Genomic DNA, 144,179 nt, shown 5'->3' with positions numbered 1-144,179 from the left:
GCCCATCCCGAAGAGGCCTTGGACGCACATTTCCATGGATTTTATTTCTGATCTCCCGGTTTCACAGAAAATGTCCGTTATCTGGGTTGTGTGTGACCGCTTTTCTAAGATGGTTCATTTGGTGCCCTTGCCTAAGTTGCCCTCCTCCTCTGAGTTGGTTCCTTTGTTTTTTCAGAACGTGGTTCGTTTGCATGGGATTCCGGAGAATATCGTTTCTGACAGGGGATCCCAGTTTGTGTCTAGATTTTGGCGGACGTTTTGTGCCAAGATGGGCATTGATTTGTCTTTCTCGTCTGCATTCCATCCTCAGACGAATGGCCAGACGGAGCGAACTAATCAGACCTTGGAAACTTATTTGAGGTGTTTTGTTTCTGCTGATCAGGATGACTGGGTTGCTTTTTTGCCACTGGCCGAATTTGCTCTTAATAATCGGGCTAGTTCTGCCACGTTGGTCTCTCCTTTTTTTTGTAATTCGGGGTTTCATCCTCGTTTTTCCTCTGGTCAGGGGGAATCTTCGGATTGTCCTGGAGTGGACGTGGTGGTGGACAGGTTACATCAGATTTGGAATCAGGTGGTGGACAATTTGAAGTTATCTCAGGAGAAGACTCAGCAGTTTGCTAATCGCCATCGCCGCGTGGGTCCCCGACTTCTTGTTGGGGACTTGGTGTGGTTGTCTTCTCGTTTTGTCCCTATGAAGGTCTCTTCTCCTAAGTTCAATCCTCGGTTCATCGGTCCTTATAGGATCTCGGAGATTCTTAACCCTGTATCTTTCCGTTTGGATCTCCCAGCATCGTTTGCTATTCATAATGTGTTCCATCGGTCGTTGTTGCGGAGGTATGAGGTGCCCGTTGTTCCTTCGGTCGAGCCTCCTGCTCCGGTGCTGGTGGAGGGAGAATTGGAGTATGTTGTTGAAAAGATCTTGGATTCTCGTGTTTCCAGACGCAAACTCCAGTATTTGGTTAAGTGGAAGGGTTATGGTCAGGAGGATAATTCCTGGGTGGTCGCCTCCGATGTTCATGCGACTGATTTGGTCCGCGCCTTCCATAGAGCTCACCCTGATCGCCCTGGGGGTTCTCGTGAGGGTTCGGTGACCCCTCCTCAAGGGGGGGGTACTGTTGTGGATTCTGTTTGTGGGCTCCCTCTGGTGGTTACTGCTGGTACTGGGTGACTTTGGTGGGTTGCGGCCTTTGGTTTCCACCTGTCCATCAGTGGCTGGGTGTTTCCTATTTTACCTGGCCTTTCTGTCATTTCCCTTGCCGGCTATCAATGTGTTCAGATGTGCTCTGTTTGGTTCCTGCCTACCTGCTCCCAGATCTTTCAGGATAAGCTAAGTGCTGATTTTCAGTTGTTTGGTTTTTGTCCAGCTGGCTTAGAATGTCTCTATGTTAGCTGGTTGCTCTAGTGGACTGAGGTTCTCCCCATGTGCCATGAGTTGGCACATGGGTTCTTGTAATCTCAGGATGGTTTTTTTGATTAGGGTTTTTTGCTGACCGCTCAGTCCCCTTTTGCCCTTTTGTGTCATTCTGATTTCTAGTTTTCAGCGGGCCTCTATTTGCTAAAGCTATATACATCATCTCTATGTGTGTGCCTTCCTCTCATTTCACCGTCAATACATGTGGGGGGCAACTATACCTTTGGGGTTAATTCCTCTGGAGGCAAGTGAGGTCTTTGTTTTCTCTGCAGTACTAGTTAGCTCTTAGGCTGGTGCGTGGCGTCTAGAACCAACGTAGGCACGCTCCCTGGCTATCTCTAGTTGCGTTTGTCAGGCGTAGGGCAGCGGTCAGCCCAGGTTCCATCACCCTAGAGCTCGTCCGATATTTTTTATACTTTCCTTGTCCTGTGCTATCCCTCGCCATTGGGGATTCATGACACATATCCCCGTGGTGTTGTGGTGATTATCCCATGTCGGGGCCCCACCTTAGCAACTGTACGGTATATACTCTTTGGCGCCATCGCTCTCATTCTTTAAGTCCCCCTTGTTCACATCTGGCAGCTGTTAATTTGCCTCCCAAGACTTTTCCTTTCACTTTTTCCCCATTATGTAGATAGGGGCAAAATTGTTTGGTGAATTGGAAAGTGCGGGGTTAAAATTTCACCTCACAACATAGCCTATGATAGTGCAGCGCCCGAGAGTCCTGGTCGTTGCAGTACTGTGGCTCCGCCACTAAGGGGAGCTATGGTACGTCTGATGGCACGGAAGGAGTTCATCTGACCAGGTATCACAGACACCAATACATTTCACAGTCGGGCCACCAGGGGGAGCTAAGGGTTCTATTCATTAGGCCACTCCTCACATACTGGTAAAACTGGGGGTCAGGCAGGAAGTTAGAAAGAAAGCTGACTGGGTTGGAACCAGGCAACACCTTGTGGCAGAGGGTGTTGCAGGGGAAGATTCGGTAGGGTCTCTGTCAGGTTTGGGACCCTGATGGAGGCCTGGCTACAAGGAAGAACGTCACAGGACCGTGCCTGCACAGAATAGTGGCGGTGCCCTAAGAAAGGATTGGAAGCGAGATATATTGTGCTGAGTGAGAAACGAGATCGAAGCAAGTAGGAGAATACCAGTAGGAGTCGTGCTGTAAGATCGAGGCAACATCCTACTGAGGCGTGCAACCGGTGGCCGGAACGCCGAGGAAGTATATATACATCTAGCTTCAAGCAATACTTCAGGACAGTCAGTCATAGGTGGGCTGTCTCACACCAAATCACCTAAGAAGACATAGGGGGCAACCTGTGGAGAGGGGCGACTCTAGGGTCCCGGAAGAGCTCCGAGCCTACCCGTCATACGGGTGCCATCCTAACCAGAACATCGGGAGGGACGGAGGATTAGCAGAACATCATCTAATCGAGTTGTGAGGGAACATCAGAAACAGACACAACAGTTGTGGGGTACTTTCCGTAAGCACTGCAGGGAAGGACTACAACACATAGCGCTAGCAGGAAGGCACTGATTTCCACCTGCAAAGGGAACTCTGGAGGTGCCATTGGACCGGCCGGACTTGCGCAGCCTGGTTATCCGTATTCCAGACTGAGGACCCAGAGATCTTCAGTAAAGAGGTAAAGAGACTGCAACCTGGTGTCTTCGTTATTTACCGCGTCCTGCACCCCACAACTGCACCACTACCACCATTCATAACCACCCTTCCACTGGACGTCTTCCACTGACTGACAGGGCCACGGACCGGGCTTAGCCACCGTGACAATCCCAGAACAGAGACTCAGAGGCCCGGTGCCGGGTACCCCTCGGCCCTGCGGCAGTGGGGGCGCTCCAATTTTTGGCGTCACGAACAGGATCTACTTAAGCCTGAAGAATCAGGTCATGTGTGCCTTGGAACTGTGATTTATCGTGCTTGGACTGTGCTTTATTGAGAGAACTGTGTGTTGCCACTTGCCGCCAGAAGTTCCCACCAAAAACCGCCGCCATTGCTGCGTCAGAGAAGGAGGGCGTGTCATGGGAGGAGACTACCAAAGTGGCGCCAGAAGCGGCGACCGCCCCCTGCGCCTCTTGTTGCAAAGCGATGACCTGCCTCAAAGCAGAGGACCACCCCCTGACTTGCAACGGCGGGAATCGGGAGATGGAGAGGAAGCCCGACCCCGGAGAAATGGCGGAGTCAGATGCATGCACTGCCACCGAATGTCGGACAGTGAAGATGAACAGCAAGTGCCTGAAAGAGGAAGGAGCAATCCCGGCTTGCCCTCATCCACCAGGGGAGGACCCACATCCACCGCAGCGGAAGGACCTGAATTCCGTGGAGCCGGTAGCGGAGCTGGGCCTCCCCATCACGACCTCGGAGCCAGCGGAGGAGGAACCATGGTGGGCGGAGCCGCATCCGGGGACCGCATTGGAGGAGCCGCGGTCCGGGTTGCAGCCGACTCCAGTGTTCTCGTCAACGGACCGGATCAACATCGGTGGAATCACATCAGGCGCAGGTATGGAAGGCGCCCCTGCTCCCTCACTCGATCCCGTTCCCGCGACCGATCCTCACCCCAATAGTAACCGCTTCTTCACGGTTGAGCGGGTAGTCCTCACTCCCGCCCTAATGGGGAAGCTGGTACCGCCACTGCCGACCAAGATGGGAGAACCAATAGATGTGGGCCCAGATGGGGTGATCCTCCGATGGGATACCCCCGGGGTTGAGCAGGATGGGACTCTAGGGGACGGTCTCACCCTTGCGGTACTCACCTGGGAACAGTATAAGCAGTGTTCGATCCAACACTGGAAAAATCGGGACGAGACCGAACAACAAGATACACAACGAAGGAAGTCTGCACATAGTAGGAAGGATGTGGTAAAGCGGGGGACTGTGCTGGCCTACCACCCGAAGAGGGGATGGGGCTCCATACAGGAACCGGGACTACCAACTGATGTCTTTGTTACTAGTTACAATGTGAAAACTCCCTGTTGCAGCCGAAATGGGGATCCATTGCAAAGAGGGGATCAGGTGACTTACAACCGTCATCGGAATGCGCAGGGATGGTGCGCTAGGAATGTCCGACGATGTGAGCCTGAGGGAGCGTCACCTGTTGCCCCGAACATGACTGATCCAGATTTGCCAGATCTTGTTACTATCACTACCGTCCGCCTTGTGGCGGCTGCTGAACTTGCAAGCAGGGTTAGCCTTCAGATCCAGACGCCGGGTGATCTGATTGCACCTGAGGGATCCACCGCTGGCATTAACATTGCATCGGCCGGGGATCAGAGACCATCCCCTGCACAAGAAGACTGAGTAAGCATAAATGCTTCATTGGTTGTAAATAGTTTCTTTAACTGATTGTTTTCTCCTTGTCTTCTTTTCTGCTAAACTCGTCCAGGGTTAACTCTTAAAGGGATCCCTTTGTTGACCCGGGATCCCTATTGTTTTGTTTGCTTTTTCTACTTTTTCCCCTGTTATCAAGAACTGCCGCAATCATGAACAGTGCATGATACAAACTCTTTGTAAATAGTTTGCACCTTCTTAAAGGTGCTTCCTACTGGTTTTACTTAGAAAGAGACTCCTTGCGAAGATACCGCACCGGAGCCTTTGCTGAGTACGGACTGGTAGCTTGAGAAGATGTGCTACCTCATGAAGACTTGGTCTCCTCTTAAAGGGGATGTTCACTTGTTGCACTTAAAGAGTGGTATTGCTTTAAGACCGATAGATAGCAATAATGTCTTGACAAGAAGAAAATGATGCTGATGTTTACATGTAAAAGTTATATGTATCCAACTAGTTAATTGTGAAAAATGTTTAATAATGTTGATGGAAGAACGAGGACAGAAAGTGAACCCGTATGGGGTTAGTTAGTGAGTCCTCCTAAGAGCCATATAGAGATGGCCCATTGGTTCTGAGCAGAAGGAAAAATGTTATGTTCTGTACTGTGTATAGTGGTGGAAGGGCAGTAGGCCCGGGCTGAAAGGGGCGGTCCTGTATAGAAAGGAGAGGCAGAAGGTCTGGTGCCGTTAGGACAGGCGGTCCTGCAGACTTAAAGAAGGAGAATGAAAAGTTAAATTGCCTTATAATGTGATTATAAGAAGGTCTTTAGTGGATTCAGAGTGTACGTCCTTAAAGGCAATGTTAAATTATTGTTCAAGAATTTGCACTGAGTAGAATACCCGGTTGGGTAAAGAAAGTTATTTATAGCATGTTGCTATGATATTTAACCATGTTTGTAACGTTCAAGTGTCCTCACCTCCCATAAAGGGAAGCTCTGTTCAAGTATGCTTATTGTTATTGCACTCAACAAAATTGTATGTCTTTTTGCTAACCTGTATTGTTGTTTTTCTTCCCAGTCCCGGAGTACTGGATTTAACCGGGGGGGAGTGCAGCGCCCCAGAGTCCTGGTCGTTGCAGTACTGTGGCTCCGCCACTAAGGGGAGCTATGGTACGTCTGATGGCACGGAAGGAGTTCATCTGACCAGGTATCACAGACACCAATACATTTCACAGTCGGGCCACCAGGGAGAGCTAAGGGTTCTATTCATTAGGCCACTCCTCACATACTGGTAAAACTGGGGGTCAGGCAAGAAGTTAGAAAGAAAGCTGACTGGGTTGGAACCAGGCAACACCTTGTGGCAGAGGGTGTTGCAGGGGAAGATTCGGTAGTGTCTCTGTCAGGTTTGGGACCCTGATGGAGGCCTGGCTACAAGGAAGAACGTCACGGGACCGTGCCTGCACAGAATAGCGGCGGTGCCCTAAGAAAGGATTGGAAGCGAGATATATTGTGCTGAGTGAGAAACGAGATCGAAGCAAGTAGGAGAATACCAGTAGGAGTCGTGCTGTAAGATCGAGGCAACATCCTACTGAGGCGTGCAACCGGTGGCCGGAACGCCGAGGAAGTATATATACATCTAGCTTCAAGCAATACTTCAAACCTACGGCAGGACAGTCAGTCATAGGTGGGCTGTCTCACACCAAATCACCTAAGAAGACATAGGGGGCAATCTGTGGAGAGGGGCGACTCTAGGGTCCCGGAAGAGCTCCGAGCCTACCCGTCATACGGGTGCCATCCTAACCAGAACATCGGGAGGGACGGAGGATTAGCAGAACATCATCTAATCGAGTTGTGAGGGAACATCAGAAACAGACACAACAGTTGTGGGGTACTTTCCGTAAGCACTGCAGGGAAGGACTACAACACATAGCGCTAGCAGGAAGGCACTGATTTCCACCTGCAAAGGGAACTCTGGAGGTGCCATTGGACCGGCCGGACTTGCGCAGCCTGGTTATCCGTATTCCAGACTGAGGACCCAGAGATCTTCAGTAAAGAGGTAAAGAGACTGCAACCTGGTGTCTTTGTTATTTACCGCGTCCTGCACCCCACAACTGCACCACTACCACCATTCATAACCACCCTTCCACTGGACGTCTTCCACTGACTGACAGAGCCACGGACCGGGCTTAGCCACCGTGACAATCCCAGAACAGAGACTCAGAGGCCCGGTGCCGGGTACCCCTCGGCCCTGCGGCAGTGGGGGCGCTCCAATACTCTCGGGATCCATACGTGTGACTGTGCAAAATTTTGTGCCTGTAGCTGCGACGCCTCCAACACTTTTCCTTTCACTTTTTCCCCATTATGTAGATAGGGGCAAAATTGTTTGGTGAATTGGAAAGCGCGGGGTTAAAATTTCACCTCACAACATAGGCTATGACGCTCTCGGGGTCCAGACGTGTGACTGTGCAAAATTTCGTGCCTGTAGCTGCGACGGTTCAGATGCCAATCCCAGACATACACACATACACACACATTCAGCTTTATATATTAGATTGTCTAAGGGTTTTTCCGTCTGTCTGTCTGTCTGTCTGTCTTTCTGTCTGTCTTTCTGTCTGTCCTGGAAATCCCGCGTCTCTGATTGGTCGAGGCCGCCAGGCCTCGACCAATCAGAGACGGGCACAGCATGGCGACGATGATGTCATAAAGGTTGCCTCGACCAATCAGCGACGGGCACAGTCTGCCGCGAATTCACCTCGACCAATCAGCGACGGGCACAGTATCGACGTAGATGTCATAATGGTTGCCATGGCGACGATGATGTCATAAAGGTTGCCTCGACCAATCAGCGACGGGCACAGTCTGACGCGAATTCGCCTCGACCAATCAGCGACGGGCACAGTATCGACGTAGATGTCATAATGGTTGCCATGGCGACGATGATGTCATAAAGGTTGCCTCGACCAATCAGCGACGGGCACAGTCTGCAGCGAATTCTGGAATCATCTTTGTCCATATACTACGGGGGCATGCATATTCTAGAATACCCGATGCATTAGAATCGGGCCACATTCTAGTACAGAATAATGAGCTCCATATATTGCTCCATACAGTATTATGGGCACCACATAGTCCTCCATAAAGAATAATGAGCCCCATTTACTGCTTCATACAGTATTATGGTCACCACATAGTGCTCCATACAGAATAATGAGACCATATATTGCTCTATACAGTATTATGGTCACCACATAGTGCTCCATACAGAATAATGATCCTAATATATTGCTCCATACAGTATTATGGTCAACACATAGTCCTCCATACAGAATAATGAGCCTCATATATTGCTCCATACGGTATTATGGGCACCACATAGTCCTCCACATAGTATTATGGGTACCACACAGCGCTCCATACAGAATAAAGAGACCCATATATTGCTCCATAATGAGCCCCATATAGTGGTCCTGGAGAGCCTGCTTAGTGCTGGAGGATGGCAGACAGCGGCACCGACTGCTCCAGAGTCAAGAGAAATCTCCTGAAGATTGGGCGGACGCTCCTCTTCTTGATTGACTCCTGTCAGCTGCGCAGGACTGGAGACGTATGGAGTTTCCTGCCAGCCATTGAAGATGATGAGGGAGAGAGTGCAGCTGTCTGGAGTCGTCAGGTGGGACCCGGAGGGGGGAAGCTGGGGGGAAGGATATTGTCAGCTCTGTGCAGGGGGTGAGAAAGTACGAGAGGATCCCCTGTGACATGGAGACTATCCCCGACCAGAGGTCACTGGACCCCAGTATCATAGGCATAGAGAGGTCACCGTCCCTCCATTACTATAAAGAGGTCACCAGCCCCAAGTACTACAGAGAGGTCACCAGCCCCCAAATACTATAGAGAGGTCACCTGCCCCCCAGTACTACAGAGATAGGTCACCAGCCCCCAAGTACTATAGAGATCACTATCACCACCAGTAATATAGAGACGTCACCATCCCCCCAGTACTATAGAGAGGTCACCTGCCCCCAAGTACTATAGAGGTCACCTGCCCCTCAGTACTATAGAGAGAGGTCACTAGCCCCCCAGTACTATAGAGAGATGTCACCAGCCCCCCCAGTACTAGAGAGAGGTCACTAGCCCCCCCAGTACTACAGAGATATCAGCAGCCCCCGAGTACTATAGAGAGAAGGCACCACCCCAGTTCTACAGATAGAGGTCATCAGCCCCCAAGCACTATAGAGGTCACCTGCCCCTAGTACTATAGAGAGGTCACCAGCCCCCTAGTACTATAGAGAGGTCACCAGCCCCCCAGTGCTATAGAGGACAACAGCCTCCCAGTACTATAGAGAGGTCACCAGCCTCCCAGTACTACAGAGAGAGGACACCAGCCCCCCAGTACTATAGAGAGGTCACCAGCCCCCGGTACTATAGAGAGGTCACCAGCCCCCCAGTACTACAGAGAGGTCACCAGCCCCCAGTACTATAGAGGTCACCAGTCCCCCGGTACTATAGAGAGGTCACCAGCCCCCCCAGTACTACAGAGAGGTCACCAGCCCCCCAGTACTATAGAGAGGTCACCAGCCTCCCAGTACTATAGGGAGAGGACACCAGCCACATTACTATAGAGAAGTCACCAGTGCTCTAGCAATATAGAGGCAGGGCTGACTCCAGGTTTTCATGGTCCCCGGGGAGAAAGTCTCATTGGGCCCCTTTAGTACATACTATATGTTAGGGTTGGTGGAACGCACCGAGTATATATATATATATTAATAGGTGCATTTGCAACCCGGGGTCCACTGTGCAGGAGAGGAACCTGCTGCTGACAAGTGGCGGCGCTATATGGCAGTATAAATGAACTCTGTTAACTCCACAGATTCGCTAGAAACAAGATGCTGTGCCCTGTTAACCTCACAGAGGTACACAGGTACCAAACAGAGCAAAAATGTGGTCATGTAGTCAGAGAAACAGGCAAACAACTCCTCACCGGGGGTGATGGTATTCTAGAGGCTTATTTCAGCCAAGGCCCTGAATACACACATACAAACTCCCCACCGGAGGTGCTGGTATTCTAGGGGCTTATTTCAGCCAAACCCTAACCACATCCAGACATAACCACACTGGCGCTGAGCTCATAGACTTTGGTTTGATAGTAGCGCATGGCCGTGCGGCCATGCGAACCTTTTATAGCTGTAGCAGACAAGGACCTTACAAGTGGTCCAATAGGAGCTGCTACAGGGCCTGAGCGTGTGACCTCCGACCTCCAAAGAGAGGTCCTCCCGTGGGCATGCTCAGTGTGTGCAAAGCAGGACTTAGTCCCAGAAAAGCCTGCACACCGCTGACCAGTGCTGGCTACAAAAGCAGAACCTGGAAAGGCAGCAGTAACCCTTTGCACAGTATCAGGCTGAGCGAGATGCTGGGACCAACGTCTCCGCAGAGCAGGCTCCACTGCGGCTGAAGCAGAATGAGAGACATGGCTTGAGATTCCCCCTGTGCAGCGGCGGGAACTCGACTCCTAACATTATGATTCATGAGGCACAGATACGGCAGATAAATCTAGGTATAGTACAATGCCAAAGATTTCACTTATGTTACTTGAGTGCTGTCTATTGTAAAATGTACAATAGGTTAGAAACTGGACAGTATAGACCTCCATACAGTATTATAGGCACCACATAGTCCTCCATACAGAATATTGAGCCCCATATATTGCTCCATACAGTATTAAGGGCACCACATAGTGCTTTATACAGAATGAGCCCCATATATTGCTCCATACAGTATTAAAGGGAACCTGTCACCTGAATTTGGTGGGACCAGTTTTGGGTCATATGGGTGGGGTTTTCGGGTGTTTGATTCACCCTTTCCTTACCCGCTGGCTGCATGCTGGCCGCAATATTGGATTGAAGTTTATTCTCTGTCCTCCGGAGTACACGCCTGCGCAAGGCAATAAGGCGTGTACTCCGGAGAACAGAGAATGAACTTCAATCCAATATTGCGGCCAGCATGCAGCCAGCGGGTAGGGAAAGGGTGAATCAAACACCTGAAAACCCCGCCCATATGACCCAAAACTGGACCCGCCAAATTCAGGTGACAGGTTCCCTTTAAGGGCACCACATAGTTCTCTATACAGAATAATAAGCCCCATATATTGCTCCATAGAGTACTACAGTCATGTCTCCGTTGTCTCGTTCGTTATCACCACCATATCACAATTTTCATCCAACAATATTAATTCCAATTCCTCCATCTTGGTGAAGTTTCTGGCATTAGTATACAGGCACTTTAGGCATTTCTCGGTACCTCTATTCCTGCTTATTGTATTGATGGTCCTAACCCCTCCCCCATACCACCCCAATTTCATTACTTATACCCAGGTCACTATCTAAACTATCATTTCCTCCTGTATAGTAATTGGCCTCTTCCCAGTCACTAGTATAATCACTCTCCAACCTTCTCGCCATTCTGTCCCCCAGCATAACGGCTTTCTCCCCATTAAAGCTGTTTTCCCAAGAACAAAAGTACATTTTAATCAATAGCTCTTGTAATAATAATTTCCACAATTTCCACATCCTAATCACCCGCAACATGTGGCAAGTAGTACAGTTTTTCAGAAATTCTACCTTCGAGGTCTGTGTGTGGTATCCCACAAAGTGACCATTTCAATGGGATACCGGATGTACAGTGGGTTCCATACAAATGCTGTGATTTTTTTGTGTAAACTGAGACCTGTTGACAGGCAGCATTAAAAGGGTTAATCTTCCCCTCATAGGCTTGATCGTGTGACCTAGCTCTGCTTAGTATGCCGAAGCTTCTGGAACAAATGCTCCTAGGCAGTCAGCCAATGGCTGCAGCTTTAAGAGTCACATGAGAGTAGGAGGAGCTAAATCCTGTGAGGTATTTAAGAATAGAGGTAGCAGTTGAAAGTCAGACAATTTGTGAGAGGAGTAAAGGTCCCGTCTCACATAGCGATTTACCAACGATCACGACCAGCGATACAACCTGGCCGTGATCGTTGGTAAGTCGCTGTGTGGTCGCTGGGGAGCTGTCACACAGACCGCTCTCCAGCGACCAACGATCAGGGGAACGACTTCGGCATCGGTGAAACTGTCTTCAACGATGCCGAAGTCCCCCTGCAGCACCCGGGTAACCAGGGTAAACATCGGGTTACTAAGTGCAGGGCGGCGCTTAGTAACCCGATGTTTACCCTGGTTACCAAAAAAAACAAACAGTACATACTCACCATCTGATGTCCGTCAGGTCCCTTGCCGTCTGCTTCCTGCTCTGACTGAGATCCGGCCGTACAGTGAGAGCAGAGCGCAGCGGTGACGTCACTGCTGTGCTGTGCTCTCACTGTACGGCACTCAGTCAGAGCAGGAAGCGGACGGCAAGGGACCTGACGGACATCAGATGGTGAGTATGTAGTGTTTGTTTTTTTACATTTACGCTGGTAACCAGGGTAAACATCGGGTTACTAAGCGCGGCCCTGCGCTTAGTAACCCGATGTTTACCCTGGTTACCAGTGAAGACATCGCTGGATCGGTGTCACACACACCGATTCAGCGATGTCAGCGGGACCTCAACGATCAAAAAACGGTCCAGGCCATTCCGACACGACCAGCGATCTCACAGCAGGGGCCTGATCGCTGGTACGTGTCACACATAGCGAGATCGCTACTGAGGTCACTGTTGCATCACAAAACTTGACACAGCAGCGATCTCGCTAGCGATCTCGCTATGTGAGACGGGGGCTTAAGAAGATGAAGCCATTTTGTAGGAAGAGGAGTTTCCTCCCCCGGACTGCTGGGTCTAGAAGGGACTAATAAAATAAAGGAGCAGTCTTCAGATTAGGGAAAGTCCTATTTCTTGCCCCATTCTTATCAGTAAAGAGACAGTTCGGGTTTAGTTGCTCAAACTACTATCTCCACCAGCATCCTCTACTTAAAGAGGCTGCTACTGGGCAAAATGAGAAGAGGCTCATCGTGACAGAAAGCTTGGCCACCGTGAGGAGCATTATGAAAAGCCAGGAGTACAACCTTCTGCCGTACACCATGAGGTTACCACAGAACTGACCTCACGAGCAGGATATCACCTCCGTGTATTGTATTGGAGACTGAGGTAAGGCTAGGTTCACATTGCGTTAATGTGTTAATGCTAACGGACTCCGCTGCATGGTGAAATTGTCACAATTAACGCCATGCAACGGGTCCATTAGCGCACCATTGACGGCAATGTGATTCTGATCTCTAGCGCATCGCTAGCGCATGCCATTTTCGGCACGCGCTAGCGATGTGCCGTTATTTTCAGACGGACCTCAGACGCTGCTTGCAGCGGGGATCTGCACTAGCGGGATCGGCAAACGCGATCCCTCTAGATACATTGCGTTAGCGCAATCCGCTAGCGCTATGTGCTAAACGGATTGCCCTAACGCAATGTGAACCTAGCCTTACATGTAATGCTGATGTTGGAGGAAGTTAATGAGAAAATTACCTCAGACACTCAGAAAGTGTGTTCTGTCCCCACATGAGGTGAATGGAGGTGTGGTTGACTATTAAGAGTTGTGAAAGAATGGTACCTTCAGTGTTTTCCTCGATATGAGGCAGACAGGACCAATGCTGCTCAGCGTCCGAAGAGATGATGCACACCAGGGATTGTGCAGTCCAGACTTGTTTATTTGGAAATTTGGACATACAGCGTATAACTGGTAATACAGTACTTTCTCCAGATATGCAGGGTAGACAGGGTACAGTAAGATGTAGCACCAAGTATGACTGCAAGTGTGAGCAACAAAAGAGGTCGAAAGACTGATGCCTTCCTAAGCCCGGTTAAAGAGCGTCCTCTCACAACAGCATGAAACTGAACCTGGAATGGCTGCCAGAGGAAGAGAAGACTTGACCCCTGAAACGGAAGACATGCCTACAAGAATTAATGAATAATAAGCTGCCATACGGAAAAAGGCCATTGGGTGGCAGCAGAGTAAAATATAACAACATACATGGAAACAAGAACATACATGGAACAGCATACTCCCCGTCTGAAATTCCATAAGGGATTTCACTATATTAATGTCCTTGAAATAAAGTCCAACAACCTAGAAAATGAAACCAAACATGCACGTAATGCAATAACAACTTTAAACAAGATAAGACATTAAGTCAGTTCCTGAGATAATCCAAAGGAAAACCCATCTTTGGATCAGAGAAGCCGCGATAGGCCAAACTATCTCCGACCCAACTGTAATCCAATGGGCAAAGCTACTATTGCAGAGTTCTGTTTATAGTTTATCTTACCGGAATGTCATTGATAGAGAGTAGTTTTTGGCAGACGTGCCAACCATGACAGTCTTTGTCTCCATGTGAATTGTGATAAGATCTCGCAATGTGGACTAACCTTGAGATAGTCTTGACGAGTTTCATCCAATTGGAGAAGCGTTCGAAGCGCTGGCAACTGAGGGTGGAGGTTGGTTTAGCGTTCGTGGCCAGAGCACTGACCTCGGAGCGGACTTCTGGATCATCATCCGCATCCTGGATGCTGAAGACTTCCTGGGCACATTCACTTCCCTTCTGTTCCAGCAGAAACTTTGGACCTGAAAGCCAAGAAGAGTTAGCAAAAGAATTTATAGACATAGCTCTAGTGGCATGGTCGGCTGGATTAAGCTCAGATGGGATATACTGCCACTGTTCAGGTTTGGAAGACCTTCTTTTTCTCTCAATGCGGTTACTGACGTACACGTAGAAGCGCCTTGTTTGATTGTAGATGTAACCCAAGACAACTTTACTGTCACTGTAGTATTGTACGTCATCTATGTGAGTGTCCAGCTCATGCTGAATAAAGTCTGCAAGTTCTACTGCAAGCACAGTCCCACAGAGTTCAAGCCTGGGAATAGTGTGGTCAGGCTTGGGAGCCAACTTAGCCTTGCCGAAAACAAACCCAACATGATCTTGTCAGATCCCGTTACCTTCAGGTAGGCAACAGCTGCAATGGCATCCGTGGATGCATCTGAGAACACATGTAGTTCCGTCCTAGTGCTAGCAGCAAGTGAGATTCCAGCGTAGCATCTCGGTATATGGATTTCATCCAAAGCACAAAAAGACTGCTTCCAGGTTTCCCATTTCGATTCCTTATCAGAAAAGGGAGCGGGGCATCCCAGTCCTTGACGGTTTCAGAGAGCTGTCTCAGGAGTGATTTACCTTGTATGGTAATTGGTGCTACGAATCCCAGTGGGTCATATAGGCTATTTACCACTAACAGGATATCATGTTTAGTCAATGGTTTGTCTGCACAGTTGATTTGGAAACTGAAGGCGTCAGCTGACAAATTCCACCTCAGGCCTAAGCTTCTCTGCTTGGGCGGACGGTCTGTTCCCAGGTCTATGTCCTTGAATCCAGGTGCGTGGTCACTTGACTCAAAGGCTCTCATGACAGCCAGGCTGTTTGAAGCAATTTTGTGCAGTCTAAGCTTAGCTCGGTGCAGCATGTTGGGTCCTTTTAAGTAGGTCAATTGCCGCTTCTTCTGTAGGTAGAGATTTTAGTCCATTGTCTACGTAGAAGTCTTTCTCTACAAAGTCTCTGGCGTCTGTTCCATACTTGGACTCTCCTAGTGCGGTTCTCCGCAGGCCATATGTTGCCACTGCAGGTGAAGGGCTGTTCCCAAATACGTGCACCCGCATGCGATACTCAACCATCTCTTTGCTGGGGTCATTGTCCTTGTACCACAGGAACCTGAGGAAATTTTTGTTGTCCTCTCTGACTATGAAACAGTGGAACATCTGTTCAATGTCCGCGCTGATGGCAATGGGCTCTTTCCTGAACCTCATCAACACTCCTACTAGGTTGTTTGTCAGATTAGGACCTGTGAGGAGGACATCATTGAGAGATACGCCTTGATGTTTGGCGCTTGAATCAAAGACAACTCTAATTTGTTTAGGTTTCCTCGGGTGATATGCTCCAAATGAGGGTAGGTACCAGCACTCCTCGTTTTTTCTTTAAGGGAGGCGCTGGCTTCGCATGGTTGTTATGGAATATTTTGCCGATAAAGGTGACGATGTGTTCTTTCATCTCCGGTTTATTGCTTAGTGTGTGCTGGAGAGAGTTGAATCTGGACAAGGCTTGTTCACGATTGTTCGGGAGCCTTACCCTGGTAGCTTGGAAGGGTAGAGAAAAAACCCAGTGATTAGTCTCATCCTTAAGGAACTCAGTGTCCATTATCCTGACGAATTCCTTGTCTTCCATAGTCGGGGCTACTTGTCATCCTTAGTGGTACGAAACACCGATCTTCCCATGTCGTCTGCATAGGGAGAAGGGATAACATCAAGCAGCTGTACAGGATCTGGAAACTTTTCCTTCACCTCATAGTGATGAGGACATGGTTTGCAGAAAGTAGTGCGCCCGTCCCAGCGTATGTAGGTCTTAAAGGAATAGACTCCTGTTCGGTCCAAGCATACGTTTCCTATGATTACCCACCCCAAGTCAAGTCTCTGGGCGTAGTCAGGACCATTACACTGTTGGCGGACCTTATGTATCCTTAAATTATCTCTGCCAAGCAGAAGTAGGATTTCAGCATTTGTGTCCAAAGTGGGATAATGCTGGCTAGGTGCCTTAAGTGTGGTTGGTGGAATGCGGCTTCCGGGGTAGGGATCTCGTCCCTTTGGTTGGGTATTTGATCGCGTTCGATTAGCGTAGGTAGGGGTATTATTATTATTATTATTCATTTTTATAGCGCCATTTATTCCATGGCGCTTTACATGTGAAATACGGGGCAAATATAGACAAATACATTAGACATGAGCAAAAAAAAAAAAACAAGGCACACGGGTACATAAGGAGGGAGGACCCTGCCCGCGAGGGCTCACAATCTGCAGGGGATGGGTGATGATACACTAGGAGAGGGCAGAGCTGGTTGTGCGGCGGTTCAGTAGGTTCAGGATCACTGCAGGCTGTAGGCTTGTCGGAAGAGGTGAGTCTTCAGGTTCTTTTTGAAAGTTTCTATGGTAGGCGAGAGTCTGATGTGCTGGGGTAGAGAGTTCCAGAGTATGGGGGAAGCACGGGAGAAGTCTTGGATGCGGTTGTGGGAAGAAGAGATGAGAGGGGAGTAGAGAAGGAGGTCTTGAGAGGATCGGAGGTTGCGTGTTGGTAGGTACCGGTTGATCATGTCACAGATGTATGGAGGAGATAGGTTGTGGATGGCTTTGTATGTCATTGTGAGGGTTTTGAACTGGAGTCTCTGGGCAATAGGAAGCCAGTGAAGGGCTTGGCATAGGGGAGAGGCTGGGGAATAGCGGGGACACAGGTATATTAGTCGAGCAGCAGAGTGTAGGATGGATAGGAGTGGTGCCAGAGTGCTAGAGGGGAGTCCAGAGAGTAGGAGGTTGCAGTAGTCGAGGCGGGAGAAGATAAGGGCATGCACTAGTGTTTGTGGTGTCACGGTCAAGGAATGCGCGGATCCGGGAAATGTTTTTGAGTTTGAGGCGGCAGGAGGAGGCAAGGGCTTGGATATGTGGCTTGAAAGAGAGGGCAGAGTCGAGGATCACCCCGAGGCACCGGGCGTGTGGGACTGGGGAAAGTGAGCAGCCATTGACATTGATGGATAGGTCTGGTGGAGGGGTAGAGTGAGATGGGGGAAAGATGATGAATTCTGTTTTGTCCATGTTCAGTTGTAGAAAGCGAGCAGAAAAGAAGGCTGAAATAGCAGACAGACAGTGCGGGATTTTGGTAAGTAAGGAGGTGAGGTCAGGTCCAGATAGGTAGATCTGCGTGTCATCAGCATAGAGATGGTACTGCATACCGTGGGATTCTATGAGCTGTCCCAGACCGAAGGTGTAGATGGAGAAGAGTAGGGGTCCTAGAACAGAGCCTTGAGGAACACCGACTGACAAGGGGCGAGGTGAGGAGGTGGTGTGGCGGAGGGAGACACTGAATGTCCGATCTGTCAGATATGATGAGATCCAGGAAAGGGCCAAGTCTGTGATGCCAAGAGATGAGAGGATTTGTAGCAGAAGGGAGTGGTCCACAGTGTCAAAGGCAGAAGACAGGTCCAGGAGAAGGAGGACAGAGTAGTGTCGCTTGTTCCTGGCAGTTAGTAGGTCATTGGTGACTTTAGTTAGGGCAGTTTCAGTTGAGTGATGGGAACGGAAGCCAGATTGTAATCGATCAAAGAGGGAGCAGGAGGAGAGGTGAGAGGACAGTTCAAGATGGATGTGTTGCTCCAGCAATTTGGAGGCATAAGGAAGAAGAGATATCGGGCGATAGCTAGACACAGAGGATGGGTCGAGGGAGGGCTTTTTGAGGATGGGTGTGATCTTGGCATGTTTGAAGGATGAGGGGAAGACACCTGTTGTGAGTGAGAGGTTGAAGAGGTGCGTATTTCTACGTTTCCTTTGCCAAGAGAAGCAATGAAACCTTGTGCTCTTCTGCCGCTAGTCTCTATGCGCCCCGAGCAAGTATTCAGAGTGTAGGGCGTTGCTGGTCCCTTGATTCTAAAGGCTTCAAAGAACTTAGGTCCAGCTAGGGGTCGATTGCTCTGATCATCAATGATGGCGTACATTTTTACTGCCTTCTCTGGTTGCCCTTCTGGATAGACTCTGATTAGGCATATCCTAGCACAGCATTTAGCACTTTGATTCTCCCCACATACCTCTGAGCATGAGCAGGAAACAGCTGTGGTGGACTTGGCGTGATTCTGTGGCTCCCCGCCATGGCTTGTAGAGGGAGTAGAGGTAACTGCAACTGCTGGATCACTGGTGGCTGAGGCTGGGTGCAAGGCTGATGGGTGTCTGTCACTATGACACGCTTCACACTTAATGGCAGATTTACAGTCCTTGGCCATGTGTTCTGATGAAGCGCAGCACTTGAAACATACCCCAAGTTCGCTGAGGATTTTCTTGCGCTCTTGCATGGTTTTCGACCTGAAGCCTCTACATTTGTTCAATGAGTGTGGTCTTTTGTGAATGGGACACTATTGAAAGACTTATCCTATCCCTCGACGGAATAGTGTACTGCTTATCGGCAGGTACTGCAGGTGATGACAGGTTAGTCTTTCTGACGCTTACACTGTTCCTCGAGTCCTTGCTTCTACGTGCGACGCTTTCATACCTTGATGGTGTTGCTGGAGCTCCAGGAAGTCGAGGCTAGGGTCGTTCCTCATTTGGGCTTGTTCGTCAATGAACTTGCAGAACTGAATGAACGGAGGAAAGGTGACGTCATGTGACCTTTTATACCTGTTGACGCACACTGCCCACTTCTCTTGCAGACTATGTGGCAGCTTTGAGACGATTGGGTTCACCCCATGGGCAGTGTCCAGGTAGCACAGTCCAGACAGACGAGGGTCTCTTTTAGCAAGATCCAGCTCCATAAGCAGGTCACAAGTCCAGAAGCTTGTGGGCTTCCTTAAGGTTGATCCTTGGAACATTCTGCAGTCTCTTGAATAGGGACTTTTCTATGGCTTCAGCGCTGCCGTAGGTCCTTTCGAGTCTCTGCCAGGTAGCTGCGAGACCTGCTTCAGCTTGCCCCACATAGACGGTCCTAAGACTCTTAATATGGTTTGTGGATTCGGGACCCAACCATTTTACTATGAGGTCGAGCTCCTGCTCCGCGGATAGGTTGAGATCAGCAATGGCGGCCTTGAAGGTTGCTTTCCAGGCTCTGTAGTTCTCCGCACAGTCGTTGAATTTTGAGAGGCTAGTGCTGATTAGCTCTCTGCTCACCATGAACCTGGCAAACTCGGACATGTCTGATCCTTCACTCCTTGTTACCGTAGTAGCTTGTGGTGCCCCTCGGGCGTGTAAGCTGTGTGGCGTGGAAGGGTGAATTGTTCCCAAGTAAAATGATGTTGCTGCAGGGTTGAGCTGTGGTTCAACCTCTGGAGATTCCGATGACTGCTGCTTGAACTGTGGAGGCAGGCTGGAGTGTTGTGCCTTGCGGTCGTCTTGCAGTGATGACTGCTCCTGAGGGGGTGCATCATGGCATTGGTCTTGGGTCTCTGTTGGGGCTGTGGGCGATACTGGCACCATAGGTTGGGCTGACTTGGACGTTTCCGCAATGTTATGTTGAACGTCGCTGGAGAAGGTGTGCGCTGCAGTATCTGTTTCTGCACGTAGTATCTGGTACGAACAGCTAGGTCGTCTTCTTCCTGTGGTGGCAGGCAAATTGGGTCGCAGTTTTGCTTCAATGCTTGCTCGAGTATTTTTACTTCAGCTAATGCGATTTCTTCCTCCATTTCTGTTTGAAGAATCTTTGCTCGAGCCTCTCTTTCTGCTTTCCTGGCTTATGCTTCTGCCTCTGCTTGAAGAATCTTTGCTCGGGCCTCTGCTTTCTTTTCTGTGTATGAACGTCTTAGTTTGGATCGCTCTGCGTTTAAACGGGCCTCTAGAATTCTGTCGCTGAGGGCTGAAGTTCTTGAGCAGGATAACTTGTATGACCGAACAGTGTGTTTAGACGAGGCTGACCTGTGCGATCTAGTTTCTTGCAGATGGGCGATACGAAACTCTGCTTTATCTTTGGCGTCTTGCACGGCGGCGTCCCTTTCTCTGTCTGTGGAGTCTGCCTTGCTTAACTCTGATAGGGCTTCATCGATTTTAGAGTCTTTTAGGAAGGCAGCATACTTTGCGGACAGTCTCTTGTATCTGCCGTGGGCCACGTCTAGCTGTCTTATAGTGTCCTGTAAACTCACTGCATCATCTTTGTGGCGTTGGACGCTTGACATGAGGGAGGCGATTCGTTCCCATAGGTCGTCCAGGTTGTCATTGAACTCGTCCCTTTTGGAATGGTAATTCTCGAGGACCTTTAATGTTGGCTTGATGGAGTGTACTGGTCGTGCATCTGGGTCTGCTGCGGAAGCGGGCTCTGCTTCCCGGTCTTCATAATGAACAGTATTGGGTTGTATTTGCTCTGTTTCAGCATTGGGGAACTGCGTAAGGTCCTTTTCAGCCATTTTGATTTAAGGTGCGCTGTCCCTTTAAGAAACTGAACTTTTGAATTGGGGGCTGGAAATCGCAGTGCAGCTTCGTTGCGACCCCCTGATAACATTCCTAAGGTGTTTTGGGGGAATTGTGGGGTTCTGCAATCCGACAATCTGCTGCGATGTGGTATAATATAGAGTCTTTATGCACAATGCGGTCTGAGGTGATGCTGCAGATTTCTTAGCAGAGCAGGGCTGCAGTATGTGAGCAGGCAGAGCATAGGCACATGGATAGGGACATAAGGATGATTCTGGCCGGGATCCAGGCAGTCTTTCGACTGTTCTGTCCCCACATGAGGCGAATGGAGGTGTGGTTGACTATTAAGAGTTGTAAGAGAAAGAATGGTACCTTCAGTGTTTTCCTCGATATGAGGCAGACAGGACCAATGCTGCTCAGCGTCCGAAGAGATGATGCACACCAGGGACTGTGCAATCCAGTCTTGTTTATTTGGAAATCTGGACATACAGCCGATAACTGGTAATACAGTAACTTTCTCCAGAAATGCAGGTGTAGACCAGGTACAGTAAGATGTAGCACCAAGTATGACTGCAAGTGTGAGCAACAAAAGAGGTCGAAAGACTGATGCCTTCCTAAGCCCGGTTCAAGAGCGTCCTCTCACAACAGCATGAAACTGAAATGGCTGCCAGAGGAAGAGAAGACTTGACCCCTGAACTGGAAGACATGCCCACAAGAATTAATGAATAACAAGCTGCCATACGGAAAAAGGCCATTGGGTGGCAGCAGAGTAAAATATAACAAACTGAAGAACATACATGGAACAGCACAAAGTGTCCATCTTAACTGCTGTAGAGAATTTGTACTGCACCACAGCTGCTGCTGCCTCAGGGACTGCGCAGACACCAGTGGCTGCTTTATTGGAAACCGTGATGTTTTAATTGCACTATCCTGTGATCTGAACGGTGTTTTCCAAGTTATTGTATAGATGATTTGTGTATAAAGCCGACACTCTGCAGTGACCAACAACCAGACATGAATCCTGTGAAAACTGCGGCATAACTGAAAAGCGCACCAACTGCCAAGGAGGCCAAGGAAAAGTGATGTCCTATCCTCAGCCGTAACCCGACAAAGAGAGGAGAGAAGCTCAGCAGCTGGAAAAGTAAGAGGAACTACTGCATGGTCCATACATTAAGAGGAGGGCGAGGTGACTGACTGCAGCTCATCAACATGTGGTCCAAACAATGCCTTATTACTTAGGGGCACCCGGCCTCCCCAGCTACAGTGGAGAGCCCCACGCGTTAATGCAGGCAATGTTCAGCACAAGCCCCTATCACCGACATCTGTGCTGATGACCTGGCCTCCCTCTTTATAGTGAAAATAGACAATATCCATCAGGAAATCCGCTCACAATCACCAAGTGCAGTGACTCCCATCCCTCCCTGCATCTCCCCTGGCTCACTCTCCACATTCGATCCCATCACAGAAGAAGAAGTCTCCAAGCTCCTCTCCTCTTCTCGTCCGACTACATGCACCACCAACCCCATTCCCTCACACCTCCTCCAGTCTCTCTCTCCAGCCGTCACAACTCACCTAACTACAATCTTTAATCTCTCCCTCTCCTCTGGCATTTTCCCCTCCTCCTTCAAACACTCTATCATTACTCCATTACTAAAGAAACCCGCTTTCGACCCATCCTGCCCAAATAACTACAGACCGGTCTCCAATCTCCCCTTCATCTCTAAACTCTTGCAGCGCCTAGTCTACTCCCACCTTACCTGTTACCTCTCCACTCATTCCCTCCTAGACCCTTCACAGTCCGGCTTCTGCCCCTACATTCGACTGAAACTACACTCAACAAAGTGACCAAATGACCTTCTGACAGCAAAATGTAACGGTGACCACTCTCTGCTCATTCTTCTCGACCTTTCTGCAGCTTTCGACACTGTTGACCACCCTCTCCTACTCTCTAGGCTCCAGTCACTAAGGCATTAAGGACACTGCTTTCTCCTGGTTCTCTTCCTACCTTTTTGACCGCTCCTTCAGTGTTCTGTTCTCTGGCTCCACTTCATCTCCTCTTCCTCTCACTGTTGGGGTACCTCAGGGCTCAGTCCTTGGCCCTCTTCTCTTCTCCCTCTACATAGCCCCAATTGGACAGACCATCAGATTTGGCTTTCAGTACCATCTTTATGCTGATGACACACAACTATACACGTCATCCCCTGACCTTACCCCCGCTGTACTACAGAACACCACTGACTGTCTGTCCGCAGTCTCCAACATCATGTCCGCTCTCTATCTGAAACTCAACCTCTCCAAAACTGAACTTCTTCTGCTCCCGCCATCTACTAACCTCCCTAAATCTGACATTTCCCTCTCTGTGGGTGGCACCATAATAACACCCCGGCAGAAGGCGCGCTGTCTGGGTGTTATGTTTGACTCCGATCTCTCCTTCACCTCCCATATACAATCTCTTGCCCGCTCGTGCCGCTTACACCAAAGAACATCTCTAGAATCCACCCTTTTCTCACTATAGAAACAACAAAAACTCTCACTGTCGCCCTAATCCACTCCCGTCTGGACTACTGTAACGCTCTATTAATTGGCCTCCCCCTCACTCGACTTTCCCCTCTCCAGTCTATCCTTAGTGCAGCAGCCAGGGTCGTCCATCTGGCTAATCGTTACTCAGACGTGTCCGCTCTTCGCCAGTCATTACACTGGCTGCCCATTCATTACAGGATACAATTCAAAGTACTTGTTCTCACCCACGAAGCTCTCCACAGTGCGGCCCCCCTTACATCTCCTCCCTCATTTCTATTGGCCTAGCCGACCACTGCGCTCTGCAAACAACTTTCGACTAACCTCGGCACTAATCCGTACCTCATACTCCCGACTCCAAGACTTCTCCCGTGCTGCGCCAATCCTCTGGAATGCTCTACCCCAAGATATTAGGACCAGCCACAATTTGCATAGTTTTAGGCGCTCGCTCAAAACACATTTGTTCAGAGCGGCCTATCACGTTCCCTAATCAAACTCATTTTATGTTTGTGTGTGTGTGTGTAGCCCATTCACTATCTCCATCTATCCCCCACCCCCTGAAGATGGCTGGACCATCATTGTAAATACATCGTTGTAAATACACACCTGTACTTTGTATCTCCCCCACCTCATTGTAGATTGTAAGCTCTCACGAGCAGGGGCGGCTTATTGTGCTTTAATTATTGTATTGTTAACATTGTTACTTATGTCTGTTGTGTTTGAAGCTGTTAAGCTGTAAAGCGCTGCGGAATATGTTGGCGCTATATAAAGATTATTATTATGTTCAAACTTTACCGAGTAAAGTGCAGATATTGATTGGTGAGGTAGGTGGCGCTGCACGAAGGGAAGTTGTTAAATTTTGGCCTCCTAGTGTAAACTGCTGAACAGATGCTAGACAGGTTAGGAGCTACATTTCAGACAAGAACCAAGGGAAAGTTAAAGGGAAACTGTCAGCAGGATTGTGCTCAGTAACTACAGTCAGGTCAGTGCCTTTATACTGATTACACTGATACCTGTGATCAGGATTGTGCTCAGTGACTACAGACAGTGTCAGGTCGGTGCCGTTATACTGATTACACTGATACCTGTGATCAGGATTGTGCTCAGTGACTACAGACAGTGTCAGGTCAGTGTCGTTATACTGATTACACTGATACCTGTGATCAGGATTGTGCTCAGTGACTACAGACAGTGTCAGGTCAGTGTCGTTATACTGATTACACTGATACCTGTGATCAGGATTGTGCTCAGTGACTACAGACAGTGTCAGGTCGGCGCCGTTATACTGATTACACTGATACCTATGATCAGGATTGTGCTCAGTGACTACAGACAGTGTCAGGTCAGTGTCGTTATACTGATTACACTGATACCTGTGATCAGGATTGTGCTCAGTAACTACAGTCAGGTCAGTGCCTTTATACTGATTACACTGATACCTGTGATCAGGATTGTGCTCAGTGACTACAGACAGTGTCAGGTCGGTGCCGTTATACTGATTACACTGATACCTGTGATCAGGATTGTGCTCAGTGACTACAGACAGTGTCAGGTCGGTGCCGTTATACTGATTACACTGATACCTGTGATCAGGATTGTGCTCAGTGACTACAGACAGTGTCAGGTCAGTGTCGTTATACTGATTACACTGATACCTGTGATCAGGATTGTGCTCAGTGACTACAGACAGTGTCAGGTCAGTGTCGTTATACTGATTACACTGATACCTGTGATCAGGATTGTGCTCAGTGACTACAGACAGTGTCAGGTCGGCGCCGTTATACTGATTACACTGATACCTATGATCAGGATTGTGCTCAGTGACTACAGACAGTGTCAGGTCAGTGTCGTTATACTGATTACACTGATACCTGTGATCAGGATTGTGCTCAGTGACTACAGACAGTGCCAGGTCGGTGCTGTTATACTGATTACACTGATATCTGTGATCAGGATTGTGCTCAGTGACTACAGACAGTGTCAGGTCAGTGCCATTATACTGATTACACTGATACCTGTGATCAGGATTGTGCTCAGTGACTACAGTGTCAGGTCGGTGCCGTTATACTGATTACACTGATACCTGTGATCAGGATTGTGCTCAGTGACTACAGACAGTGTCAGGTCGGTGCAGTTATAATGATTACACTGATACCTGTAATCAGTATTGTGCTCAGTGACTACAGACAGTGTCAGGTCGGCGCCGTTATACTGATTACACTGATACCTGTAATCAGGATTGTGCTCAGTGACTACAGACAGTGTCAGGTCGGTGCCGTTATACTGATTACACTGATACCTATGATCAGGATTGTGCTCAGTGACTACAGACAGTGTCAGGTCAGTGTCGTTATACTGATTACACTGATACCTGTGATCAGGATTGTGCTCAGTGACTACAGACAGTGTCAGGTCGGTGCCGTTATACTGATTACACTGATACCTGTGATCAGGATTGTGCTCAGTGACTACAGACAGTGTCAGGTCAGTGCCATTATACTGATTACACTGATACCTGTGATCAGGATTGTGCTCAGTGACTACAGGCAGTGTCAGGTCGGTGCCGTTATACTGATTACACTGATACCTGTGATCAGGATTGTGCTCAGTGACTACAGTGTCAGGTCGGTGCCGTTATACTGATTACACTGATACCTGTGATCAGGATTGTACTCAGTGACTACAGACAGTGTCAGGTCAGTGTTGTTATACTGATTACAATGATACCTGGTGATGAAATCCATCTTGTGGTTGTTGTTTAATCTTAAAAAAAATCTCAAAATGGCGCCTGCCGAACCTGTGTACTAGCATCCAATGTCAATCAGATAGCTGACACTGAGCAGGCACCATCTTGCTAAAAGAAAAAAAAAATTTCTCCACTAAGATGGCCCTAGCCGCGCCTGCGCAGTAGCAGCTATAGGCGATCTAATAGATGCTACTGCGCAGGCACAATCTTGGAGGAGGCAATTTTCTTTTCTTTAGCAAGATGGCGCCCCCTGCACAGTTGTAGCTATGGGATCGCCTATAGCTGCTACTGCACAAGCGCGGCCGGCGCCATTTTGAGACATTTCACTTTTTTATTTATAGCATCAAATAAAAGAATTAAATGAACATTACACATGAGACCATGGTGCAGCGCAGACGCCGCCGCGGCCTGTCTGCTGCAGGTGATTTTTTTCCCAATATATATAATATTCATTATGTAAAATAGGGGGCGGGTCCTGAGGGACGAAAGACCTGTCAGAAGACATCAGTATGAATAGCTAAGCAATGCACCACATGAAGACCCCCACAGGCCGCCCCGGAGCACGAGAATCTCTTTAACTCAAAACTGAAAATCCAGATTCCACAACAACCACAAGACGGATTTCATCACCAGGTATCATTGTAATCAGTATAACGGCACCCACTTGACACTATCTGTAGGTTACTGTGCACAATCCTGCTGACAGGTTCCCTTTAAAGATGGGATTCTGTTGTGAATTTGGATTCTGGGCTCCCCCGGTGGCTACTGGTGGAATTGAACTTGTGACATCATCTTCCTTGTTCACCTGTTCTGATTAGATCTGGGTGTCGCTATATAACCTGGCTTCTCTGTTAGATGCTTGCCGGTCAACAATGTTATCAGAAGCCTCTCTGTGCTTGTTCCTGCTCCCAGACATCTACTAGATAAGTTGGACATTCGTCCATGTTTTGTTTTTGTATTTTGGTTCCAGTTCACAGCTGCAGTTTCGTTACTGTGTCTGGAAAGCTCTTGTTGATCAGGAATTGCCACTCTGGTATTATGAGTTAATGCCAGAGTCCTAAAGTAATTTCTGGATGTGTTTTGTTAGGGTTTTCTACTGACCATGAAAGTATGCTTTCTGTCTTCTGCTATCTAGAAAGCGGACCTCAAATTTGCTAAAACTATTTTCCTGCTGCGTTTGTTGTTTCATCTCATATCACCGCCAATATATGTGGGGGGCTTCTGTCTCCTTTTGGGCATTTCTCTAGAGGTGAGTCAGGTCTTATATTTCCCTCTGCTAGCATTATTTAGTTCTCCGGCCGGCGCTGGGCATATAGGGATAAAAAGTAGGACATGCTACCTGGCTACTTCTAGATGATGCGGTAGGTTTAGTTCATGGTCAGTACAGTTACATCTTCCAAGAGCTTGTTCCTATAGAGGCTTATGCTAGTTCTCTGGCCATGGAGATCATGACAGTTTGACCGGCCCACTAAAGGGTTAAAATCCTTGGCTGAGAAAGGAGAGAAATAAGAAGTCTGCTGAGAGTTTTTTTTTTTTTTTTTTTCCTCTGTGCTCTTAATTGGATCACTTGCCAGTCTGTCTATGCTGCAGTCTTTCTTTTTTTTCTCTCTCCTTATAATCTTTGAATGGCTTTGTGTTCACCTGTTAATAATGGATCTTCAGAGTGTAACTGCAGGTTTGAATAATCTCACCACGAAAGTACAAAATTTGCAAGATTTTATTATTCATGCTCCGGTATCTGAGCCGAGAATTCCTTTGCCGGAATTCTTCTCAGGGAATAGATCTAGCTTTCAGAATTTTAGAAATAATTGTAAGCTATTTTTGTCCCTGAGATCTCGTTCTGCTGGAGACCCTGCACAGCAGGTTGGGATTGTGATTTCCTTGCTCCGCGGCGACCCTCAAGACTGGGCTTTTGCATTGGCACCAGGGGATCCTGCGTTGCTCAATGTGGATGCGTTTTTTCTGGCCTTGGGGTTGCTCTATGAGGAACCTCATTTGGAACTTCAGGCAGAAAAAACTTTGATGTCCCTATCGCAGGGGCAAGATGAAGCTGAAATTTACTGCCAAAGATTCCGTAAATGGTCTGTGCTTACTCAGTGGAATGAGTGTGCCTTGGCGGCTACTTTCAGAGAGGGTCTCTCTGATGCCATTAAGGATGTTATGGTGGGGTTCCCTGTGCCTGCGGGTCTGAATGAGTCCATGACAATGGCCATTCAGATCGATAGGCGTCTGCGGGAGCGCAAACCTGTGCACCATCTGGCGGTGTCCACTGAGAAGACGCCAGAAAGCATGCAGTGTGATAGAATTCTGTCCAGAAGCGAGCGGCAGAATTTTAGACGGAAAAATGGGTTGTGTTTCTATTGTGGGGATTCTACTCATGTTATATCAGCGTGCTCTAAGCGTACTAAAAAGCTTGATAAATCCGTTTCCATTGGCACTTTACAGTCTAAATTTATTTTGTCTGTGACCCTGATTTGCTCTTTGTCATCTATTACTACTGACGCCTATATCGACTCTGGCGCCGCTTTGAGTCTTATGGATTGGTCCTTTGCCAATCGTTGTGGGTATGATTTAGAGCCTTTGGAAACTCTTATTCCTCTGAAGGGGATTGACTCCACCCCATTGGCTAATAATAAACCACAATACTGGACACAAGTGACTATGTGTATTAATCCGGATCACCAGGAGACTATTCGTTTTCTAGTGCTGTATAATCTACATGAGGATTTGGTGCTGGGATTGCCATGGCTGCAGTCTCACAACCCAGTCCTTGACTGGAGAGCTATGTCTGTGTTGAGCTGGGGATGTAAGGGGACTCATGGGGACGTACCTTTGGTGTCCATTTCATCATCTATTCCCTCTGAAATCCCTGAGTTCCTGTCTGATTATCGTGACGTCTTTGAAGAACCCAAGCTGGGTTCACTACCTCCGCACCGTGAGTGCGATTGTGCTATAGATTTAATTCCGGGTAGTAAATACCCAAAGGGTCGTTTATTTAATCTGTCTGTGCCTGAACATACTGCTATGCGAGAATATATAAAGGAGTCCTTGGAAAAGGGACATATTCGTCCATCGTCATCTCCCTTAGGAGCCGGTTTTTTCTTTGTGTCAAAAAAAGACGGCTCTTTGAGACCATGTATTGATTATCGGCTTTTGAATAAAATCACGGTTAAATATCAATACCCATTGCCGTTGCTGACTGATTTGTTTGCTCGCATAAAGGGGGCCAAGTGGTTCTCTAAGATTGATCTCCGTGGGGCGTATAATTTGGTGCGGATCAGGCAGGGGGATGAGTGGAAAACCGCATTTAATACGCCCGAGGGCCACTTTGAGTATTTGGTGATGCCTTTTGGTCTTTCTAATGCCCCTTCAGTCTTCCAGTCCTTTATGCATGATATTTTCCGCGATTTTTTGGATAAATTTATGATAGTGTATCTGGATGATATTCTGATTTTTTCGGATGACTGGGACTCTCATGTCCGGCAAGTTAAGAGGGTTTTTCAGGTTTTGCGGTCTAATTCTCTGTGTGTCAAGGGTTCTAAGTGCGTTTTTGGGGTTCAGAGAATTTCCTTTTTGGGATATATTTTTTCTCCCTCTTCCATTGAGATGGATCCTGTCAAGGTTCAAGCTATTTGTGATTGGACGCAGCCCTCTTCTCTTAAAAGTCTTCAGAAATTTTTGGGCTTTGCCAACTTTTATCGTCGATTTATTTCTGGTTTTTCGGATGTCGTTAAGCCATTGACCGATTTGACTAGACAGGGTGCTGATGTTGCTAATTGGTCCCCTGATGCTGTGGAGGCCTTTCAGGAGCTTAAGCGCCGTTTTTCTTCTGCCCCTGTGTTGCGTCAGCCTGATGTGACTCTTCCTTTTCAGGTTGAGGTCGACGCTTCTGAGATCGGAGCTGGGGCAGTGTTGTCGCAGAAAAGTTCTGACTGCGCCGTGATGAGGCCTTGTGCCTTCTTTTCCCGTAAATTTTCGCCCGCTGAGCGGAATTATGATGTTGGGAATCGGGAGCTTTTGGCCATGAAGTGGGCGTTTGAGGAGTGGCGCCATTGGCTTGAGGGGGCCAGACATCAGGTGGTGGTATTGACTGACCACAAAAATTTGATTTATCTTGAGACCGCCAGGCGCCTGAATCCTAGACAGGCGCGCTGGTCATTATTTTTTTCTCGGTTTAATTTTGTGGTATCGTACCTACCAGGTTCTAAGAATGTTAAGGCGGATGCCCTTTCTAGGAGTTTTGAGCCTGATTCACCTGGCAACACTGACCCCACAGGTATTCTTAAGGAGGGAGTTATCTTGTCAGCTGTTTCTCCAGACCTGCGGCGGGCCTTGCAGGAGTTTCAGGCGGATAGACCGGATCGTTGTCCGCCTGATAGGCTGTTTGTTCCTGATGATTGGACCAGTAAAGTCATCTCTGAGGTGCATTCTTCTGCGTTGGCAGGTCATCCTGGAATTTTTGGTACCAGGGATTTGGTGGCAAGATCCTTCTGGTGGCCTTCCCTGTCACGAGATGTGCGAGGCTTTGTGCAGTCTTGTGACGTTTGTGCTCGGGCCAAGCCTTGTTGTTCTCGGGCTAGTGGATTATTGTTGCCCTTGCCTATTCCTAAGAGGCCTTGGACACACATCTCGATGGATTTTATTTCAGATCTGCCTGTTTCTCAGAAGATGTCTGTCATCTGGGTGGTGTGTGACCGTTTTTCTAAGATGGTTCATTTGGTTCCCCTGCCCAAATTGCCTTCTTCTTCCGAGTTGGTGCCCCTGTTTTTTCAAAATGTTGTTCGTTTGCATGGTATTCCTGAGAATATCGTTTCTGACAGAGGAACCCAATTTGTGTCTAGATTTTGGCGGGCATTTTGTGCTAGGATGGGCATAGATTTATCTTTTTCGTCCGCTTTCCATCCTCAGACGAATGGCCAGACCGAGCGGACTAATCAGACCCTGGAGACATATCTGAGGTGTTTTGTGTCTGCTGACCAGGATGATTGGGTTGCTTTTTTGCCATTGGCGGAGTTCGCCCTCAATAATCGGGCCAGCTCTGCCACGTTGGTTTCCCCGTTTTTCTGTAATTCGGGGTTCCATCCTCGATTTTCCTCCGGTCAGATGGAATCCTCGGATTGTCCTGGAGTGGATGCGGTGGTGGAGAGATTGCATCATATCTGGGGGCAGGTGATGGACAATTTAAAGTTGTCCCAGGAGAAGACTCAGCTTTTTGCCAACCGTCACCGTCGTGTTGGTCCTCGGCTTTGTGTTGGAGATTTGGTGTGGTTGTCTTCTCGTTTTGTCCCTATGAGGGTCTCATCTCCTAAGTTTAAGCCTCGGTTCATCGGTCCGTATAAAATATTGGAGATTCTTAACCCTGTTTCCTTCCGTTTGGACCTCCCTGCATCCTTTTCTATTCATAACGTTTTTCATCGGTCGTTATTGCGCAGGTATGAGGCACCGGTTGTGCCTTCCGTTGAGCCTCCTGCTCCGGTGTTGGTTGAGGGTGAGTTGGAGTACGTTGTGGAAAAAATCCTAGACTCCCGTGTTTCCAGACGGAGACTCCAGTATCTGGTCAAGTGGAAGGGATACGGCCAGGAGGATAATTCTTGGGTCACTGCATCTGATGTTCATGCCTCTGATCTGGTTCGTGCCTTTCATAGGGCCCATCCTGATCGCCCTGGTGGTTCTGGTGAGGGTTCGGTGCCCCCTCCTTGAGGGGGGGGTACTGTTGTGAATTTGGATTCTGGGCTCCCCCGGTGGCTACTGGTGGAATTGAACTTGTGACATCATCTTCCTTGTTCACCTGTTCTGATTAGATCTGGGTGTCGCTATATAACCTGGCTTCTCTGTTAGATGCTTGCCGGTCAACAATGTTATCAGAAGCCTCTCTGTGCTTGTTCCTGCTCCCAGACATCTACTAGATAAGTTGGACATTCGTCCATGTTTTGTTTTTGTATTTTGGTTCCAGTTCACAGCTGCAGTTTCGTTACTGTGTCTGGAAAGTTCTTGTTGATCAGGAATTGCCACTCTGGTATTATGAGTTAATGCCAGAGTCCTAAAGTAATTTCTGGATGTGTTTTGTTAGGGTTTTCTACTGACCATGAAAGTATGCTTTCTGTCTTCTGCTATCTAGAAAGCGGACCTCAAATTTGCTAAAACTATTTTCCTGCTGCGTTTGTTGTTTCATCTCATATCACCGCCAATATATGTGGGGGGCTTCTGTCTCCTTTTGGGCATTTCTCTAGAGGTGAGTCAGGTCTTATATTTCCCTCTGCTAGCATTATTTAGTTCTCCGGCCGGCGCTGGGCATATAGGGATAAAAAGTAGGACATGCTACCTGGCTACTTCTAGATGATGCGGTAGGTTTAGTTCATGGTCAGTACAGTTACATCTTCCAAGAGCTTGTTCCTATAGAGGCTTATGCTAGTTCTCTGGCCATGGAGATCATGACAGGATTCTTTGGGAAAAGACAGCAGTCCCATGAACCGTTAAGAGAGTTTACAGGAAGCCTGGTGTGTCTTTAAGGAAGCTAATCCATTTGAAGCTATTAATGCTGATCAAATTTTAAGGGAACAATTTACTGGGGGAGTAACGTCTGATACTACCAAGTTACGGTTGAGAAGTCTGCCTCTATAACATCCTGATAGTGATTTTATGGATTTTAAAGAGCCTGCCATAAACGTGCTGAGCAAGGACACATCACCCAGACCTGTGCCAGTCCATATAGAACTTGTTGATGTATATCAAAGTCCAAGGGATAAAGAGTTGAATGACGAAGAAAGTGCTGTGTTTGCCCCTACCAAACCTGTTGTTGTTCAGTGCGCTCCCAACAGGTACAGTGAGGGAAATAAGTATTTGATCCCTTGCTGATTTTATAAGTTTGCCCACTGACAAAGACAGGAACAGTCCATAATTATAAGGGTAGGTTCATTTTAACATTGAGAGATAGAATATCAAAAATAAAATCCAGAAAATCACATTGTATAAATTATATAAATTTATTTGCATTTTGCAGTGAGAAATAAGTATTTGATCCCTCTGGCAAACAAGACTTAATACTTGGTGGTAAAACCCTTGTTGGCAAGCACAGCAGTCAGACATCTTTTGTAGTTGATGATGAGGTTTGGCACATGTCAGGGGGACTTTTGCTCTATTCCTCTTTGCAGATAATCTCTAAATCATTAGATTGTGAGGCTGTTGCTTGGTGACTCAGAGCTTCAACTCCCTCCATAAGTTTTCTATGGGATTAAGGTCTGGAGACTGGCTAGGCCACTCCACTACCTTCATGTGCTTCTTGTGAGACACTCCTTTGTTGCCTTTGCTGTATGTTTTGGATCATTGTCTTCCTGGAAGACCCAGCCAGGACCCATTTTTAATGTCCTGGCGGAGGGAAGGAGGTTGTCATTCAGGATTTTACGGTACATGGCTCCATCCATTCTCCCATTAATGCGGTGAAGTAGTCCTGTGCCCTTAGCAGAGAAATACTCCTAAAACAAAATGTTTCCACCTCCATGCTTGACAGTGGGGACGGTGTTCTTTGGTTCATTGGCAGCATTTCTCTTCCTCCAAACACGGCGAGTTGAGTTGATGCCAAAGAGTTCAATTTTTGTCTCATTTGACCACAGCACCTTCTCCCGATCACTCACAGAATCATCCAGGTGTTCATTGGCAAACTTCAGCCGGGCCTGCACATGTGCCTTCTTGAGCAGGAGGACCTTGCGAGCACTGCAGGATGTTAAACCTTTACGGCGTAATGTGTTACCAATGGTTTTCTTGGTGACTGTGGTCCCAGCTGCCCTGAGATCATTAACAAGTTCCCCTCGTGTAGTTTTAGGCTGATCTCTCACCTTCCTCATGATCAAGGATACCCCACGAGGTGAGATTTTGCATGGTGCCCCAGATCAATGTCGACTGACAGTCATTTTGTATTTCTTCCATTTTCTTACTATTGCCCCAACAGTTGCCTCCTTCTCACCCAGCGTCTTTCTTATGGTTCTGTAGCCCATTCCAGCTTTGTGCAGGTCTGTGATCTTGTCCCTGACATCCTTAGAAAGCTCTTTGGTCTTGCCCATGTTGTAGAGGTCAGAGTCTGACTGATTAAGTCTGTGGAACAGAGTCTTTTATAAAGGTGACTATGTAAGACAGCTGTCTTTAATGTACGTAACAAGTTGATTAGGAGTGTCTAACTGGTCTGTGTGAGACGGAACTCTTAATGATTGGTAGGGGATCAAATACTTATTTATCAATGCAAAATGCAAATACATTTGTATAATTTAGGCAATGTGATTTTCTGGATTTTATTTTTGATATTCTATCTCTCAATGTTAAAATTAGCCACCCTTAAAATTATAGACTGTTCATGTCTTTGTCAGTGGGCAAACTTACAAAATCAGCAAGGGATCAAATACTTATTTCCCCTACTGCACAAGGCACTACTGAAGAAATATGTAGTCACATTGCAGAACTAATCAAAAGCCTTGCACTCCTATGAAAAGAAGTAAAGGAGTTGAAGCACCCAGTCCCCAGTCAAGAGTACATCCTTGTTTCGTCCGGAACGTGCCACCTTACAGTCCCAGGTACAACTACTACAGGACAGGTAGGAGACCGACCAACAGGTCGGCCGATTTACCGCAGACGCGATTGCAGTGGGCACATAGAAAGAGAGAATGCCAACCTTTAAACCGGAATTTCCTGAGGACAAGGATGGACCCTCGGGAGAAGAATGCATGATGATCCTGACTGGGGCCTAAAATATGTTGGCTATCGCCCCATTATTCCGATCACAATAGATGGTATCTCTTTTCTAGCACTACTTGACACTGGCTCACAAGTTACCACCATCCAGCTACCACAATATAAGCGTTACTGGAAAACACCAGCTAGCAAAAATCACCTCCACTGACCTCGACATTACAGCTAGCAATGGACAACCTGTGATTCCCCTCCTTGGGATGAACATACTACAAAATTGTTTTGATGAACTGATTGAAGGCATGACTTAGGCTCTTAATGCTGCATCCCCCACGAAGAAGAGAACCATTTAGAAAATGCATCACATACTCGTTAGTCATCAGAAATTCATTAATTCAAGAGGAGAGATCTGCCTTTCCAGGATTATGGACTCCAGACCTGTAGTCCTGAAACCTCGTACAGAAACCATGACGTGGTGCAAGACCAAGATGGGTCAATTCATTTTCCCAAGGGGCCACATGAGAAACTGGCACTGCTGTGGAGGGCTGAACAAATCGGCTGAACTTAAAGGAGCGGTCCGAAACCAAATATGAATTTCATACTAAATGTGCATTTATTTAGTGTAATACTCTAATCTACTTTTCTAATACACTATACTTCAATGGAAAGTTCCCTAACATATCCTCTATATTCTGACTTCCTGTTTTTTTTTTCACTTCCAATGACAATTTGAGATTCACCAGTGCATGCTGGGATACTCAAATCAGCCAGTATCAGGGGGCAGGGCCTGCCGCAGCCTCTGAGCCCTCTCTGAGATGAGACGTCATCAGTGATGTCTGTTTCAAAGGCTGGGCACTATAGTCCTGCTCACCTGATAATGCATTGGTCGTAAATTATGATGCATACTCAGTATGAGCTCTCTGTGCTATTTTCCTTTGAATTCACAGTGACAGTGCGCTCCTTTGCCGGCTCTAAAGAAAAGTGACGAGCTGGCAAGAGAGCGCACTGTCAGTGCAATTTGTACAGAGGCAGCACATTGAGCAGGGTCTAGTCCAGTCTCTGAAACAGTTTTCTCTGATTACGCTCGACATTGGCACTAAAGAGACCTTCCTCGAGCAAAAAGATGGAGCACTTAGACTTGCGAACAAATACTAACATATATTAAGCAAATTTACCTTTGACTTTGGGACAGTCAGTAAAATTGAACACACCACTTCTAATGGTTTCCATCCCCCACCATCCTTTACTTCCATCCATGTACCAGCCAGTGAAGAAGATGATACAAGAAATTAAAGATGCTGATGTGAATAAGGACAGTTGCAGTCCTTGGGCCACAACAGTTGTCGTCATCAAAAAGAAGGATGGGAGTATTCTTTTGTGTGGATTATCGCAAACTTCACAACATTACCTATAAAGATGCATACAATCGTTCCGGAAGGCATACAAAAGCCCCTCCATTCAATGGACCCAGACCTCGAATGTCCCTCCAAGAACTTAAGATGAAGTTAACCAAAGCCCCGGTCCTTGCTTATCCAGACTACAATGTCCTTTTCCACCTGAATACAGATGCCAGACATATGGGACTAGGTGCAGGTCCAAGATGACAAAGACAAAGTTATCACTTATGCCAGCAGATCCCTCCGGCCAACCGAAAAAAAATATCAGAATTTCATTTTAAGTTGGAATTCCTTGCATTAGTATGGGAAATCACCAAAAAAATTTAAGTATTACTTGGCTGCAACCCCTTTCATTGCTTTCACAGGCAACAACCCATTGTCTTGGTTTCAGACTGACAAACTTAGATCCTTTCAGCAGAGATGGGCCTCCTGTCTGGACAGCTACCAATTTATCTTGAAGTACCGAGCAGGCCGATCAAATGCCAATGCCGATGCCCTGTCCAGGTTGCCCACAACAGAAACTCCCCATTATGATGAAGACGAGTGGGTTGAAGCTCATCAAGAGAATGCCAAGAGTGTGCAAAGCAGTCATCAAAGCAAAAGGTGGCTACTTTGAAGAACCTAGAATATAAGACATTTCAGTTGTTCACACTTTTTTAAGTATATAATTCCACATGTGTTAATTCATAGTTTTGATGCCTTCAGTGTGAATGTACAATTTTCATAGTCATGAAAATACAGAAAAATCTTTAAATGAGAAGGTGTGTCCAAACTTTTGGTCTGTATTGTATATCCACCATATAATTAAACCAGTATTGGTCCCTGCAATGAGGGTATCAGTGGTTTCAATGTGATCATACAGTAAATTAATCATATACTCTTTATCACATTAATAACTACATTTTAAGGCAATAGGTTACCCAAGGATTAGAGAGAAACAAAAAAAATGACAAAGAACCAAACGTGTTATGGTCTGGTGATTTAGGAGCAACATGGGACGAGCTCTGGAGGAGGTGGAACCTGTACTGACCACAGTTCCTGAAGCTAACACAACACTAGAAGTAGCCGTGGGATGTTCCTATCGCTCCCTAGACACCTCGTCACAGCCGGAGATCTAACTACCCCTAAAGAGGAAACAGGAATGCTATCTTGCCTCAGAGAAAATCCCCAAAGGAAAGGTAGCCCCCCACAAATATTGACTGTGAGTGGAGAGGGAAATTACATACACAGAATGAAAACAGGATTTAGCAAAGGAGGCCACTACTAGCTAGATAGAACAGGATAGAATACTGTGCGGTCAGTATAAAAACTAGAAAAATCCACCACAGAGTTTACAAAATCTCCACACCTGACTAACGGTGTGGAGGGCAAATCTGCTTCCCCAGAGCTTCCAGCTTAACTGAATACATACATACTGACAAGCTGGACAAGGAAAAACATGGGCAGAGCCGAACGATTAAGTCCACAACAAGTGGACAACAAAAGAACAAGCAAGGATTTATCTTTGCTGAACTGGACAGAATATCAGGGAAATCCGAGGAGAGATGTGACTCCAACCTGGAAACATTGACAACTGGCCCTGACTGAAGGGCAGAGCCAGGCTAAATAGCCGAGCAGCAAAGAAAATCAGTGGAAGCAGCTGCTACTGAGAAATCCAAGGAGCAGCCGTTCCACTTAAAACCACCGGGGGAGCCCAAGAGCAGAACTCACAAAAGTGCGATTTACAACCACCGGGGGGAGCCCAAGAACGGAATTCACAACACAAACAAGAGAAAGCAAAAGAATTGTCAGTAACACATGTAACTGGGAGTAAGGGTCACCCTTTCTGAAGAAGCCAAACCGCACACCGACAGAGTTGTTGAAGTGTCTGACAGACCAGACTGATGTGTGGCTGTCACCCCTGAATCTACAACCAGGCATGGCCATGTGTGACAATGGCTGTAACCTGGTAGCAGCTCTGAAGCTTGGCAACCTCGCACACGTACCATGCCTGGGCCACGTACTCACCTTAGTGGTTCAGCAGTTTCTCAAAACCTACCCAGATCTGCCTGAGCTACTTGTGAAAGTATGCCACTTGTGTGCCCATTTTCGAAACTCAGCTACAGCTGCCGCCGCCCTGGCAGTGCTGCAGTAGTGTTTGCAACTTCCAGCTCACCGACTGTAGTGCGATGTCACCACGCATTGGAAGTCAACGTTACATATGTTGGCAAGGCTGTATGAGCACCAGAGGGCAGAAGCAGAATACCAGCTATACCTTGCCCGTCAGTATTCCAGTCAGCCTCCGCACATAAGAGCTGATGAGTGGGCACGGATATATGACACCTGTGGGGTTCTCCAAAACTTTGAGGACTCAACCAAGATGGTGAGTGGCGATAATGCTTTAATCAGCCTAACCATCCCGCTTCTCTGTCTACTAAAACGCTCCCTGCTCCCAATTAGAGAGGAGGCTTTGCAGGTGGAGCAAGTTGAGATGGAGCAAGAAGCTATACAAGGTGATGCTACACAGCCCAGCCTCATCTCATCCTCTCAATGCGGATTGGGTGATGAGGAGGAACAGGAGGTGGTTGCCTGCGCTACAGATGGTACTACCCACACCACCTTCATCAAGTCTGTTCAGCGTCAATGGCCTGAAGACTAGGAGAAGAGTAAAGACAAGGAGGAGGACAGCATGGACAGTTGACCTCTTGATGGGGACAGGGAAGTCTTGGCTGTTGGCCATCTGGCACACATGGCTGAAATTATGTAGTGCTGCCTTTTCCATGACCCTGGCGTTTTACGCATTTTGGCCAACACTAATTACTGGTTGGTCAGCCTTCTAGATCCACTCTACAAGAAGAACTTTACATCTCTTCTTCCTCTGGCGGAGCGGTCTAATAAAATGTTGCAGCACCAGAAGACCCCAGCTGAAGAATTATTAAACAAATTCCCAACTGACAATGCTGGCAGTAGAGGTCACAGTTCTTTGGGCAACCAAGGAATGGAGACAAGGGAGACACACACCAGATGCTGCAGAGGCACGGGATCCCTCTAAAAGATCTGGGACAGTTCTCAGACCCTCCCAATGTCTAGGCCCTAATGTGCAGGGTACTTTTGACAAGTTTTGGAAATACTGAAGGAGTACCTTGCCGACTGTACTAGCATCCCCCGTGATTCCCCTGTGCCTTACAACTATTGGGTATTCAAGCTAGACACATGGCATGAACTGTCTCTATGCCTTGGAGGTCCTGGCCTGCCCTGCCTCTAGCATTTTGGGAGACTTTAAGCTACTGGAGCTGGAATTACCACTTCTGAACTCTCCTGTGCTTTGTTTCCATCCATTTCTGAGGGCTTCTCAAAGTATCTTTTCAGTCATTGTCCTGCTGGAAGACTGACGACCTAGGATGCAAACCCAGCTTTTCAACACTGAGAACTATATTGCGACCTAAATTCCTATTGGAATCTTCACATTTCATGATACCTTACACAAAGTCAAGGCACCCAGGGCCAGAGGCAACAAAACAACACAAAAATATATTTGAACCTCCACCATATTTGCTGTAACTACTGTGTTCTTTTATTTTTAGGCCTCATTCCAATACAGTAGAATGATGTGCTTTACCAAAAAACTCTATCTTGGTCTCATCTGTCCACAAGATGCCTGCTGGCCCTCTACAAATAGGGGCGGCTGGCTGTTGGCCCTCTGCAATTGTGAGGGCCGTCTGCTTGTCCTCTACAAATAGTGAGGGCCGCCTGATGGCCCTGAAATATGTGAAAAATTTGTGACTTTTAGAGTCCCTCCATCATAAATTTAAAAAGGATGTGTCTGATCATGTCTCACACCACACGGCCAGATAAGGTAGTAAAATGTTAAAATTACATTTCCTGGTGAATGCTTTTTTTCACCAGTGAAAGCAATGCAAACATGTAAAAACACAGCAAAAATGCTACGTGTGAATATAGCCCAAGTTGTGGCAGAGCATTATTTTTCTTATTTATTTTGCCTTACATACAAGTCATTATCTTGTAAAGAATGTTTCCTAACATTTTTTTCCAGTAAAATCCATTTTAACTTCGGTTTTGTATGTTTTACTGTCAGTCCGTAAAAGTGGCGCAATACTCTGACAACATTGTTCCCAGCAGCGACCTGGGATTCAGAGATGTTTTCAGGGGTCTTCCCCATGATGTCCCCATGCCATTTCCGTGCTGTTTCCATCAATTTCAGCAATTTTTATACCCCTCCAGAGAGGTAGGCTGCCGGAAAAACGCACGAGTTTTCCATTGACTTACATTATACTCATTACTGAGCACCGGACCATTACGATTTGCTCGACTTGAGTAACGAGCACCCAAGTATTTTGGTGTTCACTCATCGCTAATTGGCACATCCCAGGGACACGAGCTTCACCAACTAGAAGAGACGTCCTATTCCGGTCACACCATAAACTCCAACAGAAAGTCCAGGATGTGGGTGAGTCTGATCAGGGCTATCCAAACCACTGTGAGACAGCAAAGCTTCCTTTATTGGCAGTAAGTGGCCACAAGATTCGATATATATCGTACTGTATCTTCCCCGAGCCACAAAGAGTAATAAATAGGGAAATAAGGGCATCAGGAAGAGAAATCTATCTAATGTGCACATAATCAATAATGATGAAGGCAGAACACAGAAAAGCAAACACAAATTGTAAGTTCTCAGTCCCAGGAACAAGATTTCACGAGAACAACAATCATCAATTGTGAGAAAGTAAAATGTGAGTAATGTATCTGCTGCCTGGAGGGTTCCATGGGATGGATGAGGAGCCATCACCCTCCTGCTTGTGGTGGATTACTACCGGTGTGGAGATATTCAAACTATGGGGGGGAAACAGAATAATGAAAATATAGGCACGTTCCCCATATTGTATGTTATAGTGACCACTGCTTGTGTAACTGATGGGCAGCTTGTCGCTAAAGGCAGGAAGGTAACAGGACCATAAACACCTAAGGTCTCAAGACGCCATGTTTGTTATAATGTGACATGATGCGTCATCCAGCAGACACTGAGCTCCGTGTGCTCGGTGTCTCCCTGTGAACTGCTATTCCCGGTCTGAGGGCGTGAGAAAGTTCTCCTGCTCGCGGGGCCGTCTGACGGGTCCCGGGCCTTCACGGACAATGAACACACTTCACCTTTCTGACGTCAGTGCGAGCGCCAACGTCACATAGGCGAAGTAAGTACATTGGCCGTGAACTCGCAGGACCTGTGTGGATTCCTGGGGGGGACAATGGGGGCAGAGAGTGTGGTCCCTGGGGGTGACAATGGGGGCAGGGAGTGTGTGTGGGTCCTGGGGGGGTGACAATGGGGGGAGGGAGTGTGTGTGGCTCCTGGGGGGGTGACAATGGGGGCAGGGAGTGTGTGTGGGTCCTGGGGGGGTGACAATGGGGGCAGGGAGTGTGTGTGGCTCCTGGGGGGTGACAATGGGGGCAGGGAGTGTGTGTGGGTCCTGGGGGGTGACAATGGGGGCAGGGAGTGTGTGTGGGTCCTGGGGGGTGACAACGGGGGCAGGGAGTGTGGTCCCTGGGGGTGACAATGGGGGCAGGGAGTGTGGGTCCTGGGGGTGACAATGGTGGCAGGGAGTGTGGGTCCTGGGGGTGACAATGGGGGCAGGGAGTGTGGTCCCTGGGGGTGACAATGGGGGCAGGGAGTGTGGGTCCTGGGGGTGACAATGGGGGCAGGGAGTGTGGGTCCTGGGGGGTGACAATGGGGGCAGGGAGTGTGTGTGGGTCCTGGGGGGGTGACAATGGGGCAGGGAGTGTGGGTTCCTGGGGGGGTGACAATGGGGCAGGGAGTGTGGGTCCTGGGGGGGTGACAATGGGGGCAGGGAGTGTGGTCCCTGGGGGTGACAATGGGGGCAGGGAGTGTGTATGGGTCCTGAAGGGGTGACAATGGGGGGAGGGAGTGTGTGTGGGTCCTGGGGGGGTGACAATGGGGCAGGGAGTGTGGGTTCCTGGGGGGGTGACAATGGGGCAGGGAGTGTGGGTCCTGGGGGGGTGACAATGGGGCAGGGAGTGTGGTCCCTGGGGGTGACAATGGGGGCAGGGAGTGTGTATGGGTCCTGAAGGGGTGACAATGGGGGGAGGGAGTGTGTGTGGGTCCTGGGGGGTGACAATGGGGCAGGGAGTGTGGGTCCTGGGGGGGGTGACAATGGGGGCAGGGAGTGTGGTCCCTGGGGGTGACAATGGGGGCAGTGAGTGTGGGTCCTGGGGGGGTGACAATGGGGGCAGGGAGTGTGTATGGGTCCTGGGGGTTGACAATGGGGGCAGGGAGTGTGTGTGGCTCCTGGGGGGGTGACAATGGGGGCAGGGAGTGTGGTCCCTGGGGGTGACAATGGGGGCAGGGAGTGTGGTCCCTGGGGGTGACAATGGGGGCAGTGAGTGTGGGTCCTGGGGGGGTGACAATGGGGGCAGTGAGTGTGGTGCCTGGGGGGTGACAATGGGGGCAGTGATTGTGGGTTCCTGGGGGGGTGACAATGGGGGCAGTGAGTGTGGTCCCTGGGGGTGACAATGGGGGCAGGGAGTGTGGTCCCTGGGGGTGACAATGGGGGCAGTGAGTGTGGGTCCTGGGGGGGTGACAATGGGGGCAGTGAGTGTGGTTCCTGGGGGGTGACAATGGGGGCAGGGAGTGTGTGTGGGTCCCTGGGGGGGAGACAATGGGGGCAGTGATTGTGGGTCCCTGGGGGGTGACAATGGGGGCAGTGATTGTGGGTTCCTGGGGGGGTGACAATGGGGGCAGTGAGTAAGGTCCCTGGGGGGTGATGATGGGGACAGGGAGTGTGGGTCCTGGGGGGGGTGACAATGGGGGCAGTGATTGTGGGTTCCTGGGGGGGTGACAATGGGGGCAGTGAGTAAGGTCCCGGGGGGGTGACAATGGGGACAGGGAGTGTGGGTCCCTGGGGGGTGACAATGGGGGAAAGGAGTGTGTGTGGGTCCCTGGGTGGGTGACAATGGGGGCAGTGAGTAAGGTCCCTGGGGGGTGACAATGGGGGCAGTGAGTAAGGTCCCTGGGGGGTGACAATGGGGGCAGTGAGTAAGGTCCCTGGGGGTTGACAATGGGGGCAGTGAGTAAGGTCCCTGGGGGTTGACAATGGGGGCAGTGAGTAAGGTCCCTGGGGGGTGACAATGGGGGCAGGCAGACCCGTGGATTGCAGCTTCCTATGGAGGGGTCAGGATAGTGGCTGTTGGCTTTGTAGAAGGCCCCCATGCTACGTTGCTGTAGTCGCCATTTCTTTTTTCTTTCTTATGACACGGTTTCCAGTTCGGCTCCCCGTTATTTCCTTTACGGCGTGTGGCGCCACCCCTGGTGACTGGAGCGTACTGCGGCTGGCCATTCAGGAAGCGCTGCAGGGATCAGCGAGGGGGTCGCTCCTTTCTGTAAAATGGCTGAGACCAGGTCATCCCTTGTGGCCCGACGCGCGTCTTGGACACCCTGAAGACACAATCCAAGTGTTTTGATGTTTTCCTGGGTGACCAGGGCTGATGTTTCTATACCTGGGGTGGATCAGCAGGTTATTTTCTATCCTCGGAGGTGAGCACTGTTCCTGACTCGTTGTCTTCATGGGGATCAGAGGCACCCTGGGTGATATTCCTGGGCGTAAACACCCAAAACTTTTTTTTTTTTTTAAGTTAAAGCTGTTTATTGGTTTACAGAAACACAGCAGGACACGTTCTGTCCCTGAGGGAGAAACTGAAGAAATATTTTGTGTCACTTTTTCCAGTCACTCCCAGAGCTGCACTCACAATTCTGCTCGCCTGTTCAGGTTATAAGATCTTACGTGTCCTCGCTGCCCCTGCTGGTTCAGTGTCTGTACAGCGCATTCTCTGCTGGGATTTCTGCGCGCAGCACACACATAGCGCCCACGATGCAGTACGACCACGCTCGCGGTCTAAGCGTGTCTCACATTTTCATCCCCTGTGCTCCCCTCATTGCATCGCTCTCTCCAGCTCCGTCAGTAAATCTTCGGGGCAGGGATGTAATGTTTCTGTGTCCAGATTCCGGAAATCTTGGTTGTCCATTAGTAAAACCAGAGTATCAGCAATCTTCCCGAGATCAAACTGTACGTGTCGGAGCCCCGGGGCCATGACGTGGGGGCGCTGCAGGACGTTGTTCTCATGTCCATCCCGCAAGACCTGAATCCTGTGCTCAGCGATGATCCTCAGGAAGGTGAAAAACTCTTTATAATCAATCCCAGCGCAGGATTTCAGCATGACCTGTGCAAAATATCACAAGTACAAATGATTCCCACAGCAAGAAAATCACAGGGACGGGGATCGGCACCGCCCGGGAGAACAGGGATGGGGATCGGCACCAGCCAGGAAAACAGGGACGGGGATCGGCACCGCCCGGGAGAACAGGGATGGGGATCGGCACCAGCCAGGAAAACAGGGACGGGGATCGGCACCGCCCGGGAGAACAGGGACGGGGATCGGCACCAGCCAGGAAAACAGGGACGGGGATCGGCACCAGCCAGGAAAACAGGGACGGGGATCGGCACCAGCCAGGAAAACAGGGACGGGGATCGGCACCGCCCGGGAGAACAGGGACAGAGATCGGCACTGCCCGGGAGAACAGGGACGGGGATCGGCACCGCCCGGGAGAGCAGGGACGGGGATCGGCACCGCCCGGGAGAACAGGGACGGGGATCGGCACCAGCCTGGAAAACAGGGACGGGGATCGGCACCGCCCGGGAGAACAGGGACGGGGATCGGCACTGCCCAGGAAAACAGGGACGGAGATCGGCACTGCCTGGGAGAGCAGGGACAGGGATCGGCACCGCCTGGGAAAACAGGGACGGGGATCGGCACCGCCCAGGAAAACAGGGACGAGGCTTGGCACTGCCGGGGAGAACAGGGACAGGGCTCGGCACCAGCCAGGAGAACAGGGACGGGGATCGGCACCGCCCAGGAGAACAGGGACAGGGCTCGGCACTGCCCAGGAGAACAGGGACAGGGCTCAGCCGCGCCCGGGAGAACAGGGACAGGGCTCGGCACCAGCCAGGAGAACAGGGACGGGGATCGGCACCGCCCGGGAGAACAGGGACGGGGATCGGCACCTCCAGGGAGAACAGGGACGGGGATCGGCACCAGCCTGTAAAACAGGGACGGGGATCGGCACCGCCCGGGAGAACAGGGACGGGGATCGGCACCGCCCAGGAAAACAGGGACAGAGATCGGCACTGCCTGGGAGAGCAGGGACAGGGATCGGCACCGCCCGGGAAAACAGGGATGGGGATCGGCACCGCCCGGGAAAACAGGGACGAGGCTTGGCACCGCCGGGGAGAACAGGGACAGGGCTCGGCACTAGCCAGGAGAACAGGGACAGGGCTCGGCACCAGCCAGGAGAACAGGGACGGGGCTCGGCACCGCCCAGGAGAACAGGGACAGGGCTCGGCACCAGCCAGGAGAACAGGGACGGGGATCGGCACCAGCCAGGAAAACAGGGACGGGGATCGGCACTGCCCGGGAGAACAGGGACGGGGATCGTCACCGCCCAGGAAAACAGGGACAGAGATCGGCACCGCCCGGGAGAGCAGGGACAGGGATCGGCACCGCCCGGGAAAACAGGGACGGGGATCGGCACCGCCCGGGAGAACAGGGACGAGGCTTGGCACCGCCGGGGAGAACAGGGACAGGGCTCGGCACCAGCCAGGAAAACAGGGACGGGGATCGGCACAGCCCAGGAGAACAGGGACAGGGCTTGGCACTGCCCAGGAGAACAGGGACAGGGCTCAGCCGCGCCCGGGAGAACAGGGACAGGGCTCGGCACCAGCCAGGAGAACAGGGACAGGGCTCGGCACCAGCCAGGAGAACAGGGACGGGGCTCGGCACCAGCCAGGAGAACAGGGACAGGGCTCAGCCGCGCCCGGGAGAACAGGGACAGGGCTCGGCACCAGCCAGAACAGGGACAGGGCTCGGCACCAGCCAGGAGAACAGGGACAGGGCACGGCACCAGCCAGGAGAACAGGGACGGGGCTCGGCACCAGCCAGGAGAACAGGGACGGGGCTCGGCACCAGCCAGGAGAACAGGGACGGGGCTCAGCACCGACCAGGAGAACAGGTTCAGGGCTCGGCCGCGCCCGAGAGAACAGGGACAGGGATCGGCAACAGCCGGGAGAACAGGTTCAGGGCTCGGCCACGCCCGGGAGATCAGGGGCGAGGCTCGGCACCAACAGGGAGAACAGAGACGAGGCTCTGAACCACCTGAGAAAATATGGGTGGGGCTCAGCACCACCCAGGGAGTAAAGGCCCCGTCTCACATAGCGAGATCGCTAGCGAGATCGCTGCTGAGTCACAAGTTTTGTGACGCAACAGCGACCTCAGTAGCGATCTCGCTATGTGTGACACGTACCAGCGATCAGGCCCCTGCTGCGAGATCGCTGGTCGTGTCAGAATGGCCTGGACCTTTTTTTGGTCGTTGAGGTCCCGCTGACATCGCTGAATCGGTGTGTGTGACACCGATCCAGCGATGTCTTCACTGGTAACCAGGGTAAACATCGGGTTACTAAGCGCAGGGCCGCGCTTAGTAACCCGATGTTTACCCTGGTTACCAGCGTAAATGTAAAAAAAACCAAACAGTACATACTCACCATCTGTTGCCCGTCAGGTCCCTTGCCGTCTGCTTCCTGCTCTGACTGCTGCCGTAAAGTGAGAGCACAGCAGTGACGTCACCGCTGCGCTCTGCTCTCACTGTACGGCGGCTCAGTCAGAGCAGGAAGCAGACGCCAAGGGACCTGACGGGCAACAGATGGTGAGTATGTAGTGTTTGTTTTTTTTTTACATTTACGCTGGTAACCAGGGTAAACATCGGGTTACTAAGCGCGGCCCTGCGCTTAGTAACCCGATGTTTACCCTGGTTACCCGGGTGCTGCAGGGGGACTTCGGCATCGTTGAAGACAGTTTCAACGATGCCGAAGTCGTTCCCCTGATCGTTGGTCGCTGGAGAGAGCTGTCTGTGTGACAGCTCCCCAGCGACCACACAGCGACCACACAGCGACGCTGCAGCGATCAGCATCGTTGTCTGTATCGCTGCAGCGTCGCTGTGTGAGACGGGGCCTTAAGGATGGGCTCAGCACCAGCCAGGATAAACAGTAACGGGATTAACACCAGCTGGGAGAACAGGGACGCGGCTCAGCCCCACCCAGAAAAACAATGATGGGGCTTGGCACTAGCCTGGAGAACAGAGATGGAACTTGCCACCACCAGAGTACCGAGACAGTGCTCAGCACCACCCGGAGAACAGGGATGTGGCTCAATGCCACCTGGGAAACAATGATGGGACTCTGCACCACCAAACAACAGTAACGGTGGTCTGCACCACCCAGGAAACGGGATAGGGCTCAGTACCACCCAAGAAACCATGACGTAGCATGGCACCACAGGTAGAACAGAGATGGGGCTCGGCAGACACGATAACTAGGATGGGACTCGGCGCCACACGGAGCGCATGAACAGGGCTTGGCACCACAGGGTGAATGGAGACGGGGCTCGGCACCACCGAGGGATAGGGCTACGTATTACGAAAGAAGCGCTACAGTGATCTGAGATGATTAACGTTCTGTCACCTGACAGTGCTGCTCCCAGTCGTCCATCGTCTCCTTCCACTCACTGATCTCGCTCTTCACATCGTTCAGCTCTGCCTGCAGGTAGCTCCACATGACCGAGACGTTACACCCGTTCACCCAGTTATGGTTGATGGAGATGGTGTCCTCCTGGAAGATCAGATTCACAATTCATGATGTCAGAACTGTCTCCAGGTTTTAATCCCTCCACCATATACGCTCTTATAGGGCTGTGACCTCGTCACCGGGGGTCCACCCACCTCGTTACCCAGGGGTCCACCCACCTCGTCTCCAGGAGGTCCTCTCACCTCGTCACCGTGGGTCCACCCACCTCGTTACCCAGGGGTCCACCCACCTCGTCTCCCGGAGGTCCTCCCACCTCGTCACCGGGGGTCCACCCACCTCGTTACCCAGGGGTCTACCCACCTCGTCTCCCGAAGGTCCTCCCACCTCGTCACCGGGGGTCCACCCACCTCGTTACCCAGGGGTCTACGCACCTCATCTCCCGGAGGTCCTCCCGCCTCTCTCAGCTCTCAAATCCTTTCGAGAACTGTGGACCTTTCATTACGCTAAATAAACCCATAACCCAATTACAGGTGGAGTGGAGTGTGGTGCAGCCTCTCACCAAATTGTACACCTGATGGTGCCAACCGCTGGGCACAAAGATGATCTCCCCAGCCTCCTGTATGACCTCCAGGAATGGGGGGCAGACGTCGTGGAGCGAAGGTGCGGTCACATCGTATGGAAGGCGCCCGCTGCAATCACGCAGATGTTCCTCCTGGCCAGGTGGGAAGAGCAGCCACTTCTTACGACCACATATATTCGCCGACCAACTGTAGGAACGGAAGACGTCAGCGTGGAACGGAGTCCTGTCAGTGTGACATTATAGGAAAGGGATTATTATAATGCGGAGGGTGAAGCGCGTCTTTCAATCGACCACCGTAGTAATGGTCGTCCGGCAGAAATGGCGGCAGTCGCCTCTTCGCCTTCCTCACATGCTAAACATTGCTAGGGAGCGACATGTCTGCATAATTCAGTCAGGGGAAGGCTCTGCTCCATTGTACGACATCTGCTGCAGTGAGCGCTCAGCACAGCGACATGCATGTGGGTGACAGCTGTGTATGGCTTGTCAGCTGCGTGCCCCTTTACTGCAGGACGGCACGCTGAGCACCGTGACAGGCAAGTTAAAAAAAAGGCCAAGCTGAATTATGACTTGCTTCTCACAGCATCTTAGGGCGCCGCAGTGTGCCGCCATGCACCTGCCTTGAGGTGTGATGCAGCAGCGCACACAGCAATACTTGGATGCGCCATGGTCAAACACGCAGTAGCACCAGCGGAACACTTTTCTCCCGCAGCCTGGGGAGACTGTGTTTAGGGTAGTGTCCCCGATAGCAATGTCAGTCCCACCATGTCATCTTCATACCCATGGTGACATTACGCGGAGTTTCCCAGTGGTGTCTGCACAGTGAGCTGTCGTCCAATTGTGTGTGAGTGCATGGACTGTCAGGATGGACAGCGGCAGGAGGACAGTGTCAGGAGGACAGCGGCAAGAGGACAGCGGCAAAAGGACAGAGGCAAAAGGACAGCGGCAGGAGGACAGCGGCAGGAGGACAGCGGCAGGAAGACAGCGGCAGGAAGACAGCGGCAGGAAGACAGCGGCAGGAGGACAGCGGCAGGAAGACAGCGGCAGGAAGACAGCGGCAGGAAGACAGCGGCAGGAAGACAGCGGCAGGAAGACAGCGGCAGGAGGACAGCGGCAGGAAGACAGAGGCAGGAGGACAGCGGCAGGAAGACAGCGGCAGGAGGACAGCGGCAGGAGGACAGCGGCAGGAGGACAGCGACAGGAGGACAGCGACAGGAGGACAGCGACAGGAGGACAGCGGCAGGAAGACAGCGGCAGGAGGACAGCGACAGGAGGACAGCGGCAGGAAGACAGCGACAGGAGGACAGCGACAGGAGGACAGCGGCAGGAAGACAGCGGCAGGAGGACAGCGACAGGAGGACAGCGGCAGGAAGACAGCGGCAGGAAGACAGCGGCAGGAAGACAGCGGCAGGCGTCAGCATGTCAGTGTAGTCATTACACGGCGGCATGAGCCGCAGTGTTTGCTCTTTGTATAACACTGCCCCGTTTTCTAGGGACGGGTCCTCTCCTCCTCACATCCGCTCATTGCCCTGACTGTGCACAAGTGACTGGAGATCTGGAGCGGAGGCTGCAGCTGACCCCGACCAGCGAGAACAGAGAAGAGCGGTCAGGAGGAGGCCGACGGCAAAATGCACAAGCCGGATATTCTGCTGCAAGAGCGTTATAGTCCAGATACAAGAACGATAAAAGAGGAAGAATGCAATAAAATAAAAGGGAAAAAGCCAAACTCACCAGCACCACCGAGCTAACGTTACCGCTGAGCAAACGTCAATGAGTAAACATCACTGCCGAGCAAACACCACCGAGCCAACGTCATCGTCACCGCCGAGCAAATGTCACTGGCACCGACGAGCAAACACCCCCGAGCTAACGTCACCATCACCCCCGAGCTAACGTCACTGAGTAAACATCACCGACAGCACTGAGCCAACGTCACCGCCGAGCAAACGTCACTGAACATGTGGAGCAAAAACTGGGATATTACAATGAGGCGGATATGATAATGAGATGGAGATTATATAATAATGAGTTGGATATTATAATAAGATGGAAATTATATTATAATGAGAATATGATAATGAGGTGACTACAGAAGCTTTTTTTCTGCCATTAATAGAACAGAATAATTATCTTACACCTCACCTCTGCTGCTGATGGCACAAAGATGGGCGTATATACACACTGCTGCCGTACATACCAGGAGCCGGCGGGGCCCATGTACACAAAGCGGTAATCATCCACACCGATGGCGTCCCAGTATTCATTCAACCAATCAGAGGAGAAGTAAAGTGGCGTCTCATACACGTCCTGATCCGGGAACGCCCTGCAGAGAGAAACAGGGATCACACACTGAGGACCCTGGGGGAGGAGAAATGGACAGATCTGGGGAGAGGGGGACCACACACCAGAAGGGGGTATGAAACAGACACGACTCCCGGGGAGGAGCAGGGAAGACACGACTCCTAGGGAGGCGTAGGACAGACATGACCCCAGTGGAGGAGCAGGGCAGACATGACCCCGGGGAGGCGTAGGACAGACACGACTCCCTGGGAGGAGCAGGGCAGACACGACTCCTGGGGAGGAGTAGGGCAGACATGACTCCTGGGGAGGAGCAGGGCAGACACGACTACCGGGGAGGAGCAGGGCAGACACGACTACCGGGGAGGAGCAGGGCAGACACGACTACCGGGGAGGAGCAGGGCAGGCATGACTCCTGGGGAGGAGCAGGGCAGGCATGACTCCTGGGGAGGAGCAGGGCAGGCATGACTCCTGGGGAGGAGCAGGGCAGGCATGACTCCTGGGGAGGAGCAGGGCAGGCATGACTCCTGGGGAGGAGCAGGGCAGGCATGACTCCTGGGGAGGAGTAGGGCAGACACGACTCCTGGGGAGGAGCAGGGCAGGCATGACTCCTGGGGAGGAGCAGGGCAGACACGACTCCTGGGGAGGAGCAGGGCAGACACGACTCCTGGGGAGGAGTAGGGCAGACATGACTCCTGGGGAGGAGCAGGGCAGACACGACTCCTGGGGAGGAGGATAAAGAATAAGCATGTCATCATGTAGCGGGCAGTGCTGCCTCCTCGTACCGCCTCATGTGCCAGTCCTTCAGGTAGCGGCAGCCCAGGGCAGAGCGGTGGCCACTCTCGGTATAGTCCCTCCAGTAGGCGATGTATTCTCGGAGGGGCTGGGGCTCCTTAGGATTGGCGTTGTATTCCTTCACATCACAATTTGCTACTGGAACGACGGCGTCTCCTGAAATAAGAAATATAGGAATCATCCCATGTGATTAATGGTGCGAGGCGATCCCCGGGGAACGATCAGATGGGTAGAAACGGTGCAGGCGAATACAGCGAAACATCTGCCCCCCCATGGCCATTTCCCACCCAGGCTCCATTAGGGTGTGCGGCGGGATAGCCAGCATGGTGGAGGCCGGGACCTGTCTGCATGCTACATGGCGGCTGCTCCTGTCTATGGGCGGCTCAGCCCCTCGTACCGAACACCCGCAGCAGGTGATCCCAGTTGGGTTTTTTATCGGTGGTGACCCAGGAGCGGCGGCTGCTCCACGTGCGGGAGAACTGCGCGGACAGGAGGCACGGAGTGTTGGCGGCCATGTACCGATGGAAGAAATCATCGTAGCTGAACGTGTCCGGGTCTTCTACGCGCTCAACGCGGCTCATGGTGGGGGAGGGGCTCACCGGCTATTATATGTCTGATTATTACCGGGGACCATGACGACCACACGTGTGACTAGGATCACAAAGGGCCCCGCAGTTATATTACCAGGGGCCCATGTGTTATATCATCAGGGGCCCCTTTCCTCTATTATTAGTGGCCCCTCAGTTATATTATCAGGGGCCCTTTCCTCTATTATTAGTGGCCCCTGACTATATTACCAGGGGCCCATGTGTTATATTATCAGTGGCCCCTTTCCTCTATTATTAGTGGCCCCTCAGTTATATTATCAGGGGCCCTTTTCTCTATTATTAGTGGCCCCTGACTATATTACCAGGGGCCCATGTGTTATATTATCAGTGGCCCCTCAGTTATAGTATTGGGGCCCCTGGCAGCTTTCTTGCCCTCTATCTCCTCTCGGGTCCCTCCAGTCACCCGCCGGCCGCTGTCCCTTCTCACAGTTCCGCCGGCGCCGCAGTTTCTGCACGGTCAGTATTACGGGCTGCACAGACTGATCACGTGGCGTAGCTGATGACGTAAGAGGCGGTGTCACCAGGATCACCATCCGTGCAGTTCCCGGTAACTGACGTGCTGTGTGTGATAGGAGTGTGACGTTCCGTGTATGAGGAGGAGGCGGCGGGCGGGAATGCTGGGAGTTGTGGTTCTCCGGCCACTGTACGGGATGTGTACACGGGGAGGTCATCGCTGGTCACGTGACATCACATCACGGAAGATGCTCTTTCCGGTGGGGGCGTGATCTGATTGGTTGCTAAAGGCAACTGCTGTACTACCCCACACGATTCCGAGCTGTTGTCACTAGCAACCGATCAGGTCGGCAGTGGAAGATAAGAGCAGGAATTTGATTGGTTGTTGCTATGGCAACTGTTCTCTTCATAACGGATACAATGAGCCAATCAGATAATGTTTCTCATCTTTGGAGGATCTGACTGGCCCCTTCTGTGTAACTCAATTCAGCAGCTGAACCAATCAGATCGCTGCTGTTGTTTTCTAATCTGCATTGGAAAATTAAAGCTGGAATCTGATTGGTTGGTCGAACAGTCACTTCCCTGATGGCCAATCAGATTCCTTCCATGCTCAGCTGTGTGGAGATCTCCTGCGGCCGCTGCGGATCCCTGGTGAGCGGTGTCACTGCGGGCGACGGGAAATGCTGCGGGCGACGGGAAATGCTGCGGGCGACGGGAAATGCTGCGGGCGACGGGAAATGCTGCAGGACTCTGACCCCTTCATAATATGTGTTACAGTATTCAGGACGTCAGACCAGAATCCCGACACTGGAGAGACTGTGATGGCGGCGGATCAGTGCTGAGCATGAGGCCGATCACTGAGCGCAGCACTGAGCGCACCTGAGGCCAGGTAACATCTGCTGAGAAAGGTGACCCCAGCCGCACAGCCTCAGGACCAGCTGACGGGCCCTCGTGCCCAGGATCCGTGGCCTCCCCTGATCCTGTGATCGGTGGCCTCCCCTGATCCTGTGATCGGTGGCCTCCCCTGATCCTGTGATCGGTGGCCTCCCCTGATCCTGTGATCGGTGGCCTCCCCTGATCCTGTGATCGGTGGCCTCCCCTGATCCTGTGAACACTGCCCCTGAGCATGTGTTATGCAGCATTATGCAGGCATGCGCCAGTGGTCCTCTGTTACTTCTGTCCCATCGCATCCTGCTGTTCCAGTATCTGGCAGCATTCCTTACTGCACGAGACGCTGGGGGGAGCCGGGATGTAGAATCGGTGAGGGCCGGGGTACGAAGTGAGCTGTGAGAGGCGGAATCCTAAGGGAACGGGGGAGTCGGGATATGGGAGGACTCAGGATATGGGAGGAGTCAGGACACGGGAGGAGCGGGGGAGTCGGGATTTCGGGGGAGTCGGGACATGGGAGGAGTGATGGAGTTGGGATATGGGAGGAGTCAGGATGCAGGGTCGGCGCAAGAAAGGAGCGGGAGGAATCAGAATTTGGTGCTGTGATAGGAAATTAAATCTGAGAGGAGAGGTGGGAGCTGGGGCAAGGGAGGAGCAGGGGAATTTGGGACCAGCGGCAGAGGCCGGGGTATGAGAGGAGCGGCAGAGGCCGGGGTATGAGGGGAGCGGCAGAGGTCGGGGTATGAGGGGAGCGGCAGAGGCCGGGGTATGAGGGGAGCGGCAGAGGCCGGGGTATGAGGGGAGCGGCAGAGGCCGGGGTATGAGGGGAGCGGCAGAGGCCGGGGTATGAGGGGAGCGGCAGAGGTCGGGGTATGAGGGGAGCGGCAGAGGTCGGGGTATGAGGGGAGCGGCAGAGGTCGGGGTATGAGGGGAGCGGCAGAGGCCGGGGTATGAGGGGAGCGGCAGAGGCCGGGGTATGAGGGGAGCGGCAGAGGTCGGGGTATGAGGGGAGCGGCAGAGGCCGGGGTATGAGGGGAGCGGCAGAGGCCGGGGTATGAGGGGAGCGGCAGAGGCCGGGGTATGAGGGGAGCGGCAGAGGCCGGGGTATGAGGGGAGCGGCAGAGGCCGGGGTATGAGAGGAGCGGCAGAGGCCGGGGTATGAGAGGAGCGGCAGAGGCCGGGGTATGAGGGGAGCGGCAGAGGCCGGGGTATGAGGGGAGCGGCAGAGGCCGGGGTATGAGAGGAGCGGCAGAGGCCGGGGTATGAGAGGAGCGGCAGAGGTCGGGGTATGAGGGGAGCGGCAGAGGCCGGGGTATGAGGGGAGCGGCAGAGGCCGGGGTATGAGGGGAGCGGCAGAGGCCGGGGTATGAGGGGAGCGGCAGAGGCCGGGGTATGAGGGGAGCGGCAGAGGTCGGGGTATGAGAGGAGCGGCAGAGGTCGGGGTATGAGGGGAGCGGCAGAGGTCGGGGTATGAGGGGAGCGGCAGAGGTCGGGGTATGAGGGGAGCGGCAGAGGCCGGGGTATGAGGGGAGCGGCAGAGGCCAGGCCCTGGTCATGATGATGGTAGTGCCGTGGGTCGGTCGCTGCGTTGTGTCATCTCCCTTCCGGTACGATGCTGATGGTGCCTCGGGTCGGTTGCTTTGTGGCCTCTCCTCTCTTCTACGGTACGATGATAATGATGGCTGTGTGGTGTCGTCCCCCCTCCGGTTTGATGATGATGATGCAGGTCGGTAACTGTGTGGTGTCCCCCCCCCCCCCCCTCCTGTTTGATGATGATGATGATGATGCCGCAGGTTGGTCATTGTGTGGTGCCCCCCCCCCTCCGGTTTGTTGATGATGATGCTGCAGGTCGGACACTGTGTGGTGTCCCCCCTCCGGTTTGATGATGATGATGCTGCAGGTCGGACACTGTGTGGTGTCCTCCCTCCGGTTTGATGATGATGATGCTGCAGGTCGGTCACTGTGTGGTGTCTCCCCCCTCCGGTTTGATGATGATGATGATGCTGCAGGTCGGTCACTGTGTGGTGTCCCCCCCCCTTCGGTTTGATGATGATGATGCTGCAGGTCACTCACTGTGTGGTGTCCCCCCTCCTGTTTGATGATGATGATGATGATGCCGCAGGTTGGTCATTGTGTGGTGCCCCCCCCCCCTTCGGTTTGATGATGATGATGCTGCAGGTCACTCACTGTGTGGTGTCGTCCCCCCTCCGGTTTGATGATGATGATGCTGCAGGTCGGTCACTGTGTGGTGTCTCCCCCCTCCGGTTTGATGATGATGATGATGATGCTGCAGGTCGGTCACTGTGTGGTGTCGTCCCCCCTCCGGTTTGATGATGATGATGCTGCAGGTCGGTCACTGTGTGGTGTCTCCCCCCTCCGGTTTGATGATGATGATGATGCTGCAGGTCGGTCACTGTGTGGTGTCCCCCCCCCCCCCTTCGGTTTGATGATGATGATGCTGCAGGTCACTCACTGTGTGGTGTGTCCCCCCCCCCCCTTCGGTTTGATGATGATGATGATGATGCTGCAGGTCAGTCACTGTGTGGTGTCCCCCCTCCTGTTTGATGATGATGATGATGATGCCGCAGGTTGGTCATTGTGTGGTGCCCCCCCCCCCCTTCGGTTTGATGATGATGATGCTGCAGGTCGGTCACTGTGTGGTGTCTCCCCCCTCCGGTTTGATGATGATGATGATGATGATGATGATGCTGCAGGTCGGTCACTGTGTGGTGTCGTCCCCCCTCCGGTTTGATGATGATGATGCTGCAGGTCGGTCACTGTGTGGTGTCCCCCCCCCCCCCCCTTCGGTTTGATGATGATGATGCTGCAGGTCACTCACTGTGTGGTGTGTCCCCCCCCCCCCCTTCGGTTTGATGATGATGATGATGATGATGCTGCAGGTCAGTCACTATGTGGTGTCCCCCCTCTGGTTTGATGATGATGATGATGCTGCGGGTCGGTCACTGTGTGGTGTTGTTTACAGATGAGATAAAATCTTGGCGGCTCCCAGTCACATGACGTCTCCAGATGATAAACCGCTGAGTACAAGGCCAAGGCTTCTTCAGATTTGGCTGAACACAGAGAGCACTAGCTGACACATAACTAACCCTCCAGAAGAGCCGCCGAGGTTTTATTGCAAGTTTACAAAAACTCATCGGGACCTTCCCATAAACAGAAGGCCATCAGCCGGGGAGGCGCAACTAGTCGCCGCACTGCACAGGACCCCGTCTCACATCTGCTCTGTACAGCCCCATGCTTTACACTGCAGCCTCTCTCCATTGGGGCACAGCTGTGATCAGCGGCTCCTGCGTAGCTGCATTGTGTGTCGCTGTCTGTAGATGCTCCTGCTTCTCGGCTCTGGCTCCTGCTGGACTCCTGCCTGCTTTACACTGCAGCTTCTCTCCATTGGGGCACAGCTGTGATCAGCGGCTCCTGCTTAGCTGCATTGTGTGTCGCTGTCTGTAGATGCTCCTGCTTCTCGGCTCTGGCTCCTGCTGGACTCCTGCCTGCTTTACACTGCAGCTTCTCTACATTGGGGCACAGCTGTGATCAGCGGCTCCTGCTTAGCTGCATTGTGTGTCGCTGTCTGTAGATGCTCCTGCTTCTCGGCTCTGGCTCCTGCTGGATTCCTGCCTGCTTTACACTGCAGCCTCTCTCCATTGGGGCACAGCTGTGATCAGCGGCTCCTGCTTAGCTGCATTGTGTGTCGCTGTCTGTAGATGCTCCTGCTTCTCGGCTCTGGCTCCTGCTGGACTCCTGCCTGCTTTACACTGCAGCCTCTCTCCATTGGGGCACAGCTGTGATCAGCGGCTCCTGCTTAGCTGCATTGTGTGTCGCTGTCTATAGATGCTCCTGCTTCTCGGCTCTGGCTGCTGCTGGACTCCTGCCTGCTTTATACTGCAGCCTCTCTCCATTGGGGCACAGCTGTGGTCAGCGGCTCCTGCTTAGCTGCATTGTGTGTCGCTGTCTGTAGATGCTCCTGCTTCTCGGCTCTGGCTCCTGCTGGTCTCCTGCCTGCTTTACACTGCAGCTTCTGTCCATTGGGGCACAGCTGTGATCAGCGGCTCCTGCTGAGCTGCATTGTGTGTCGGTGTCTGTAGATGCTCCTGCTTCTCGGCTCTGGCTCCTGCTGGACTCCTGCCTGCTTTACACTGCAGCCTCTCTCCATTGGGGCACAGCTGTGATCAGCGGCTCCTGCTGAGCTGCATTGTGTGTCGGTGTCTGTAGACGCTCCTGCTTCTCGGCTCTGGCTCCTGCTGGACTCCTGCCTGCTTTACACTGCAGCTTCTCTCCATTGGGGCACAGCTGTGATCAGCGGCTCCTGCTGAGCTGCATTGTGTGTCGCTGTCTGTAGATGCTCCTGCTTCTCGGCTCTGGCTCCTGCTGGACTCCTGCCTGCTTTACACTGCAGCCTTGCTCGCCTGATTTGTGTTCGCGCAGACTCCGCAGTTCTCTGTTGATTTTGCAGATTGCTGTCGGCTCCGGACCCTGATGAGTAACGATCCCGCCGTCCGGAGCTGGAGCTGCTCCTACTACCTGGCCAGTGAGAAGGGATGGCGTCCGGGGCGGCTGTCACTGACCGCCACTCACCTGCGCCTCCATCTGGACGGAGCCGAGCACTGCGCAGTGAGCCTCCCGCTGTCCTGCATCAATGAGATGAAGAAGGAGTCATCCAGTTACATCTTCAGCGCCATCACGGTGCTGGCGCGTGGCGGGGACAAGCACTGGTTCAGCTCGCTGGCGCCCAGCAGGAACGCCGTCTTCACCGTGCTGGAGCATTTCTGGAGGGAGCAGCTACTGTCACCGCGAGGGGAGCAGGGGACCCCCAACACCTCCCGGGGGGCCGAGCTCATCGCCATCATGTCCAGCTCCCAGAGAGGCCTGGAGGACACCACCCGGGTCCTGCACCACCAGGGGGAGCAGCTGGGCAACATCATGAGCGGCCTGAGCAGGATAGAGGGCGACATGGCCACCGCCGACAGGTAAGAGTCATCCTGAGCCCCCTGCTGCACGAGAGCAGGGCCAGAGATGGAGAGGATCTACCATTAGCCCCCTTGCTGCCTGCACTGCTCATCCTGAGCCCCCTGCTTCATGGCAGCAATGCCAGGGATGAGGAGCAGAGGATCTACCATTAGCCCCCTGCACTGCTCATCCTGAGCCCCCTGCTTCATGGCAGCAATGCCAGGGATGAGGAGCAGAGGATCTACCATTAACCCCCTGCTGCCTGCAGTGCTCATCCTGAGTCACCTGCTTCATGAGTGCAGGACCCGGGATGCAGGAGATCTACCATTAACCCCCCGTTGCTTGCACCGCTCATCCCGAGCCTCAGGAGTGCTGGACCGGGGACACAGCAGAGGATCTACCATTAATCCTCTGCTACATCATGTTCGCGCATTGTGTTCATGAACCAGGAGGTGCAGGATGAGCACCGCTGTAGTCTGGGAAGGCCAGGAGACCACCCCCTAGATGGCCAGTCCTCTGATCTATGGTGGTCCGGCAGTCACCTCCAGCACAGCCGCCATTGATGCGGTGACACTGGCGGGCCTGGTGCGACGATCTGCAGCGACGCTCTCTGGTTGTCGTCCCCGCAGGATGTTGTCGGTCCTGGAGTCTCCATCTTGGTGGCCGTTCAGCAGGAATCCCTGGAAGAGGACGGCCAGTAAAGAAGCTGCGGCGTCCGCCCAGAGCCGCGGGAAGGAAGGAGTCATCGCCGTCATCCCCGTCGTCTTCTCCCGTCACCCCGACGTCACCCTCCGCCCGGGACACCTGACCCTCCTGCTGTCCGCCATGGAGATCTGTGACTGCGACCTGCGGCCGGTGCAGCGCTACGAGCGGCAGGACGTGGACGACATCAGGGTGGTGAGCGGCCACGAGATGAGGGTCCGGCAGAGATTCATCGGGCGGCCGGACGTCACCTGCAGCGTCCTCTCCGCCAGATTACCGGACGTCCTCCCCCTGCTGGAGCTGCAGTACAAGAGCAAGGTGGAGGTCCTGGAGGAGGCAGCCGTGGTCCGAGACAAGGGCCGCGCGTCCCCCGGCGGCAGGAGTCCGGGGTGGCAGACGGGTAACTAAGCACCGAGAACTCCACTCACACCCAGAGCTGCACTCACTGTTCTGTCTTCTTATACTCCACTCACACCCAGAGCTGCACTCACTGTTCTGTCTTCTTATACTCCACTCACACCCAGAGCTGCACTCACTGTTCTGCGTTCTTATACTCCACTCACATCCAGAGCTGCACTCACTGTTCTGTGTTCTTATACTCCACTCACATCCAGAGCTGCACTCACTATTCTGTGTTCTTATACTCCACTCACATCCAGAGCTGCACTGTTCTGTGTTCTTATACTCCACTCACATCCAGAGCTGCACTCACTGTTCTGTGTTCTTATACTCCACTCACATCCAGAGCTGCACTCACTATTCTGTGTTCTTATACTCCACTCACATCCAGAGCTGCACTCACTATTCTGTGTTCTTATACTCCACTCACACCCAGAGCTGCACTCACTATTCTGCCTTCTTATACTCCATTCACATCCAGAGCTGCACTCACTGTTCTGTGTTCTTATACTCCACTCACATCCAGAGCTGCACTCACTATTCTGTGTTCTTATACTCCACTCACATCCAGAGCTGCACTCAGTTCTGTGTTCTTATACTCCACTCACATCCAGAGCTGCACTGTTCTGCGTTCTTATACTCCACTCACATCCAGAGCTGCACTCACTATTCTGTGTTCTTATACTCCACTCACACCCAGAGCTGCACTCACTATTCTGCCTTCTTATACTCCATTCACATCCAGAGCTGCACTCACTGTTCTGTGTTCCTATACTCCACTCACATCCAGAGCTGCACTCACTATTCTACGTTCTTATACTCCACTCACATTCAGAGCTGCACTCACTGTTCTGTGTTCTTATACTCCACTCACATCCAGAGCTGCACTCACTATTCTGTGTTCTTATACTCCAATCACATCCAGAGCTGCACTCACTATTCTGTGTTCTTATACTCCACTCACATCCAGAGCTGCACTCACTGTTCTGTGTTCTTATACTCCACTCATACTCCACTCACATTCAGAGCTGCACTCACTGTTCTGTGTTCTTATACTCCACTCACATCCAGAGCTGCACTCACTATTCTGTGTTCTTATACTCCACTCACATCCAGAGCTGCACTCACTGTTCTGTGTTCTTATACTCCACTCACATCCAGAGCTGCACTCACTATTCTGTGTTCTTATACTCCACTCACATCCAGAGCTGCACTCACTATTCTGTGTTCTTATACTCCACTCACACCCAGAGCTGCACTCACTATTCTGTGTTCTTATACTCCACTCACACCCAGAGCTGCACTCACTGTTCTGCATTCTTATACTCCACTCACATCCAGAGCTGCACTCACTATTCTGCGTTCTGATACTCCACTCACATCCAGAGCTGCACTCACTATTCGGTGTTATTCTACAATCACATCCAGAGCAGCACTCATTATTCTGCTGTCACACGTTGTCTTGCATTACCACCACTGACCAGTAGATGGCGCACCAGGATCACACAATGTTCATTCTCTTTCTGAGGACAAATCATTTTAACTCCAGAAAACAGAGAGACTGAGAGATGAGACGGGAGAGAGATGAGACGGGAGAGAGAGAGGAGACGGGAGAGAGAGGAGACGGGAGAGAGAGGAGACGGGAGAGAGACGAGACGGGAGAGAGACGAGACGGGAGAGAGACGAGACGGGAGAGAGACGAGACGGGAGAGAGATGAGACGGGAGAGAGAGGAGACGGGAGAGAGAGGAGACGGGAGAGAGAGGAGACGGGAGAGAGAGAGGAGACGGGAGAGAGAGGAGACGGGAGAGAGAGGAGACGGGAGAGAGAGGAGACGGGAGAGAGAGGAGACGGGAGAGAGAGGAGACGGGAGAGAGAGGAGACGGGAGAGAGAGGAGACGGGAGAGACGAGACGGGAGAGACGAGACGGGAGAGACGAGACGGGAGAGACGAGACGGGAGAGACGAGACGAGACCGGAGAGATGAGACTGGAGAGAGATGAGACGGGAGAGGGACGAGACGGGAGAGAGACGAGACGGGAGAGAGACGAGACGGGAGAGAGAGGAGACGGGAGAGAGATGAGACGGGAGAGAGAGAGGAGACGGGAGAGAGACGAGACGGGAGAGAGACGAGACGGGAGAGGGACGAGACGGGAGAGGGACGAGACGGGAGAGGGACGAGACGGGAGAGAGACGAGACGGGAGAGACGAGACGGGAGAGAGACGAGACGGGAGAGGGACGAGACGGGAGAGGGACGAGACGGGAGAGAGACGAGACGGGAGAGGGACGAGACGGGAGAGGGACGAGACGGGAGAGAGACGAGACGGGAGAGACGAGACGGGAGAGAGACGAGACGGGAGAGGGACGAGACAGGAGAGAGACGAGACGGGAGAGGGACGAGACGGGAGAGGGATGAGACGGGAGAGACGAGACGGGAGAGAGACGAGACGGGAGAGGGACGAGACGGGAGAGGGACGAGACGGGAGAGGGACGAGACGGGAGAGAGACGAGACGGGAGAGACGAGACGGGAGAGAGACGAGACGGGAGAGGGACGAGACGGGAGAGGGACGAGACGGGAGAGAGACGAGACGGGAGAGAGACGAGACGGGAGAGGGACGAGACGGGAGAGGGACGAGACGGGAGAGAGACGAGACGGGAGAGACGAGACGGGAGAGAGACGAGACGGGAGAGGGACGAGACGGGAGAGGGACGAGACGGGAGAGAGACGAGACGGGAGAGAGACGAGACGGGAGAGGGACGAGACGGGAGAGGGACGAGACGGGAGAGAGACGAGACGGGAGAGACGAGACGGGAGAGAGACGAGACGGGAGAGGGACGAGACAGGAGAGAGACGAGACGGGAGAGGGACGAGACGGGAGAGGGATGAGACGGGAGAGACGAGACGGGAGAGACGAGACGGGAGAGACGAGACGGGAGAGACGGAGAGACGAGACGGGAGAGACGAGACGGGAGAGACGAGATGGGAGAGACGGAGAGACGAGACCGGAGAGACGAGACGGGAGAGAGACGAGACCGGAGAGACGAGACGGGAGAGAGATGAGACGGGAGAGAGATGAGACGGGAGAGAGATGAGACGGGAGAGAGATGAGACGGGAGAGACGAGACGGGAGAGACGAGACGGGAGAGACGAGACGGGAGAGACGAGACGGGAGAGAGACGAGACGGGAGAGAGACGAGACGGGAGAGAGACGAGACGGGAGAGAGATGAGACGGGAGAGAGATGAGACGGGAGAGACGAGACGGGAGAGACGAGACGGGAGAGACGAGACGGGAGAGACGAGACGGGAGAGACGAGACGGGAGAGAGACGAGACGGGAGAGAGACGAGACGGGAGAGACGAGACGGGAGAGACGAGACGGGAGAGACGAGATGGGAGAGAGACGAGATGGGAGAGAGACGAGACGAGAGAGACGAGACGGGAGAGAGACGAGACGGGAGAGAGACGAGACGGGAGAGAGACGAGACGGGAGAGAGACGAGACGGGAGAGAGACGAGACGGGAGAGACGAGACGGGAGAGACGAGACGGGAGAGAGACGAGACGGGAGAGAGACGAGACGGGAGAGAGACGAGACGGGAGAGACGAGACGGGAGAGAGACGAGACGGGAGAGAGACGAGACGGGAGAGAGACGAGACGGGAGAGAGACGAGACGGGAGAGAGACGAGACGGGAGAGAGACGAGACGAGAGAGACGAGACGGGAGAGAGACGAGACGGGAGAGAGACGAGACGGGAGAGAGACGAGACGGGAGAGAGACGAGACGGGAGAGGGACGAGACGGGAGAGAGACGAGACGGGAGAGAGACGAGACGGGAGAGGGATGAGACGGGAGAGAGACGAGACGGGAGAGGGACGAGACGGGAGAGAGACGAGACCGGAGAGACGAGACGGGAGAGAGATGAGACGGGAGAGAGATGAGACGGGAGAGAGATGAGACGGGAGAGACGAGACGGGAGAGACGAGACGGGAGAGAGGCGAGACGGGAGAGAGACGAGACGGGAGAGACGAGACGGGAGAGACGAGACGGGAGAGAGACGAGACGGGAGAGACGAGACGGGAGAGACGAGACGGGAGAGACGAGACGGGAGAGACGAGACGGGAGAGACGAGACGGGAGAGACGAGACGGGAGAGACGAGACCGGAGAGATGAGACGGGAGACTGCTGCATGGTCCCTGTAAATCCTTTATCTCATCTCTGGTCACACACAAAGCAGCATATGTAAATCATCCAGAGCTGCTCCGCAGTGTCCGGCCCTGCTGGACTCTGAACACAGACGCTGCACAGGGCACAGAACTGAAACAATTACAAAGCCGCAGAACTTGTCACACTCAGTCCCCCCTGCAGTTCTTTGTCAGTTGGTTCGGTCCTCTTCACAATAATCCCGATCCCCCGGGTGGCAGTCACATGACCTCTCGCCTCCGCTGTTACTCATTAGCTTGCGGAGAAGTTTCCCGTTTTTAATGAGAATTCGGCCGACAATCATTAACCATCCGCCGTCCACCACCGCTTAATGCACACATTAGCCCCCCCTTCCCCGTATTGACTGGTTTGTCCTTGTGGCCATGAGATCGTTCATCATGGAGCCACTTTGATGTTGATGCCTCAGTGATCGCCCTGTGAACGATCGACACCTCGGTGATCGACCCATGAATGAGCGACGCCTTGGTATCCTTCCTGTGAAGGATCACAACCTTGGTGATCGCCCTGGGAATCATTGACGTCTCAGTGATCGCCTTATAAATGTTTAATGCCCTGTGATCTTCTTGTGAAGGATCGACATCTGGGCGATCGGCCCATGAATGAATGATGTCTCAGTGTTCGCCCTGTGAACAAACGACAACATAGTGTTCGCCCTGTGAATGATCGACACCTCAGTGTTCGCTTCATGAATAATCGACGCCTCAGTGATCGCTTCATGAATGATCGACGCCTCAGTGATCGCTTCATGAATGATCAACGCCTCAGTGATCACTTCATGAATAATCGACGCCTCAGTGATCGCTTCATGAATAATCGACGCCTCAGTGTTCGCTTCATGAATGATTGACGCCTCAGTGTTCGCTTCATGAATGATCGACGCCTCAGTGATCACTTCATGAGTGATCGACTCCTCAGTGATCGCTTCATGAATGATGGACGCCTCTGATCGCTTCATGAATGATTGACGCCTCAGTGTTCGCTTCATGAATGATCAACGCCTCAGTGATCACTTCATGAATGATCGACGCCTCAGTGTTCGCTTCATGAATGATCAACGCCTCAGTGATCACTTCATGAATGATCGACGCCTCAGTGTTCGCTTCATGAATGATTGACGCCTCAGTGTTCGCTTCATGAATGATCGACGCCTCAGTGATCACTTCATGAGTGATCGACTCCTCAGTGATCGCTTCATGAATGATGGACGCCTCTGATCGCTTCATGAATGATTGACGCCTCAGTGTTCGCTTCATGAATGATCAACGCCTCAGTGATCACTTCATGAATGATCGACGCCTCAGTGTTCGCTTCATGAATGATCAACGCCTCAGTGATCACTTCATGAATGATCGACGCCTCAGAGTTCGCCCTGTGAATGATCGACGCCTCAGTGATCGCTTCATGAATAATCGACGCCTCAGTGTTCGCTTCATGAATGATCAACGCCTCAGTGATCGCTTCATGAATGATCGACGCCTCAGTGATCGCTTCATGAATAATCAACGCCTCAGAGTTCGCTTCATGAATGATCGCCTCAGTGATCGCTTCATGAATAATCGACGCCTCAGTGTTCGCTTCATGAATGATTGACGCCTCAGTGTTCGCTTCATGAATGATCGACGCCTCAGTGATCACTTCATGAGTGATCGACTCCTCAGTGATCGCTTCATGAATGATGGACGCCTCTGATCGCTTCATGAATGATTGACGCCTCAGTGTTCGCTTCATGAATGATCGACGCCTCAGTGTTCGCTTCATGAATGATCAACGCCTCAGTGTTCGCTTCATGAATGATCAATGCCTCAGTGATCGCTTCATGAATGATCGACGCCTCACTGATCACTTCATGAATGATCGACCCCTCAATGGTCGCTTCATGAATGATCGACGCCTCAGTGATCGCTTCATGAATGATCGACGCCTCACTGATCACTTCATGAGTGATCGACACCTGAATGATCGCTTCATGAATGATCGACGCCTCAGTGATCGCTTCATGAGTGATCGACGCCTCAGTGATCGCTTCATGAATGATCGACGTCTCAGTGATCGCTTCATGAGTGATCGACGCCTGAATGATCACTTCATGAATGATCGACGCCTCACTGATCGCTTCATGAGTGATCGACGCCTGAATGATCACTTCATGAATGATCGACGCCTCACTGATCGCTTCATGAATGATCGACGCCTCAGTGTTCGCTTCATGAATGATCAACGCCTCAGTGTTCGCTTCATGAATGATCGACGCCTCACTGATCGCTTCATGAATGATCAATGCCTCAGTGATCGCTTTATGAGTGATCGACGCCTCAGTGATCGCTTCATGAATGATCAACACCTCTGGAATCAGCACATGAGCGATCAGAATCTCAGGGATCCTGCCAGAAATAGTCAACACCTCATTGATGGTCCTGGGAATGATCGACACCTCTGTGATCGCTCTATGAATGATCGACACCTCAGTTTTGTCTCATAAGTGGCCGATGCCTCTGTAGTCACCAAGTGAATGATCAAAGCCTTGGTGATTGCGTCAGGAATTTTCGACACCTCTTTGATCGCCCTGGGAATCATCGACATCTTAGGGATCACTCCATGAATGATCGACTCCTCGATGATCGCCCTGGGAATGATTAACATCTGAGTAATCTCCCCATGAATGATCAGCACCCATAATGAGCCCATGACCTGTCTCGTACCCCAAGTAACGTGCTTCCCCGAGACCTTTTGCCATTTTTTGGGGTTCGCTGTTAAGCCTGTGGCTCTGAGCGAATCCACTACCGCTTGTACAAGACAAGTGAGTCTGCCGGTCATTACTGAAGATGGTAATATAACCCAGGTACACCAATGCGTACTTAAGATAGGGTTCGAAAACTATGTCCATCAGCCTGTGAAACATGGCCGTGGCCCCATGTAACCCAAAAGGTAAGACAACATAGTGATAGAGTCTCTCCGTTGTTATGAAGGTTGTCTTCTCTCGCCAACTCTGTCAGAGGCACCTGCCAGTGACCCTTGGTCAGATTGAGTGTTGTGAAGTACTGGGCCTGCCCCAGTCTCTTACTTAGTTCATCTACCTGGAGAATTGGACAAAGGTCAAATTTTGACTGTAACGATCCGTCCAACTTTGGGATTAGGACTGTGACGACACAGTATTTATTCTTAATTATACAAGACATATTTTCCAATAGGTCAAGAGACATAGGCAATTGTTCATACAGTATGAGCCTGACTGTTGACTCTTGAAGTGATGTTTGTTACCTCTTATTGTGCTGCTATGCTTGGAGGACAGGGACTCGGGGTCATTGTATCAGTCCATGCAGCTTGTTGACCTGCAAACGTTGGAGGACAAACTATGCAGATTGATTGAATTCTCGAACAATGAGAGTTTACCTCATCCCACCTTCCCCCTTACCTGATGACCCGGAGGACAGATGTGGGTATAAAAAGGGACCTCTATCCTTCTGCAGAGACACCCAATAGAATAGCAGCCAGTAAACCATGGCTCCAGCCGAAGAAATACCGATTTAAGACTACATGACAGTAGCCAAGGCACCGTGGCTCCAACCGGAGGAATACCGAAGAAATACAGATTTGAGACACTCTGCAGGATGCCAGCTTAAGGAACCACGGCCTCAGATGGAGATGGAGATCTATATCTGATCCTTTGACCATCACTGAACCCATGGAGACGTTTGGAGAAGCCAGGTTGAGACAATCAGATTACCTGTCCACGTACCTTGAAGGACTGTCAGCTTCCTAAGCTTGTCATTACCTCCTCTCTGTGGGTGTCCACCAAAAGCGAGGTGCCACTGGTGGAGGTAGTCAGCCCTGGAAGCCCCAAAGTCGCAGTTCTAATTCCGGCGAGCTAGCAGAGGGGTGAGACTCTGTAATTTGCACCATCTTGTGTATTTGCTGGGACTCTTCTATATGTTATTGTTGGTTGGTGGTTCAATAAAATATTGCCACTTTGTTTACATACTGCTCACCCTGTGTTGCCTTAGTAGTATTATGCTCATTTGGAAGGAGTGCTGTCGTCAGTGGGATGAGCCCTGGTCCATGCGGCCTTTCTAAAGACAGCCGTGCCAGTGGACAAGAGCACCCACTGAACCTCGTGTCTCCACACTTGGTGACAGCGGTGAGATACTGCTCAGCCCGGTGGATACAAAGAAAGCTACAGGGGACTTGTGTTAGTAGACACCGTTCAAAGGCTCCACAACCAGGGAGGCAGATACAGTCCCAGCAGACCATAGGTGAGGCATACTCAGCAGGTTTTGGACACCACCATGTCCAACCCCACAAGCTCGGCCTAGGGAGGAGAAACAAAGGGGATATACAGCCGCAACAAGAAACGGCAACAACAAGTGATGTACCAGCTTCGACGGATCAAATACAGGGCCATCGACACTCAGTCGGATTTGATACAGGAATTGGTCCTTTGGGATGCCCAGAATGTCATGGAGGACGATGAACTTGACGAAGAGGAATGGAACTGCCTGCCAAATCAAGGATCCAGTGGCAGTTTGGAATCGAATACCCAGTCCCAAGCAGCCCGAATCCATGAGTTGTTGGTCACATTGGGACCCGGAGCCTCAAGCAGAAGATGCTGGAGTAGTTGTTCTATTGGTATGGGCTGATCCGTACCATCAAGCTGAAGAATCATGGGGGAGGCGGTGCCACATCTTTCGCTTTCATCAGCTTCCAGAAACCACAGAATGCGGAGGATGCCATGTGTGGATGCAATGGATACGAGATCGGTTCTCGTCGATTACCCAGGTAAAGCCAGGGACGAGGAGAAGGATGATTGGAAGCCTATCACATCTGGTTAATTAAAGGGAACCTGTCACCCCGTTTTTTCCGTATGAGAAAAAAATACTATTAAATAGGGCCTGAGCTGTGCATTGCAATAGTGTATTTTGTGGACCCCGATTCCCCACCTATGCTGCCGAAATACGTTACCAAAGTAGTAGTTTTCGCCTGTCAATCAGGCTGGTCTGGTCAAAAGGGCGTGGTGTCTTCCCCCAGATCTTGCTTAGTTTTCCGTTGGTGGCGTAGTGGTGTGCGCATGCCCAAGGACCCAAATCCACGTCACAGGGGAGTGAAAAGAGCGCGATGTGCTGTATTTCATTGGTGATCGGTGGGCGCGGCCATCTTCCATTGGCCGCGCGTGCGCAGAAGCGGCGCTCTGCTGGCCGCGGCTTCAGGAAAATGGCCGCGGGATGCCACGCGTGCGCAGATGGAGATCGCGGCGGCCATTTTCCTGAAGCTGAGATGCGAACTCTGCTTCAGGAAAATGGCCGCCGCGATCTCCATCTGCGCACGCGCGGCATCCCGCGGCCATTTTCCTGAAGCCGCGGCCAGCAGAGCGCCGCTTCTGCGCACGCGCGGCCAATGGAAGATGGCCGCGCCCACCGATCACCAATGAAATACAGCACATCGCGCTCTTTTCACTCCCCTGTGACGTGGATTTGGGTCCTTGGGCATGCGCACACCACTACGCCACCAACGGAAAACTAAGCAAGATCTGGGGGAAGACACCACGCCCTTTTGACCAGACCAGCCTGATTGACAGGCGAAAACGACTACTTTGGTAACGTATTTCGGCAGCATAGGTGGGGAATCGGGGTCCACAAAATACACTATTGTAATGCACAGCTCAGGCCCTATTTAACAGTATTTTTATCTCATACGGAAAAAAGGGGTGACAGGTTCCCTTTAAGATGGGGGCGAAATGTCACTAAATAGCATTAATTCTTAATTATGCTAGATGTATTTTCTAGCAGGTCAAGAGACATAGGCCATTGTTCGTATGAGCCTGAATATTGACTCTTGAATTGATGTGTTGCAGCTTATTGTACTGCTATCCTTGGTGCACAGGAACGCAGGGTCATTGAACAATCGATGTTTGCTAATATGTTGATTACCCATTGTATCAGTGCATGCACCTTATTGGCCTTTGAATTTTGAAGGATAAACTATGTAGATTGAATTCTTGGACAATGAGAGTTGACCTCATTTAACCTTGCCCTTAACCTTTGGATGATGGCCTGAAGGACCGATGTGGGTATTAAAAGGGACCTTTATCCTTTCTACAGCAGACGCTACAGAAAAACAGCCTGAGACCATGGCTCCAACCGCAGGAATATACATTTAAGACTCTACATGACAGTAGCCAAGACACCATGGCTCCAACCAGAGGAAAACAGATTTGAGACACTGTACAGGATGACAGCTAAAGGGACCACAGCCCCCGCTGGAAGAATACATATCTGATCCATTGACCATCACTGAACCCATGGAGACGTTTGGAGAAGCCAGGTTGGGACAATCGGGTCACCTGGTACCATGGAGACGTTCAAAGAAGCTAGGTTGGGACAATCAGATTATCTGGCACCAATAGACTGTCAGCTTCCTAAGCTTGTCATTACCACCACTGTGGGCGCCTGCCAAAAGCGGAGTGCCACTGATGGGGGTAGTTGGCCCTGAAAGCCTCAAAGTCGTAGCTGCTCTAATCCCGGCGAGCCAGCGGAAGAATGAGGCTGTAATTTGCACTATCTTGTGTTTGCTGGGACTGTACTATATGTTTTTATCTGTTGGGGCTTCAATAAAGTGTTGCTACAGTGTTTTACCCTCACCCTGTGTTGTTTGAGTAGTAATAGGCTCATTGGGAAGGAGTGCGGGTGTTCAGTGGATTGAGCCCTGATCCAAGCAGTCTTTCTAAAGTCAGCCAGGCTAGTGGACAAGAGCAGTCACTGACCCTCATGTCGCCACATTTAGAGGCAGCGGTGAGATACTTCTCAGCCCGGGGAAGCTGCAGGGGACTTGTATCCGTAGAGATCATCCAAGAGCTCCACAGCCAGGGAGGCAGATAGACAGTCCCAGCAGACCATAGGCAAGGCATATGCAGCAGGTTTCATGCACCACCATGTCCAACCCCACAAGTTCGGCATTGGGAGGATGACCGGAGGGGTTATACAGCAAGAAACGGCGGCTACAGGAGTTGTACCATCTTCGACAAATCAAATACAGGGCCACCGACACTTGGCCGGATTTGATACAGGAATTGGTCCTTTGGGATGCCCAGAACCTCATGGAGGACAATGAGTTTGATAAAGAGGGATTGAACTGCCTGCCAAATCAATGATCCAGTGTCAGTCTGGAATCAAATACTCAGTGTCAAGGAGCCCGAATCCAGGAGTTGTTGTTCACATTGAGACCTGGAGCCTTAATCGGGAGGAGTTGGAGTAGTTCTATTGGTACGGGCGGATTGTATCATCAAAGTGTCTACAATCTTGGAATCAGTGTGTGGCCTGTATATAGGGCTACAGATACTCACTGTGCTGTTTTGTGACATGGTGTGTATCACACTCAATATGGACCAGAGGAAGCGAAGGAAAGAGTTGTCTCGGGATTAGAAAGAAAATGATAGACAAACATGTTAAAGGTAAAAGTTATAAGACCATCTTCAATAAGCTTGATGTTCCTGTGACTACAGTTGCACATATTATTCAGAAATGTAAGATCTATGGGACTGTAGCCAACCTCTCTGGATGTGGCCGCAGGAGGAAAATTGATGACAAATCAAAGACCGATAATACGAATGGTTACAAAAGAGCCCAGAAAAACTTCTAAACAGATTAAAGGTGAACTTCAAGCTCAAGGAACATCAGTGTCAGATCTCACCATCCGTCATTGTATGAGCCAAATTAGACTTCATGGGAGATGACGAAGGAGGACACCATTGTTGAAAAAAACATTTGCCAAACTACATGTGTGGATGCAATGGATACGAGATCGGTTCTCGTCGATTACGTGAGGAGTTACCCAGGTCAAGCCGGGGATTAGGAGAAGGATGATCGGAAGCCTATCACGTCTGGCTAATTACGATGGGGAGGAATGTGATGACACAGCATATATTCTTAAATATGCCAGACATATTTTCCAGTAGACCATTGTTCATATGAGACTGAACGTTGATTATTGAATTGATCTTTGTTGCAACTTGTTGTGCTGCTATCCATGGAGAACACGGACACAGGTTCATTGAAAAATTAATGTTTGCTAATATATTGATTACCTTTTGTATCAGTCCATGTAGCTTGTTCAATAAAGTATTGCCACCCTGGTATACCTCCACCCTGTGTTGTCTGAGTAGCAGTATGCTCACGGAGGAGTGTGGGTGTTCAGTGAGATGATCCCTGGTCCATGCGGTCTTTCTGAAGGCAGCTGGGCCAGCTGATGAGAACACCCACAGACCCTTGTGTCTCCACAAGGACAATGGGAGTAGCCCACTCTCTCCTGGACTCCTCAATGACTGCTAGCTGGAGCATTTTTCACCTCCACCATGGTGGCTTTCGTCAGGACCTCCCGCACACGGTACGGTTTCATTCGTACCCTTACCTGAGGCTCGGTGACAGTGTCATGTCTGATCACAGATGTCCGCCCTGGCAGTTCTGAGAATACATCCGTATTCTGCTGCACTAAGTTTTGTTACTCCCGTCTTTGCTGTTTCTAGAGAGTGTCGCTTTTCTTTACCTCATTCCCAGCCTCTCCCTGGACCAGTGTCAGAGGGTCCAAAGAAGATACGACCGGAATTGCGTCTGTAACCATGCATTCTCTGTCTTTCCATGCCATTAATAGATTTACCTGGTATATTTGCTCGGGTTTCCTCTTCCTGGGCTGATATACCCTGTAATTCACCTCCCGGACTTTATCATATGGCTCTTGCCACTTGGCCACAAACTTGCTTTCTGCTATTGACACCAAAACCAACACTCTATCCCCTTTTTTAAAAGACCCAACTGTGGCCTTTCTATTGTACCCTCAGCTCGGCGCAGTCTGGGCATCCAGATGTTCCTTTACAATAGACAGCCGCGATCCTGTCCCACATACTCGCAACATGCTCTATCACTCTTCTATGAGGAGTAGGCTCCTGTTTCCATGCCTTTTTGGCAATGTCCAGCAGGCCTCTGAGATGTCTGCCATATAATAGTTCGACCCTGTTGATGACTGTGGTACCTCCCGGATGGCAAACCTTAAGTCGAGCAGGATAATGTCCCAATCCTCCCAGCTTTGGATACTATTTTTTTTTCAACATAGATTTAGTGTTTTGTTAAATCTCTCCACTGAACCATCTGTCTGTGGATGATACCCAACGTGCTAAACAGCTTGACCTGTAGCATTTTCACAATTCCTTTGTCATCTTGGACATAAACGAAGTCCACTGATCTGTAAGGATCTTAGGTAGCCCAAGGCAAAACATGGAAAAACAGCTCCTGGGCAATACGTTTTGTACCTTCAGGTAGTGAGTAGCATAATTCACTACCACTAATTTGTTTTGGTGGTCAAGGAATGACTTTACTATTGGACTTCCCAGGTCCATGGCACTCCGCTCAAAAGGCACCTCTATAATGGGCAGAGAAACCAGTGGACTACGGAAATTTGCGGTGGCTGTGGTCAGCTGACACTCTCAGCAATACTCACAAAACCTCTGAACCTCAGAATAAACTCCAGGCCAAAAAAACCCCCTGCAGAATACGCTCTTGTGTCTTTTTAAACCCTACATGGCCACCCAGCATGCGCTTGTGGGCCATCTCAAGCACCGCCCAGCGGTAAGATTGGGGCACTACCAGCTGTTCTGCTTCTCAAATTTTGTCAACCCAGTATATCAATTCCTGGTTGACTGCCATGTGAGAAAATACCGCCTCTGCTCCAGTTGCTGGGCCATCCCATTGATCGCTATCGCCTGGACCGGTGGGGGATCCTGGAGCTGGCCTGTTCTAAAAGCACCTCGGGATACTTCCAGCTCGTGGATTGATGTGGTCTCGTCGACCTCTCCTGCCAAGTCCTCTAGGGAACACCTATCTGTATTATACTCTTTCCCTATGAAGGTGAACCCCTATTTCGGGTATCCCTGACTTGGGATCTTTGGGTTCCACGCCCGGACAGACCTTTACCTTTGGGAGGGGTTTGCTTTGCTCTCCTATAGGGACTAAAACAGGGGCAAGTCTCTTCTCAAAATAGTCCGGTTAGGAAGGGTTTTTACTACTCCCAATATATGTTTAATTTCCCCGCACAGTGTGAAAAGGGTAACCTCCGCTGTCGGTTACTCCCGCAGTTCCCTATGCTGCAGTTCCCTATGTATACCGGTTAGCCCGATTTTCCATGTTGGCAGGCACAGCTCTTGGCATTTGGCACCGTTAGCACCTGATAGTGGTGGCACTTCTCATCCACGAGACAAGTTTAAGGGAACTGAGCTCCTGGTACCCTCACTTTGGGTTTGGTTCTGACTAATCCCAGCAAATGGTCATTTTCCTTTCCTAGGCTTATTTGCTTGAAGGAGCCAGCGTGATACCAGCAGTGGGGCTGAGTTTTGTACCAAGTCCTGGGTGGCCACAGCATTCGATCAGGCTAACCACTTGATCTAAGTTGCCCGGGCCCCCTTGTATGGCGACCAGCAGAGTTCATACAAACCGGTCGACTACTACCCTCTCAACCATCTGGACTGGGCTCAAGGTCTCAAGATGGAGCCACTTTTTTAATGAGATGCAGTAAGTCATATGCCTGAGGCCTAGCAGGTTGGGCCGCCACAATGAACCATAAGGACACCCGCTGTGCCCGTATATATGTGTTGACCCCATTCAGGCAAAGATCTCAACCTTGAGTCTTCCAAAATTCCGAGCGTCCTCACAGCTGAGGTCGAAATATGGTTTCTGGGCATATCCCATCAAGAATGGGGCCACTTCAACCCACTGGTCTGCTCAGTGGGCAAATGTTCCCTTCCTTAGCGCCGACCAGACTTTGTATAGGTCCTTGGGATGGACTGGGGTCTTCAGTGGGGGTATCTTTCTTAGGACCGCAATCTGTTGTACTGACAGACTGTTAGTCTGTTGCTGTTGTGCATTTTAGAGGGCCCACTGCTATAGTAATTCCTCCATCTTGTCTGCAGTCCTGAATTGTAGCGTTGCAGGCTTAATCACATTCACGCAGTTTTCTTCATTGTATGCCTCAATTCATACTGCTTGCATTCTCCACCATATGTAAAGTAGCGGCTTTCCATCCGCCGCATTCTCCACCATATGTAAGGTAGCGGCTTTCCATCCGCCGCATTCTCCACCATATGTAAGGTAGCGGCTTTCCATCCGCCGCATTCTCCACCATATGTAGGGTAGCGGCTTTCCAACCGCCGCATTCTCCACCATATGTAAGGTAGCGGCTTTCCATCCGCCGCATTCTCCACCATATGTAAGGTAGCGGCTTTCCAACCGCCGCATTCTCCACCATATGTAGGGTAGCGGCTTTCCAACCGCCGCATTCTCCACCATATGTAGGGTAGCGGCTTTCCAACCGGCAAGGTAGTGAGGAAGTGACCGACGTAAGTCCAACATAAAGACTTTATTTGCCAATTTCACAAAACTCAAACCTTTCACATATAGATTGCATGCAGTTAAGTCTGTATACAGTTCGGTCCTGTGGGCGCTATGTCGGCTTTACCCAGGTCTCTGTCTCTGGTCTGTGTTCAGTCTCATACAGCCAGGCACACACTGAACCTCCAACTCTGCTGCACATGAAACCACAAACTGACACACCCAACCCTTACCTGCAGGTATAAATGTGAACCGTGTCTATGGGCCACTTGCAAGACCAGGACTGGAGGGAGAGATCCGTCCCACAACCTTCTTACAGATCTTTCCGAAAATAAAAGCCCATTTCAGGTTTTCCTAAATCTGACTTTTATTTTGCGTTCTAACCACAGGTGTGACTGTAATTACAACTCTCTCCACCCGGTCCAGAATATCTACAGACGCAGCCTGGGGGACACGTAATGACCCTTACATGTGACTCCCATCACAGCCTCACACCATACAGGAGACTGCACACAGTGACCGCACAGAAGGAAGAGACTGCTCAGGAGGAGGAGACTGCACACAGTGACTGCACAGGAGGAGGAGACTGCACACAGTGACTGCACAGGAGGAGGAGACTGCACACAGTGACTGCACAGGAGGAGACTGCACACAGTGACTGCACAGGAGGAGACTGCACACAGTGACTGCACAGGAGGAGGTGACTGCACAGTAGATCTGCTGGTTTTTGTAGTAGTCAGGGTTTGCAGGTGACCTCAGTGGCCTCCATTATTGTTTCTTCCGTGTGTCTTTCGTTTGCTGCTGCAGAGATTGTCCACAGCGGCACTGAGCATCTCCTCCTCTCCCCAGCAGGTGGCGCTGCTCATCTTTATTTTTACATTTTTTTCCTTTTTTAGATTCCTGGCTGTTGGACACGATTGTGAGATCCGCACCCTGCAGAGCAGGAGAAGCGCAGCGCATGATCCAGGAGCAGGAGGTGACCGACTCCGAGGAGCAGGAGCTCAGGAAGGTAACGCCCCCAAATAGTGCAGCCACGCCCCCTCCCATGTGACAACCAGTGATAAAAGGTATTACATTGCCAACACCGCGCACCTTCACCTGCAGGGGGAGCAATGATACAAGAGCTGCACCGCACATCCCCAGGCGGGGGTCATCACCAGCACAGCGGAGGAGCCTGGAGACATACTGCTAATAGTATGGGGAGTGTTACATGGGACTGCACATGACATCTACTCCATTATCTGTACTCAGAGAGTGATCACTGTGTTATCTGTGGTGTTACATAGGACTGCAGGTGACATCTACTACATTATCTGTACTCAGAGAGTTATCACTGTGTTATCTGTAGTGTTACATGGGACTGCAGGTAACATCTACTACATTATCTGTACTCAGAGTTATCACTGTGTTATCTGTGGTGTTACATAGGACTGCAGGTGACATCTACTACATTATCTGTACTCAGAGTTATCACTGTGTTATCTGTGGTGTTACATAGGACTGCAGGTGACATCTACTACATTATCTGTACTCAGAGAGGTATCACTGTGTTATCTGTGATGTTACATAGGACTGCTGGTGACATCTACTACAATATCTGTACTCAGAGAGTTATCACTGTGTTATCTGTAGTGTTACATGGGACTGCAGGTAACATCTACATTATCTGTACTCAGAGAGTTATCACTGTGTTATCTGTGGTGTTACATGGGACTGCACGTGACATCTACTACATTATCTGTACTCAGAGAGTTATCACTGTGTTATCTGTGGAGTTACATAGGACTGCAGGTGACATCTACTACATTATCTGTACTCAGAGAGTTATCACTGTGTTATCTGTGGTGTTACATAGGACTGCAGGTGACATCTACTCCATTATCTGTACTCTGTGTTATCTGTAGTGTTACATGGGACTGCAGGTAACATCTACTACATTATCTGTACTCGGAGAGTTATCACTGTGTTATCTGTAGTGTTACATGGGACTGCAGGTAACATCTACTACATTATCTGTACTCAGAGAGTTATCACTGTGTTATCTGTGGTGTTACATAGGACTGCAGGTGACATCTACTACATTATCTGTACTCAGTGATGATCACTGTGTTATCTGTGGTGTTACATAGGACTGCAGGTGACATCTACTACATTATCTGTACTTAGAGATCTCACTGTGTTATCGGTGGTGTTACATAGGACTGCAATGCTCATGCTGGTGAGTCACGCTCTGCGGTGTCGGCTCTGCTGTGCTCCTCTCTGCAGTGTGCCGTCAGACGCTCGGCGTGGGCGTAGCTCCGTGGTTTGCCCGCTTTGCTGCCGGTAAGGTGGGCGATCGGCCGCAGTGATGGATTTGTAGGTGGATCCGGGAATATCCTCCTATTTTGCGGTCAGCACTGCACTCTTCGTGTACTTGTGGTCGCCCCACCGCAGACATATGTTCCCACCGCTGAGCAGCTGGATGAGGACAGTCCTCTTCTTTGCTGCTGCAGGTTCTCACTTTATAGGGCCACTGCAGTCCTATGTAAATGAATGGGATTAGGATTTGTTACAGTAAAATCCAGAAACCGATTCCCAATCTCCCCGTATATTCTCTCCACAATTATTTATAATGCGACGCCGAGACCCTGAGGTAGCGATGTGCCCCCAGTCCACGAGGCCCTCTGCTCGGAAACACCCTCTTTTCTTTCTGACGCCCCTTCTTCATGTACCACATGTGGTGAGGTGTTGGTGCGGAGGCGCAGTGTCACCGTTGAGCATTTATTCCGCTTTAGTATCTTCTGTCCACAGAATATTTGTGCAACGTCCTGACGATCTCAAGCAGCAACTTCCGTCATCGTCCTTGTATCCTGGGCGGTTGGTTTGGTGTATTAGTGGTGGGCGCTGTGCCTCCGCACGTCGTGCTGTATGTGCTGAGCGGTTGGTTTGGTGTATTAGTGGTGGGCGCTGTGCCTCCGCACGTCGTGCTGTATGTGCTGAGCGGTTGGTTTGGTGTATTAGTGGTGGGCACTGTGCCTCCGCACGTCGTGCTGTATGTGCTGAGCGGTTGGTTTGGTGTATTAGTGGTGGGCGCTGTGCCTCCGGACGTCGTGTTGTATGTGCTGAGCGGTTGGTTTGGTATATTAGTAGTGGGCGCTGTACCTCTGCACGTCGTGCTGTATGTGCTGAGCGGTTGGTTTGGTGTATTAGTGGTGGGCGCTGTGCCTCCACACGTCGTGCTGTATGTGCTGAGCGGTCGGTTTGTTGTATTAGTGGTGGGCGCTGTGCCTCCGCACGTCGTGCTGTATGTGCTGAGCGGTTGGTTTGGTGTATTAGTGGTGGGCGCTGTGCCTCCGGACGTCGTGTTGTATGTGCTGAGCGGTTGGTTTGGTATATTAGTAGTGGGCGCTGTACCTCTGCACGTCGTGCTGTATGTGCTGAGCGGTTGGTTTGGTGTATTAGTGGTGGGCGCTGTGCCTCCACACGTCGTGCTGTATGTGGTGAGCGGTTGGTTTGGTGTATTAGTGGTGGGCGCTGTGCCTCCGCACGTTGTGCTGTGCTGAGCGGTTGGTTTGGTGTATTAGTGGTGCGCGGTGTGCCTCCACACGTCGTGCTGTACTGTATGTACTGAGCAGTTGGTTTGGTGTATTAGTGGTGGGCGGTGTGCCTCCACACGTCGTGCTGTATGTGCTGAGCGGTTGGTTTGGTGTATTAGTGGTGGGCGCTGTGCCTCCACACGTCGTGCTGTATGTGGTGAGCGGTTGGTTTGGTGTATTAGTGGTGGGCGCTGTGCCTCCACACGTCGTGCTGTATGTGGTGAGCGGTTGGTTTGGTGTATTAGTGGTGGGCGCTGTGCCTCCGCACGTCGTGCTGTGCTGAGCGGTTGGTTTGGTGTATTAGTGGTGCGCGGTGTGCCTCCACACGTCGTGCTGTATGTGCTGAGCGGTTGGTTTGGTGTATTAGTGGTGGGCACTGTGCCTCCACACGTCGTGCTGTATGTGGTGAGCGGTTGGTTTGGTGTATTAGTGGTGGGTGCTGTGCCTCCGCACGTCGTGTTGTATGTGCCGAGCGGTTGGTTTGGTGTATTAGTGGTGGGCGCTGTGCCTCCACACGTCGTGCTGTATGTGCTGAGCGGTTGGTTTGGTGTATTAGTGGTGGGCGCTGTGCCTCCACACGTCGTGTTGTATGTGCTGAGCGGTTGGTTTGGTGTATTAGTGGTGGGCGCTGTGCCTCCACACGTCGTGCTGTATGTGCTGAGCGGTTGGTTTGGTATATTAGTGGTGGGCGCTGTGCCTCTGCACGTCGTGCTGTTTGTGCTGAGCGGTTGGTTTGGTGTATTAGTGGTGGGCGCTGTGCCTCCACACGTCGTGCTGTATGTGCTGAGCGGTTGGTTTGGTGTATTAGTGGTGGGCGCTGTGCCTCCACACGTCGTGTTGTATGTGCTGAGCGGTTGGTTTGGTGTATTAGTGGTGGGCGCTGTGCCTCCACACGTCGTGCTGTATGTGCTGAGCGGTTGGTTTGGTGTATTAGTGGTGGGCGCTGTGCCTCCGCACGTCGAGTTGTATGTGCTGAGCGGTTGGTTTGGTGTATTAGTGGTGGGCGCTGTGCCTCCGCACGTCGTGCTGTATGTGCTGAGCGGTTGGTTTGGTGTTTTAGTGGTGGGCACTGTGCCTCCGCACGTCGTGCTGTATGTGCTGAGCGGTTGGTTTGGTGTATTAGTGGTGGGCGCTGTGCCTCCGCACGTCATGCTGTAGGTGCTGAGCGGTTGGTTTGGTGTATTAGTGGTGGGCGCTGTGCCTCCGCACGTCGTGCTGTATGTGCTGAGCGGTTGGTTTGGTGTATTAGTGGTGGGCGCTGTGCCTCCGCACGTCGTGCTGTATGTGCTGAGCGGTTGGTTCTGTGTATTAGTGGTGTGCGCTGTCCCTCCGCACGTCCTGCTGTATGTGCTGAGCAGTTGGTTTGGTGTATTAGTGGTGGGTGCTGTGCCTCCGCACGTCGTGCTGTATGTGCTGAGCGGTTGGTTTGGTGTATTAGTGGTGGGCGCTGTGCCTCCACACGTCGTGCTGTTTGTGCTGAGTGGTTAGTTTGGTGTATTAGTGGTGGGCGCTGTGCCTCCGCACGTCGTGCTGTATGTGCTGAGCGGTTGGTTTGGTGTTTTAGTGGTGGGCGCTGTGCCTCCGCACGTCGTGCTGTATGTGCTGAGCGGTTGGTTTGGTGTATTAGTGGTGGGCGCTGTGCCTCTGCACGTCGTGCTGTATGTGCTGAGCGGTTGGTTTGGTGTATTAGTGGTGGGCGCTGTGCCTCCGCACGTCGTGCTGTATGTACTGAGCGGTTGGTTTGGTGTATTAGTGGTGGGCGCTGTGCCTCCGCACGTCATGCTGTAGGTGCTGAGCGGTTGGTTTGGTATATTAGTGGTGGGCTCTGTGCCTCCGCACGTCGTGCTGTTTGTGCTGAGCGTTTGATTTGGTGTATTAGTGGTGGGCGCTGTGCCTCCGCACGTCGTGCTGTATGTGCTGAGCGGTCGGTTTGTTGTATTAGTGGTGGGCGCTGTGCCTCCACACATCGTGCTGTATGTACTGAGCGGTTGGTTTGGTGTATTAGTGGTGGGCTCTGTGCCTCCGCACGTCGTGCTGTATGTGCTGAGCGGTTGGTTTGGTGTATTAGTGGTTGGCGCTGTGCCTCCACACATCGTGCTGTATGTACTGAGCGGTTGGTTTGGTGTATTAGTGGTGGGCGCTGTGCCTCCGCACGTCGTGCTGTATGTGCTGAGCGGTTGGTTTGGTGTATTAGTGGTGGGCGCTGTGCCTCCACACGTCGTGCTGTATGTGCTGAGCGGTTGGTTTGGTGTATTAGTGGTGGGCGCTGTGCCTCCGCACGTCGTGCTGTATGTGCTGAGCGGTTGGTTTGGTGTATTAGTGGTGGGCGCTGTGCCTCCGCACGTCATGCTGTAGGTGCTGAGCGGTTGGTTTGGTGTATTAGTGGTGGGTGCTGTGCCTCCGCACGTCATGCTGTATGTGCTGAGCGGTTGGTTCTGTGTATTAGTGGTGTGCGCTGTCCCTCCGCACGTCCTGCTGTATGTGCTGAGCAGTTGGTTTGGTGTATTAGTGGTGGGTGCTGTGCCTCCGCACGTCGTGCTGTATGTGCTGAGCGGTTGGTTTGGTGTATTAGTGGTGGGCGCTGTGCCTCCACACGTCGTGCTGTTTGTGCTGAGTGGTTAGTTTGGTGTATTAGTGGTGGGCGCTGTGCCTCCGCACGTCGTGCTGTATGTGCTGAGCGGTTGGTTTGGTGTTTTAGTGGTGGGCGCTGTGCCTCCGCACGTCGTGCTGTATGTGCTGAGCGGTTGGTTTGGTGTATTAGTGGTGGGCGCTGTGCCTCTGCACGTCGTGCTGTATGTGCTGAGCGGTTGGTTTGGTGTATTAGTGGTGGGCGCTGTGCCTCCGCACGTCGTACTGTATGTACTGAGCGGTTGGTTTGGTGTATTAGTGGTGGGCGCTGTGCCTCCGCACGTCATGCTGTAGGTGCTGAGCGGTTGGTTTGGTATATTAGTGGTGGGCTCTGTGCCTCCGCACGTCGTGCTGTTTGTGCTGAGCGTTTGATTTGGTGTATTAGTGGTGGGCGCTGTGCCTCCGCACGTCGTGCTGTATGTGCTGAGCGGTCGGTTTGTTGTATTAGTGGTGGGCGCTGTGCCTCCACACATCGTGCTGTATGTACTGAGCGGTTGGTTTGGTGTATTAGTGGTGGGCTCTGTGCCTCCGCACGTCGTGCTGTATGTGCTGAGCGGTTGGTTTGGTGTATTAGTGGTGGGCGCTGTGCCTCCACACGTCGTGTTGTATGTGCTGAGCGGTTGGTTTGGTGTATTAGTGGTGGGCGCTGTGCCTCCGCACGTCGTGCTGTATGTGCTGAGCGGTTGGTTTGGTGTATTAGTGGTGGGCGCTGTGCCTCCGCACGTCATGCTGTAGGTGCTGAGCGGTTGGTTTGGTGTATTAGTGCTGGGCGCTGTGCCTCCGCACGTCATGCTGTAGGTGCTGAGCGGTTGGTTTGGTGTATTAGTGGTGGGCTCTGTGCCTCCGCACGTCGTGCTGTATGTGCTGAGCAGTTGGTTTGGTGTATTAGTGGTGGGCGCTGTGCCTCCACACATCGTGCTGTATGTACTGAGCGGTTGGTTTGGTGTATTAGTGGTGGGCGCTGTGCCTCCGCACGTCGTGCTGTATGTGCTGAGCGGTTGGTTTGGTGTATTAGTGGTGGGCGCTGTGCCTCCACACGTCGTGCTGTATGTGCTGAGCGGTTGGTTTGGTGTATTAGTGGTGGGCGCTGTGCCTCCGCACGTCGTGCTGTAGGTGCTGAGCGGTTGGTTTGGTGTATTAGTGGTGGGCGCTGTGCCTCCGCACGTCATGCTGTAGGTGCTGAGCGGTTGGTTTGGTGTATTAGTGGTGGGCGCTGTGCCTCCGCATGTCATGCTGTAGGTGCTGAGCGGTTGGTTTGGTGTATTAGTGGTGGGCGCTGTGCCTCCGCACGTCGTGCTGTATGTGCTGAGCGGTTGGTTTGGTGTATTAGTGGTGGGCTCTGTGCCTCCGCACGTCGTGCTGTATGTGCTGAGCGGTTGGTTTGGTGTATTAGTGGTGGGCGCTGTGCCTCCGCACGTCATGCTGTAGGTGCTGAGCGGTTGGTTTGGTGTATTAGTGGTGGGTGCTGTGCCTCCGCACGTCATGCTGTATGTGCTGAGCGGTTGGTTCTGTGTATTAGTGGTGTGCGCTGTCCCTCCGCACGTCCTGCTGTATGTGCTGAGCAGTTGGTTTGGTGTATTAGTGGTGGGTGCTGTGCCTCCGCACGTCGTGCTGTATGTGCTGAGCGGTTGGTTTGGTGTATTAGTGGTGGGCGCTGTGCCTCCACACGTCGTGCTGTTTGTGCTGAGTGGTTAGTTTGGTGTATTAGTGGTGGGCGCTGTGCCTCCGCACGTCGTGCTGTATGTGCTGAGCGGTTGGTTTGGTGTTTTAGTGGTGGGCGCTGTGCCTCCGCACGTCGTGCTGTATGTGCTGAGCGGTTGGTTTGGTGTATTAGTGGTGGGCGCTGTGCCTCTGCACGTCGTGCTGTATGTGCTGAGCGGTTGGTTTGGTGTATTAGTGGTGGGCGCTGTGCCTCCGCACGTCGTACTGTATGTACTGAGCGGTTGGTTTGGTGTATTAGTGGTGGGCGCTGTGCCTCCGCACGTCATGCTGTAGGTGCTGAGCGGTTGGTTTGGTATATTAGTGGTGGGCTCTGTGCCTCCGCACGTCGTGCTGTTTGTGCTGAGCGTTTGATTTGGTGTATTAGTGGTGGGCGCTGTGCCTCCGCACGTCGTGCTGTATGTGCTGAGCGGTCGGTTTGTTGTATTAGTGGTGGGCGCTGTGCCTCCACACATCGTGCTGTATGTACTGAGCGGTTGGTTTGGTGTATTAGTGGTGGGCTCTGTGCCTCCGCACGTCGTGCTGTATGTGCTGAGCGGTTGGTTTGGTGTATTAGTGGTGGGCGCTGTGCCTCCACACATCGTGCTGTATGTACTGAGCGGTTGGTTTGGTGTATTAGTGGTGGGCGCTGTGCCTCCGCACGTCGTGCTGTATGTGCTGAGCGGTTGGTTTGGTGTATTAGTGGTGGGCACTGTGCCTCCACACGTCGTGTTGTATGTGCTGAGCGGTTGGTTTGGTGTATTAGTGGTGGGCGCTGTGCCTCCGCACGTCGTGCTGTATGTGCTGAGCGGTTGGTTTGGTGTATTAGTGGTGGGCGCTGTGCCTCCGCACGTCATGCTGTAGGTGCTGAGCGGTTGGTTTGGTGTATTAGTGCTGGGCGCTGTGCCTCCGCACGTCATGCTGTAGGTGCTGAGCGGTTGGTTTGGTGTATTAGTGGTGGGCGCTGTGCCTCCACACATCGTGCTGTATGTACTGAGCGGTTGGTTTGGTGTATTAGTGGTGGGCGCTGTGCCTCCGCACGTCGTGCTGTATGTGCTGAGCGGTTGGTTTGGTGTATTAGTGGTGGGCGCTGTGCCTCCACACGTCGTGCTGTATGTGCTGAGCGGTTGGTTTGGTGTATTAGTGGTGGGCGCTGTGCCTCCGCACGTCGTGCTGTAGGTGCTGAGCGGTTGGTTTGGTGTATTAGTGGTGGGCGCTGTGCCTCCGCACGTCATGCTGTAGGTGCTGAGCGGTTGGTTTGGTGTATTAGTGGTGGGCGCTGTGCCTCCGCACGTCATGCTGTAGGTGCTGAGCGGTTGGTTTGGTGTATTAGTGGTGGGCGCTGTGCCTCCGCACGTCGTGCTGTATGTGCTGAGCGGTTGGTTTGGTGTATTAGTGGTGGGCTCTGTGCCTCCGCACGTCGTGCTGTATGTGCTGAGCGGTCGGTTTGGTGTATTAGTGGTGGGCGCTGTGCCTCCGCACGTCGTGCTGTATGTGCTGAGCGGTCGGTTTGTTGTATTAGTGGTGGGCGCTGTGCCTCCGCACGTCGTGCTGTATGTGCTGAGCGGTTGGTTTGGTGTATTAGTGGTGGGCTCTGTGCCTCCGCACGTCGTGCTGTAGGTGCTGAGCGGTTGGTTTGGTGTATTAGTGCTGGGTGCTGTGCCTCCGCACGTCATGCTGTAGGTGCTGAGCGGTTGGTTTGGTGTATTAGTGGTGGGCTCTGTGCCTCCGCACGTCGTGCTGTATGTGCTGAGCGGTTGGTTTGGTGTATTAGTGGTGGGCGCTGTGCCTCCACACATCGTGCTGTATGTACTGAGCGGTTGGTTTGGTGTATTAGTGGTGGGCGCTGTGCCTCCGCACGTCGTGCTGTATGTGCTGAGCGGTTGGTTTGGTGTATTAGTGGTGGGCGCTGTGCCTCCACACGTCGTGCTGTATGTGCTGAGCGGTTGGTTTGGTGTATTAGTGGTGGGCGCTGTGCCTCCGCACGTCGTGCTGTAGGTGCTGAGCGGTTGGTTTTGTGTATTAGTGGTGGGCGCTGTGCCTCCGCACGTCATGCTGTAGGTGCTGAGCGGTTGGTTTGGTGTATTAGTGGTGGGCGCTGTGCCTCCGCACGTCATGCTGTAGGTGCTGAGCGGTTGGTTTGGTGTATTAGTGGTGGGCGCTGTGCCTCCGCACGTCGTGCTGTATGTGCTGAGCTGTCGGTTTGGTGTATTAGTGGTGGGCTCTGTGCCTCCGCACGTCGTGCTGTATGTGCTGAGCGGTCGGTTTGGTGTATTAGTGGTGGGCGCTGTGCCTCCGCACGTCGTGCTGTATGTGCTGAGCGGTCGGTTTGTTGTATTAGTGGTGGGCGCTGTGCCTCCGCACGTCGTGCTGTATGTGCTGAGCGGTTGGTTTGGTGTATTAGTGGTGGGCGCTGTGCCTCCGCACGTCGTGCTGTATGTGCTGAGCGGTCGGTTTGGTGTATTAGTGGTGGGCTCTGTGCCTCCGCACGTCGTGCTGTATGTGCTGAGCGGTTGGTTTGGTGTATTAGTGGTGGGCGCTGTGCCTCCGCACGTCGTGCTGTATGTGCTGAGCGGTCGGTTTGTTGTATTAGTGGTGGGCGCTGTGCCTCCGCACGTCGTGCTGTATGTGCTGAGCGGTCGGTTTGGTGTATTAGTGGTGGGCGCTGTGCCTCCGCACGTCGTGCTGTATGTGCTGAGCGGTCGGTTTGGTGTATTAGTGGTGGGCGCTGTGCCTCCGCACGTCGTGCTGTATGTGCTGAGCGGTTGGTTTGGTATATTAGTGGTGGGCGCTGTGCCTCCGCACGTCATGCTGTAGGTGCTGAGCGGTTGGTTTGGTGTATTAGTGGTGGGCGCTGTGCCTCCACACATCGTGCTGTATGTACTGAGCGGTTGGTTTGGTGTATTAGTGGTGGGCGCTGTGCCTCCGCACGTCGTGCTGTATGTGCTGAGCGGTTGGTTTGGTGTATTAGTGGTGGGCGCTGTGCCTCCACACGTCGTGCTGTATGTGCTGAGCGGTTGGTTTGGTGTATTAGTGGTGGGCGCTGTGCCTCCGCACGTCGTGCTGTAGGTGCTGAGCGGTTGGTTTGGTGTATTAGTGGTGGGCGCTGTGCCTCCGCACGTCATGCTGTAGGTGCTGAGCGGTTGGTTTGGTGTATTAGTGGTGGGCGCTGTGCCTCCGCACGTCATGCTGTAGGTGCTGAGCGGTTGGTTTGGTGTATTAGTGGTGGGCGCTGTGCCTCCGCACGTCGTGCTGTATGTGCTGAGCGGTTGGTTTGGTGTATTAGTGGTGGGCTCTGTGCCTCCGCACGTCGTGCTGTATGTGCTGAGCGGTCGGTTTGGTGTATTAGTGGTGGGCGCTGTGCCTCCGCACGTCGTGCTGTATGTGCTGAGCGGTCGGTTTGTTGTATTAGTGGTGGGCGCTGTGCCTCCGCACGTCGTGCTGTATGTGCTGAGCGGTTGGTTTGGTGTATTAGTGGTGGGCTCTGTGCCTCCGCACGTCGTGCTGTAGGTGCTGAGCGGTTGGTTTGGTGTATTAGTGCTGGGTGCTGTGCCTCCGCACGTCATGCTGTAGGTGCTGAGCGGTTGGTTTGGTGTATTAGTGGTGGGCTCTGTGCCTCCGCACGTCGTGCTGTATGTGCTGAGCGGTTGGTTTGGTGTATTAGTGGTGGGCGCTGTGCCTCCACACATCGTGCTGTATGTACTGAGCGGTTGGTTTGGTGTATTAGTGGTGGGCGCTGTGCCTCCGCACGTCGTGCTGTATGTGCTGAGCGGTTGGTTTGGTGTATTAGTGGTGGGCGCTGTGCCTCCACACGTCGTGCTGTATGTGCTGAGCGGTTGGTTTGGTGTATTAGTGGTGGGCGCTGTGCCTCCGCACGTCGTGCTGTAGGTGCTGAGCGGTTGGTTTTGTGTATTAGTGGTGGGCGCTGTGCCTCCGCACGTCATGCTGTAGGTGCTGAGCGGTTGGTTTGGTGTATTAGTGGTGGGCGCTGTGCCTCCGCACGTCATGCTGTAGGTGCTGAGCGGTTGGTTTGGTGTATTAGTGGTGGGCGCTGTGCCTCCGCACGTCGTGCTGTATGTGCTGAGCGGTCGGTTTGGTGTATTAGTGGTGGGCTCTGTGCCTCCGCACGTCGTGCTGTATGTGCTGAGCGGTCGGTTTGGTGTATTAGTGGTGGGCGCTGTGCCTCCGCACGTCGTGCTGTATGTGCTGAGCGGTCGGTTTGTTGTATTAGTGGTGGGCGCTGTGCCTCCGCACGTCGTGCTGTATGTGCTGAGCGGTTGGTTTGGTGTATTAGTGGTGGGCGCTGTGCCTCCGCACGTCGTGCTGTATGTGCTGAGCGGTCGGTTTGGTGTATTAGTGGTGGGCTCTGTGCCTCCGCACGTCGTGCTGTATGTGCTGAGCGGTTGGTTTGGTGTATTAGTGGTGGGCGCTGTGCCTCCGCACGTCGTGCTGTATGTGCTGAGCGGTCGGTTTGTTGTATTAGTGGTGGGCGCTGTGCCTCCGCACGTCGTGCTGTATGTGCTGAGCGGTTGGTTTGGTGTATTAGTGGTGGGCGCTGTGCCTCCGCACGTCGTGCTGTATGTGCTGAGCGGTCGGTTTGGTGTATTAGTGGTGGGCGCTGTGCCTCCGCACGTCGTGCTGTATGTGCTGAGCGGTTGGTTTGGTATATTAGTGGTGGGCGCTGTGCCTCCGCACGTCATGCTGTATGTGCTGAGCGGTTGGTTTGGTGTATTAGTGGTGGGCGCTGTGCCTCCGCACGTCGTGCTGTATGTGCTGAGCGGTCGGTTTGTTGTATTGGTGGGCGCTGTGCCTCCGCACGTCGTGCTGTATGTGCTGAGTGGTTAGTTTGTTGTATTAGTGGTGGGCGCTGTGCCTCCGCACGTCGTGCTGTATGTGCTGAGCGGTTGGTTTGGTGTATTAGTGGTGGGCGCTGTGCCTCCGCACGTCGTGCTGTATGTGCTGAGCGGTCGGTTTGGTGTATAAGGGTACCGTTACACTAAACGATTTACCAACGATCACCACCAGCGATACGACCTGGCCGTGATCGTTGGTAAGTCGTTGTGTGGTCGCTGGGGAGCTGTCACACAGACAGCTCTCCAGCGACCAACGATGCCGCAGTCCCCGGGTAACCAGGGTAAACATCGGGTTACTAAGCGCAGGGCCGTGCTTAGTAACCCGATGTTTAGTATAATCATCAAAGAAAAATGAGTACCAAAAAGGGAAATCAGACGTGTAACATATAAACCCCTTTAAAAATCTAAGTTTATTTATTAGATATATTTAAAAATACCACTTCCCAGTGAAAACAGAAAAAATGTATTAATGTATTAAGGAATACAAATATAGGTGCACCTGTCCTAACAGATAACCCTACGCTGACCTACTGCCCCTGCCTGACAGTGGAGGTTGGCACCCTGATAGGTTATTTGGCGCCCCCACTCCGTGACGGCTATCTCCTGCTGGCCCTATTAAATACCCTGCCAACTAAAGGGGGGTAAACAATGAGCAATATAAAGAGATGAAGGAAGGGCAAACAAACAAAAACTAAGGTGCACACTATATATGTGTTAACCACCTCCCTACTTAAGGTCCCAATGAGGACAGTATGCTGGAGGCATATAGCCAGGATGACTCATAGAGTTTTAGTATAGTTGTCCTTGTATACACTCACAGAAAGATGTACTAATGTGCATAAATAATGAGACCTCGGTAAGAAGGGGAACATAGATACAAATGACCTGGTTCAGTCCGGATAAAAGACTGTGCATAGCCACACTGCCTGGCAATATTCAAAAATGCTTATAATTTCCACCACTACACATAAGATAGGATAACATACAACTATCCGGCAGTATCCAAAAATAATTATAATAGTTGCATACAAAAATTATCTAGACAGTGTTGTAACACCACTGCATATAAGATAAGACAACATGCAGGTGCCAATAATTGATAATAGCCAGTAATCAGTGTTTATGCTCATGCATGGTATGATAGACCAAAAAATATTGAATGCTATCAAAGGCAGCCAGTGAGGGGGATATTCTCCCTAAGAGAAACACTTAGCTGTCAGTAGAACGCCCCGACGCGTTTCCCCGTCATACGGTTCCTCAGGGGGCAGACACGGATATGATGAACCGAAGGTCAATGATGCAGGTGCCCTGATACCGGGACAGACCTGTTTAGATCCCTGGAGATGGGACTTATATAGTGAAATGTAACCCCTGCTAGCAAATCAGCAGGGCACCCAAAGCCCCTCCTCACCCCAAATTTCCGGAAAAACCGGGTGTAGCACAGCCCACAAATGTGGTCAATCGATATGTGCAAAAGAAGTCACAGATATATATGTCCATATCAGCCGAGGGCTCCCACCCCTTAGCACAAATAAACAAATAATAAATCAAAAAGATAGTTTACATACCGCACCAGGCACTAAGCCACCAGTAGATTCTACGCCACATGGTATATACTGGGCGCCGCCATAATAGATGCAGGGACGCCGAACAGCGCATGCGCGCGGTCCCAATGCCTAAGAGGCGGTACTTGTGCGCTCCATGTCAGAGGAGCTCAAACGCCAGAGCACAACAATTCATGCTCGGCGCCGCCATATTTGGTGTGTTGAACTCCACCACGCATGCGCCTGGTCCCAATAAGGTAGTCAGGCCGACGGCGGCGTAATAAACAAGTAGGATGCAAAAAAACCCAGCGCAGGCGCGTCATCCGCAAATCAAAAGATCAGCGCTCACGCACTGGGATTAGAGACAAAACCCCACTGCCAACCAGTTGATGAGAATACAACTTAAAACCGATGACAAAAGTGTCTGTACAGTAATAGTGATAGGGAGAAAGTAAATAAATAAAATAAATATCAGTCACAATCAACCCCTACATGCATTCTGTAGAGTAATGGTATAGCGGTCCAAAATTCAGATACCTTACTGATCAATGCACCGTAGGACAGGAGCAAAAACACAGTAAATAAATGTGTAACAAAGAAGTGAATATGCTATATTACAGAAAGCACGTGTAAGTAAGAGATTCATTCAATCCTCCCGGCGCCATAGATTGCATACGGAAGATCCACTCCGCTTCTCGTTTGAGGAGGGCTTGATCAAAATTACCTCCTCGTATCTTAGGTTTCAACAACTCAATCATACACAGAGTGATCCCCTCCAAAGCACCCCCATGTACCCTATTCATATGTCGGGCAAGCGGGGTATCCCTGTTGTGCCTAATGTCCGCGAGATGTTCCCCAAATCTCGTTCTTAACTCCCTTTTGGTTTTGCCAATGTAGTCAAGGGGACAGGGGCAGGTGATCTTATATACTACCCCTGTAGATTTGCAATTGCCAAAATCTCTGATGTCAAAGCATCTACCATTGGCCGCACTAATAAATTGTTTAGTCTGTCTGACATACTGGCACTTAGAGCAGTTCCCGCATCTGAAGAAACCTAATGGTCTCCTCTCAAGCCACGTACCTGCTGCCTGTGGTTTTTGGTACAAACTATGTACCAAGCGGTCCCCAATTGTTCTCCCCCTTCTATAGGTGATGCTGGGCGCAGGGGAGATAAAATCCTTGAGGTTGGGGTCAGCTTGGAGCACACCCCAGTGTCTTCTGATGATCTGATATATTTTGTCAGACTGGTTATCAAAAGTCCCTATAAGTCTGACCAGGTCTGGAGTATCCCCCGGTCTCTCCCGGGTTCTTAATAAAGTTGACCTGTCACTCTCAAGTGCTTCCCTATAAGATTTAATAAGTACTTCCGAGGGATAACCTCTCTCCCTAAATCTGCGATGTAACTCCCCAGCTTGGTATTTAAACGTGTCCACCTCGGAGCAATTCCTACGGATTCGCAGAAACTGCCCCTTAGATATTCCACGCTTAAGGGGGGTGGGGTGATGGCTGTGCCATTGCAGAAGACTATTTGTAGCAGTCGGTTTACGATAGGTGTTGGTACTTATACCCCCATCACTGTTTTTTGAGATTGTGAGGTCCAGGAAGGCAATAGTGTGTTCCTGAAATTCAGACGTGAATCTCATTCCGATCTTGTTAATATTAATCTCCCTCACAAACCTCTCAAAATCAGCCCCTGGGCCAGACCAAAGCACGAAGATATCGTCGATGTATCTGGCCCAGAGGCCGATGTGGGGCTGCCACCACCTATCCTCCTCCGGAAAGATAAAGGTTTCCTCCCACCAGCCCAGGAACAAATTAGCGTAGGTGGGGGCACAGGGGCTCCCCATCGCTGTGCCCCTGAGCTGGTGGAAGTACTTACCGTTAAAAATAAAAAAATTCCGGGTGAGGGTAAACAGAAGAAGCTGTTTAACAAAATTGTTGTGTTCAGCACATTCAATGGCTCGTGTTCTCAGAAAGTGGTCAACTGCCTTCATGCCAATGTCATGGGGGATGCTGCTGTACAGCGCCTCCACGTCAGTGGAGGCTAATATCATATGGGGTTCCACAACAACATCCTCCAGCATACCCAGAAGGTGCAACGTATCCCTCACATATGAGGGGAGTGATAGCACAAAAGGCCTCAGGATCTGATCTATATATATACCAATATTCTGAGATATTGAATCGATCCCTGCCACAATTGGGCGGCCTTTTAACGGGTCAAGGCCCTTGTGCACCTTCGGGAGGGCATAAAAGGTTGGTACAGTTGGAGAGGTGGCAGCGAGGAAGGAAAATTCATTTTTGGATATTAACCTACTATCCAAAGCCTTGTCCAATAAAACCATCAACTCATTGGAGTAATTTTTTGTGGGACCTCCTGGTAGAATTTCGTAAGTTTGATGGTCATTGAGGAGCAAACCACACATCTGAAGATATTTAGGATGGTCAAGGATAACAAGATTTCCACCTTTATCCGATGATTTAAAGATCAGGTTGGTGTTTTTTTCAAGCCTCTTTAAAGCTGTGGACTCATTCGTTGACAAATTATAATCCCTGTGCAGATAACTATTAGAGATCTTACATAAATCTGCCTCAACTAGTTTGACAAAGATGTCAACACTAGTGACATCATTGATGGGTGGCATTTTCTTGCTCCTCCTCCTCAGAGATGTAAAAGGTCCTTCACCCCTCCCTCTCTCATTCTCGTGTAGGAGACCCACCAGGGCATTGTACCCTTCAAGATCTTCCTCGCTAAGGCCCAATTCTCTACACTTCTCCCAATCGTTTTTCTGAAAGAACAGTTTCCACTTAAGATTTCGGCCGAAAAGATTGATGTCCTTAACCCAATTGAAGCAATTATACACATTTGTGGGGACAAAATTCAGGCCCCTCTGCAAAACAGCATATTCTTCCTTAGAGAATACAAACGGGGACAGATTAATGATCTGGCCCTGTGCTATTGGGGCCGCCTCCTCAGATCGTATTTTACTGATTGTCTGTTGTCTAAAAAAGACGATGTTGCATAGGATGAGGAGGAGGACGCCTGGGATGCAGGACCTAAACCACCTACGGGTCCCCTTGTACCCCTTCCTCCTCTCCCCCTTCCCTTCTGTCTGTATTGGTTCTTGGTCGAACGCCATTGATGAAATGGAGCAGCCCCCTTCTCTGACCGCTCTGTGTCTGATGTATCTATATCAGAAGAGGAGACGTCCCCAGTACTCTGAGGCTGATAGTCATAGGCCTTGTTGTCCCTAAATTCGTTCAGATCCCTAGTGAACTGTGAGTGTTTTTTATCTTTTAGCCTATTCTGAAATTTCTCTATGGACGTTTGTAAAAAATAACCCGATGTTTACCCTGGTTACCATTGTAAATGTTTAAAAAAAACCAGTACATACTTACATTCCGGTGTCTGTCACGTCCCTCGCCGTCAGCTTCCCGCACTGACTGTGTCAGTGCCGGCCGTAAAGCACAGCGGTGACGTCACCGCTGTGCTCTGCTTTTACTTTACGGCCGGCGCTCACAGTCAGTGCGGGAAGCTGACGGCGGGGGACGTGACAGACACCGGAATGTAAGTATGTAGTGTTTTTTTTTTTACATTTACAATGGTAACCAGGGTAAACATCGGGTTACTAAGCGCGGCCCTGCGCTTAGTAACCCGATGTTTACCCTGGTTACAAGCGAACACATCGCTGGATCGGTGTCACACACAACGATCCAGCGATGACAGCGGGTGATCCAGCGACGAAATAAAGTTCTGGACTTCTAGCTCCGACCAGCGATGTCACAGCAGGATCCTGATCGCTGCTGCGTGTCAAACACAACGAGATCGCTATCCAGGACGCTGCAACGTCACGGATCGCTGTCGTTCTCGTTGGAAAGTTGCTCAGTGTGACGGTACCTTTAGTGTTGGGTGCTGTGTCTCCGCACGTCGTGCTGTATGTGCTGAGTGGTTAGTTTGGTGTATTAGTGGTGGGCGCTGTGCCTCTGCACGTCGTGCTGTTTCTGCTGAGCGGTTGGTTTGGTGTATTAGTGGTGGGCGCTGTGCCTCCACACGTCGTGTTGTATGTGCTGAGCGGTTGGTTTGGTGTATTAGTGGTGGGCGCTGTGCCTCCACACGTCGTGCTGTATGTGCTGAGCGGTTGGTTTGGTGTATTAGTGGTGGGCGCTGTGCCTCCACACGTCGTGCTGTATGTGCTGAGCGGTTGGTTTGGTGTATTAGTGGTGGGCGCTGTGCCTCCGCACGTCGTGCTGTATGTGCTGAGCGGTTGGTTTGGTGTATTAGTGGTGGGCGCTGTGCCTCCACACGTCGTGCTGTATGTGCTGAGCGGTTGGTTTGGTGTATTAGTGGTGGGCTCTGTGCCTCCGCACGTCGTGCTGTTTGTGCTGAGCGGTTGGTTTAGTGTATATTAGTGGTGGGCTCTGTGCCTCCGCACGTCGTGCTGTTTGTGCTGAGCAGTTAGTTTGGTGTATTAGTGGTGGGCGCTGTGCCTCCGCACGTCGTGCTGTTTGTGCTGAGCGGTTGGTTTGGTATATTAGTGGTGGGCGCTGTGTCTCCGCACATCGTGCTGTTTGTGCTGAGCGGTTGGTTTGGTGTATTAGTGGTGGGCGCTGTGCCTCCGCACGTCGTGCTGTATGTGCTGAGCGGTTGGTTTAGTGTATATTAGTGGTGGGCTCTGTGCCTCCGCACGTCGTGCTGTTTGTGCTGAGCAGTTAGTTTGGTATATTAGTGGTGGGCGCTGTGCCTCCGCACGTCGTGCTGTTTGTGCTGAGCGGTTGGTTTGGTGTATTAGTGGTGGGCGCTGTGCCTTCGCACGTCGTGCTGTATGTGCTGAGCGGTTGGATTGGTGTATTAGTGGTGGGCGCTGTGCCTCCGCACGTCGTGCTGTATGTGCTGAGCGGTTGGTTTGGTATATTAGTGGTGGGCGCTGTGCCTCCGCACGTCGTGCTGTTTGTGCTGAGCGGTTGGTTTGGTGTATTAGTGGTGGGCGCTGTGCCTTCGCACGTCGTGCTGTATGTGCTGAGCGGTTGGTTTGGTGTATTAGTGGTGGGCGCTGTGCCTCCGCACGTCGTGCTGTATGTGCTGAGCGGTTGGATTGGTGTATTAGTGGTGGGCGCTGTGCCTCCGCACGTCGTGCTGTTTGTGCTGAGCGGTTGGTTTGGTGTATTAGTGGTGGGCGCTGTGCCTCCGCACGTCGTGCTGTATGTGCTGAGCGGTTGGTTTGGTGTATTAGTGGTGGGCGCTGTGCCTCCGCACGTCGTGCTGTTTGTGCTGAGCGGTTGGATTGGTGTATTAGTGGTGGGCGCTGTGCCTCCGCACGTCGTGCTGTATGTGCTGAGCGGTTGGATTGGTATATTAGTGGTAGGCGCTGTGCCTTCGCACGTCGTGCTGTATGTGCTGAGCGGTTGGATTGGTGTATTAGTGGTGGGCGCTGTGCCTCCGCACGTCGTGCTGTATGTGCTGAGCGGTTGGATTGGTGTATTAGTGGTGGGCGCTGTGCCTTCGCACGTCGTGCTGTATGTGCTGAGCGGTTGGATTGGTGTATTAGTGGTGGGCGCTGTGCCTCCGCACGTCGTGCTGTATGTGCTGAGCGGTTGGATTGGTATATTAGTGGTGGGCGCTGTGCCTCCGCACGTCGTGCTGTTTGTGCTGAGCGGTTGGTTTGGTGTATTAGTGGTGGGCGCTGTGCCCCCTGCTTGTTTTGTTGTTTGTGCTGACATCCCGCTGCGGTACTTTTTTCAGCCACAAAACCTGTCATCAATTTGGATACAGAAATAGCTTGCTGGCCGTTTCCTGGAGGTTTGACGAGACGCCCGGCCTAGAATTCCTCCTCTGCTTGCTGCTCGTGTGTCTGTTTCTGGCAGACGTTCTCCACCGTGTCACCCTTCGCGGCCCCCATAACTTACTGATGTACTGGGTATTATACAGGGAACGTCCGGTACAGAAGCCGCATCATTGGGTAATGCAATGTACTGCCGTCCTCTGCTGGCTGTCAGTGATGGAAGCAATAACTCTGCTGGCAGTGATGGAAGCAATAACTCTGCTGCCAGTGATGGAAGCAATAACTCTGCTGGCAGTGATGGCCGCTCTCTCTGCCGGCTCCCATTTTCTCTGCTCTCTCTTTCATCTTTTCTCGGACATTATAAATTGAGCACAATCTTATCTTTCCCAGTTTGTGCCGCCGGCATTGATCAGACGCAGGATCCAGAGATGATGAAAGCGCTGCCGCTAATCTGTCACATCGTAAATCACCAACCGAGAAGGTGCAAAGTGAAGCCAAGGTCGCCCTTGAGATGTGGAGAGATAAGCGTCGCCCTCCGCTGCCGCCTCTTATCTGATTGATACCTGTTCTCATCTGAGGCCGCTGCAGGTGACCACTGGGCCTCCACGTACAGGTAACAGCTGGGCCTCCATGTACAGGTGACCGCTGGGCCTCCACGTACAGGTAACAGCTGGGCCTCCATGTACAGGTGACCGCTGGGCCTCCACGTACAGGTGACCGCTGGGCCTCCACATACAGGTAACAGCTGGGCCTCCACGTACAGGTGACCGCTGGGCCTCCACGTACAGGTGACCGCTGGGCCTCCACATACAGGTAACAGCTGGGCCTCCACGTACAGGTGACCGCTGGGCCTCCACGTACAGGTGACCGCTGGGCCTCCACATACAGGTAACAGCTGGGCCTCCACGTACAGGTGACCGCTGGGCCTCCACGTACAGGTGACCGCTGGGCCTCCACGTACAGGTGACCGCTGAGCCTCCATGTAAGGTAGCAGCTGGGCCTCCACTTAGAGGTGACCTCTGGGCCTCCACATACAGGTGACCGCTGGGCCTCCACGTACAGGTGATCGCTGGGCCGCCACAAACAGATAACAGCTGGGCCTCCACATTTCATAAAATTGTTTGTAACATCAGCAGCAGTAGCAACAGCAGGCACAGAAGCCACCACAAAGGCGACACAGACTGCAATAACCCGAGATCAATCACCATCATCACCTAGTCTGTAGAGTCTGCGATTGGGGTGCAAAAGTGATTGGAGATCCATGACTTGTTCATCTTGATGAAAGTTAGGCGGTCTACACTTTCAGTGGACAGCCGTATACACTTATCCTTCAGGACACCACCTGCGCGATGAAGACACATTCTGAGAGAACGCTGGCTGCCGAGCATGACAAAAGCTTCAAAGCATGACAGGCGAGCTCAGGCCACTCATCCATTTTTGAAGACCAAAATGCAGAGGGTCCAAACCCCCCTCCCCCCCGATGGTATTGATATTGAGCTCCAGATACTCCTGCACCATCCTCTCCAGTCGTTCATTACATGTCTGACTTGTACTCTGTTCTGCTGGTGAATCTGGCTAAATTTACTCTTTTATCGCGTATCTAACAGAGTGGCAACCCAGTAGTCAGCAGTATTTCTAATCCTAACAATACGTCCAACAATCATGTTGCAGATAGTGTAGCAAGAAGGCGCTCATGTGTCGGCCATTTCCATGAGGTACAAGTCCATGGTGTGTTGGTGGTGGGGTAACACTCAAGGTTGCTTCCTCCGTCCTCTCCCGCCAACAGAGAGGGAATCAGTATCCTCATCATCTCCTTCCTGTTGTGCGTCCATCATCTCTTGCTCCTCGTCCTCCTCCATTTCTTCCTCGGCTCCTGCACCTTTACTAATAATTTGTCTGGTACCTTGAGCCCCCCTCGATCACTATAATCCACTCTCCCTTGACACTCTCCTGTGCGATGACAGTCCAAAACTTAGCGGTATTGTTATCAATTCTGCATCCTCCTCTGCGACCACCATGTCCTCCCGCTGGCTACTCAAAGTGTGCTCCAGCATGTAGGTGACTGGAATAGTGATGCTGATGACGGCGTCAGCGTTAACCATCTTATTAGCCTTTTTGAAACTGTGCAAAAGGGTGTAGAGGTCTTTAATCTGTGTCCAGTCCGCAAGCGTGATTTATTACATGTACGGACTGCATTGGCCTAGGATATTTAAAAGGACATAGTGCACCAGGGCTTGGCGCTGCTGCCACAGTCGCTACAACATATGCAGAGTATATAAATCACCAAAAAACAACAATACCACATAATGAGGGGGAATAGTGAAAAATATTCAATATATCAACTCTGTTTTATATTAAATTACCCCATGTGGCAACCTTATACTAAGGACACATCCATCTCACTAAAGCTTAATTCCCATAGGGAAAAATGATGTACCAGTCCATAAATAAAATATAACATCTTTATTAGAAATATTAAAAAGACAAAACCAGGTGTGTGGAAGTTACAAAAATGAAAACAATAACCACCAAGGGCACCCACTCCCACCAGTTACCCCATTGGAGGTCTGTGCTACCCGATCATGTAAGCTCATGATTATGTAAAAATAGTTGGCCCTAAGGGGATACTACAGGTATCCACTAACAAAGTTCAATCACCTATCAGGCTAATTGTAGCTCCTTCATTCCTTATAAAGTCACATATTGAAAGCGGTATCACGTACTTACTATTAAGAGGTGCACAGTGAATTTGGGAAACCAGGGGGGGTGAGTGCCCGCCCCAACGCGCGTTTCGGTCCGTCCTTCGTCAGGGGGCCTGATAGGTGATTGAACTTTGTTAGTGGATACCTGTAGTATCCCCTTAGGGCCAACTATTTTTACATAATCATGAGCTTACATGATCGGGTGGACATCTATATGGTACCCTTGATAAAGAGAGAATGCTCAGTTAGTTCAGTACGTGACAGGTCGCAGGTGCACATGCACCGCTATCCAGGCTGATTATCGGTTATTATATAAAGTAGCACAGACCTCCAATGGGGTAACTGGTGGGGGTGGGTGCCCTTGGTGGTTATTGTTTTCATTTTTGTAACTTCCACACACCTGGTTTTGTCTTTTTAATATTTCTAATAAAGATGTTATATTTTATTTATGGACTGGTACATCATTTTTCCCTATGGGAATTAAACATATGCAGAGTGTAATTCCACGGTGTCGGCACAGCACATATCAACCGGTTAGCCGGTAGCTCGAAAGACCTCTGTAGCAATGCAAGTCGATGACCATGAGTGGTGTAGACGCCAGAAATGAGCACACAGGGGCTGGGCTTTCTGTAGCAGCACATCCTGGCTGGGATAGTAGCATAGAAATTGCTGTACCACCAGGTTGAGGACGTGAGCAATGCAGGGCACGTGTGTGTGAGGTTTCCCTGGCGTAGGGCCACCACCAGGTTTGCACCTTTATCGCACACGGCCTTCACTGACTGCAGGTTCAGTGGAGACAGCCATTGCTCAAACTTGTCCTGCAGAGCTGTCCACAACTCTTCAGCTGTATGAGTGCGATCTCCAAGGCATATCAATTTAAACACTGCCAGATTGTGGTGAGCCCTGGCTGTGCAGTACGGAGGTGGTGGGGATTCTATCTGCATTGTTGGAAAGCATGTCGGATTAAAGGAAGAGGTTGGAGCAGGTGGAGAAGGCAGAAGCAGTGGAGTAAGTGTTAGATACAGAGGTTTGTCCTGCAAGTGTTGGGGATTCCAAGATTTGCTGTCTAGTGACACCTTGGTGTCTACTGCTTTAGTTCTCCATCCCCTGGTGTGTACTAGTTTAGTTCTCCAACCCCTGTTGTCTAGTAGTTTAGTTCTCCATCTTATGGTGTTTAGTGGTTAATTTCTCCATCCTCAAGTGCCCTGCAAGCCTTAGGGATTGCATGACTTGTGGAGCAGCTCCTTCCCCGACTGCTCCTACAGCCACCAGTCACCCAGTGCCCTGTCATCTAGCTATAACTTCCCTGTCCATGTTTGCTCGTCCAGGTGACTGTGGTGAAATGCCCCCTGGCAGACATAGAATTTTTCAGGGAACAAGTGATGTTGTCTGCGACTTGTTGCTGTAGCGCAAGCACCTATTTCTTAGAGAAGTAATGGTGACTGTGCAACTGGTACAGGGGGACTGCGACGGCCATCAGCTTTCGGAAACCATCTGTATCTAAAAGGCGGAAATGCTGCATTTCCGTCGCCAACATATTGGAGTGGCCATGCAATAATCACAGGTCACAGGCCGGGAGTCATACAGAAGCAAGTGCTGTGATCTTAGTAGTGAATAGCTCTCAGCTGGCCCCTACCGTCCAGACAATGACACGATTGGGTGATGATCATCCGGGGAGGCCGCAGGCTGTTCACAATCATTAGTTCTCAGAAAAGTAATAGTGAGCGTACGGCTTATCCACATCCAGATTACAGCACATGGAATATGCGTATATCCCGCTGTACGCTCACTGCTAACTCCACGATAACCTTACACTCCTCGCTGCCAACTACAATCCTGTTTGTAACCCAATAAATGAATGTATGCCAATTGGACGCCATTCTTCTTTTGAGGTTCACACCATCAGGGTGTTCCATCCCCTCTCCCTCAGAGTAGCAGTCACATACCGGCCGCCAGGCTCACCCACCCACTTCCTTGACCACTTTTATGCGTTGCAGCCACACTTCACGTCATTAGAATTGACAGCCCTTATCCTGGGAGACTTCATCAGGTCCACCTCCCCAACTGCATCCCAGCTTCTATCTCTAGCCAATTCTCATGGCCTCTCTCAACTTTCAAACTCTGAGACACAGAATGATGGTAACATCCCTGATCTGGACTTTGTCTGGTTCAGTTCAATCTCCTACCTAGATGATTCACCTCTTACCCTTTGTCCCTGTAGTGCAGCAGGGTTGGTGCAGCATGACAGACAAGGCAGTGACCCAGGAAAGTTAAAAATAAAGTCTCTTTTAATGATTATCATCGTACTCACAACCATAAAGTAAATAGGATCCTCCAGATCGCAGCCGGGAGACAAAGACAATACGTGACCGAGACCGGTTACCGTGGGCGACTGCACCGCCGTGTATGCTGAGGGTGCCAGGCCTCTTGGCTCCTCTTAGGCTCCATGTTGCCTCACACAGGTGGAGCTCTGCATAGCCTTCTGCTCTGCACGCTTGCAAAACTTAACTGACACACCCAACCCTTTGCTGCAAGGGTTTGTACAAGGAACCTGTGGCTGTAGGAAAACCCGGCTGGGAAGGAAACGGGACTGCCCCACTACCATCCTGTAGTCTGATTCAAAAATAAAAGCCCATGGCAGGTTTTCCTAAATCTGCCTTGCTCAAATAGCTTGCCCAAGACCAACTTACTTTTATTTTGCATTGCAGTCACAGCTATACCTGTGACTGCAATGCACTCCCACGGCTCAATACTCTTCTGTGTGCATCCTGGGGGACATATAGCGACCCTGGCATATAAGACTGGTCACTGCCTCACATCCTCATGAAATTAGGAGTATAACCACAACTTAGACATTTTTATGTATAAAATGGTATATTATAAATTATATATTCTCTAACTGGGTGGCTGTGACTAGTGGGGATCCCAGGGGTCAATGTTGGGACCTCTTCTCTTCAACATATTTATTAACGATCTGGTAGAAGGTTTACACAGTAAAATATCAATATTTGCAGATGATACAAAACTATGTAAAGCAGTCAATACTAGAGAAGATAGTAGTCTGCTACAGATGGATCTGGATAAGTTGGAAACTTGGGCTGAAAGGTGGCAGATGAGGTTTAACAATGATAAATGTAAGGTTATACATGGGAAGAAGGAATCAATATCACCATTACACACTGAACGGGAAACCACTGGGTAAATCTGACAGGGAGAAGGACTTGGGTATCCTAGTTAATGATAAACTTACCTGGAGCAGCCAGTGCCAGGCAGCAGCTGCCAAGGCAAACAGGATCATGGGGTGCATTAAAAGAGGTCTGGATACATATGATGAGAGCATTATACTGCCTCTGTACAAATCCCTAGTTAGACCGCACATGGAGTACTGTGTACAGTTTTGGGCACCGGTGCTCAGAAAGGATATAATGGAACTAGAGTGAGTACAAAGGAGGGCAACAAAATTAATAAAGGGGATGGGGGAACTACAATACCCAGATAGATTAGCAAAATTAGGATTATTTAGTCTAGAATAAAGACGACTGAGGGGCGATCTAATAACCATGTATAAGTATATAAGGGGACAATACAAATATCTCGCTGAGGATCTGTTTATACCAATGAAGGTGACGGGCACAAGGGGGCATTCTCTGCGTCTGAAGAGAGAAGGTTTTACCACCAACATAGAAGATTCTTTACTGTTAGGGCAGTGAGAATCTGGAATTCCTTCCCTGAGGAGGTGGTGATGGAGAACTCCGTCGAGGGGTTCAAGAGAGGCCTGGATGTCTTCCTAGAGCAGAACAATACTGTATCTTACAATTATTAGGTTCTGTAGAAGGACGTAGATCTGGGGATTTATTCTAACAGGCTGAACTGGATGGACAAATGTCTATTTTCAATCTTGCTAAGAAAGACTTGGGTATACTAATAGATCATAGACTGAACAGGAGTCAACAGTGTGATGCAGCAGCAAAAAGGGCAAATGCAATTCTGGGATGTATTAACAGAAGCATAGAGTCTAGATCACGTGAAGTCATTATTGCCCTCTACTCCTCGGTCAGACCTCACCTGGACACTGGGTCCAGTTTTGGGCACCACATTTTAACCCCTTCAAGTCGCGGCCCTTTTTCGTTTTTGCGTTTTCGTTTTTCACTCCCCTCCTTCCCAGAGCCATAACTTTTTTATTTTTCCATCAATTTGGCCATGTGAGGGCTTATTTTTTGCGAGACGAGTTGTACTTTTGAACAACACCATTGGTTTTACCATGTCTTTTACTAGAAAACGGGAAAAAAATTCCAAGTGCGGTGAAATTGCAAAAAAAGTGCAATCCCACACTTGTTTTTTGTTTGGCTTTTTTGCTAGGTTCACTAAATGCTAAAACTGACCTGCCATTGTGATTCTCTAGGTCATTACGAGTTCATGGACACCTAACATGTCTAGGTTATTTTCTATCCAAGTGGTGAAAAAAAATTCAAAACTTTGCTAGGTGGATATTTTGGCTAGACACGGTCCATCCCAAAGGACTAAATGAACAGTTGACTTTCTCTAGCTTTATTTAACGATTATGGTGTGTAAACATTCCCCATGCGAGAAAACAATATAGCCAGAGACCTATTAAAAGGTCATTATTATCCTCCGGTGGTAGGATTACCCCTGAATTTGTACATCCATGAAGTGGGAGTGGATTTGATTGATAAGAGGCTAACATGCAGATATTTATATTTATGAGGTATTTTAAAAAAAAAGCTTCCACTATGCGCTAATGTACTTATATCCACTCTGGTTTGCAATTGCTGCTCTCTTGGTGACATTTTCGGTTGGGCACAAGGACTAGGCATTAGTGTCCGTTTTAAACCTGGAAGCAGATGCCTAGAGTTAACATATGGAGACATGAGATGGTGCGCGCGCCTGCGCAGTCCATTTAGTAAACGTCATGTGTGAGTAAAAGGCGTCTTCCTCCTAGAAACAGAGGATGACTCTGCGACTGCGTACAGGGTGGACAGGGTCCACATACTATGCGTGACATCATCAGTATGGGCAGCGGCACTTCCGGACACAGCACAACACCTGCATAATGGAGTCCGCGGTGCTGGGACGCTCAGTCTAATGAAGGTGGGTGGAGATTGTTATATCCAACCATATAAAAGAGAGTGGACATTAAAGCGCTGGGCACAGACTTCTTGCCAGACAGGACTACTATGTCTGTCTATAGCTCCATGATCTATTAAGGACTGTTAATCTGAAGGTCCCCTGATGAACCCTCCTTGGATAACGGGGGAGAAACACGTTGGGACAGTGCGTGAGGCATGAAGGGAATACCTATGAACATTGAGCTAAGTGATGGTTATTGTCATGATCTCTGCAGGCAGAGATCATAGCAAGCCTATAGAGGGACAAGCTCTCGGAAGATGGAACTATACTGACCATGAACTAAGCCTGCCGCGCAACTAGAAATAGCCAGGTAGCATTTCCTATTTATTGCTAGATGCCCAGCTCTGGCCTAAGACCTAAATAGCTAGCAGAGGGAAATATAAGACCTGGCTCACCTCTAGAGAAATATTCCAAAGAAGACAGTAGCCCCCCACATATAATGACGGTGAGTTCAGATGAAACAACAAACGCAGCAGGAAAATAGTCTTAGCAAATTTGAGGTCCGCTTACTAGATAGCAGAAGACAGATAGTATACTTTCATGGTCAGCAGAAAAACACTAACAAAACACCATCCAGAGATTACCTTAAACTCTGGCATTAACTCATAACGCCAGAGTAGCAATCCCTGATCAACGAGAGCTTTCCAGACACAGTAACAAAACTTCAGCTGTGAACTGGAACAAATAGGCAAAACGAAACATGGACAAAAGTCCAACTTATCTAGTAGTTGTCAGAAGCAGGAACAAGCACTGAGAGGCATCAGATAACATTGTTGACCGGCAAGAAACCACCAGAGAAATGAGCTTAAATAGCGACACCCACTACTGATGGAACCAGGTGAAACAGGAAAGAGGATGACAAGTCCAATTCCACAAGCGGCCACCGGGGGAGCCCAGAATCCAAATTCACAACAGTACCCCCCCCTCAAGGAGGGGGCACCGAACCCTCACCAGATCCACCAGGGCGACCAGGATGAGCCCTATGGAAGGCACGAACAAGATCAGAAGCATGAACATCAGATGCATTGACCCAAGAATTATCCTCCTGGCCGTAACCCTTCCAGTTGACCAGATACTGGAGTCTCCGTCTGGAAACACGAGAGTCCAAAATTTTCTCCACAACGTACTCCAACTCACCCTCAACCAACACCGGAGCAGGAGGCTCAACTGAAGGTACAACAGGTACCTCATACCTGCGCAATAACGACCGATGAAAAACGTTATGAATGGAAAAGGACGCAGGGAGGTCCAAACGGAAAGAAACAGGATTAAGAATCTCCAATATTCTATAAGGGCCGATGAACCGAGGTTTAAACTTAGGAGAAGAGACCCTCATAGGGACAAAACGAGAAGACAACCACACCAAATCTCCAACACAAAGCCGAGAACCAACACGACGATGACGGTTGGCAAAACGCTGAGTCTTCTCCTGGGACAACTTCAAATTGTCCATAACCTGCCCCCAGATGTGATGCAATCTCTCCACCACCGCATCCACTCCAGGACAATCCGAGGATTCCACCTGACCGGAGGAAAATCGAGGGTGAAACCCCGAATTACAGAAAAATGGGGACACCAAGGTGGAAGAGCTGGCCCGATTATTGAGGGCGAACTCTGCCAATGGCAAAAAAGCAACCCAATCATCCTGGTCAGCAGAGACAAAACACCTCAGATATGTCTCCAGGGTCTGATTAGTCCGCTCGGTCTGGCCATTAGTCTGAGGGTGAAAAGCAGATGAAAAAGACAAATCTATGCCCATCCTAGCACAGAATGCCCGCCAAAATCTAGACACAAATTGGGTACCTCTGTCAGAAACAATATTCTCAGGAATACCGTGCAATCGGACAACATTCTGAAAAAACAGAGGAACCAACTCAGAAGAAGAAGGCAACTTGGGCAGAGGAACCAAATGGACCATTTTAGAGAAACGGTCACAGACCACCCAGATGACAGACATCTTCTGGGAAACAGGCAGATCTGAAATAAAATCCATCGAGATGTGTGTCCAAGGCCTCTTAGGAATAGGCAAGGGCAACAGCAGTCCGCTAGCCCGAGAACTACAAGACTTGGCCCGAGCACAAATGTCACATGACTGCACAAAGACTCGCACATCTCGTGACAGGGAAGGCCACCAGAAGGATCTTGCCACCAAATCCCTGGTACCAAAAATTCCGGGATGACCTGCCAATGCAGAAGAATGTACCTCAGAGATGACTCTACTGGTCCAATCATCCGGAACAAACAGTCTATCAGGCGGACAACGATCCGGTCTATCCGCCTGAAACTCTTGCAAGGACCGCCGCAGATCAGGAGAAACGGCCGACAAAATTACTCCCTCCCTAAGGATACCTGTGGGTTCAGCATTACCAGGAGAGTCCGGGTCAAAACTCCTAGAAAGGGCATCTGCCTTAACATTCTTAGAACCCGGTAGGTATGACACCACAAAATTAAAGCGAGAAAAAAATAAAGACCAGCGCGCCTGTCTAGGATTCAGGCGCCTGGCAGTCTCAAGATAAATCAAATTTTTGTGGTCAGTCAATACCACCACCTGATGCTTAGCCCCCTCTAGCCAATGGCGCCACTCCTCAAACGCCCACTTCATGGCCAAAAGCTCCCTATTCCCAACATCATAATTCCGCTCTGCGGGCGAAAATTTGCGAGAAAAGAAGGCACAAGGCCTAATGACGGAGCAGTCGGAAGCTTTCTGCGACAACACTGCCCCAGCTCCGATCTCCGAAGCGTCAACCTCAACCTGAAAAGGCAGATTCACATCAGGCTGACGTAACACAGGGGCAGAGGCAAAACGGTGCTTAAGCTCCTGAAAGGCCTCTACAGCATGAGGGGACCAATTAGCAACATCAGCGCCATGTCTGGTCAAATCAGTCAGTGGTTTAACGACATCCGAAAAACCAGCAATAAATCGGCGGTAAAAGTTGGCAAAGCCCAAAAATCTCTGAAGACCCTTAAGAGAGGAGGGCTGAGTCCAGTCACAAATAGCTTGCACCTTGACGGGATCCATCTCAATGGAAGAGGGAGAAAAAATATACCCCAAAAAGGAAATTTTCTGGACCCCAAAAACGCACTTAGACCCCTTCACACATAAAGAATTAGACCGCAGAACCTGAAAAACTCTCCTGACCTGCTGGACATGAGAGTCCCAGTCATCAGAAAAAATCAGAATATCATCCAGATATATTATCATAAATTTATCCAGAAAATCGCGGAAAATATCATGCATAAAAGACTGGAAAACTGAAGGGGCATTAGAAAGACCAAAAGGCATGACCAAATACTCAAAGTGGCCCTCGGGCGTATTAAATGCGGTCTTCCACTCATCCCCCTGCCTGATCCGCACCAAATTATACGCCCCACGAAGATCAATTTTAGAGAACCATTTAGCACCCTCTATACGAGCAAACAAATCAGTAAGCAATGGCAATGGGTATTGGTACTTAACAGTGATCTTATTCAGAAGCCGATAATCAATACATGGTCTCAAAGAGCCGTCCTTTTTTGAGACAAAGAAAAACCCAGCTCCCAAGGGAGAAGAAGATGGACGAATATGTCCCTTTTCCAAAGACTCCTTTATATATTCCCGCATAGCAGCATGTTCCGGCACAGACAGATTAAACAAACGACCCTTTGGATATTTGCAACCCGGTATCAAATCTATGGCACAATCGCACTCACGGTGCGGAGGTAACGACCCAAGCTTGGGTTCGTCAAAGACGTCTTGATAATCAGAGAGGAACTCAGGGACTTCAGAGGGAATGGACGACGAAATAGAAACCAAAGGTAAGTCCCCATGCATACCCTTACATCCCCAGCTCAACACAGACATTGCTCTCCAGTCCAAGACTGGATTGTGAGACTGCAACCATGGCAATCCCAGTACCAAATCGTCATGTAAATTATACAGCACCAGGAAACGAATAATCTCCTGGTGATCCGGATTGATACGCATGGTTACTTGTGTCCAGTATTGTGGTTTATTATTAGCCAATGGGGTGGAGTCAATCCCCTTCAGAGGAATAAGAGTCTCCAAAGGCTCTAAATCAAAACCACAACGATTGGCAAAGGACCAATCCATAAGACTCAGAGCGGCGCCAGAGTCAACATAGGCGTCCGTGGCAATGGATGACAAAGAGCAAATCAGGGTTACAGACAAAATAAACTTAGACTGAATGGTGCTAATGGAAACAGACTTATCAAGCTTCTTTGTACGCCTAGAGCATGCTGATATAACATGAGTAGAATCCCCACAATAGAAGCACAATCCATTCTTCCGTCTAAAATTCTGTCGCTCGCTCCTGGACAGAATTCTATCACACTGCATACTTTCTGGCGTCTTTTCCATAGACACCGCCAGATGGTGCACCGGTTTGCGCTCCCGCAGACGCCTATCAATCTGAATAGCCATTGTCATGGACTCATTCAGACCTGCAGGCACAGGGAACCCCACCATAACATCCTTAACGGCATCAGAGAGACCTTCTCTGAAAGTTGCCGCCAAGGCGCACTCATTCCACTGAGTAAGCACAGACCATTTACGGAATTTTTGGCAGTAAACCTCAGCTTCGTCTTGCCCCTGAGATAGTGCCATCAAAGTTTTTTCTGCCTGAAGTTCCAAATGAGGTTCCTCATAAAGCAAGCCCAAGGCCAGAAAAAACGCATCCACATCGCGCAACGCAGGATCCCCTGCTGGCAATGAGAAGGCCCAATCTTGAGGGTCACCCCTGAGCAAGGAAATCACAATCCTAACCTGCTGAGCAGGGTCTCCAGCTGAACGAGACTTCAGGGACAAATAAAGCTTACAATTATTTCGGAAATTCTGGAAGCTAGCTCTATTCCCTGTGAAGAACTCCGGCAAAGGAATTCTCGGCTCAGATACTGGAGCATGTACCACAAAATCTTGTAAATTTTGTACTTTCGTGATGAGATTATTCAAACCCGCAGTTACACTCTGAAGATCCATTATTGTCAGGTGCACACAGAGCCATACAGAGATTAGGAGGAGAGAGAGAAAAAAGACTGCAGCAAGGCAAACTGGAGGAAAAAAAAAAAAAAAAATTCCAGCAGACTTCTTATAACTCTCCTTTCTCAACCTGGGTCTTTAACACTTTATGGGCCGGTCAAACTTTCATGATCTCTGCAGGCAGAGATCATAGCAAGCCTATAGAGGGACAAGCTCTCGGAAGATGGAACTATACTGACCATGAACTAAGCCTGCCGCGCAACTAGAAATAGCCAGGTAGCATTTCCTATTTATTGCTAGATGCCCAGCTCTGGCCTAAGACCTAAATAGCTAGCAGAGGGAAATATAAGACCTGGCTCACCTCTAGAGAAATATTCCAAAGAAGACAGTAGCCCCCCACATATAATGACGGTGAGTTCAGATGAAACAACAAACGCAGCAGGAAAATAGTCTTAGCAAATTTGAGGTCCGCTTACTAGATAGCAGAAGACAGATAGTATACTTTCATGGTCAGCAGAAAAACACTAACAAAACACCATCCAGAGATTACCTTAAACACTGGCATTAACTCATAACGCCAGAGTAGCAATCCCTGATCAACGAGAGCTTTCCAGACACAGTAACAAAACTTCAGCTGTGAACTGGAACAAATAGGCAAAACGAAACATGGACAAAAGTCCAACTTATCTAGTAGTAGTCTAGAAGCAGGAACAAGCACTGAGAGGCATCAGATAACATTGTTGACCGGCAAGAAACCACCAGAGAAATGAGCTTAAATAGCGACACCCACTACTGATGGAACCAGGTGAAACAGGAAAGAGGATGACAAGTCCAATTCCACAAGCGGCCACCGGGGGAGCCCAGAATCCAAATTCACAACAGGTTATGAGCTATGATTTTATGACATGGGAACTTATTATGTGTCATTGGTAAAACACATTAAGCCCCTTATTTGGATGTGTTCCTCTGTATAACGTGGAGTTGTGCAGATACATTGTCACCTATGAAGATGATATGGGTTCAGGTACACCTTTGGGTCTATTACGTCACATAGGTAGTTGTATTAGGATTGGGGTATCTCTCTTATATGTACCTGTCCTAACAGAGTGACAACTCCTAGCCAGCTTAGCATATAATAGAGAGGGCTGGCGGATGCTTCATTATATCACTGCATCAAGCTGTATGTCACCGTGCATACCACATATGATATCAATATTCTATATAGAGGTGTATTGATTCCATTTTGTGGATCTCATTTGATCCATATTTGTATGTCTTTTGTCTGTGATTATTAGTTTATTAGGGATAACCCAGGGATATGAGGGACAGCCGCCGTGGAGCGGGGGCGCCATATCGCATTACAGGGTGCCAACCTCCGCTGCTAGGAAGGATAACAGCTTTCAGGGCCTATTAGGGCTAGAAGAGGTTTACTGTATCTAAGAAGGTCTTGTCTCTCCTTTTTTTCAATTTTGATTTTTTTCATTTTTGATAATTTTTTATTTTTTGCTTTATCAAAAGTTTTTTTCATTTTTTTGTTTTGCTTTTTGGGTATCATAACAAAAAGTCCATAACCGGTACCTTTAGACAAATTTTTCCTCATCCCTGGTGGATCCCTATAGGGATGTACTTTTATCTCACTTAAATATGTTGTTATTATAGGTAATTATTAATAAAGATTGATGATTTTAGGGGTAGGTTTTGGTCTTTTTTGGTTTACTTAGCTATTTACTCCCCTGTAAACAATTAATTGGTTAGTTGGTACTGCTTAAAAAAAAAAAAAAAAAAAAAAGTGCCATTTTCCGATACCCGTAGTGTCTCCATTTTTCGTGGTCTGGGGTTGGGTGAGGGCTTATTTTTTGCGTGCCGAGCTGACGTTTTTAATAATATCACTTTTGTGCAGATACGTTCTTTTGATCGCCCATCATTGCATTTTAATGCAATGTCGCGGCAACCAAAAAAACATAATTCTGGCGTTTTGAATTTTTTTCTCATTACGCCGTTTAGCGATCAGGTTAATGCTTTTTTTTTATTGATAGATCGGGCGATTCTGAACGCGGCGATACCAAATACCTGTAGGTTTGATTTTTTTTTAATTGTTTTATTTAGGATGGGGCGAAAAGGGGGGTGATTTAAACTTTTATGTTTTATACATTTTTTCATATTTTTAAAAACATTTTTTTACCTATGCCATGCTTCAATAGCCTCCATGGGAGGCTAGGAGCAGGCACAACTTGATTGGCTCAGCTACATAGCAGCGATCATCAGATTGCTCCTATGTAGCAGAAATGCCGGTGTGCTGTGAGCGCCGACCACAGGGGGGCGCTCACAGCTACCGGCGATCAGTAACCATAGAGGTCTCAAGGACCTCTGTGGTTACTGTCCTGGCACATCGCCGACCCCCGATCATGTGACGGGGGTCGGCGATGATGTCATTTCCGGCTGCCCGGCCGGATGCGGTAGTTAAATGCTGCTGTCTGCGTTTGACAGCGGCATTTAACAGGTTAATAGCGGCGGGTGAATAGTGATTTCACCCGCCGCTATTGCGCGCACATGTCAGCTGTACAAAACAGCTGACATGTCGCGACTTGGATGTGCGCTCAGCGCCGGAGCCTGCATCAAAGGGGGAGACCTGGCATGCGCCGTACATGTACGGCGCATGTTGTGAAAGGGTTAAAAAATACATCAACAAAGTGGAGCAAGTTCAGAGGAGAGCAACCAGAATGGTGACCGGTCTGCAAACCATGTCCTAAGAGGAACAGTTACAGGATTTGGGAATGTTTAGCAGCAAATAAGAAGACTGAGAGGAGACTTAATAGCTGTCTACAAATATCTCAGGGGCTGTCACATTGTAGAAGGATCATCTTTATTTTCATTTGCACAAGGAAAGACTAGAAGCAATGGGATGAAACTGAATGGGAGGAGACACAGATTGGATATTAGGAAAAACTTTTTGACAGTGAGTGTGATCAATGAGTGGTACAGGCGGCCACGAGAGGTGGAGAGTTCTCCTTCAATGGAAGTCTTCATACAGAGGCTGGACAGACATCTGTCTGAGATGATTTAGTGAATCCTGCACTGAGCAGGGGGTTGGACCAGATGACCCAGGAGGTCCCTTCCAACTCTACCATTCTAGGATTCTATATTCCCCATCGGTGTAATGTGGTCTGGTCCTCCAGTGATTATCTCTTATATCTCCCCCACGTGTTTGATATGGTCCAGTCCTCCAGTGATTATTCATTATATTCCCCCTCCAGTGTGTGATGTGGTCCTATCCCCAAGTAATGACTTCTTATTTCCGCAGATCCTGATGAAGCTGAAGAGCATGGCGCTGGAGGCAGAAGGTGAGCTGGAGCGTCAGGATGAAGCGCTGGACGACATCACTAGCTCCACTGACAGAGCAATCATTAACATCGACAAACAGACGCACCGGATGCGGAACCTAATGTGAAAGATGGCCGCCAGGGACCACTGTCACAGCTCTGGCTTCTCTGTGGGACGGAAGGAGACAGTCAGGAACTGAGGAGTCCCGAATGTTTAATTATCTCATTGTAATGATTGATGGCATGTAATAATGAAAAAAGAAATAAAGTCCTCAAAATAATAAAAACCACCAGAACCCGCTGCCACCACCAATTCCTGCCGCCACTACTAACCACTGCTGCCGTCAATCAACCGCTGCCACCACCAAATACTGTGACTACTAATCACTGCTGCCATGAAATGGCGTCAATTAGCTGCTGCCGCCACAAACTGCTGTCACTACCAACCGCTGCCGTCACTACCAACCATCAACTGCTGTCAGTACCAACCACTGCTGCCATCAAATCTTCTCACTTTCAACCACTGCTGCCACCAAATGCCATCACTACCAACCACCACATACTGCTATCACCAATTGCCTCTACCACAACCCACTGCTACCACCAACTGCCGTCACTACCAACCACTGCTGCCACCAACTGCCATCACTACCAACCACTGCTGTCACCAACTGCCGTCACTACCAACCACTGCTGTCACCAACTGCCGTCACTACCAACCACTGCTGCCACCAACTGCCGTCACTACCAACCACTGCTGTCACCAACTGCCGTCACTACCAACCACTGCTGTCACCAACTGCCGTCACTACCAACCACTGCTGCCAACTGCCGTCACTACCAACCACTGCTGTCACCAACTGCCGTCACTACCAACCACTGCTGCCACCAACTGCCGTCACTACCAACCACTGCTGCCACCAACTGCCGTCACTACCAACCACTGCTGCCACCAACTGCCGTCACTACCAACCACTGCTGCCACCAACTGCCGTCACTACCAACCACTGCTGTCACCAACTGCCGTCACATTATATAAGGGTATATTGCACCAAAAAGCATCATTGTGCAGCCACGGCCAATAGTTTTCAGTCTAAAACAACGTTTGATATTCGCAACGTTCGATGCTTCAGTGTTTCTAGTAACTTGAGATTATTATGAAGAGCGATCAGATGAGCTGCCAAAAAATGCAGTCATTCCTTGCCATGAAAATGAGCGTAAGGGCTTGCTCCCACTTACCATGAAATTGGACAAATGCAGTCGAATAGAAAATCAGATTGCAGTCGGACCAATGTTATTCAATGATCCAGGGCTCATCTGCGATTTTTTTAATCAGCTCGGATCAGATTGTGATCAGACTGATGAAAAATCACAACAAGCTTCAAGTGGATGTGAAATTCGGATCGGAATTGCTAATACATGTCAATTGGTGCGAGAGAAAAAATTGCACAGCACTCGGACCATGCGTGTGCTGTCCGACTTTGACGCACCCCTCTCCTTGCAAAGCCAACATTTCATCTGCCGTGGACAGTAATATAAAGCCAGAACGTGAGGTCAAATAAGAAAAAAAAAAGTTATGGATAAAATACCTTTATTAATCGAGGTAAATAGTACTACAAACACATGGAAATCCTGCACACTTAATAACACATAGTATAAAAGAATTGGAGATAAAAATAAATATGAAATATATGATACATATGTTCATCCAAGAACCACCTCACCAGGAAGATAATACACAACAATAAAAAATATAGAGTAAAAATTAGATGTAAATGCAAGCTCCAGAGTACACCTGCCGAAAGCAATTCTATACTATAGTAGCTAAATGGCAAAAAAAAAGTGGTGTGTGTTAACTGGTGTGAAAAAAGGGGGAATATTAAAAATAAAAAAAATCATGAAAGGTGGAAACCTCAAAGAAATGGGATAATATAAGATGCAAAGTGCTAAAGCAAATGCTGAAATAAAAATACTTATGTGAATAGCTTGATATCAAAGTTTGATCACATGAATACCAAAAGAGACTAAGTGTAGTGATTAGGGTTAATTACTGTGACCGTTATAAGTCAAGTCCATATAACAATAGTCAGGGATATGCAGGTTAGTGGAATCAATTACCTGGATATCGGTGGTGAAATAATGTGGCACGCACCTCGACGCACGTTTCGGAAGTTACTCCTTTGTCGGTGAGCAGTAATGGAATACATATACAGTATATACATAGAATACATAGATCTAAAGATGTTAGAGAGATATATACAGTGGGGCAAAAAAGTATTTAGTCGGTCAGCCATAGTGCAAGTTCCACCACTTAAAAAGATGAGAGGCGTCTGTAATTTACATCATAGGTAGACCTCAACTATGGGAGACAAACTGAGAAAAAAAATCCAGAAAATCACATTGTCTGTTTTTTTATCATTTTATTTGCATATTCTGGTGGAAAATAAGTATTTGGTCAGAAACAAAATTTCATCTCAATACTTTGTAATATATCCTTTGTTGGCAATGACAGAGGTCAAACGTTTTCTGTAAGTCTTCACAAGGTTGCCACACACTGTTGTTGGTATGTTGGCCCATTCCTCCATGCAGATCTCCTCTAGAGCAGTGATGTTTTTGGCTTTTCGCTTGGCAACACGGACTTTCAACTCCCTCCAAAGGTTTTCTATAGGGTTGAGATCTGGAGACTGGCTAGGCCACTCCAGGACCTTGAAATGCTTCTTACGAAGCCACTCCTTCGTTGCCCTGGCGGTGTGCTTTGGATCATTGTCATGTTGAAAGACCCAGCCACGTTTCATCTTCAATGCCCTTGCTGATGGAAGGAGGTTTGCACTCAAAATCTCACGATACATGGCCCCATTCATTCTTTCATGTACCCGGATCAGTCGTCCTGGCCCCTTTGCAGAGAAACAGCCCCAAAGCATGATGTTTCCACCACCATGCTTTACAGTAGGTATGGTGTTTGATGGATGCAACTCAGTATTCTTTTTCCTCCAAACACGACAAGTTGTGTTTCTACCAAACAGTTCCAGTTTGGTTTCATCAGACCATAGGACATTCTCCCAAAACTCCTCTGGATCATCCAAATGCTCTCTAGCAAACTTCAGACGGGCCCGGACATGTACTGGCTTAAGCAGTGGGACACGTCCGGCACTGCAGGATCTGAGTCCATGGTGGCGTAGTGTGTTACTTATGGTAGGCCTTGGGACACGTCCGGCACTGCAGGATCTGAGTCCATGGTGGCGTAGTGTGTTACTTATGGTAGGCCTTGTTACATTGGTCCCAGCTCTCTGCAGTTCATTCACTAGGTCCCCCCGCGTGGTTCTGGGATTTTTGCTCACCGTTCTTGTGATCATTCTGACCCCACGGGGTGGGATTTTGCGTGGAGCCCCAGATCGAGGGAGATTATCAGTGGTCTTGAATGTCTTCCATTTTCTAATTATTGCTCCCACTGTTGATTTCTTCACTCCAAGCTGGTTGGCTATTGCAGATTCAGTCTTCCCAGCCTGGTGCAGGGCTACAATTTTGTTTCTGGTGTCCTTTGACAGCTCTTTGGTCTTCACCATAGTGGAGTTTGGAGTCAGACTGTTTGAGGGTGTGCACAGGTGTCTTTTTATACTGATAACAAGTTTAAACAGGTGCCATTACTACAGGTAATGAGTGGAGGAAAGAGGAGACTCTTAAAGAAGAAGTTACAGGTCTGTGAGAGCCAGAAATCTTGATTGTTTGTTTCTGACCAAATACTTATTTTCCACCGTAATATGCAAATAAAATGATAAAAAAACAGACAGTGTGATTTTCTGGATTTTTTTTTCTCAGTTTGTCTCCCATAGTTGAGGTCTACCTATGATGTAAATTACAGACGCCTCTCATCTTTTTAAGTGGTGGAACTTGCACTATTGCTGACTGACTAAATACTTTTTTGCCCCACTGTAATTAGCCCTATGCTTGTGTAGTTTACTGTATATGTGTATATTTAATAAATATATGAAAAAAATGGCATCGGACCTCTAAAATTTTATTAACCAGCAGAGGGAAAGCAGACAGCTGGGGGCAGATGTTTATAGCCTGAAAGGGGGTAATACAGATGTAGCTTCTCAGGCTATTAATATCTACTGGCAGCTGTATACTTAGTCTTTACTGCTTATTAAAATGGAGGCGCCCCCCCAAAAAAAATTATGTAGGGTCCGCCTAAATTAATAAATAGCAAAGGCAAGGCAGACAGCTGCGGGCAGATATTAATAGCCAACGGAAGGATCATGGATATTGGTCACCTCCCAGACTAAAAACATCAGCTCTTAGCTGCCCCAGAAAAAGCAAATCCATAAAATGCGCCAATTCTGGTGCTTTGTATCACTCTTCCCACTTGCCCTGGTGCATTGGCAAGTGGGGTAATAGTATTGGGGTTGATGTCAGCTTTGTATTGGCAACTGACATCAAGCTTAGGGGTTAGTAATGGAGAGATGTCTATAGGATGCCTCCATTACTAACTCCATAATCATATTGTAAATCAAAAAAATACCCTGAATAAAGTCCTTTATTTAAAAGAAAGACTGACCCCTTTTTTAAAATTAAAAATTAAAAAAACAAAGTTATACTCACCTTGACGCCTAATACACTGAAGACCATGTCACCTGTAAAAGAATTAAAATAATAAACAACCATATCCTTCATCTGTCCCCGATGTGAAGATAATCCTCCGATGTCCATGTCCCTTGTAAAAGAGTAAAAAACTAAACCATATATCTCACTTCTCCGACGAGAAGATAATCCTCCGATGCCCATGTCCTCTGTAAAAGAGTAAAAAAATAAACAACCATATTCCTCACTTCTCCGACATGAAGATAATCCATTTGTCCCTTGACGAGTCAAGCTTTCTATTTGATGAATACTGGCATGATGCGACTATACAGCCTGCCATCCAGCAGAGACACTGAATTGCGCATGCTAGCGCCGTGCCTTGCGATGACATGAGAAGGTTGAGGGGAGTTCATACCCAATGAAATCCGTTCATACTGACGTAAGCACGAGTGCCGTGGGAACTATCTCACGCTCGCTCTAATGTCAGTAAGGTGAACAGAGTTCATTGAGTATGAATTTCGCTCATCTTTTTTATGACACCGTGAGTCACTTAGCTGCGCCAGCATGCGCAGTTCAGTGTCTCTGCTGGTTGGCAGGCTGAACGCTCGCATCATACCAGCGTTCAGCCTGCCAAGTAGATGTAGCAAAGCTAGACTCGTCAATAGACAAATGGATTATTATCTTCTCATTGGAGAGGTGAGGAATATGGTTATTTTTTTTCTCTTTTACAGAGGACATGGGCATCGGAGAATTATCTTTATGTCAGGGACAGGTGATTGATTTGATTGTTTATTTTAATTTTTTTACAGGTGACAGAGGCTTCAGTGGATTAGGAATCAAAGTGAGTATAACTTTGATTTTTTATTTTTAATTAAAAAAAGTGTCAGTGTCTTTTTTTCAAATAAATTACTTTATTTGGGGTGTTTATTATGTTCAATATGACTATAGGGTAAGTAATGGGGGAGTCTTATAGACACCTCTCCATTTCTAACCCCTGAGCTTGAAGTCAGCTGCCAATACAAAGCTGATATAAATTCCACTACTATTACCCCACTTGCCAGCTCACCAGGGCAAATGGGAAGAGCGAGGCTAATCGCCAGAATTGGCACATCTTATAGATTTGCCTTTTCTGAGGCAGCTGATGGCTTATGTTTTTAGTCTAGGAGGTGACCAATATTCATGACCCTTTCCTAGGCTATTAATATCAGTCTGCAGCTGTCCGCCTTTCCATGGCCGGTTAATAATTATAGGGGAACCCTACATCATTTTTTTTCCGGTTCAGCTTTTTTTTTTAAACTATTAAATGCTAGGTATACAGCATGTGTATTACCCACTTCCCAGGCTATAAACATCTGCCCCCAGCTGTCCACTTTCCCTCTGCTGGTTAATAACATTTTCGAGAGATCCCACGACAATATTTTTCAGATATTTATTACTAAAATACATGTACAGTTAGCTATATAGGCAAAGCACTGCTTATACATCTCACTCACATATTTGAAGCTATCTATATCTATCAAGCTATCCATTTGTATACATATAGTGAAGATTTACTTTGAAAACTATCTTTAAAGGGAACCTGTCACCCCCAAAATGGCTGGTGAGGTAAGCTCACCGGCATCAGGGGCTTATCTACAGCATTCTGTAATGCTGTAGATAAGCCCCCGATGTTACCTGAAAGAGGAGAAAAAGACGTTAGATTATACTCACCCAGGGGTGGTCCCGCTGCGGTCCGGTCGGATGGGTGTCTCCGGGCCGCTCCGGCGCCTCCCATCTTCAAACGATGACGTCCTCTTCAGGTCTTTACGCCGCGACTCCGGCGCAGGCGTATTTTGTCTGCCCTGTTGAGGGCAGAGCAAAGTACTGCAGTGCGCAGGCGCCGGGCCTCTCTGACCTTTCCGGCGCCTGCGCACTGCAGTACTTTGCCCTCAACAGGGCAGACAAAGTACACCTGCGCCGGAGTCGCGGCGTAAAGACCCGAAGAGGACGTCATCGTTTGAAGATAGGAGGCGCCGGAGTGGACCGGAGACACCCATCCGACCGGACCGCAGCGGGACCGCCCCTGGGTGAGTATAATCTAACGTCTTTTTCTCCTCTTTCAGGTATCATCGGGGGCTTATCTACAGCATTACAGAATGCTAGGTGATAAAAACCACACTGTGTTCGCATGAAAATCGCATGCCATTTCTATGACACTCATCCAACTTTTCTTGATCAACATCGGACCAAATTTTTAAACACTTGTGTGTCTTCTTCAGTCTAAACCCTATTAATTCCCACCTTTAATTATTTTCAGCCACAATATTAGCTGCAGAGATCATGTAAGTCATCGCGTTAACTTAGTAGAAAGTGTTAATAAGGACAAGGCAGCTGATATCACTCTGTCATGCTGATTAATTTATAAGATCTCATCGGAGGCTTTACATGATGTGGGGTAGGCTTGTGCTTCAAATTATTGTCTTCTATTAGCCATGATTACCTCCAAGGAAGCGCGTTCATTCGTCATTGTTTTGCATCAGAAAAGATTTACAGGCGAGGACATTGCTGTTTAAAGATTGACGCTAAATTAACCATCTATCGGATCATCAAGAATTTCTAAGAGGTTTAATTTTTTGTAAAGAAGGTTTCAGGGCACCCAAGAAGGTCCAGGATGTCTCCTAAAGAAGTTTTAGCTACTGGATTTGTTCAGCACGTGTTCAGAGCTTGCTCGGGAATGGCAGCGGGCAGGTTACAGTGCACAGTGAGGTGAAGGCTTTTGGTGTGAAGAAGGAAAGCAAAAAAGCCACTTCTCTCCAAGAAAAACAGCAAAGACAGACTGATAAGAAGTTTAGAGATTGGGCTGCAATGGAGGGGGGATTAGGGGGCTTCTCATTTGTGGAGGGGATTCTCTCATAATTCTACCTAATAGTTTACCCTGGCCACGCTTAACGAATGGGATTTAAACCTCCAAGAACATCCTCCAATGTACCCTTATTAATAACGCCAGGCACAAGGTACCTATACTAACGACATCGGTCACACAGTACCTACAATAAAACCATCAGTCACACAGTACCTACAATAACAGCACCGGTCACACAGTACCTACAATAACGGCAGCGGTCACACAGTACCTACAATAACGGCGCCAGTCACACAGTACCTACAATAACAGCACCGGTCACACAGTACCTACAATAACAGCACCGGTCACACAGTACCTACAATAACGGCAGCGGTCACACAGTACCTACAATAAGAGCATCAGTCACACAGTACCTACAATAACGGCAGCGGTCACACAGTACCTACGATAACGGCACCGGTCACACAGTACCTACAATAACGGCAGCGGTCACACAGTACCTACAATAACAGCACCGGTCACACAGTACCTACAATAACGGCAGCGGTCACACAGTACCTACAATAAGAGCATCAGTCACACAGTACCTACAATAACGGCAGCGGTCACACAGTACCTACAATAAGAGCATCAGTCACACAGTACCTACAATAACGGCAGCGGTCACACAGTACCTACGATAACGGCACCGGTCACACAGTACCTACAATAACGGCAGCGGTCACACAGTACCTACAATAACGGCAGCGGTCACACAGTACCTACAATAATGGCACCGGTCACACAGTACCTACAATAACAGCACCGGTCACACAGTACCTACAATAACAGCACCGGTCACACAGTACCTACAATAACGGCACTGGTCACACAGTACCTACAATAACAGCACCGGTCACACAGTACCTACGATAACAGCATCGGTCACACAGTACCTACAATAACGGCAGCGGTCACACAGTACCTACAATAATGGCACCGGTCACACAGTACCTACAATAACAGCACCAGTCACACAGTACCTACAATAACGGCGCCAGTCACACAGTACCTACAATAACGGCAGCGGTCACACAGTACCTACAATAAGAGCATCAGTCACACAGTACCTACGATAACAGCACCAGTCACACAGTACCTACGATAACAGCACCGGTCACACAGTACCTACAATAACGGCAGCGGTCACACAGTACCTACAATAACGGCAGCGGTCACACAGTACCTACAATAACAGCACCAGTCACACAGTACCTACAATAACAGCACCGGTCACACAGTACCTACAATAACGGCAGCGGTCACACAGTACCTACAATAAGAGCATCAGTCACACAGTACCTACGATAACAGCACCAGTCACACAGTACCTACGATAACAGCACCGGTCACACAGTACCTACAATAACAGCACCAGTCACACAGTACCTACAATAACGGCACCACTCACACAGTACCTACAATAACAGCACCGGTCACACAGTACCTACGATAACAGCACCAGTCACACAGTACCTACGATAACAGCACCGGTCACACAGTACCTACGATAATAGCACCAGTCACACAGTACCTACGATAACAGCACCGGTCACACAGTACCTACAATAACAGCACCGGTCACACAGTACCTACAATAACAGCACCGGTCACACAGTACCTACAATAACGGCAGCGGTCACACAGTACCTACAATAACAGCACCGGTCACACAGTACCTACAATAACAGCACCGGTCACACAGTACCTACAATAACGGCGCCAGTCACACAGTACCTACAATAACGGCAGCGGTCACACAGTACCTACAATAAGAGCATCAGTCACACAGTACCTACAATAACAGCACCGGTCACACAGTACCTACAATAACGGCGCCAGTCACACAGTACCTACAATAACGGCAGCGGTCACACAGTACCTACGATAACGGCACCGGTCACACAGTACCTACAATAACGGCAGCGGTCACACAGTACCTACAATAACGGCAGCGGTCACACAGTACCTACAATAACGGCACCGGTCACACAGTACCTACAATAACAGCACCGGTCACACAGTACCTACAATAACGGCACCGGTCACACAGTACCTACAATAACAGCACCGGTCACACAGTACCTACAATAACAGCACCGGTCACACAGTACCTACAATAACGGCAGCGGTCACACAGTACCTACAATAAGAGCATCAGTCACACAGTACCTACAATAACGGCAGCGGTCACACAGTACCTACAATAAGAGCATCAGTCACACAGTACCTACAATAACGGCAGCGGTCACACAGTACCTACGATAATGGCACCGGTCACACAGTACCTACAATAACGGCAGCGGTCACACAGTACCTACAATAACGGCAGCGGTCACACAGTACCTACAATAATGGCACCGGTCACACAGTACCTACAATAACAGCACCGGTCACACAGTACCTACAATAACGGCACCGGTCACACAGTACCTACAATAACGGCACCACTCACACTACCTACAATAGTAGTGCCAGTCACACTTTAGCCTCAGTATTAGTGCCAGTCACAGTGTCCCCAATAACAGATACTATTAGTGTCAGCAGTAGAATGCTGCGGAGTGTTCCATAACAATGTCAGTCACATAGTGTCCTAGTAATCATGTCAGTCACGCAATGTCCTCCTGTAACAGTGCCAGTTAGTCAATGGCCACCATAGCAGACAGTAGTGCCAGCAGTGCTTTATACTGCGTGCCAGTCATCCCAGTGCCCCCAATATTAGTGCACAATTCACACCGGACCTTGCTGCTCTTCTCTGTTACCTGGCATTTGCCTTTAGGAGGATTAATTTCCACCTGTCTTGATTTTTATGATCAGTGCAGGTAAAGTAGTGGAGCTGCCATGTCGTGAGTCCACTTCAGTCTGAGATGGCCATTGATGATTGGGGGCACCCAGATGACAGCCGTGTGTGCCCTGCTCCCCGCAAATGTAGAGACTGCTCAGGATGTGGCTGTAATCTGAGGATATTAGTGACTGACACTCAGACTGGCCTGGCGGGGTATCGGGGAAATTCATGGTGGGCCCTGGCACTGGACCAGAGAGACGGTGGTGGGGAGAAGAAGAGAGGGGCACGGGCCTTTTAAAAGAGCAGTAAGAGCATGTGCAGGAGCGTGCACACTCAGCGTTCATTCCCTGAACCGCCGCATTGCACGTCCAGATGAATACTGACGAGTGTGCGCCTGGCGTCGCTGGCATATGACATCACTTTTATGCGACGGGTGCACATGAGTCAGCCGCTGGCCTCTGCTAGGCTGGCGGCCATTTTAATATGAGCCCGCCAGATCCGCAGAGGAGGACATCGCCAGGAGCGCAGGCAGGTAAGTGGAATATTTGTTTTTCTTTCTATTCATGCGGCATAGTGCGAGGGCCAGGAAGGCTGTATGGAGGGATGGATATATGGGGGGGCAGGATGGTGAGGATGGACTTATTGAGGAGCCAGGATGGATATATGGGGAAAGCAGGATGCATATATGGGGGACCAGCATGAACACATAGAGGGGCCAGGATGGATATATGGGGGATCCAGGTTGGATATATTGGTGGCAGGATGGATATATAGGGGGGGGGGCAGGATTGCTATATTGGTGGCCAGGATGGATAGATTGAGGAGCCAGGATAGATATAAGGAAGGGCCAGGATGGATATATGGAGGGAGGCAAGATGAATATATGGTGGGGCCTGAGTGGATATATGGTGGGGCCAGGATGGCTATATGGGGGCGAGGATGGCTGTATGGGGGGGGGGCAGGTTGGCTTTATGGAGGAGCCAGGATAGATATATGGAGGGGGCAAGATGTATATATGGGGGAGCCAGGATAGATATATGGGGGTTCCGGGATGGATATATGGAGGGAGCCAGGATGGATATATGGGGGATGCAGGGCAACTGACATATGGGAGCCAGGATGGATATACGGGGGTTCCAGTCCAAGGAACAGGTTGGATATATGGGGGATCAGGATGGATATATGGGGAGGCAAGATGGGTATATGGGGACCAGGACAAGGGACCAGGTTGTATATATGGGGGATCCAGGAAGGATATATGGGGGGCAGGACTAGGGACATATGGGGGCCAGAATGTATAGCTGGTGGGCAGGATGGATATATGGGGGCCAGGCTGGACAAGGGATACAGGGGGTCAGGCTGGGGCATATTATAAAATTAAAGGGGCTAGGCTAGGCGAGATTATTAAATGGGCTAGGAAGAGGGATTTAATTACGCTTTGGGGGCTAGAATGAGGCACATGCTATATTCATGTTGACAAGTGGGGAGCATAATTTCTTTAGGGTTCAATTAGGCATATTATTACTACTGTAATATAATTTACTTTTTAGGAAACTACGTTCCATGGAGGGAACAAAAGGGAGGTCCTTTTACTGTGCAATACAGCACTATGTCGCTTTTTTTTCATCTGACATAGTGTAGAAGTTGGGGCAAAGTGGGGAACATGCTCTGAAACTGATCAGCTATTGGTGACTGTGTGTTAATTTCTGCAGAGACGAGTCCTGGCTGGAGGAAGTGATTGTGGTCTGTTCTGGATGAAGAAGTAAAGTGAAGATGAAGGACTTTAACTACAGACATCACTAGTGAGTCAGTGTGTTATCTGCACACTGACAATATACACTGTATACTATGTACAGAGCTCCTGTGTGAAATGTCACTGTGTTACTTGTACACTGACACTATATACAGAGCTCCTGTGTATAATATCATTGGTGATCATTGTATTACCTGTACACTATACACTATATACAGAGCTCCTATGTATAATGTCACTGGTGATCACTGTATTACCTTTACACTGTTTCTATATACAGAGCTCCTGTGTATAATGTCCCTGGTGATCCCTGTATTACCTGTACACTATACACTATATACAGAGCTCCTGTGTATAATGTCACTGGTGATCACTGTATTACCTGTACACTGACACTATATACAGAGCTCCTGTGTATAATGTCACTGGTGATCCCTGTATTACCTGTACACTGACACTATATACAGAACTCCTGTGTATAATGTCACTGGTGATCACTGTATTACCTGTACACTATACACTATTTACAGAGCTCCTGTGTATAATGTCACTGGTGATCATCTACTATCTGTACACTGACACTATATACAGAGCTCCTGTGTATAATGTCACTGGTGATCACTGTATTACCTGTACACTATACACTATATACAGAGCTCCTGTGTATAGTGTCACTGGTGATCCCTGTATTACCTGTACACTAACACTATATACAGAGCTTCCATGTATAATGTCACTGGTGATCCCTGTATTACCTGTACACTGACACTACATACAGAGCTCCTTTATATAATGTCACTGGTGATCACTGTATTATCTGTACACTGACACTATATACAGAGCTACTGTGTATAATGTCACCTATGATCCCTGTATTACCTCTACACTATACACAGTGCTCGTATGTATAATGGCATCGGAGATCACTGTATTACCATTACACTATATACTATAAACAGAGCTGTGTATAATCTCACTGGTGATCGATATATTAGATGTACACCAACACTATATACAGAGCTCCTGGGTATAATGGCACTGGTGATCACTGTATGAACTGTACATGGACACTATATACAGAGCTACTGTGTATAATGCCACTGGTGATCACTGTATTACCTGTAAACTGATAGTATATACAGAGCTCCTGTGTATAATATCACTGGTGATCACTGTATTACTTGTACACTTTAAAATATATACAGAGCTCCTGTGTATAATGTCACTGGTGATCCCTGTATTACCTGTACACTGTACACTATATACAGAGCTCCTGTGTGTAATGTCACTGGTGATCCCTGTATTACCTGTACACTATATACAGATCTCCTGTGTATAATGTCACTGATGATCCCTGTATTACCTGCACACTGACACTATATACAGAGCTCCTGTGTATAATGTCACTGGTGATCCCTGTATTACCTGTACACTATACACTATATACAGAGCTCCTGTGTATAATGTCACTGGTGATCACAGTATTATGTGTACACTATACACTATATACAGAGCTCCTGTGTATAATGTCACTGGTGATCATTGTATTACCTGTACACTGACACTATATTATTATTATTTATTTATATAGCATCATTAATTCCATGGTGCTGTACATGAGAAGGGGTTACATCAAAATACAAATATCACTTCCAGTTAGCAAAGTAACAATGACAGACAGGTACAGAGGGAAGAGGACCCTGCCCTTACATTCTACAGGATTATGGGGAAGGAGACAGTAAGTCAGGGGTTGCAGTAGCTCCGATGTTGTTGAGGTGGCCTTGTGGTCATTACAGGTTGTAAGCTTTCTTGAAGAGGTGGGTTTTCTGGTTTCTTTTATACAGAGCTCCTGTGTATAATGTCATGGGTGATCACTGTGTTACCTGTACACTATATGCAGAGCTCCTGTGTATAATGTCACTGGTGATCGCTGTATTACCTGTACACTTACACTATACACTGAATACTACATGCAGATCTCTTGTGTATAATGTCACTGGTAGTAATAACAGTGTTGTTAGTATTGTGGTATGTATTCCTGATCAGTATTGTAGTGATAATTTGTGGTCTGCTCATGATATGGTGGTATTTGTCCCTTGTATGTGGTATTATTCGGTGTGGTGCTAATTTGTAACCACTATGTGGTGCTAATTTGTGTTCTGGTCACGGTGTCCCTTGTATGTGGTATTATTTGTTTGCTATATGCTGGTAATATGCAGTATTATTCAGTAACTATGTGGTCTGTTAATGGAGTGACATTTTTTTCCTTGGATGTGGTATTATTCAGAGACTATGTGGTGGTAATATGTGGTTTGGTCATGGTGTGGCAGTAATTGTTCCTTGTATGTGGTATTATTCGGTCACTATGTGATCTGGTCATGGTGTGTGGTATTTGTTCCTTTGTATGTGGTGGTAATAAGTGATCTGGTCATGGTGTGGCGTATTTGTTCCTTGTATGTGGTATTATTTGGTCAATATGTGGTGGTAATATGTGGTCTGGTCATGGTATGGCTGTATTTGTTCCTAGTATGTGGTATTTTTCGGTCACTATGTGGTGGTAATATGTGGTCTGTTTATGGTGTGACACGTTTGTTCCTTGTATGTGGTTTTATTCAGTCACTATGTGGTCTGGTTACGGTGTGGTGGTTTTTCTTCTCTGTATGGGGTATCATTGGTCTTGGTATAGGGGATTGTGTTGTGTATAGCGGTCATTTATTCTCTGATCTTAATTAGGAGAAGATTCTTTATTTCCATTAGATATTAGATACTTGGCACACAGGGCCGAGATGCACTTACAGGAGTTTTCCTGTGGAAAAAAGTAATCACCTCTCCACTGGATAAGTGATAACATATTGATTGGTGGGGATCTGACTGCTGGTACCACATTGGCAGAATGTAGAGCTTTTATCCCTATTAGACTGGAGTGAAATGTCCTTATTGACCACTGATATGTTCATTCCCTGAGTGTATGTGAGCGATGCACTTGTTTTTTTCTGGAATCCCCAAAGAGGATGAATGGAGCTGCGGTCAGACAGAGATAAAACTTCCTCATTCTTCTGATTGGTGCAGTTCCTAATTGTCGGACCTAAGCGATCACCTATCCTGTGGAGCCCATGGATCAGTGACAACTTGTTTTAATCAAATGTCGACTTTAATGTAAAATACCGTAATTGTACATCCCAGTTATGGGGGGCGCACTGTAGACATGCAGGAGCCGCCTGTGTTTTACAATCAATGCTCCACTATAACGGGGATAATGGCTAACAGGTGTTTACTAGTGTTGAGCATTCCGATACCGCAAGCATCGGGTATCGGCCGATATTTGCGGTATCGGAATTCCGATACCGAGTTCCGATACTTTTGCGATATCGGGAATCGGTATCGGGCTGCATATTCATGTGTAAAATAAAGAATAAAAATAAAAAATAGGGATATACTCACCCTCTGACGCGCCCTGGTTCCAACCGATGCAACCGGCAGCCTCCGTTCCTAAGAATGAGCGCGTGAAGGGCCTTCGATGACATCGCGGCTTGTGATTGGTCGCGTGAGCGGTCACATGAGCGGTCACGCGACCAATCACAAGCCGCGACGTCATCGAAGGTCCTTCACGCGCTCATTCTTAGGAACGGAGGCTGCCGGTTGCATCGGTTAGAACCAGGGCGCGTCAGAGGGTGAGTATATCCCTATTTTTTATTTTTATTCTTTATTTTACACATGAATATGGATCCCAGGGCCTGAAGGAGAGTTTCCTCTCCTTCAGACCCTGGGAACCATCCAGAATACCTTCCGATACTTGTGTCCCATTGACTTGTATTGGTATCGGGTATCGGTATCGGCGATATCCGATATTTTTCGGATATCGGCCGATACTTTCACTTTTGCTCAACACTAGTGTTTACATATAGCTGTAGGGTGGGCCCCTAGAGTCCATTCCCCCGGTGGGCCCCAGACACCCCAGTCCAACCATGCGGACACTTAATGAAAAGGGAACTCAGGAGACTTCCATCTGCCTCTTACTACCACAGATGTGACCTGACATAAGGCTGACACTTCAATTTGAGGTGCTGGGAAGGGATCGGCCCGCCGAGCAGGGATCCCTCCAACTACCCATGAATCCTCGTCCAGCCCTCGCAGGTTGCATCAGATTAGAGCAGCTTGTGGCCGTTGCCTCTAGTCGGTATCAGGTTCCACCCATTTGTTGCCTCCTTCTTCGTACACAACGTTCACGGCACCATCATTCTGCACCGACTACAGTAGTTAGTGACTGTCTGAGATATAGATATTGATCATGTGAAAACTATCTCCACCAAACATCTTTCACATGTGACCTCAGTGACGAGTGGACAATTTCTTTAAATCTGCAGATCTGGACACTAATGGATGGATGGCGCCCACTTACAGGGTGCACACAACACTTTCTGCCCCTATATCAGCCTCAGTAGTGCTCATGCGCGGTCTCCACCAGGATCGATCACATTTCTGGATAATTGTCAGTCGGTGACTTCAGGAAGCTGCGGGGTCTCATAATCTGTGTAAATAGCTGGACCCTCTGTTGTTTTCTGCTCTATTATTACATTATTAGTCTGTTGACCGTGTTATTGCAACATGGCAGCTGCTGAACCTCGCCCACAGATCTAAGGGACATTATCGTCTCAGTAGGGCGGTCAGGGTGTGACGCGGCAGTGATGGCTCATGTGTCTTTAGTTACCTAGAAGATCAAAACCACGTGTAGAACATACGAGGTGTCATGCAGATGCTTACCAGAAGTTTGCTGTGTGTCGTTCATCCAGTCTCCATATATGCTCCATGTAAGAAATACTGTATCTAGAGTCTTCTCCATCTGTGCTTCTTGTATCACACAGTATCTAGAGCCTTCACCGAATGTGCTTCACGTGTCACACAATATAAGGAACCTACATACTAACCACAGCCAGGCCTACCATATATAAGTATGTAAACAGCCCCAAGACCAGACTCCAAACCAGTCCACCTACATACTAACCCCAACCAAACCTACCATGTATACATACAGCTGAAACCAAAGGTTTCCATCCACTGTATATAAAGTCACATCTGCGGGTTTTTCTCAATATCTGACATGAAATCAGAATAAACCTTTATCGTTTTAGGCCAATTAGGATTACCATAATTATTAATATTTGCCAAATGCCAGAATAATGAGAGAGAGAGAAGGTTTTAAGGCATTTTTATTACTTACTGCAAAGTCACAAGTTTCCATCCATTTCATTAGTATTTGGTACCATTACCCTTAACCTAAATGACTTGGGTCAGATGTTTGGCATCTCCTTCCATAAGCTTCTCACAATAGTTGGTGGGAATTTGGGCCCATTCCTCCTGACAAAAGTGGTGTAACTGATCCAGGTTTGTAGGTCGCCTTGCTCCCACCAGCCTTTTCAGCTTTGCCTGTTATGATCCTTAGTGGCTGAGGATCACGAATAGACCAGCAAGTGAATAAACTAAGGACAAGCTCTAGGGAGATGGTAACTGGACTGATCGCAAATCTGAACCTATCAAACACAACTAGAGGTAGCCGGTGAAGGTGCCTAAATTATTCCTAGACGTCTCGAGCCAGCCTGAGGAACTAGCTACCCCTAAAGAGAAAGAAAGACCTCGCTTGCCTCCAGAGAAATAATCCCCAAAGATATAGAAGCCCCCAACAAATATTAACGGTGAAGTAAGAAGAAGGCACATACATAGGGATGAAATAAGATTTAGCAAAAGAGGCCCACTAGTACTAGAAAGCAGAAAATAGAGCAGGGGTCTATGCGATCAATAAAAAACCCTTACAAAATATCCATCCTGAGATTTCAAGAACCCACGCACCAACTAATGGTGTGTGGGGAGAAACTCAGTCCACTAGAGCATCCAGCAAGCGAGGGAATCACATTTTAGCAAGCTGGAGAAGAAAACATCATAAACACTGCTGATCAAAAAATGAGCAAACAAAACTTAGCTTGTCCTGGATGGACTGGGAGCAAGGTAGTCAGAAGGAATCTGAGTAGCACTGATTACATCGACAGCCGGCAACAAGTGAAAGCAAAACAGAGCTATATAGGAACCTCCCAGAGGATAATGAACCAGCTGATAGCCAGAGACCAGCAGGATAACAAACAAAGCCACCAGGGGGAGCCCAAAGCAAAAGTCACACAATACCACCAGTGACCACAAGAGGGAGCCTGAAAACAGAGTTCACAACAGTACCCCCCCCCTTAAGGAGGGGTCCCCGAACCCTCATGAAAACCCCCAGGGCGATCAGGATGAGCCACATGGAAGGCACGAACCAAATCGGCCGCATGAACATCAGAGGCGACAACCCAAGAATTATCCTCCTGACCATAGCCCTTCCACTTGACCAAATACTGGAGCCTCCGTCTAGAAACACGAGAATCCAAGATCTTCTCCACCACGTATTCCAATTCTCCCTCAACCAGCACCGGGGCAGGAGGCTCAACCGGAGGAACCACAGGTACCACATACCTCCGCAACAACGAGCGATGGAACACATTATGAATAGCAAATGATGCCGGGAGGTCCAGACGGAATGACACAGGGCCAAGGACTTCCAGAATCTTATAAGGACCGATAAACCGAGGCTTGAACTTAGGAGAGGAGACCTTCATAGGAACGAAGTGAGAAGACAACCACACCAAGTCCCCAACGTGAAGTCGGGGACCCACACAGCGACGGCGGTTGGCAAAGAGCTGAGCCTTCTCTTGTGACAACTTCAAATTGTCCACCACATGATTCCAAATCTGATGCAACCTATCCACCACAACATCCACTCCAGGACAGTCAGAAGGCTCCACCTGACCCGAGGAAAAACGAGGATGAAACCCTGAATTGCAAAAAAAAGGAGAAACCAAAGTAGCAGAACTAGCCCGATTATTAAGGGCAAACTCGGCCAACGGCAAAAAAGTAACCCAGTCGTCCTGGTCAGCAGAAACAAAACATCTTAAATAAGTCTCCAAGGTCTGATTAGTTCGCTCGGTTTGGCCATTTGTCTGAGGATGGAAGGCCGACGAAAAAGACAATTCAATGCCCAACTTAGCACAAAAGGTCCGCCAAAATCTAGACACAAACTGGGATCCTCTGTCAGAAACAATGTTCTCAGGAATCCCATGCAAACGAACCACATTTTGAAAAAACAGTGGAACCAACTCAGAGGAGGAAGGCAACTTAGGCAAGGGCACCAAATGGACCATCTTAGAAAAACGATCACACACCACCCAGATGACAGACATTCTCTGAGAGACAGGGAGATCTGAAATAAAATCCATGGAAATGTGCGTCCAAGGCCTCTTCGGGACAGGCAAAGGCAACAGCAAACCACTGGCACGAGAACAGCAAGGCTTCGCCCGAGCACAAATACCACAAGACTGCACAAAGGAACGCACATCCCGCGACAAGGAAGGCCACCAAAAAGACCTGGCCACCAAGTCTCTGGTACCAAATATTCCAGGATGGCCCGCCAACACTGAAGAATGAACCTCGGAGATGACTCTGTTGGTCCATCTATCCGGGACAAACAGTCTCTCCGGTGGACAGCGGTCAGGTCTATCAGCCTGAAACTCTTGCAGCACATGTCGCAAATCTGGGGAGATGGCAGACAAAATCACCCCTTCTCTAAGGATACTAGCCGGCTCAGAATCTCCAGGAGAGTCAGGCACAAAACTCCTAGAAAGAGCATCAGCCTTCACATTCTTCGAACCAGGCAGGTACGAAACCACGAAATCAAAACGAGAGAAAAACAACGACCAACGAGCCTGTCTGGGATTCAGCCGCTTGGCTGACTCGAGATAAATCAAATTCTTGTGATCAGTCAAGACCACCACACGATGCTTAGCTCCCTCGAGCCAATGTCGCCACTCCTCAAATGCCCACTTCATAGCCAACAACTCCCGAGTACCGACATCATAATTCCGCTCGGCAGGCGAAAACTTTCTTGAAAAGAAAGCACATGGCTTCATCACAGAGTCATCGGAGCTTCTCTGCGACAAAACAGCACCTGCTCCAATATCGGAAGCATCAACCTCCACCTGGAAGGGAAGTGAGACATCTGGCTGACATAAGACCGGAGCCGAAGAAAACCGGTGCTTCAGCTCCCGAAAGGCCTCCACAGCCGCAGAGGACCAATTAGTCACATCAGAACCTTTCTTGGTCAAATCCGTCAAAGGCTTAACAACACCAGAAAAATTAGCTATGAAGCGACGGTAAAAATTAGCAAAACCCAAGAACTTCTGAAGACTCTTAACCGATGTAGGCTGCGTCCAGTCATGAATAGCCTGAACCTTGACTGGGTCCATCTCAATAGTAGAAGGAGAAAAAATGAAACCCAAAAAAGAAATCTTCTGGACTCCAAAAAGACATTTTGAGCCCTTCACAAATAAAGCATTGTCACGCAGGACCTGAAAGACCATCCTGACCTGCTTAACATGAGACTCCCAATCATCCGAAAAAACCAGAATATCATCCAGATACACAATCATAAACTTATCCAGATATTCACGGAAGATGTCGTGCATAAAGGACTGAAAGACTGAAGGAGCATTAGAAAGTCCAAAAGGCATCACCAGGTACTCAAAATGGCCTTCAGGCGTATTAAATGCAGTTTTCCATTCATCACCCTGTTTTATACGCACAAGGTTATACGCACCACGAAGATCTATCTTGGTGAACCAACTAGACCCCCTAATGCGAGCAAACAAATCAGTTAACAATGGCAAAGGATACTGAAATTTGACCGTGATTTTATTCAAAAGGCGATAATCAATACAGGGTCTCAGGGAACCATCCTTTTTAGCCACAAAAAAGAATCCTGCACCAAGAGGGGATGAGGACGGGCGAATATGTCCCTTCTCTAAAGACTCCTTTATATAACTCCGCATGGCAGCATGCTCCGGCACAGATAAATTGAAAAGTCGTCCCTTAGGAAACTTACTACCAGGAATCAAATTTATAGCACAATCACAGTCCCTATGAGGAGGTAGAGAATTGAGTTTGGGCTCCTCAAATACATCCTGGTAGTCTGACAAAAACGTAGGGACTTCAGAAGGAGTGGACGAAGCAATTGACACCACAGGAGCGTCACCATGAATTCCCTGACAACCCCAACTTGACACAGACATAGCTTTCCAATCCAGGACTGGATTATGAGTCTGCAACCATGGTAGACCCAACACGACGACATCATGCAAATTATGCAATACAAGAAAGCGAATCACCTCCTGATGAACAGGAGTCATGCACATGGTCACTTGTGTCCAGTACTGAGGTCTATTCGTAGCCAATGGTGTAGAGTAAATTCCCCTTAGTGGAATAGGGAATTTTAAAGGCTCCAAATCAAAACCACAGCGCCTGGCAAATGACCAATCCATCAGACTCAGAGCAGCACCTGAATCTACAAAGGCATTAACCAGGTAAGATGACAGGGAAAAAATCAGGGTAACAGACAAAATGAACTTAGGCTGTAAAGTACCAATGGTGACAGATTTATCAACCTTTTTTTTGCGCTTAGAGCATGCTGAGATAACATGAGCTGAGTCACCACAGTAAAAGCACAACCCATTTTGCCGTCTATAATTTTGCCGTTCACTTCTGGTCAGAATTCTATCACATTGCATAGATTCAGGTGTCTGTTCAGAAGACACCGCCAAATGGTGCACAGGTTTGCGCTCCCGCAATCGCCGATCAATCTGAATGGCCAGAGTCATTGACTCATTCAGACCTGCAGGCGTAGGGAACCCCACCATGACATTCTTAATGGCTTCAGAAAGACCCTCTCTGAAATTTGCAGCCAGGGCACACTCATTCCACTGAGTAAGCACCGACCATTTCCGAAATTTCTGGCAGTACACCTCTGCTTCATCTTGCCCCTGCGAGAGGGCCAATAACGCTTTTTCAGCCTGGTTCTCAAGATTAGGTTCGTCATAGAGCAATCCAAGGGCCAGAAAAAACGCATCTACACTAAGCAATGCAGGATCCCCTGGCGCCAATGCGAAGGCCCAATCTTGAGGGTCACCACGCAAAAAGGAAATGATAATCTTAACTTGCTGAACGGCATCACCAGAGGAACGAGGTTTCAAAGAAAGAAACAACTTACAATTGTTCTTAAAATTCAGGAACCTAGATCTATCTCCAGAAAACAACTCCGGAATAGGTATTCTAAGCTCAGACATAGGACTGTGAACAACAAAATCCTGAATACTTTGAACCCTAGCAGCAAGATGATCCAGACTGGAAGCCAAGCTCTGGACATCCATGTCAGCAGCTGAACTCAGAGCCACACCAAGATTAAGAGGAGGAGAGAAGCTAGCACAGCAGCTAGACATACGGCAACAACAAGAAAAAAAAATAAAAAATTCTCAAGGCTTCTTTTCTCCTGCTTCTGCCATGCAATTAACACTTTGCAGGCCGGCTGTACTGTTATGATCCTTAATGGCTGAGGATCACAAATAGATCAGCAAGTGATAAAACTAAGGACGAGCTCTAGGGAGATGGTAACTGGACTGATCGCAAATCTGAACCTATCCAACACAACTGAGGTAGCCAGTGAACGTGCCTAAAAAATTCCTAGACGTCTCGAGCCAGCCTGAGGAACTAGTTACCCCTAAAGAGAAAGAAAGACCTCGCTTGCCTCCAGAGAAATAATCCCCAAAGATATAGAAGCCCCCAACAAATATTAACAGTGAAGTAAGAAGAAGGCACATACATAGGGATGAAATCAGATTCAGCAAAAGAGGCCCACTAGTACTAGAAAGCAGAAAATAGAGCAGGGGTCTATGCGATCAATAAAAAACCCTTACAAAATATCCATCCTGAGATTTCAAGAACCCACACACCAACTAACGGTGTGTGGGGAGAAACTCAGCCCACTAGAGCAACCAGCAAGCGAAGGAATTACATTTTAGCAAGCTGGACAAGAAAACATGATAAACACTGCTGATCAAAAAAAGAGCAACAAAACTTAGCTTATCCTGGATGGACTGGGAGCAAGGTAGTCAGAAGGAATCTGAGTAGCACTGATTACATCGACAGCCGGCAACAAGTGAAAGCAAAACAGAACTATATAGGAACCTCCCAGAGGATAATGAACCAGCTGATAGCCAGAGACCAGCAGGATAACAAACAAAGCCACCAGGGGGAGCCCAAAGCAAAAGTCACACAATACCAACAGTGACCACAAGAGGGAGCCTGAAAACAGAGTTCACAACATTTGCCCATAAATTTTCCATACGATTGAGATCAGGGCTTTGTGATGGCCGCTCCAGAACATTGACCTTGTTATCCTGACGCCACTTGGTTGCCATGTTGGCAGCATGCTTCGGGTCATTGTCCATTTGGAAGACCCATTTCTGCCCAAGCTTTAACTTCCTGGCTGATGTCTTGAGATGTTGCTTCAGTATTGCCGCATAAGCTTCTTTTCTCAGAACGCCATCTATTTTGTGAAGTGTACCAGTCCCTCCTGTAGCAAAAGCAACCTCACAACATGATGCTACTACCACTGTGTTTCACAGTGGGGATGGTGTTCTTAGGCTTCCAAGCTTCTCCCTTTTTCCGTTAAACGTAATGATTGTCATTATGCCCACAAAGTTCTGTTTTAGTTTCATCAGACCACAGGACATGTCTCCAAAAATTAAGGTCTTTGTTCCTGTGTGCATTTGAAAACATTAATCTGGCTTTTTTATGTTTCTTTTGGAGTAATGGTTTCTTCCTGGCAGAGTGGCCTTCCAGTCTATGTTGATACATTACTCGTTTCACTGTTTACAATCTTACCAGATTCCGCCATCATCTTTACAAGGTCTTTTGCTTTTGTCCTTGGGTTGATATGCACATGTCGGACCAAACACGTTCAACTCTGGGACACAGAACCCGTCTCCTTCCTGAGCGGTATGATGGCTGGACATTCCCATCTTGTTTGCACTTGCGTATAATTGTTTGCACAGATGAACCAGGCACCTTCAGGTATCTTGGAATTGTACCCAAGGATGAGCCAGACTTGTGCAAGTCCACGATTCTCTTCCTGACATCTTGGCTGATTTCTTGAGACTTTCCCATGATTCTACACAAAGAAGCAGTGTGTTTCAGGTGTGCATTAAAATACATCCACAGGTGTGTCTCTAATTAACTCTGGTGTTACCAAAAAACATCAGAAGCTTCCAAACACATGACATCATCATATGGGCAGTATTGTGTAAAGGCGTAATAATTAGTGATGAGCGAGTTTACTCGTTGCTCTGGTTTTCCAGAGCACCCTCGGGTGGTCTCCGAGTATTTATGACTGCTTGGAGATTTAGTTTTCTTCACCTCAGCTGCATGATTTACAGCCAATAGACAGCTTGAATACATGTGAGGATTCCCTAGCAACCAGGCAACTCCCACATGTACTCAGGCTGCCTAATAACTGTAAATCATTCAGCTGAGTCAACAAAATCGAAATCTCCGAGCAGTTAGAAATACTCGGAGACCACCCGAGTAACGAGTATACTCGCTCATCAATAATAGTAATCTTAAAGGGAACCTGTCACCCCCAAAATCGAGGGTGAGGTAAGCCCACCAGAATCAGGGGCTTTTCTCCAGCATTGTGTAATGCATTCTGTAATGCTGTAGATAAGCCCCTGATGTATCCTGAAAGATGAGAAAAAGAGGTTATATTATACTCACCCCGGGGCGGTCCCGGTCCGGTTCGGGTCTGATGGGCATCTTGGTCCGGTCCGGGGCCTCCTATATTCATGCGATGACGTCCTCTTCTTGTCTTCACGCTGCGGCTCCGGCACAGGTATACTTTGTCCTGTTGAGGGCAGAGCACAGTACTGCAGTGCGCAGGCGCCTAGAAAGGTCAGAGAGGCCCAGCGCCTGCACACTGCAGTACTTTGCTCTGCCCTCAACAGGACAAAGTACGCCTGCGCTGTAGGCGCAGCATGAAGACAAGAAGAGGACGTCATCGTAAGAAGATGGGAGGGACCGGACCGCCCCGGGTGAGTATAATTTACCCTCTTTTTCTCATCTTTCAGGATACATCAGGGGCTTATCTACAGCATTACAGAATCATTACAGAATGCTGGAGATAAGCCCCAGATGCCAGTGGGCTTAGCTCACCTTCGATTTTGGGGGTGACAGGTTCCCTTTAGTGTATGTAAACTTTTGACTTTGCAGTAAGTAATAAAAATGCCTTAAAACCTTCTCTCTCTCTCATTATTCTGGCATTTGTTAAATATTAATAATTATGGTAATCCTACGTGATCTAAAACGGGAAAGGTTTATTCCGATTTCATGTCGGATATTGAGAAAAACCTGCAGATGTTTCTTTTTCCACAGTAGATGGAAACTTCTCCTTTCAACTGTATATATACAGCCCCCAGACTAGTAAATCTGAATACTAACCCCCGACCAGACCTACCATGTATAAGTATGTATACAGCCCCCAGACCAGACCCAAAACCAGTCCACCTACATACTAACCCCAACCAGTCCTGCCATATATACGGCCCCCAGCCATCACAACGTGGAGACATTGTCAGCGCCCCAGAGAGCTGGGAGTGGATTGTAACCAGATGCATTGTGGGAGATTCACCTGTGGCTCCTGATGTCACTGTTCAATTACACAGTGGAGGCCACACTTTATGATCGCTCTGCACATCGCCATCCCACGGCCGGCCTGGCAGACACGTCCACTCTTTCTGATTGGCCACAATCTCTCGCATTTCTCAACCTTGAGTTCGGCAAACATTTATCAAGTGGATTCTTTGAAATGTGAAGTAACCAGAAAACTGTCTGCAACTCACTGAAGAGTACCACTGTCAGGCCAGTGACTGACCGCCGGGCTGGTGACTGATCAGCAGGCCGATGACTGACTGCCGGGCTGGTGACTGATCATCAGGCCGATGACTGACAGTCAGGCCGGTGACTGACTGCCAAACTCGAGGCTGATTATTAGGCTGTTGACTGACCACCAGGCTGGTGACTGATTGTTAGGCAGGTGACTGATCGTCAGGCCGGTGACTGACTGCCAAACCCGAGGCTGATTATCAGGCCGGTGACTGACCACCAAACTGAAGAATGATTATCAGGCCGGTGACTGACTGCCAAACCCAAGGCTGATTATCAGGCCGGTGACTGACCACCAAACTGAAGAATGATTATCAGGCCGGTGACTGACTGCCAAACCCAAGGCTGATTATTAGGCCGGTGACTCACCGCCGGGCTGGTGACTGACCGCCTGGCTGGTGACTCATCAGCAGGCCGATGATTGATTGACCACTGATCAGCAGGCCGGTGACTGACCGCCAGATTGGTGACTGCCCTGCCATGTCCATGCTTTCAGGAGGAATAATGCTAGATGGGTTCAATCACAGAGAGAAGCTGGTGCAAGGAGATGGCAGCAAGATGAACCACAATCGGCTAACAGTAAGAACCAGCAGGGAGAGGGGAGGGAGTTAGCCATAGACATTAACCCTTTCATCCTCATGCCACCAGGGACCAAAAGCCATGCTGACATTTACATCCTATCTGTTCTAGACCACCAGGATGCAGGGATGTTAACAAATAACCCGAGACCACCAGGGATGGCCACAATAACCCAACACCAGGGTGTTGTGAATTTGGATTCTGGGCTCCCCCGGTGGCCGCTTGTGGAATTGGACTTGTCATCCTCTTTCCTGTTTCACCTGGTTCCATCAGTAGTGGGTGTCGCTATTTAAGCTCATTTCTCTGGTGGTTTCTTGCCGGTCAACAATGTTATCTGATGCCTCTCAGTGCTTGTTCCTGCTTCTAGACTACTACTAGATAAGTTGGACTTTTGTCCATGTTTTGTTTTGCCTATTTGTTCCAGTTCACAGCTGAAGTTTTGTTACTGTGTCTGGAAAGCTCTCGTTGATCAGGGATTGCTACTCTGGCGTTATGAGTTAATGCCAGAGTTTAAGGTAATCTCTGGATGGTGTTTTGTTAGTGTTTTTCTGCTGACCATGAAAGTATACTATCTGTCTTCTGCTATCTAGTAAGCGGACCTCAAATTTGCTAAGACTATTTTCCTGCTGCGTTTGTTGTTTCATCTGAACTCACCGTCATTATATGTGGGGGGCTACTGTCTTCTTTGGAATATTTCTCTAGAGGTGAGCCAGGTCTTATATTTCCCTCTGCTAGCTATTTAGGTCTTAGGCCAGAGCTGGGCATCTAGCGATAAATAGGAAATGCTACCTGGCTATTTCTAGTTGCGCGGCAGGCTTAGTTCATGGTCAGTATAGTTCCATCTTCCGAGAGCTTGTCCCTCTATAGGCTTGCTATGATCTCTGCCTGCAGAGATCATGACAGTTTGACCGGCCAATAAAGTGTTAAAGACCCAGGTTGAGAAAGGAGAGTTATAAGAAGTCTGCTGGAATTTTTTTTTTTTTTTTTTTTCCTCCAGTCTGCCTTGCTGCAGTCTTTTTTCTCTCTCTCCTCCTAATCTTTGTATGGCTCTGTGTGCACCTGACAATAATGGATCTCCAGAGTGTAACTGCGGGTTTGAATAATCTCATCACGAAAGTACAAAATTTACAAGATTTTGTGGTACATGCTCCGGTATCTGAGCCGAGAATTCCTTTGCCGGAGTTCTTCACAGGGAATAGAGCTAGCTTCCAGAATTTCCGAAATAATTGTAAGCTTTATTTGTCCCTGAAGTCTCGTTCAGCTGGAGACCCTGCTCAGCAGGTTAGGATTGTGATTTCCTTGCTCAGGGGTGACCCTCAAGATTGGGCCTTCTCATTGCCAGCAGGGGATCCTGCGTTACGCGATGTGGATGCGTTTTTTCTGGCCTTGGGCTTGCTTTATGAGGAACCTCATTTGGAACTTCAGGCAGAAAAAACTTTGATGGCACTATCTCAGGGGCAAGACGAAGCTGAAGTTTTCTGCCAAAAATTCCGTAAATGGTCTGTGCTTACTCAGTGGAATGAGTGCGCCTTGGCGGCAACTTTCAGAGAAGGTCTCTCTGATGCCGTTAAGGATGTTATGGTGGGGTTCCCTGTGCCTGCAGGTCTGAATGAGTCCATGACAATGGCTATTCAGATTGATAGGCGTCTGCGGGAGCGCAAACCGGTGCACCATCTGCCGGTGTCTATGGAAAAGACGCCAGAAAGTATGCAGTGTGATAGAATTCTGTCCAGGAGCGAGCGACAGAATTTTAGACGGAAGAATGGATTGTGTTTCTATTGTGGGGATTCTACTCATGTTATATCAGCATGCTCTAGGCGTACAAAGAAGCTTGATAAGTCTGTTTCCATTGGCACCATTCAGTCTAAGTTTATTTTGTCTGTAACCCTGATTTGCTCTTTGTCATCCATTGCCACGGACGCCTATGTTGACTCTGGCGCCGCTCTGAGTCTTATGGATTGGTCCTTTGCCAATCGTTGTGGTTTTGATTTAGAGCCTTTGGAGACTCTTATTCCTCTGAAGGGGATTGACTCCACCCCATTGGCTAATAATAAACCACAATACTGGACACAAGTAACCATGCGTATCAATCCGGATCACCAGGAGATTATTCGTTTCCTGGTGCTGTATAATTTACATGACGATTTGGTACTGGGATTGCCATGGTTGCAGTCTCACAACCCAGTCTTGGACTGGAGAGCAATGTCTGTGTTGAGCTGGGGATGTAAGGGTATTCATGGGGACTTACCTTTGGTTTCTATTTCGTCGTCCATTCCCTCTGAAGTCCCTGAGTTCCTCTCTGATTATCAAGACGTCTTTGACGAACCCAAGCTTGGGTCGTTACCTCCGCACCGTGAGTGCGATTGTGCCATAGATTTGATACCGGGTTGTAAATATCCAAAGGGTCGTTTGTTTAATTTGTCTGTGCCGGAACATGCTGCTATGCGGGAATATATAAAGGAGTCTTTGGAAAAGGGACATATTCGTCCATCTTCTTCTCCCTTGGGAGCTGGGTTTTTCTTTGTCTCAAAAAAAGACGGCTCTTTGAGACCATGTATTGATTATCGGCTTCTGAATAAGATCACTGTTAAGTATCAATACCCATTGCCATTGCTTACTGATTTGTTTGCTCGTATAGAGGGTGCTAAGTGGTTCTCTAAAATTGATCTTCGTGGGGCGTATAATTTGGTGCGGATCAGGCAGGGGGATGAGTGGAAGACCGCATTTAATACGCCCGAGGGCCACTTTGAGTATTTGGTCATGCCTTTTGGTCTTTCTAATGCCCCTTCAGTTTTCCAGTCTTTTATGCATGATATTTTCCGCGATTTTCTGGATAAATTTATGATAATATATCTGGATGATATTCTGATTTTTTCTGATGACTGGGACTCTCATGTCCAGCAGGTCAGGAGAGTTTTTCAGGTTCTGCGGTCTAATTCTTTATGTGTGAAGGGGTCTAAGTGCGTTTTTGGGGTCCAGAAAATTTCCTTTTTGGGGTATATTTTTTCTCCCTCTTCCATTGAGATGGATCCCGTCAAGGTGCAAGCTATTTGTGACTGGACTCAGCCCTCCTCTCTTAAGGGTCTTCAGAGATTTTTGGGCTTTGCCAACTTTTACCGCCGATTTATTGCTGGTTTTTCGGATGTCGTTAAACCACTGACTGATTTGACCAGACAAGGCGCTGATGTTGCTAATTGGTCCCCTCATGCTGTAGAGGCCTTTCAGGAGCTTAAGCGCCGTTTTGCCTCTGCCCCTGTGTTGCGTCAGCCTGATGTGAATCTGCCTTTTCAGGTTGAGGTTGACGCTTCGGAGATCGGAGCTGGGGCAGTGTTGTCGCAGAAAGGTTCCGACTGCTCCGTCATTAGGCCTTGTGCCTTCTTTTCTCGCAAATTTTCGCCCGCAGAGCGGAATTATGATGTTGGGAATCGGGAGCTTTTGGCCATGAAGTGGGCGTTTGAGGAGTGGCGCCATTGGCTCGAGGGGGCTAGGCATCAGGTGGTGGTATTGACTGACCACAAAAATTTGATTTATCTTGAGACTGCCAGACGCCTGAATCCTAGACAGGCGCGCTGGTCTTTATTTTTTTCTCGCTTTAATTTTGTGGTGTCATACCTACCGGGTTCTAAGAATGTTAAGGCAGATGCCCTTTCTAGGAGTTTTGACCCGGACTCTCCTGGTAATTCTGAACCCACAGGTATCCTTAGGGAGGGAGTAATTTTGTCGGCCGTTTCTCCTGATCTGCGGCGGTCCTTGCAAGAGTTTCAGGCGGATAGACCGGATCGTTGTCCGCCTGATAGACTGTTTGTTCCGGATGATTGGACCAGCAGAGTCATCTCTGAGGTACATTCTTCTGCATTGGCAGGTCATCCCGGAATTTTTGGTACCAGGGATTTGGTGGCAAGATCCTTCTGGTGGCCTTCCCTGTCACGAGATGTGCGAGTCTTTGTGCAGTCATGTGACGTTTGTGCTCGGGCCAAGTCTTGTAGTTCTCGGGCTAGCGGACTGCTGTTGCCCTTGCCTATTCCTAAGAGGCCTTGGACACACATCTCGATGGATTTTATTTCAGATCTGCCTGTTTCCCAGAAGATGTCTGTCATCTGGGTGGTCTGTGACCGTTTCTCTAAAATGGTCCATTTGGTTCCTCTGCCCAAGTTGCCTTCTTCTTCTGAGTTGGTTCCTCTGTTTTTTCAGAATGTTGTCCGATTGCACGGTATTCCTGAGAATATTGTTTCTGACAGAGGTACCCAATTTGTGTCTAGATTTTGGCGGGCATTCTGTGCTAGGATGGGCATAGATTTGTCTTTTTCATCTGCTTTTCACCCTCAGACTAATGGCCAGACCGAGCGGACTAATCAGACCCTTGAGACATATCTGAGGTGTTTTGTCTCTGCTGACCAGGATGATTGGGTTGCTTTTTTGCCATTGGCAGAGTTCGCCCTCAATAATCGGGCCAGCTCTTCCACCTTGGTGTCCCCGTTTTTCTGTAATTCGGGGTTTCACCCTCGATTTTCCTCCGGTCAGGTGGAATCCTCGGATTGTCCTGGAGTGGATGCGGTGGTGGAGAGATTGCATCACATCTGGGGGCAGGTTATGGACAATTTGAAGTTGTCCCAGGAGAAGACTCAGCGTTTTGCCAACCGTCATCGTCGTGTTGGTTCTCGGCTTTGTGTTGGAGATTTAGTGTGGTTGTCTTCTCGTTTTGTCCCTATGAGGGTCTCTTCTCCTAAGTTTAAACCTCGGTTCATCGGCCCTTATAGAATATTGGAGATTCTTAATCCTGTTTCTTTCCGTTTGGACCTCCCTGCGTCCTTTTCCATTCATAACGTTTTTCATCGGTCGTTATTGCGCAGGTATGAGGTACCTGTTGTACCTTCAGTTGAGCCTCCTGCTCCGGTGTTGGTTGAGGGTGAGTTGGAGTACGTTGTGGAGAAAATTTTGGACTCTCGTGTTTCCAGACGGAAACTCCAGTATCTGGTCAACTGGAAGGGTTACGGCCAGGAGGATAATTCTTGGGTCAATGCATCTGATGTTCATGCTTCTGATCTTGTTCGTGCCTTCCATAGGGCTCATCCTGGTCGCCCTGGTGGATCTGGTGAGGGTTCGGTGCCCCCTCCTTGAGGGGGGGGTACTGTTGTGAATTTGGATTCTGGGCTCCCCCGGTGGCCGCTTGTGGAATTGGACTTGTCATCCTCTTTCCTGTTTCACCTGGTTCCATCAGTAGTGGGTGTCGCTATTTAAGCTCATTTCTCTGGTGGTTTCTTGCCGGTCAACAATGTTATCTGATGCCTCTCAGTGCTTGTTCCTGCTTCTAGACTACTACTAGATAAGTTGGACTTTTGTCCATGTTTTGTTTTGCCTATTTGTTCCAGTTCACAGCTGAAGTTTTGTTACTGTGTCTGGAAAGCTCTCGTTGATCAGGGATTGCTACTCTGGCGTTATGAGTTAATGCCAGAGTTTAAGGTAATCTCTGGATGGTGTTTTGTTAGTGTTTTTCTGCTGACCATGAAAGTATACTATCTGTCTTCTGCTATCTAGTAAGCGGACCTCAAATTTGCTAAGACTATTTTCCTGCTGCGTTTGTTGTTTCATCTGAACTCACCGTCATTATATGTGGGGGGCTACTGTCTTCTTTGGAATATTTCTCTAGAGGTGAGCCAGGTCTTATATTTCCCTCTGCTAGCTATTTAGGTCTTAGGCCAGAGCTGGGCATCTAGCGATAAATAGGAAATGCTACCTGGCTATTTCTAGTTGCGCGGCAGGCTTAGTTCATGGTCAGTATAGTTCCATCTTCCGAGAGCTTGTCCCTCTATAGGCTTGCTATGATCTCTGCCTGCAGAGATCATGACACCAGGGCCTGTTTTAGACAAAGTGGAGACCTGGGCACAAGTTTAAAGTGGGGCCCAAATGCGCACATATTGCACCATCACACCAACATTTTGGTTGCATTTACGTGCGCTGAGTTGAGACCGTTAAACGAGATTGATCAACAATATTGAAGACATTCACCGCTGGTTTCCTGGCCTCCTTACACTGGATGAGGAACAATGATGGCACAGAATGATTACTATTGGATCAATCTGTCCCCACACAGTATCCCGTTATCAACAGCACATCTGCAGGGTACACTGGGCGATGTGCTGCCGAGAAAAATGATTTCTGTTCCTGCATATACAATAAAATCACTTGATGAATAGGCAGCATTCTGCTTGTTTAGTATCATACATCCCACACTCCACATAGTATAATGCACCCCATAGGCTTCCACATAGAATAATACACACCTCATAGTCCCCCACATAGTATCATACACATCACATAGTGCCCCATACAGTATTATACATAACAGTGTCATCCACATAGTATAATACACACCTCATAGTCCTCCACATAGTATCATACACACCACACAGTGCTCCATACAGTATTACACATCACACTGTCCTCCACATAGTGAAAAACACACCCATAGTCTTCCACATAGTAACATACACATAACATAGTGCTCCATACAGTATAATACACCACACTGTCCTCCTCATAGTATAATACACACCCATAGTCCTCCACATAGTATCATATACATAACAGTGCTCCATACACTATAATACACCACACTGTCCTACACATAGTATGATGCACCCCCATAGTGCTCCATACACTATAATACAAACCACATAATACATTCCC

The 144,179-nt window shown here is 49.5% G+C and overlaps 3 protein-coding genes across 7 annotated transcripts; 1 reads left to right on the top strand and 2 right to left on the bottom strand.

Annotated features, from left to right (window-relative positions):
- Positions 1-13,270: 13,270 nt before the first annotated feature.
- On the bottom strand, positions 13,271-15,096 carry LOC143782202 (uncharacterized). Its single transcript, XM_077269403.1, has 3 exons — positions 14,868-15,096; positions 14,068-14,617; positions 13,271-13,768 (listed from the first exon to the last, which is right to left on the bottom strand). The coding sequence occupies exons 1-3, from the start codon at positions 15,094-15,096 to the stop codon at positions 13,735-13,737; spliced, it is 813 nt and encodes a 270-aa protein (XP_077125518.1). The 3' UTR covers positions 13,271-13,734.
- Positions 15,097-42,783: 27,687 nt separating this feature from the next.
- On the bottom strand, positions 42,784-52,313 carry JMJD4 (jumonji domain containing 4). Of its 2 annotated transcripts, none has more exons than XM_077267824.1 (6): positions 51,648-52,313; positions 51,241-51,406; positions 50,355-50,480; positions 48,140-48,383; positions 47,518-47,664; positions 42,784-44,167 (listed from the first exon to the last, which is right to left on the bottom strand). In XM_077267824.1, the coding sequence occupies exons 1-6, from the start codon at positions 51,829-51,831 to the stop codon at positions 43,880-43,882; spliced, it is 1,155 nt and encodes a 384-aa protein (XP_077123939.1). In that variant the 5' UTR covers positions 51,832-52,313; the 3' UTR covers positions 42,784-43,879. The 2 variants fall into 2 exon arrangements, with proteins under 2 accessions (XP_077123939.1, XP_077123940.1); XM_077267825.1 differs by having other exon boundaries at positions 51,770-52,255.
- Positions 52,314-52,347: 34 nt separating this feature from the next.
- Positions 52,348-111,364, top strand: SNAP47 (synaptosome associated protein 47). 4 transcript variants are annotated; one of them, XM_077267823.1, is made up of 7 exons: positions 52,348-52,405; positions 53,089-53,200; positions 56,183-56,334; positions 57,668-58,181; positions 58,791-59,263; positions 75,742-75,854; positions 111,050-111,364. In XM_077267823.1, the coding sequence occupies exons 4-7, from the start codon at positions 57,691-57,693 to the stop codon at positions 111,194-111,196; spliced, it is 1,224 nt and encodes a 407-aa protein (XP_077123938.1). In that variant the 5' UTR covers positions 52,348-52,405; positions 53,089-53,200; positions 56,183-56,334; positions 57,668-57,690; the 3' UTR covers positions 111,197-111,364. The 4 variants fall into 4 exon arrangements, with proteins under 4 accessions (XP_077123938.1, XP_077123936.1, XP_077123935.1 ...); XM_077267822.1 differs by lacking the exon at positions 52,348-52,405 and adding an exon at positions 52,451-52,962; XM_077267821.1 differs by lacking the exon at positions 56,183-56,334 and having other exon boundaries at positions 52,351-52,405.
- Positions 111,365-144,179: the final 32,815 nt, after the last annotated feature.

The sequence above is a fragment of the Ranitomeya variabilis genome, chromosome 6 (assembly GCF_051348905.1).
Source record: "Ranitomeya variabilis isolate aRanVar5 chromosome 6, aRanVar5.hap1, whole genome shotgun sequence".
Lineage (NCBI taxonomy): Eukaryota > Metazoa > Chordata > Amphibia > Anura > Dendrobatidae > Ranitomeya > Ranitomeya variabilis.
Note: the sequence above shows the minus strand (reverse complement) of the source record. Positions and strands in the feature narration are given on the sequence as shown.

What these genes read in the sequence shown, in the direction of transcription:
- LOC143782202 (XM_077269403.1), bottom strand. Translation starts at nt 15,096, where the DNA reads ATGAGAGCCTTTGAGTCAAGTGACCACGCACCTGGATTCAAGGACATA. An exon ending in AGCACCAATTACCATACAAG is followed by an intron (nt 14,618 to 14,867) that starts GTAAATCACTCC and finishes GGATCTGACAAG; the next exon opens with ATCATGTTGGGTTTGTTTTC. An exon ending in CTCGTCAAGACTATCTCAAG is followed by an intron (nt 13,769 to 14,067) that starts GTTAGTCCACAT and finishes TTCATTTTCTAG; the next exon opens with GTTGTTGGACTTTATTTCAA.
- JMJD4 (XM_077267824.1), bottom strand. Translation starts at nt 51,831, where the DNA reads ATGAGCCGCGTTGAGCGCGTAGAAGACCCGGACACGTTCAGCTACGAT. An exon ending in ATGGGCCCCGCCGGCTCCTG is followed by an intron (nt 48,384 to 50,354) that starts GTATGTACGGCA and finishes TCACACTGACAG; the next exon opens with GACTCCGTTCCACGCTGACG. An exon ending in ACCATCAGGTGTACAATTTG is followed by an intron (nt 47,665 to 48,139) that starts GTGAGAGGCTGC and finishes CTGATCTTCCAG; the next exon opens with GAGGACACCATCTCCATCAA.
- SNAP47 (XM_077267823.1), top strand. Translation starts at nt 57,691, where the DNA reads ATGAGTAACGATCCCGCCGTCCGGAGCTGGAGCTGCTCCTACTACCTG. An exon ending in GAGTCCGGGGTGGCAGACGG is followed by an intron (nt 59,264 to 75,741) that starts GTAACTAAGCAC and finishes TTCCTTTTTTAG; the next exon opens with ATTCCTGGCTGTTGGACACG. An exon ending in AGGAGCAGGAGCTCAGGAAG is followed by an intron (nt 75,855 to 111,049) that starts GTAACGCCCCCA and finishes TTATTTCCGCAG; the next exon opens with ATCCTGATGAAGCTGAAGAG.